Genomic DNA, 144,179 nt, shown 5'->3' with positions numbered 1-144,179 from the left:
AAGTTGTGAAGTCAAACACTACACTCAGCAGCTGGGAAATGCCAGATTCTACAATGGCTGTGCAACCTTAACGCTGCCCCCTTGTGTGTATGCATTATGATACACTCTTTTGTTGCTTGATCATATGCTATTTTGTTCCATAAGAGAGCTGTGCAGTTCAGTGCATAGGATGGATGCACAAGGGGCAGAATTATGGCTGCACGGGCAAGTGTATACCATCTGGCTTGACTTTGCAACTTAAAAATTCACGCAGTTTGCAGACTGATCCAGATGACTCTGTATTCGCAACCTGTCCTCTTCATTATTTACAATGCTGCTTTTTATAATTTTTGTATGTTAAACCCTGAGAATTCTTTTAAAAGCCAACAGCCTTTTTCATGTTGCGTATCTATACTTTTATTGCCCTATATATATTTCAATGAAAAGAAGTTCCTTGTCCTTCAATTTAACCTGATGAGTGAAGGGAAAATGGTCTCTATAATGGAATGTATGTAATATTTTTACCTTGTCTTTAATAATACAGTCCAGATGTGTAGAGAAAAAAAAAACCCTCAAACTAATGAAAAAGTCTACAAAGGTACATTATAAAGAAAACTGGCTGGTTGATAAGGGATACTTGTAATTGCACAGGGGTTCTGTCATGGAGGAAAGTAATGACTCATTGAAAGATGTTTTTAACTCATTGAGAACTGTCGGTTGTCACAGCTCTTAGTAATAATGTATGGGTTAGAGATTCGTTTTTACTCATCAGTCAGGTAAACCGAGAACTATAAAAGAAAGTCTATCAGTAATTGGGAAAACAAAACAGAACACATGGTGGAGTTAAGCTTAGGAAAGGATTTTCCCCCCAAAAAGGAGTTTAGTTGTCTGACGCCCTATAAAAGCAAAGGTGGATTGGGTATGAACACTGTCAGCATTCCATCAAGTACAGAGGAAGAGCCCAAACTACCTTTTCTTCACCATCTACAGGGGATGGTAAAGTGTCTATATTTTCTGTTTTCTGCACAGTACTGTATTAATCTTTGATTAATAATCTTATATTAAATAATGCCATTTGAACCTGTTATTTGACAATCTTGAATCATTATTAAATTAGAACGTGCAACACCACCAGTTTTTGTGTCATCTGAAAACTTTATGTTTTCTTCCAGGTCATTGATAAAAATGTTCAACAGCATATGGACAAGAATTTAGCGCTATGGGATCCCATTACAAACACACATGTTTGATCATAATTCCCTGTTTACTGTCAGATTCTGAGACCTATCATTACGCCAGTTTATAATCCATTTAATATATGCCATATTCATTTTGTCTCTTTCTGGATTTTAAATCAAATTGTCTTGCACTACCAGATCAAACACCTTACAGAAGTCTAAGTATATTGCATGAAATCTATTTCTTTTACCAGTCAAAATTGTGCTATCAATCTATTTTCCATAAACCCATGGGTACTGGAATTAATTATACTATCCCCATTTAATTATTTATTAATCAAATCTTGTATCAGCCACTCCATGCCTGAAAATCATGTTAGACTGAGAGACCTATAGTTATACGAGTCATCCCATTTGTCTTTTTTTAAGAATGTGCCCATCGTTTAGATTCCTTCCAGTCTTCTGGAACTAACCCAGTGTCCCAAAAGTTAAGGAAAATCAATATTAGATACCCAGTGACCTCCTTAGCTAGCTTTTTTAGGTTGCAGTATAACACTATTTTATTTCTTGGAACGTAGAATAACTACATACAGTAATACAAAAACAAAGAGACAGAAAACAAGTTGCTCCCTGAGGCAGAGAGGCACAAGTTATGACACTGTATTCTGGGCTACCTCTCATATACTTTCCTACTGAATCCTCTCCCCCAGCATGTGAGCATGGCAAGAAAAAACACCCCCACGCACAAACACACTTAAAGTGATACCTTGCAATTCCAATACAGTCCTCAATACCACAATGTAACTATAAATATACACCACACATTATCCCTCTTAACCCCCATTATTTCATCTGTGAAATTGGGATGGTGCCCCACAGCAGCCAAAGGAAGTGTTAATTAATAACTGTCAGACACTGTGGGGCCCTTAGATGGAAGGTGCATATAGAAATAAAAATCACAGAGATTGCTGCATTTTATTCTATTATGGCATTTCCTCTTCCCCCTACAGAGATGGAGAACCAGACGGAGGTAAGCGAGTTCATCCTCCTGGGTCTAACCAAGCTCCAGGAGCTGCGGTGCTTCCTCTTCATTCTCTTCCTGTTTCTTTATGTGGCCAGTGTGCTGGGGAATGGGGCTATCATGGCCGTGTTGCTGGCCGAGCCCCAGCTCCACACCCCCATGTACTTCTTCTTGGGCAACCTCTCCTGTCTAGATATCTGCTACTCCACGGTCACTGTACCCAAGATGCTGGCTGGCTTTATCTCTAAACATCAGATCATCTCCTTCACCAGCTGCCTGGTCCAGCTCCATTTCTTCCACTTCCTTGGCAGCAGCGAGGCCATGCTGTTGGCCGTCATGGCCTACGACCGCTATGTGGCCATCTGCAACCCACTGCGCTACAGACAGGTCATGAACCCATGGTTCTGCCTGCTCCTGGCAGTGGCCACCTGGTCCAGTGGTTTTCTGCACGCCCTGATGCACACAGTCATGACCTCCCGGCTGCATTTCTGTGGCCCCAATCATGTCCACCACTTCTTCTGTGACATCAAACCCCTGCTGAGCCTGGCCTGCAGCAGCACCCACCTCAACCTGAGTCTCCTCAACATTGTCACTGGAGGCATCGTGATAGGCCCTTTCATACTTACACTCCTCTCCTACCTCTACATCATCTCCTTCCTCCTCCTGAAGGTACAGTCACGGGAGAGCAGGAGGAAGGCCTTTTCCACCTGCACTGCCCACCTCATGGTAGTGACTTTACTCTACGTGCCCGTTATCTTTAACTATGTACTGCCCTCTCAGAAGGACTCCCAAGAGGGGGACATGATAGCCACCCTCATGTACAGCATCGTCACCTCTGTCCTGAACCCCCTGATCTACACCCTGAGGAACCGAGAGGTGAAATCTGCCCTGAGGAAAGCGGTAAGAAGAAAGCTATTCCCTGGAAGGACATGAAAAAACTGATTTTTTTTCTCTGTCTCTGAGGCTGAGAACGAGAGTTGGTAATGGACAATACAATGTACTTTCTCTCATTGAGTCTATTGTGCACCGGGAGTTGGCCATTAGTTTTTAGGGAATTATCATGCATTGGGCACTGGGAAATAGGCTGTAGATAACCTTCCTAAACTGGAAAATAGAGGTTAATAGTAAAGGAGAGTTCATAGACTTTAAAGTCATAAGGGATCATTGTGATGATCTTGTCTGACCTCCAGCACAATGCAGGCACTAGAACCTCACCTACCCGCTCCTGTAACAGACCCCAACCTCGGGCAGAGTAACTGAAGTCCTCAAATCATGGTTTAAAGACTTCAAGTTACAGAGAATTCACTCTTGACACTAGTTGTGCCATGGGCAGTAGAAATTTGACTTTAGGGAATAAGAAGCCTGGGTGGAAATAAACAATATGCTGAAAATTGATGGGGAATCTTTTTGTTTGACAAAAAGAAACAAACAAATCAATTGACAGAATTTTCAGTAGAAAATCTTGTTTACTCATGGAAGAAATGAAAATGGCAAAAACTCAAAAGTGTGCTGCCTAGAACCAAGGATTTTTCTGCTTCAATGGTGTTGGTTTCCCAGTGATTTTTTTTTTAGAAAAGCAGACAATTAGCACAAAAATTTTAGTTTAGTCAAAAAAAAGTATGTTGAAAAACCCATTTTCCATCAAAAAAGTTTTGATGGAAAAATTCGCTCATCTCTTTTAAGAAGCCTTCATTTGCATCTGTAGGTGGAGTCTGAGATTTTCAAAGGTGTCTGGTGCAGTAAAACACTCAAATCCCATTTGCTGTTAATTCGAGTTGGACACCCTTAAGTACGTTTGAAAATTTCAGCCTTTACATACAGTTGAATAATAAGTTCAGCCCCCAACAGACTGCAGAACTCAAGCCCTACAAAACATCGAGATTCCCACACAGATCTAACCTATTTCAAGCCCGCATAAGTCCCCACCCACAATAGCACACACAAATAGTTGTTCCTTGCAATGTGCCATGAGGGACAACAGAACAGGGCTATTCTGGATCTAAAAGGAAGAGGGATGGATGGAGCTTCTTCTACAGTTGAGGCTCCTCACACAGAAGACTTTGGACTAGATACACAAAGGTATATTGGAGAAAGTCCACAAGAGAGAAAAAAAATGTCTAAAAGTCTAGAAAACATGACCTATGTGGAAAAGTTGAAAAAGACTGGGTTTGTTTAGTCTGGAGAAAAGAAGACCGAGGGGAAAACATGATAACAGTTTTCAAGTACATAAAAGATTGTTATAAAGAGGTAAGTGATTAATTGTTCTCTGGAACAACTGAGGACAGGATAAGAAGTAATGGCCTTAAATTTCAGCAAGGGAGATTTAGGTTAGACATTAGGAAAAAATTAGGGTGGTTAAGCACTAGAACAAATTACCGAGGGAGATTGTCAAATATCTGTCATTGGAAGTTTTTAAGAAGAGGTTAAAGAGACACCTGACAGGGATGGTCTAGATAATGCTTAGTGCTGCCACAGTGCTGTGGACTGGACTAGATGACCTATTGAGTTCCCTCCCAGTCCTATGATTCTATGAATAAGCTATAGGCACTTGGTATTGGGAAATGCAAGAGTCAGCTTGAGACCAGTGATGACTCAGAGTACTTGGAAAACAAGGGCGGTGCAATGCTGGGAAGGGTACATGTAGACTTTGAACAGAACCCATGCCAGGAGCACAGCACTGGTGGCAGAATGGGCATCTTCCTGGCTACCTGTAACAAGTGGTGGTGGGGATCTGGAGCTGGTCCTGTGGAAAGGGGAGGTACTGAGCCAGAGAAACGTGATGCCTTGGTCAAGCAACCCAGTGCAGACAATATAGAAGGCTTGCCAGATGAGGGTCTTCACGCTGAAGCAAAGGGGAGAGCAGTACTGGCAGGCAGAATAAGTCGCTAGCCACAGGATAAGCATTTGACATAGTACTAACATGGCCTGGGGACCTGCAGTGGTCAGGAAAGACTGCTATGTCAAAGAATTATCCAAATCCCACAGTCCCTGAGAGGACACTAGAGTCAATGGCTCAGCTGTCTCTTAATGAGTCAGTACCAAGAGCAGCAAGCCAAAAGGCATGCTTTGCCTTCGGTACCTGATGGATTCTCTGTGGAAGAATCTGTAACCCAGAGATTTCTTTATGTCAACTGGCACAGGGCAGAGGGGGGATGTGCATATGTGCTTACAGTGAAGACTGACGCTCACAGGCTTGCTTTTACAAACTGAAGCAAGCAGATGAGTCCAAGGATAAGGACACCAGTCTATTCAAAGAGCTAGGCCATTGCTGCTTATTCAGCTCAAGACGGTGTGGTGACATTAATTCCAAATCAGTACCACGGTCTGGTACTGAAAAAATCTCTATGTTAAATACTATTATTTGTTTGTTTTCATAGTATCCATGTGTTGCTGTAATAAGAAGATTGTGTTTAGATTTATGAGAAGTCTTCAATAACTCTCAAATTGTCCTCTTATAAATATTTAGATTTTTTTTTTTAGTCTGAGTCCCTTTGCTGCACTGTGGTTTTTTTCTTCCAGACTGGAGCAATTCAGGGTACAGGCATCCATGATTGTACCAATTTGCATATTTATCTGATGTGGTATTATCCACAGATGGGAGTGCCATGGTGAAAACAGACTAGACCTTCTAGCCATTCCTGCTCTAAAATGGAATTATCATGGATACTTGAGTGGGTCATGCCAGCTCAGCCCTTCCTCACACAAACAAAACCAGAAAAAGACCTCATCCCACCCAATAGCCTGGTGGTTAGGGCATTCTACTGGGAGCCAAGAGAAATGGTTTTCAGACGGTGATGCCCATCACCCTGGGAGCGCTTGGAATTGTGCCTCCATTCTCACACTGCTCTTCTGGTAACTCAGCCAGACTTTCCAGGCCCTGTTATCACCCAGCATGACAGTGGGTGGTGCCACGCACACAATTGAGTTAATTGAGTGCTTTGTGTAACCCACTCATGGACAAACAGGGGGCTCCCAGCCAGCTTCCCAGCTGCCCAGCCTTGTACCCCTATTGACGCATACCATCTTGCACTGCACTGGGATCTGTACAGAGTCCAGCAGAGGGCAATGGAAATTATTAGAGGGTTGGGGCACATGAGTTATGAGGAGAGGCTGAGGGAACTGGGCTTATTTAATCTGCAGAAGAGAAGAGTGAGGAGGGGATATGATAGCAGACTTCTACTACCTGAAGTGGGGTTCCAAAGAGGATAGAACTAGGCTGTTCTCAGTGGTGGCAGATGACAGAACAAGGAGCAATGGTCTCAAGTTGCAGTGTGGGAAATCTAGGTTGGCTATTAGGAAAAAAAAACATTTCATTAGGCGGGTGGTAAGGCACTGGAATGGGTTATCTCAGGAGGTTGTGGAATCTCCATCCAGAGAGGTTTTCAAGGCCTTGCTTGACAAAACCCTAACTGGGAATATTTAGTTGGGGATTGGCTCTGCTTTGTGCAGGGGGTTGAACTAGACGACCTTCTGAGGTCTCTTCCAACCCTAATCTCCTATGATAAACAAACTAAAACTTTTACAAGCTATACAGCACTATTTTACAAACTATACAGCGCTATCTCACCCTGTCTGATGATACAAGCATTCTTGCAGATTCTTGAGGCACAAGCTGCATCTGCCTTGCAGTTTGGGTTCTCCTCCCTCGTTCCAAGACCTTAGTCTTCCAGAACTTCTTTCAGGTATTGAGTTGTGGGGGAGTGAGGACAAATAATTATGTCTCTCCCCATCTTTTAGAGTTTCCCCATATGGCGGGAACCCTTTCTTTCAAGCTAAGTTGTCAGCCCAGTTTGTGGAAAATTACAGGTACCAAAATGGAGTTCAGTATCATGTTGTCTGGTCACATGGTCTTTCAGAGTCATAGCAGCCATCATTCATAGGCTGGCTGAAGCATTCCCAGGCGAGGACAAACCTGTTCCATGGTCCATTGTCTTTGCTGATGGGCCATTAGCATTGTCTAGTTTCTTCATTGTTGTGCCTGAAAGGCTTGTTGTGGATGTCACCCAGAGTAGGTACATTTGAAATACAGATACATAGTGAATATTTATAACTTCAGATACAAAATGATACCTGCACACAAATAGGATAATCATATTCAGCAAATCATACCTTTTTATAGACACTTCACATGACACATTTGGTACAGGATGCTTCATAATTATGTCATAATCTATCATAATGACACCACTATAATGAATATGGGGTGTAGTGTCACACAGACCTACCTCCAAATTAGGCGGGGGGAGCAGATCCAGGGCTTTGGGTCTCCCACATCCCCAAGGAGTGCTCTAACCACTGAGATATTGGGTATAATAGGACATCTCACCAAAAAAAAATATATTATCCCCTTCTGAACTTTGTGTGTGGCACTTCCCAGAGGTACTCAAGGTTGTGAGATGCCTTGCCACTGCCTGCCCTTAGCGTGAAGCAATCTTTGTCTATGCTGCCGTGGTTCTGCTCCTGGAAACCAACAGCCTCTGTCCTCTAGGTCTCTGTAGACCTCACCTTCTCTGAGTAGGCTACGTCTCAACCTCTGAATCCTTGAAATGCTCCCTGCAGTATCCAGCCCCTGCCACTGGATGCTCACAGTAATTACCAAATCTGCTTCCACCAAAGAGACATACACCAGCTTGTTTGATCTAGCTATGCAGTCAAACTTTGCTTAATGTTACAGCACTGAGATCTACTTCTAATAAAACAATGAGTTTATTAACAAAGATTGGAGTGATACTGAGTAAGGGCCAGAACTAGAGACAGTGAACTCTGCTTAGATTCAAATGATTTCAAAGCATCTGCCTGGGGGACTCAGCCAGGGCTGTAACCTTGTGGTTTGTTTTTTACCATTCAACCAGCTCATCTATGCCGACTTCAGTTTCTTGAAGGAATGCTTGGCTTGTTTGTTCATTCAGTAACTCTTCAATGGTGCATGGATCCTGTCCCAGAGGAGCCATCCACTGAATGGAAATCTTGCTTCCCTGATGATGCAATGAGTAGTCCATGGAATGTGGACATAATAAAAAGCTTTCTTGCCTGCTCAGTTATCAAAGGTTTTCAGAACAACCAGGGCTCGCTCCTCTTATATGGTCTGAGCTGACTGAAATTCCTGCAATTTCCCCACTACACACTTTGTCACCTGCAATGTTGAAACAACTCATCTTGAAAGAGGACCAGTCTCACTCAGGTAGGTGCTGGAAGGAAATACCAGGAAAACACCTCTTAATTTTCTAAAATCAGAAATACAAGTATGTTCCTGATGTTTGGAATTACAGTGTACACTAGTATGCTGGGCTGTAATTATCCTGTGAGTACCCTGTGAGTGCAAATGCAAATTAAGTACCTTTTAGTTCACACTTGCACATGTACATGGGGCATTTACAACCCATCATGCTAGAGAGTGCTGTGACTTACACTCCTGTAGTCTGAACTGCGGAAATGCCCTAAGACATTGGTTTTCAATTTTTTTTCATTTTCAGACCCCTAAAATAATTTGAATGGAGGTTCGTACCCCTTTGGAATTATTAGACATAGTCTGTGGACCCCCACGGGTCCATGTATCATGTGTTGAAAACCACTGCCCTAAGACAAGTCTATGGGAGATACCTTAACTCAGTTAGGTCTCTTATTTGCTGGACTGTCTCCATAAAAATGAGACTGGTTCAAAGAGCACAGCAAATTAAGATTAGGTTTAGGGATTAGAAAATTAGACACCCAAGTACATCTCATTGAATGTCAGTGAGAGTTGGGCACCTGCTTCCCCATTGCTGTAGTGAAAATACAAATCTACAAAGAAATGTGGGAGATGACCGTGACAACAATGATGATGATTCTGCACTGATACGGCAGTTTCACCTGCAGTCTGCGAGATAGCGGGTTGAACTATTTGGCTGAGAAACATTTTCATACAAAAAAGATCTACATTAGAACTTCAGAGTTGCAAACACCTTGGGAATGGAGGTTGTTCAAAATATTGAAACGTACATAACTCTGAACAAAATGTTATGGTTGTTCTTTCAAAAATTTAAGGTGGAACATTGATTTAATTCAGTTTTGAAACTTTACTATGCAGAAGAAAAATGCTGTTTTCCCTTTATTTTAGTATTTTAAGTATAATACAATACTGCACTGTACTTTGCTTCTTTTTTTCCCTTACTGCTGCATGATTGCATACTCTTGGTTCCAAATGAGGTATTAGCTCGTAACTCTTGTGTTTGTTACTCTGAGGTTCTACTGTATCTTCAAAAAGTGGAAATTTCTGTGCAAAAAAAAAATCTAAATTGTTTTATTTTCTTAAAAATCTCAATTTTTTTTTAAAAATGTATATTTTCATTTTCACCCAGTTTTACTTATTATTTCTCTTTTTCTGTGGAAAAGTTATAGGAGGGAAGAAGAGAAAACAGGTAGAGGGGAGGAGAAATAAAAAAAAAAATCACAGAAAACCGAAATGAATAATAAACAGCTCTATTTCAAAACCTGCCCAATAGGAATTATTTTGAAATTTTATGTTTACTTTGTGCAAACTCTGCCATTTACCCAGTGGCTCTGGTCTCCAGTCTGGATCACCACTGCCTTGTGCTAGTTTCTGTTCAAATACATACAGAAACATATCTTTGGATATGTCTGCAATGCAACTGGAGATGTGATTGCAGCTTAGTTGGATACATACACTATCTTTAATCTAACTATCTCAGCTAAAAAGAGCTGTAAAGCTGCAGCACAGACATCCTCCTGGTCTATAACTCACCCAAAACCCTGGGTGCCCACATTCCTAAACCATGCTGGGTTCCATGAAAACGTGTCTTCACTGCTGTGTTTAAAGCTAGAATAGGTATGCCTGGCTGAGCTGCAGTCACACTTCTGATTGCAGTGGAGACATACTCTAGGTAACAGAGTCTACAGAGAACATGGCAGTACCATCTCACAGCCAGATATAGCTGAAAGTCCCATCAATCACTGGCTTGGTGCATCCCTAAAGTCTCTTTTGTTGATTTCATGCAGAATGGCCTACCTGGTAGGAAGATCAGCCCAATATTCTTCCTTGCAGGGAGTTGGGAGGGGGGGGAAGCTCAGGTTAGTTGTGATTGGGAAACTCTTGCTGGAAACTAGCATGTTGGGGAGAAATATCTTAGGTATTAGTGACTTCCTCTTGATGCTGTATTTTCTGTGCTCTTGCAGCTTGGATTTGAATCCATTAATGTTAGCAGCAGATCTCCTGTTCATTTCAGTGGTGCAGGATATGACCATTGTAGAGGGCAACAGTCATGGGTAGCATTGTCATCCCATCCTCCTGCGTTTCTGAGCTGCTGCTGGCTGGAGAGACACTGCCTAAGCAAGGGAAATAACCTAAAAACTTAAATATGTATGAAAATATTTCTCAGCCAAATATTTCAACCCACTCTCTTGCAAACTCCAGGTGAAGCTGCCATATCAGTGCAAAATCATCGTCATTGTTGTCACGGTCATCTCTCACATTTCTTCGTAGTTTTGTGTCATCTGCAAAATGTTGTCCCTGTCAATGTTCACCCTCTTGTTAATAAACATAAAATAATGACACTGGCTCCTCTAGGGAACCTTGTGGTGCTTAAATTATTTCACTATGTGTAAAGCTTTTTCCTAATGCTTAGGAAGGACAGTTATTGCTAAAAGGAGCTCATAGTCTCAGGTCAAATGAATACAAAGGGAAAGGGGAATAACAATAGGCAATTTAACGGAGCGTAAATCCAGAAGGGACCAATAGATTACCTAGTCTGACCACTTTTATAGTACAAGCCATTTCATTTCACCCTGCCACCTTGGTACATAGTCCAATCATTTGTGTTTGGCTGAGGCACAGCTTGCAGAAAGGCAACCAGTCTTCATTTAAAGACATCAAGAGATGGAGAATCCATCTCTCATTAGTGATTTCCTTGTTAGTGTTTTCTAATGGTTAATCACCATCACTGTTAAAAGAAATTTAGTCTAACCGTCTAGTTTGAATTTGTTTGGCTTTAACTTCCAAATATCAGTTCTGGTTCTACCTTTCTCCACTAAATTAAGGAGCCCTTTAGTATCCAGTATTTTCTCCCTATGAAAGTACTTAGTTACCTCTCAGTCTCCCTTTTGATAAACTAAATAGTTTGAGCTCTTCAGATTACTCAGAATTTGTCTATGCTTCCAGCTAAATTAGCATAGCTGTGATCAATGCAGCAGTGTTGATTTAGCAGGTCTGGTGAAGACAAGCTAAGTCGATGGCAGCGTGCTTTTCCATCAATGTCCGTACTCCACCTCCCCAAGAGGCATAAGGTAAGTCAGTGGGAGAGTGTCTCCCATTGACACAGAGTGGTGTAGACACCACTGTAAGTTGACATAAGTTATGCTGACTTCAGTTATGTAACATATATAAGAATGAACATATTGGATCAGACCAAAGGTCCATCTAGCCCAGTATCCTGTCTTCTGACAGTGGCCAATACCAGATGCCCTAGAGAGAATGAACAGAACAGATAATCATCAAGTGATCCATCACCTGTCATTCATTCCCAGCTTCTGGCAAACAGAGGCTAGGGACATCATCCCTGTTCATCCTGGCTAATAGCCACTGATGGACCTATCCTCCAAGAATTTATCTAGTGCTTTTTGGACCCTGTTATAGTCTTGGCCTACATAACGTAGGTCAACATACAGGTTTAGCGTAGACAAGCCCTCACTGTAAGGCATTTTATCAAATCATTTTTGTGGTTCTTTTCTGCACCCTCTCCAACTGTTTAGTGTATGCACAAGTCAGCTTTGATCATGGTGGACAACACAGCAGAGTATTCATGGAGTGGAAGGAACCGAAGGCATCAGGAAGCATGATGTGGGAGGACATACAGGGAAAGGCAGAGTTGCTTAGAGCTTTTCAACTGGTGCCTAGAAGCTGAGCTTTGATACAAAGTCCAATGGGAAGCCATTGAATGGATCCAAAGAGTGAAGAGCTGCTAAGCTTTGTTACCTAATGAAAATTGAACCTTTAATGCGGCCCTTTGTTATCTCTCATACTTTGATGCTCATCCCATGACCTCAGAGATCCTTTCACAGCCTATAGTGAGGCACACAAAGGAATTTTAAAGGTCTAAATAAATGTCAACCCATTCTTCTTTATCTACTGTTTCTGTCACACATTCACGTAATTCTAAAAGATAAGTGAGACCCAATTTTCCTTTGCAAAATATGTGCTACTTAGACACTATCAAATCATGATCCTCTGCAACTTCTATTAATCTATCTCTAATTATTCTTTCAACCCCTTTACCAGGCTCATATGTTAGTCTTACTTGTCTTCTCTGGACCACTGCTAAGGCCTTTTAAAAGCATAGGAAAAACATTTGCTAGCCTTCAGTATCATAACTGATTCGGTGATTCTATCAAACATTTAAAATTTGTATTCACAAAGAGAAAACTTTCAGCTCTACTCCTCATGTGGTGAGATACGAGACACCCTCCAGCTATTCTGTCTCCTTTTCCTGTATATTCCAGTGATGGAGAACCAGACGGAGATGAACGAGTTCATCCTGCTGGGCCTGACCAACGTCCAGGAGCTGCAGTGCTTCCTCTTCATTCTTTTCCTCATGCTTTACTTGGCCAGCATGCTGGGGAATGGGGTCATCATGGCCATGGTAATGGCTGAACCCCGGCTTCACACCCCCATGTACTTCTTCTTGGGCAACCTCTCCTGTCTGGACATCTTCTACTCAACAGTCACCGTGCCCAAGATGCTGGCTGGTTTCATCTCAGGGTACCAGACCATTTCCTTCACTGATTGCCTGGCCCAGCTCCATTTCTTCCACTTCTTGGGCAGCAGTGAGGTCATTCTTCTGGCTGTCATGGCTTATGACCGCTATGTGGCCATCTGCAACCCACTTCGCTACATGCTGGTCATGAACCCACAGGTATGCCTGCTCCTGGCAGCAGCGACCTGGACCACCGGCTTCCTACATGCCCTGATGCACACGGTCATGACCTCCCATCTGCACTTCTGCAGCCGCAAGCGTGTCCACCACTTTTTCTGTGACATCAAGCCCCTGCTGAGCCTGGCCTGCAGCAGCACCCGCCTTAACCTGAGCCTCCTCAACATCGTTACTGGGACCATCGCTCTGACTCCCTTCATCATCACACTCTTCTCCTACCTCTACATCATCTCCTTCCTCTTCCTGATGGTCCAGTCATGGGAGGGCAGGAGAAAGGCCTTCTCCACCTGCACCTCCCACCTCACTGTGGTGGCACTGCTCTATGTGCCGGTCCTCTTCAATTATATGCCACACTCTGTGGGAGGCTCCTCAGAAAGGGAGATGATCATCACCCTCATATACACCATCATCACCCCAGTTTTGAACCCCCTGATCTACACCCTGAGGAACCAGGAGGTGAAATCTGCCCTGAGGAAAGCACTGGGAAGAAAGCTTCTCCCTGGGAAAAAATGAATAAAGTAGAGACAATACTCAAAAAGTATCTCTGATATTATCAAGGGAAGTGGAGAAATGGACAGTATATAGTAAGGGAAAATCCTGCAAGATGCACTTGAAAATACACTATATTGAACCATATTAATTACAGGATATTTTACTATTTGCATTACAGTCTTATCTGGAAATTACACTCCAGGGAACCATTCTAATTGACCATTGTCATTTTTAATTGTATTACAGCTGTGCCTAGAATTCTACTATACCATTGATGTTGGTGTTTTTATTATGGTTGTGCTTAGTACATCTACTGTTGTGAATAGCAATGGGCAGATATTTCTTTTTCCCAGTATGGAAAAGTTTAGTGAAAATAGTGTGGGGCAGCCATTTTTGGCTAAGTTTTCAGTGGAAAAATTTGACTGCTTATTGAGAACCTGAAAACCAAAAATGTTTTTGTTTCTCACAACCAAATATTGAATAGAATACAGCTGAAAACTGTGGGGGAAAAAATTGGGGGGATATAAAATGATTGTTTTTGTTTTGTTTTGGGGTTGTAATTTTTTTGATGAAAAATTGAACAGTTCAAAGGAAAGCAGACATGCTTCATGAACATTTTTGTTGAGTCAAAACCCAGCTATTCCTAAAAAGAATTAAAAAACAAAAGATGGATAAGTTTAGACCAGCTCTACTTGGGAACCATTATTATGAATTATTATGTTTATTAACGAGGATGCTAATGATGACATAGAGAAGGTCGTGACAGATTTTCATTTTGACTGGACTTATAAACTTTTAGATTTAAGAAATATAAAAATCACACACACTCGCCATCAAAACATAACATGGGCATTAAAAATGAAACAGAATTTTCATTTTTCCTCTTGTATTGGTGAACATCAGGCTGAAGATGTCAAAACTGACCACTTTTTAAAAAGAATGTTAAATGGAATGTTTGACCTTTATACAGATCCCTGTTGACAAAATCACATATGCTCTTTGGATCTGAATGATTAAAGGATTGGAAAACATGCCTTATAGTGATATAGATCAGGAGCGAAATCTGTTTATTTTAATCAAGAGAAGGCTAATGGGTCATTTGATCGTAGTCTATAATTACTTACATGTGATCTCTCAGCAGATATATAGTATAGAACATGCAGACATGTCATTCCCAAGGTCTCACTCCTGAAGGGCTATAGAACAGAGAGGATTAAAAATAGAGATCATAGGCAACTGAATTTCATTGGGAGAGGGATAGCTCAGTGGTTTGAGTATTGGCCTGTTAAACCCACGGTTATGAATTCAATCCTTAAGGGGGCCATTTAGGGAGCTGGGGGAAAAAAATCTCTGCTAGTGACCTTACTTGGTCCTGCTGTGAAGGCAGGGGACTGGACTCAATGACCTTTCAAGGTCCCTTCCAGCTCTATGAGATAGGTATATCTCTACATTATATTTGGGCACCCAACTTCCTTGGGCTCCACTGAAAATCTTTTACTTTTCAAATTGGATGCAGATGTCTTCCAAGATCAATGAACAAATGTGGGAGAACTTTTGCATTTTAATATAGCTAAATGTGAACATAAATCTCAGAACAAAGAATGTAGGCCATGCTTATAGGATGGGGGGCACAATACCCTGAGAAGCAGTGACTCTGAAAAAGATTTGGTGGGGTGTGGATAATCAGGTGAACAAGAGGGCCCATCACGATATGGTGGGCAAAAGGGTTAAGGCGATTCAGGGATACATAAACAAGGGAATCTCGAGCAGAAGTAGAGAGGTTACTTGACCTCTGCATGTGGCACTGGTACAACTGCTGCTGGTATCCTGTGAGCAATTCTGACATCCAAAATTCAAGAAGGATGTTGATAAATTAGAGAAGGGGTCAGAGAAGAGCCATGAGAATGATAAAAGGATTAGAAAACCTCCCTTGTAGTGATAGACTCAAAGAGCTCAATTTAGTTAGCTTAACAAATAGAAGGTTAAGGGGTGACTTGATTACAGTCTACATGTACCTATATGGGGAACAGATATTTAATGCTGGGCTTTTTAATCTAGAAAATTTCAGACTGGAAAAAAATGTGTTCTTTCTTAACCGCGACAGTAATTAACCATTGGAACAATTTACCAAGGACAGTGATGGATTCTCCATCACTGGCAATTTTTAAATCAAGAATGGATGTTTTTCTAAAAGATCTGGAATTATTGTGGGGAAAGTCTATGGTCTCTGTTCTACAGGAGGTCAGACTAGATGATCAAAATGGTCCCTCCTGGCCTTGCAATATGTGCATCTATATACTCCACTCGTTTTTAAGTTTACCACTGCCCGTGTGGTGAAATTACTGTTTGATGTTATTTCATCAGGGCCAAGGCCCAACCTTGTCCATATTCAGAGTTGAATTGGTTTCTGTTTAAATTGGTTTAAAACCTACTTAGCAGACCCAGTGTAAAACCATGTATGGATGTTCTTATTTGGATTTGAGAGAGGCTAATCTCAATTAGACTTGTGCTCCTAACTCCTTTAGGTGCCGTGGAAAATCTCACCCGACATTGGTTTACAAACATCCTTTCAGTTAAAAATGATGCAGGCTTTTGTGCAGTCAGTGCCTCACTGAAGCCGGTTTTGACTGGAGCTGATCAGAAATTTTCCAGTGCAATGTTTTTCCATTGACACTGACACAGTGACACTGACACTTTCTGTGAGAAAGTGTCAATTCCCATAGAATTTTGTTTTGAAAAAACTGGGGAAAAAACCCCCTAAAACATTAATCGATTCATAGATTCTGCGGCCACCTTAACTGAACTGGCTTGTTAGCACTGACCCCTCACTTGGTAAGGCAACTCCCATCTTTCCATGTGCTATAATATATATTCGGCTTACTGTATTTTTCACTCCATGCGTCTGATGAAATGGGTTATAGCCCATGAAAGCTATGCCCAAATACATTTGTTAGTCCCTAAGGTGCCACAAGGACTCCTACTACAGCATCTACTCAGGACACTCCCTACACTAACACCAGAAGAAATCAACATACCCTTAGAGCCCCGACCAGGGTTATTCTATCAACTACCCAAGATCCACAAACCCAGAAATCCTGGACGCCCCTTCATCTCGGGCATTGGCACTCTCACTGAAGGACTGTCTGGATATATGGACTCTCTATTCAGACCCTATGCCACCAGCACTCCCAGCTATCTCCGTGACACCACTGATTTCCTGAGGAAACTACAATGCATTTGTCACCTCCCAGAAAACACCATCCTAGCCACCATGGATGTAGAGGCTCTCTACACAAACATCTCACACACAGATGGAATACAAGCTGTCAGGAATACTATCCCTGATGATGCCACAGCACAACTGGCTGCTGAGCTCTGTGCCTTTATACTTACACACAACTATTTCAAATTTGATGACAATCTATATCTCCAGATCAGTGGCACTGCTATGGGCACCTGCATGGCCCCACAATATGCCAATATCTTTATGGCCGACCTGGAACAACGCTTCCTCAGCTCTCGTCCACTCATGCCCCTTCTCTACCTATGCTACATTGATGACATCTTCATCATCTGGACCCATGGGAAGGAGACTCTGGAAAAATTCCACCACGATTTCAACAGCTTCCACCCCACCATCAACCTCAGCCTGGACCAATCTACACGGGAGGTCCACTTTCTTGACACCACGGTGCAAATAAGTGATGGTCACATTAACACCACACTATATCGAAAACCTACCAACCGCTATGCCTACCTTCATGCCTCCAGCTTCCATCCCGGACACATCACACGATCCATTGTCTACAGCTAAGCACTGAGGTACAACTGCATCTGCTCTAACCCCTCAGACAGAGACGAACACCTACAAAATCTCCACCAAGCATTCTCAAAACTACAATACCCGCATGAGGAAATAAGGAAACAGATCAACAGAGCCAGACGTGTACCCAGAAGCCTCCTACTGCAAGACAAACCCAAGAAAGAAACCAACAGGACTCCACTGGCCATCACATACAGCCCCCAGTTAAAACCCCTCCAACGCATCATCAAGGATCTACAACCCATCCTGGACAATGATCCCACACTTTCACAGGCCTTGGGTGGCAGGCCAGGCCTTGCCCACTGCCAACTTGCCAACCTGAAACATATTCTCACCAATAACTGCACACCGCACCATAATAACTCTAGCTCAGGAACCAATCCATGCAACAAACCTCGATACCAACTCTGCCCACATATCTACACCAGCGACACCATCACAGGACCTAACCAGATCAGCCACACCATCACTGGTTCATTCACCTGCACATCCACCAATGTAATATACGCCATCATATGCCAGCAATGCCCCTCTGCTATGTACATCGGCCAAACTGGACAGTCTCTACGGAAAAGGATAAATGGACACAAATCAGACATTAGGAATGGCAATATACAAAAACCTGTAGGAGAGCACTTCAACCTCCCTGGCCACACTATAGCAGACCTTAAGGTGGCCATCTTGCAGCAAAAAAACTTCAGGACCAGACTTCAAAGAGAAACTGCTGAGCTTCAGTTCATCTGCAAATTTGACACCATCAGCTCAGGATTGAACAAAGACTGTGAATGGCTTGCCAACTACAGAACCAGTTTTTCCTCTCTTGGTTTTCACACCTCAACTGCTAGAACAGGGCCTCACCCTCCCTGATTGAACTGACCTCATTATCTCTAGCTTGCTTGCTAGCATATATATATCTGCCCTTGGAAATTTCCACTACATGCATCTGAGGAAGTGGGTATTCACCCACGAAAGCTCATGCTCCAAAACGTTTGTTAGTCTATAAGGTGCCACAGGATTCTTTGCTGCTTTTACAGATCCAGACTAACAAGGCTACCCCTCTGATAAAGGACTCCTCATTGTTTATATTTGTGAGATGTCACCTATGAACAGACACATCTGAGATGCAAATACATAGTCAATATTCATTACTTTAGCTATAAAGATGACACATAGATTTAACCAGGATAATCATATTTGATGGATTGTAACTTTTCCATTCAGACCTTACATTAATTTGTGTGTATGTGGTGAAATTCACTTTTACTAATAAAATTCAGATCATTCTGAACCTAAATATAAACTATTATAGCTGTCAGACAGATGCCTAAGATTGGTAGAATGGAAAGAGTTAAGAGGAAAATTGTCTTTTCTTCAACTGAGTAACTTTGTCTAATACATGCATTTGATATCACTTTGGGTGAAATTCCCCAAGCTGTTAAAACACCCAAATCCTAATGCAGCACTATGGAGTAAAGTGCCTAACTCCCTTAGGTCCTTTTGAAAATTCCATCCCTTGTGCAGAGACAGCACAATCCCAATTATTATTATCGCTATATGAAAATAGGCATATGAACATAGGCCAATTTCTGATCATCATCAATACTCACAAACTTGGCAACAATAAGACTATAAAACTAAACGATTGTTGTAATATGTGGCCAATTTATTAATAATAAAGACAATAGGCTTATGCTTGTATTGTGATTATTCCCCTTGCTTTCACCTAGTGTATTAAGGAGGCATGCTAACAGAGATTAATCTCTCTGCTGTCTCTTGTTATTTGGAAACCAAGCTGTGAAAGAATAAAATCAAAAGCCAGTTTTTTTTCTGGGTGTTTCATTATGTGAAGGATATTCTTGGCCCTAAGCCCAGTCAGTGCACTGGGTCTACAGGGACTTGTTAGAGCCTGGTTAATAATTGCGTTCTTGCTAATTACAGTAGGAAGCCATGGCAAGGAAGGGTGTTGCTGTGCATGTCCTGTGAGGTCTAATTAGACTAGATGAATGGGGTTCTTACCAGCTGGGCATCCCAGAGACAAAGCTGGGAGCATCTTTGATGTCTCTGTAACTGCAATGACTGATACTCCCTTCGCTTGTCATTTCACATCTAATAAACCTCTCACTGTGGGTCCGGCATCCCTGGCCAGAACCCGTAATTGAATTAAGTGTGAAACCACCATCCCCTTGTGCACTGCCTGCGATCTGAATCGGGCTGGGTCTTTCACCATGTTTTCAATGTACACAAGTACCAGGAAAGCCCCTTGAGAAGCTCTGCAACTGATCTAGCAGCTGAGAATTGCTGGGCAGGAATGGTCACTGGGAAAATCACTGAGATCGTGGCAGATTGAGCCAAACAGCTATATTTTATTATAATTTATTGTTTGTATCATGGCAGCTGCAGCTGCAGCTCACCTCAGGACTTTGTAATGGCTTGGGAAACTTGAGGCTAACAAGTGCAATTTACAGAAGCACCTATTTGATTTAGGAGCATAAGGCCCAGATTTAAAGGCATGCAAGTTGGAGTTAGGGGCTTGGGCACTTTTGAATATCTCTCTGGACACCTAGCTGCTTTTTCAGGCACCTAAATACCTCTATGGGCCTCATAGTTTAATAAACTATAATGCCAGAAGGGACCATTATGATCATCTGGTCTGACCTCCTTCACATTGCAGGCCACAGAACCTCACCCATGCACTCCTCTCAAAGACCCCTAGCTTCCAGCTGAGTTACTGAAGACCTCGAATAATGATTTAAAGACTTCAAGTTCCAGAGAATTCACCATTTAGACTAGTTTAAACCAGCAAGTGACCTGTACGCCATGATGCAGAAGAAGGTGGAAACCCCCAGGGTCTCTGCCAGTTTGACCTGGTGAAAATTCCTTCCTGACTCCAAATAAGGTGGTCAGTTAGTTTTTTTGCCCCAACTGCTCCGCTTGAAAGGCTGTTCCAGAACTTCACTCCTCTGATGGTTAGAAACCTTCGTCTAATTTCTAGTCTAAACTTGTTGATAACCAGTTTATATCCATTTGTTCTTGTGTCCACATTGGCACTTAACTTAAATAACTAATTTCCTTCTGATGTATTTATAGAGAGCAATCATATCTCCCCTCAGTCCTCTTTCCATTTGGCTAAACAAGCCAAGCTCTTTGAGTCTCCTCTCACAAGGTAGGTTTTCCATCCCTCACATCATCCTAGTAGCCCTTCTCTGCACCTGTTCCAGTTTGAATTCATCTTTCCCAAACATGGGAGACCAGAATCGCTCAGTATTCCAGATGAGGTTTGATCTGTGCCTTGTATAATATACTAATACTTTCCTGTCTTTACTGGAAATCTCTCTCCTGATGCATCCTAGGACTGCATTAGCCTTTTTTCATAGCTGCATCACATTGGTGAATTTTTTGACCAAAACTTGGGTTTCTGTCATTAGCTGCTGCTCGTATGCAAAGATGGGCATAGTTACTTTCAGCTCATTATTATGCTATTCAGTTTCCAAAAGGGACTCAGCACAACAATGCTGATGGACTGTTGCATCTGCCATGTCCAAGTTCTCATCAACCAGAAGAAAGTTCAGACAAAGTGTTCTATCTGAATTTGATGGATATTTTACCCATCACTAGCACAGACATTGACAAAAAAAATCTCAGTATGATGTACTTTCTATTGTGAAGAGAGTGGCATTACAGGGTACAGTGTGGGATCCAACGAATCCCCAGTTTGCACAATTTGTGTCACATCAGTCTGAATTATCTGTGAATCGTGGTTGCATTTTATGGGGATGTGAATGATCAATCTATAATCCCTCTGTAATGGGGCAACTGCCCCACTCCCTGAAAATTTAGACTGCAGCAGGCCAGTGCGCCTGCATAGATGGGCAGCCAATTGAAGAAGGACTTATTGGGAGCCAGTCAGGGCCCAGATTGGAGGGAGCCAATCAGGGCCAGGCTCAGTTCTATAAAAAGGCTGCTCAGGGAGAGGAGAGGCAGTCTGTCCCAGGCCTTTGAGAGGGGAAGGTCTGTCTCCAGAGCTGGGAGACTAGCACCTGGGACAGCACAGTGCTGGGCAGGCCCGGAGGAGCAGAAGGGAACTCCATCCTGGTGTCTGCCAGGCTTCAGGCCCTGAGGGGAAGGGCTAGCCGGTGCGAGGTGCTGAAGGGGAAGCGGCCCAGGGGCATGGACAGATGGAGGGAGAGAAGGAGGGTAGCGTGGCTGCCACTAGAGTGTCCCTAGGTTGGGACTCAGAGTAGTGGGCGGGCCTGGGTCCCCCACCCCTTCTCCCTTGCCTTACATTTAGCTGACGGGAGTGGCCATCTAGGGCTGCACCAACCCCCTGCCAAGAGGGCTGTGACTTTGGGGGTGCAGTTGCCCACATTGGCTGGGGCACAGAGAGACATCTGATTGACACCTCCTCGGAAGGGGGTGTGGATGGACTAAGGGGCACTGCCAGAGGGCAGTGGTCTGGAAGAGGACGCCGTGAGCTGGAGAGTGATGTGGGCTCAGATGCCAACCAAGGGTGAGACAATGGGTGGGACACCACCAAGAGAGGGCGCTCCACTGGACTGAGCTAATTCCCAAGGACAACCAGCAGGAGGCACTGCGGTGGTGAGACCCAACACCATTACACCCTCCAATTTCAGGTTTTGGAAGCTCTGCAAGAAAGACATTTTGGCATTGTATGAATGAAGGCCACTCAGAGTCATGTCTCGTGACGAGGGATCAATAAAGATATTGAGAGGAAGGTGAAGTGCTGTATTACATGTCAGCACATTCAGCTTGATGCTAGCCTCAGCAAGGGCCCCGCATCCAAGAAGTAGTGTTGGATTTCCTCAGGCCCACAGAATGAGAGCTGGGAGATGAAGATAATGGGCAGCAAGGGGGCTAGGAAGCCACCCTGCAAGACCATCCCTATCAGTCGGGTGCAGATCCACATGGTCATGATGGCCGGGTACCGCAGAGGGTGACAGATGGCCAAGTTGCGGTCATAGGTCATGATGGCCAGGAGGAAACACTGGGTGGAGCCCAGGGCGAAGAAAAGATAGAGCTGGGCTATGCAGCCAGCCACAGAGATAGTGCTCCTAACTTCCACTAAGCTCTCCAGCATCTTGGGCGCAGTGGAGGTGGTAAATAAGATCTCCAGAAAGGAGAAGCTGCACAGGAAATAATACATGGGGCGGTGCAGGTGTTGTTTGGCCTTCACCACTGAAATAATGACCAGATTGGCAGTCAGTGTCAGGACATAGGTAGCCAGGATCAAGATGAAGGACAAGGCCTGGAGATGTGGCATGCTGGAGAAGCCCAGGATGATGAAGGCCTTTACCACGCTACGGTCGTTGGCTTCCATGTCTTCATCCTTTCACAGCTGTGGAGATAAGGGTGGAAAGGATGGGGAAGAGGGAGAAGGTGAGGGAGCTACAGAGGGGGAACAAAGGAAATGAAGATGAAAAAAGAAAAGGAAGCACTAATAGAAAAAAAGAAAGGCAGAAGAGGGAGGAGGAGGAGGTGAAGGAATGGGAGGAAGGAGGAGAAAGAGAAGGGGAATAAGCAGCATAAGAAGAAGCCAAAGGCAGAAAAGATCATAAAACAGAGGAAAAAGAGGTTTAAGAGCAATGAATTGTGATATAAGATCAGGAAATACCTCTACTGGAACATGCAACTTTCTCTTACCAAATATGAAGCATATTTAATGCTGAGATTTTCAAAGAAGCCTAAGGGAGTTAGGGACTGATTTCAATGAGTGTTTGGGGATGGAGGGTAGGCTAATGTGGTAGGTTTATGGATACTTGTGGGGAGCTCCTCCCAGCATGAGGGGCAGCAAGGGGGGAAGAATGAAAATGTAACAAGTGGGTTATGGAGGCAGGCATGGTGGGCCAATCAGAAGAGGGAGTCAACCTCCTGACCGTGAATGAGAGATGGTCAGTTTGGTGAAGAAAGGCCACAGAGGGCCTTGAAAACAAAGACTTATGTTTGATGTGTGAGAGCTACTCTGGATTGATATTGGCATGAGCGAGCAAGATCCCAAAATGCTGATTGTGTTGTTAGCCCTTTGCCACCAAAGGAGTGGCCAGAAGTGCAGCAGTTCAGTTCATGTAATCAGGCTGGGAAGGATTGGATTTTTATTGTTTCGTTAAATGTCTGTTTTACTGTATACACACACAAACTGACCTACAGATATCTAAATTGACAATAATCGCAATTTAAAGATCAGCAAAGTCAGGAAAATGCTGCTTGAAAACTTATTTGTGTTTGATTGAAAGATATTTACTTTCTATATTTTGACGTGATGTTGACAAGGAGTGTTTTAACAGTTATACAATTTTTGAATCTCTGCATCTACTGTCAATACAAAATTATTGTGGGTCCCACCATAATTTCATAGAATCATAGAAATGTCAAACCGGAAGAGATCCTGAGAGGTCATCTGCTCACATCCACTGAGGCAGGAGCAAACAAACATAGACCATCCCTGACAGGTGTTTGTCCAAGGTGATCTTAAAAGACTCCAGTGATGGAAATTCCACAACCTCCCTTGGAATCCTGTTCCAGGGCTTCACTACCCTTATAGTCAGAATGTTTTCTTCCTATCTAACCTAAGTGTCCCCTCTTGCAGTGAAAAGCCCCCTGCGACTGAATATTTAAACCAATGCAAAAATTAAAAAATGCTCAAACATTATATATGTGCACAGCTGTGGACATCTGAATTGATGAATATAAAAAATAAACATGTAGGCTTATATGCTTTCAAGCCTACATATAAGCCACTTGTCAATGATGAGCACTCGTGGCTGTGTGTCCTTAGCTAGGTCACTTTCCTGGTCTGTGCCTCAGTTTACCCAGCTGTGCAATGGAGATAAAGTCATTTACCATCACAGGGGAGGGGGCTGAATAAATTGCAGACTCTTGGCTTTACAAGGCACAGCTGTGATGGGCCAGTATTACTTAAATATACCTGTGCTAGAAAGCAGTGCACCAGCTTAGTGTATGGGAAGGCAGATTTCCTTTTCAGACAGTGCTCAGATGTGCCCCCTAGACCTCTGCTTTGGAGGGTCTCCATGCACTTCCCTCCTGAGCAGGCTGCTGAGTTTCACCTGGAAAAGAATAGACATGAGGGTGAGATCACGGCCCTCCCCAAGTTCCACAATATGGGTTATGTAGTGCCCCTGGTGGTGTGGAGGTCTCCTGTGTACTCCCTACTATATATTACTTGTGGGCCAGCCCTAATTAAAAAAACAAAACAGTGGCTATGCAGGCTTCACTCTGATTAATTCAAAGAGCTGAACAGGAGGTGATGTTTTTTTCCCTCTGAAAAATTTTGATGACAAGTTTTTATTTACCTCATTTATTTACCATGATTTAGTTCAGTTTTGAAAATCCCTAGCCTTGAGACAGCCACTGCATAGCCTGGTCACCAGACTACCTCAGAGAGGGCTATCTGCAGTAGTGCAATATCTCATCTGAATTAGGAGTGTACATGTTCATGGGTGGGGGCATCCACCAGGGTCTGAATTAGAGCTCAGTCAATATAAAAATTTCTGGCCTGCCCGGAAAACATTTGTGGAGGACTCCTGTTTCATACTGAGAAAGTGGGATGATCAGCGAGTTATCTAAAGTGCCTATACACAAATGCAAGAAGCATGGGAAACAAGCAGGGAGAACTGGAAGTCCTGGCACAGTGAAGGAACTATGATGTGATTGGAATAACAGAGACTTGGTGGGATAACTCAGATGACTGGAGCACTGTCATAGATGGATATAAAGTGTTCAGGAAGGACAGGCAGAGCAGAAAAGGTGAGGGAGTTGCATGGTACGTAAGAGACCAGTATGACTGCTCAGAGCTCTGTTATGAAACTGCATAAAAACCTGAGAGTCTCTGGATTAAGTTTAGAAGTGTGAGCAACAAGGCTGATGTTGTGGGGGAATCTGCTATAGACCACCAGACCAGGGGGATGAGGTGGACTAGGCTTTCTTCCGGCAACTAGCAGAACTTACTAGATCGCAGGCCCTGGTTCTCATGGGAGACTTTAATCACCCTGATATCTGCTGGAAGAGCAATACAGTGGTGCACAGACAATCCAGGAAGATTTTGGAAAGTGTAGGGGACAATTTCAAGGTGCAAGTGCTGGAGGAACTAACTAGGGACAGAGCTCTTCTTGACCTCCTGCTCGCAAACAGAAGAGTTAGTAGGGGAAGCAAAAGTGGATGGGAACCTGAGAGGCAGTGACCATGAGATGGTCGAGTTCAGGATTCTGACAAGGAAGAAAGGAAAGCAGCAGAATACAGACCCTGGACTTCAGAAAAGCAGACTTTGACTCCCTCAGGGAACTGATAGGCAGGATCCCCTGGGAAAATAACCTGAGGGGGAAAGGAGTCCAGGAGAGCTGGCTGGATTTTAAAGAATTCTTTCTGAGGTTGCAGGAACAAACCATCCCAATTTGTAAAAAGAATAGTAAATATGGCAGCTGACCAGCTTGGCTTAACAGTGAAATCTTTGCTGATCTTAAACACAAAAAAGAAGCTTACAAGAATTGAAAGACTGGACAAATGACCAGGGAGGAGTATAAAAATATTGCTCAGGCATGCAGGAGTGAAATCAGGAAGGCCAAATCACACTTGGAGTTATAGCTAGGAAGAGATGTTAAAAGTAACAAGAAGGGTTTCTTCAGGTATGTTAGCAACGAGAAGAAAGTCAAGGAAAGTGTGGGCCCCTTACTGAATGAGGGAGGCAACCTAGTGACAGAGGATGTGGAAAAAGCTCATGTACTCAATGCTTTTTTTGCCTCTGTCTTCACGAACAAGGTCAGCTCCCAGATTACTGCACTGGGCAGCACAGTGTGGAGAGGAGGTGACCAGCGCTCTGTGGAGAAAGAAATGGTTCAGGACTATTTAGAAAAGCTGGATGAACACAAATCCATGGGGCTGGATGTGCTGCATCCGAGGGTGCTAAAGGAGTTGGCAGATGTGATTGCAGAGCCCTTGTCCATTATCTTTGAAAACTCATGGCAATCGGCGGAGGTCCTGGATGACTGAAAAAAGTCTAATGTAATTTCCATTTTTAAAAAAGGGAAGAAGGAGGATCCAGGTAACAACAGGCAAGTCGGCCTCACCCCAGTCCCTGAAAAAATCATGGAGCAGGTCCTCAAGGAATCAATTCTGAAGCACTTAGAGGAGAGGAAAGTGATCAGGAACAGTCAGCATGGATTCACCAAGGGCAAGTCATGCCTGACTAACCTAATTGCCTTCTATGAGGAGATAACTAGGTCTGTGGATGAGGGGAAAGCCTTGGATGTGACTTTACTGACTTTAGAAAAGCTTTTGATATGGTCTCCCACAGTATTCTTGCCGGCAAGTTAAAGAAGTATGGGCTGGATGAGTGGATTATAATGTAAGGTAGATAGAAAGCTGGCTCGATCATCGGGCTCAATGGGTAATGATCAATGGTTCCAGGTCTAGTTGGCAGCCAGTATCAAGCGGAGTGCCACAAGGATTAGTCCTGGGGCTGGTTTTGTTCAATATCTTCATTAATGATCTGGAGGATGGCATGGACTGCACTCTCAGCAAGTTTGCTGATGACACTAAACTGGGAGGAGTGGTAGATATGTTGGAGGTAGGGATAGGATACAGAGAGGCCTAGACAAATTAGAGGACTGGGCCAAAAGAAACCTGATGAGGTTCAACAAGGACAAGTGCAGAGTCCTGCACTTAGGACAGAAGAATCCCATGCACTGCTACAGACTAGGGACCGAATGGCTAGCCAGCAGTTCTGCAGAAAAGGACATAGGCGTGGCAGTGGATGAGAAGCTGAATATGAGTCAACAGTGGCCTTTGTTGCCAAGAAGGCTAACATCGTTTTGGGCTGTATAAGCAGGGGTATTGCCAGCAGATTGAGGGATGTGATCATTCCCCTCTGTTCGACATTGGTGAGGCCTCATCTGGAGTACTGTGTCCAGTTTTAGGCCCCACAGAACAAGAATGATGTGGAAAAAGTGGAAAGAGTCCAGCAGAGGGCAACAAAAATGATTAGGGGGCTGGAGCATGTGACTTATGAGGAGAGGTTGAGGGAACTGGGATTGTTTAGTCTGTAGAAGAGAATAATGAGGGGGGATTTGATAGCTGCTTTCAAAGGTAGTTCCAAAGAGGATGGATCTGGACTGTTCTTAGTGGTACCAGATGACAGAACAAGGAGTAATGGTCTCAAGCTGCAATGAGGGAGGTTTAGGTTGGATATTAGGAAAAACTTTTTCACTAGGGAGGGTGGTGAAGCACTGGAATGGGTTACCTAGGGAGGTGGTGGAATCTCCTTTCTTAGAGGTTTTTAAGGTCAGGCTTGACAAAGCCCTGGCTGGGATGATTTAGTTGGGAATTGATCCTGCTTTGAGCAAGGGGTTGAATGATTCATATTTTTTGTGAACTGAAAAATGCAGGAAAAAAAATCAGTTTGGGAAATGGTCTTTGGGTTAGTTGGACAATAAACTACAGCCTCGAGCCGTCACTTCATGCTTCGTGACTGGCAGGGCCGGCTCTAGGTTTTTTGTTGTCACAAGCAAAAAAAAAATTTTTGGCTGCCCCCCGTCCCAGCCCTGGGGAGAGCCCTGGGCTTCCCTCTTTCCCCCACCCAGTGCCCTCCTCCCATTCCCCTGCCGCCCCAGCCCTGGGCTCTCCCCCCAGACTGCACCCTCCTGCTGTCCCAGAGTCACTGGTAACTCACTCCCAGGGCAAGTCATCCAGCAGGAATTTTGGATATGCACAGGACACAATCAGGATTGGTTCCCATATGGTTAGAGAACTGCAGTAAAGTGGACCAATTTTCAGCTTGTGTGACTGGAGGATATCTGGATGCATATTATAAGACTGTCCTACATAAATGAGGAAAAGTTGAGGCGCCTTTACTATTCTTTTGTTTCACTCTGTGTTTCTATGGGGAATTTGCAATGCACTATCACTGTCCTTTTTTTAAACAAATTAAAAAAAAAAGCAATGGCTGTTGAAAATAGCAATCCCAGTCCTAATAACCACTGGGAAGCATTTCTTGCTCAATTTTATCCTACTTTTTCTATAGCAAATTACAGTGGATCAGTATATTTGATTGGGAGAAATGAAGTAACAGTTGCCCAAACTGAGCTTAAGCACTCCTGAATTTTGAAGTGTTCAAAACTGGAAGGCAGGTGCTAGATTTCCTTTCTCAATATTAGCCATATCTGGAAAGAAAAAGTCAATTTCTGCTTCCATGGCTCAGAAGTGGAAATCCTCCTATGTGCCTGGTACTGTATCTAAAGCTGCCCAGGTCCAGAGCCTCCCCTCCCTTACTTTTCATTTTAAATTCTAGTGGGATCCACGTACCTCCCTTGCTAGGCTTCAGATAGAGAAGGGGCACTATCCATTTAGTCCACCCAATTCCTTCTTTGGGGGCTCCAAGGTGAGATCACTCCAGTATCCCTAATCCAGTCTGGAGATGTCTTCTGAAGGGGATATCTGGGGCAAAGCTGCCTACTCTTTGGGTACACTTATCCCCATTCATAGTGCCACCGCTTTCCACTCACAGCAAGCTGCAGCATGGATCAGCTACATCACTCCCTCCCCTCCCTTTCCTGGTCATAGCTACCAAGGGATTGCTGAGAAATGTAGTTCTTTCCTTGATCCAGGGCTGACTCTATAGGCAGGTAGCTAAGCAAGGAACTACAGCTCCCAGGGTCCCATGGGTTCTCAGCTCCCATGCTGGATCCCCAGCTGCTCTTTGGCTCCGCTTCTGCAGGGTTATGAGAGGGGAGGAAGTGAGTAAAAGAAAAAGAAAAAGGATAGCCAAAATGCCACCCCCGGAAATATGCTGCCCCAAGCACCTGCTTGTTTTCCTGGTGCCTAGAGCCAGGCCTGGTGACTGGATTACATCTCCCATGATGCAACACAGTCATGTCACTGCTATGAAGCATCCCGCTGGTCTGGAGATGTAATTCAGCCAAGAAGCCTGGCCCATATAGAAGAATTACGACTGAAAGACCCAAACTACAACTACTATGAGGCACCGTTAGACCTGAGGCAGATGGTGTTTCATGTCAAAAGGCAAGTATTGTAAAGGTATTAAGACAACTAAGGAAATTTTCAAAAGCATCTATGCACCCGATTCACATTAATTTCAATGGATTTTGAAAATACCATTAGTCACCTTTAAAAATCTGGCCCACCAGACATGAAACAAATAATTTCAGTTCAGTTCAACAAACCATAATATTTCAGTGCAGGTTAAATTTATCTGATCTGGTACTGAGTTAAAGAATGGGCATTAGACACTTAATTACCTTAGCCCCTCTTTGAAATCCCAGACCATCCTAGACCTCAAGAATGATATAATATGCCCATTAAAAGGAATTTATGTGGTCTGATGTAAGTTTAGTGGATAAAAATCATTCTGACCTATGGAACTCATTGCCACAGGATATTAGTGAGTTAAAGAATGGGAATCCCTTAGGCCATCTTGAAAAGTCGCATACAAGATATCTAGGAGAACACTTTTATGCCATGCACCATTTTCCTCAGGGTGTCCTTGAACACCTTGTTCCTCAGGCAATAGATGACTGGGTTGAGGAGGGGTGTCAGAACTGTGTAAATGACGGACACCAGCTTGTTGGAGTCAAAGGAACTTATGGCTTGAGGTCTGGCATAGATAAAGAGGGAGGAAGCATAGAAGATGGTGCCCACCAGCAAGTGGGAGACACATGTAGAATAGGCCTTGAGACACCCTTTGGCTGAGGGGATCCGCACAACCGTAGAGATGATGCAGATGTAAGAGGCCACAGTAGTGGAGAGATGCCCCAGGAGAATGAGCAGGGCCAGCAGGAAGTCCATAAGTGCTGCCAGTGACATGTCGATGCAGGCCAGGTTGAGCAGTGGTGACACATTACAGAAGTGGTTGATGATGTTAACCCCACAGGAGGTCAGACGCGAGATGAAGAGGACCTTCCACATGGAGATGGGAAAGCCACTCAGCCAAGATCCACGCTACCAGGCGGATGCAGAGAGTCTGGCTCATGATGGCTGAGTAGTGCAGCGGGTTACAGATAGCCACATAGCGGTCATAGGCCATTACAGCCAGGAGGACACACTCAGTGCAGGCCAAGGCCAGGAAGAAGTAGAGGTGGGCCATGCACACAACAAAGGAGATGCCTTTCCTTTTTGTTACAAAGCTCAATAACATCTTGGGCACTGTGACTGAGACATACCAGATCTCCAGGAAAGAGAGATTCCCCAGGAAGAGGTACATGGGCTTGTGGAGTGAGACGATGGCCCACATTAGCATGATGGTCACTGTATTCTCTATCACAGTCAGTGCATAGGCCAGAAGGAATACCAAGAAGAGCAGGAGCTGCAACTCCAGGATGCCAGGAAAACCCACAATAAGGAACTCAGTCACATGACTTTGGTTGTCCCAGTGCATGCTGGAGGTCTTGGCACTGTTGTTATTCAATCTGGAGGAGAGACAGAGGTGTTGGAAATGCGACTGCATGTCAACACAGTATTGATGGCTTTGTCACAGGGACTGGGAATTGAAAAGCCATGCAAATAATTAGAGCTGGTCTGTACTGAGTAATACTATTATTATTAATAAAAACAATAATGGATCAGGTTTACAAAGGTATTTAAGCACCTAAAGATATAGATTGGCATCTAGTGGCACACAGATTCACAGCAAAAGTGACTAAATTAAGCACCTGGGGTCATATTTTTAAAGATATTTGGATACTTAAAGATGTAGATAGGTACCTAGTGGGATTTTCAAAATCATCTATATGACTAGCACCTCTTAATTTTGAATATCTTTAAAAATCTGGGCCTAGGTGCCTGTTTCCCATGGAAATCAATTGGAGCTAGACAGATAGTTGCTTTTAAAAATCCCAGTGAGTACTTATTTTTATCTTTAGGTACTTTAACACCTTCGAAAATATAGTGCAAGGTAAATCAACTGGCCTTTTTTTCTATACTGAAATTGTTCATGAATAATTGTCAACATGTTTCCTTTGTTCGTGACATTTCTCCACAAGATTACTTTTGAGTGAGATGATTCTCAAATTTTTTTTACTAAATGAAAACTGGCTTTTTGGGAAATGAAAATAAAAACTAAGAGAAATGTCGAGAACCATGTTGATTAAAATAGAGTACAAGCATTTTCAGAGACACATGAAAAATGGCTCCATGTCAAACCCAGGAAATAAACATAACATTGATTATGTCTGAGCATTTTTTGACCAGCTCTAAAAATAATTCCTGCCTTGGATGTAAATCTTCTGAGCTCTTCAAAACCAGCTAGGCTATTTGGAAACCCAATACCAAATTAAATGACTGATCTGAGCATCTAAGTTCCCAAGCATCTCGACCAGGGATTATTATTATTATTATTCATTATTATTATTGTAATTCAGTAGCACTTAGAGGCCACTAACAAAAATAAGGACCCTGCTGTGCTGGTCCTGCACAGACATATAGCAAGAGACTGTCCCTTCCCCTAAAATCCTCCCATCTATATAGGTGGGAAGGAAAAAAAGACTTGAACAAAGTCATAGAGCTGATCAGTGTCGCAGGTGGGAGCAGAACCTACATTTCCTGGCTGCCAAAGAAAATAGCAGGGTCCCACTTCTATCCCCCTTTGTGGAGAGGGAAAGATGGCAGCTAAGGTGTCTCCTAAATATGTACCCCAGCAGCTGGAGTGGGCTAGCCACTTTTCCCTTTTTGCCACATACAAACATTTGTGGTGGGGCACAGACCCCAGGCATCAGGACTTGGAGCTAACACCCCATTGATAAGCACAGGTGGTTCCTTCCCACTCAAACCTATTGTTTTTGGCTAATGCAGGTTAGAATAAATGACCATAATGGCTCAAAATCTCTGGATGACATTTTAGTCCCATTGCAGCCAACTGCAGAACTTCCCATGTCTTGAACAGAGCCAGGATTTAACACTATGAATCTATCACTGAGAATGTCAACATTACAATTTAAAAAATCATGAGACACCAAGTCTCAGACTTGCAGGACTAAGCCTGCAGAAGTGGGCTTTGAGATCTCAGACTCCAGGTTCCAGCCTGAGCCCAAACATCTACATTTCAGATGTATGGTGCCCCCAACCCAAGCCCCATAAGACCTGATGCAGATCAGCCACAGCTCTTTCACTGCAGTGTAAACATGCCCATGCAGATGCAGAGGAAAAAACAAAAGCACAAAAACAAGAAAGAAAGAATTTGTGAAAGGAAGAAAGAAGAAAAGAAAGCATAAAATAAAAGAAAGAGAAAAATACATTTTGAAATGGTGAATGAGCAAAAAAAGCTATATGGTGAGAAAGAAAGAAAGAAAGAAAGACTCCCTAATGGCTATATTGCAAACAAATACTGCCTACTTAAGAATAGGAGGTGAAGACAGATGATACCCCAAAATAGCTGTTTGTTCCCCGATGTTTGGTCCAAATAATTGATCAGGACAAAAAAAATAAGGAGGGAGGAAAATATCCTTTGCAGAGAAAACAAACAGAGACCTGGAGTTGGGTCAGGCTAGGGGAGTGGTATTCCCCCTCACTGCTGCATAGACAAGATTGGGCAAGCTCTCCATATAGACTGATTTAAGCGGGGCAGGGTCAACTCCTCCCGATCTTCCAGTGGCCCTAGAGGCCTAATTCATGGCCCAGTTGATGTCAATTACAAAACTCCCATTAACGTCAACTGGGCCAGGATTCCACCCCGTGAGCCTTCGCTTTTGGTGCTAACAAGTTTCCAAAGCTTCTGCTGAGTGTTGCTCCGCTGTGGATCCACTTCAGATCCTCTCTTCAACCTCTTCTGGCTGCCTGTTTGCCTGGCCACTGCTCTGCTTGGAGGAAGAGACAGGGAGCAGTGTAGACAGAGCGGCTTTGTTGAGTGGAGCCATGAAAAACAACTCCTGGTGGGTGCTAAAAGACACAGCTGCATGGATCATATCGTTCAGAGAGTTGAGCACTGTGGGGGGGGGAAAGATCCCTCTGTCACTGCCTCCATTAAACAGCCCCTACCATACAGCCCCACCTTCCCTAATGGAAAGTGTGTGTTCAGGAGGAAGGAGATTTGATCCAAATCATTGAAGCTGGGATTTCAAATGAGCCTAAGGGAGTTAGATATCCAACTAAATTTCAATAAGATTCAGGCACTTAACTCCGACAGCTTTGATAATCCCTGTCTGATTCATTATTCACAAATATGTCAGTTTTCAGTCTGCTAGTATTTATCAGGACATCTAAGTTCCTAAGGGCCAGATTTTTGAAGGTATAGAGGTGCCTAACTCCCATTGATTTCAACATACAGTAGATTCTACTTATTAGCGGTTTCATCGGTTGCCAGCTATATGTTGATATTATCCAGCAGTTGTCAGTGTGCACAATGCTGGGATGTGCCTAGGGGTTGGGGCTTCCGATGGGGAAAGCGGGCACTGGAGCCCAATCACTGATCTCACCATTAGATGGAGACAGAGTACTTCTGTTCCCAGATATGTCCTTGCATTGGGGCTTAGAGTGAGGAGACTTGTGGACATTTTTTCAATGGATTTCCTTTTAAATGCACCACATATGTTGGTTATTTGGGCTTTATTTACCTCTACATTATCAGTCTTAACTCTTTCATTCTTCCTCCCTTCTTTGGGCGATTCATCATTTTTACCCTCAAAAATATTTTCTATTTCATGTAATAACCAGTTAATGATGCATCACTCAGAGATGGAACTTCATAGGCTCCTCTATGGTATTCCTGATGCCTCATCAGTTCTATGCAGAATCCAACAAATAAACAATTCTCTGCATCATTTCTGATATTATGGAAGTGCCTGATAACGGGATCCATAGTTAGGGCTGTGGTATTAAATGGTTTTAAAAAACGATATACAATCCTGTTTTTCTCTAAAAATAGAAGACCTCTCCAGGTGTCATTTCATACACTGTTTGTTTCTATGCCCTTTAATTTTCTGGTGTCGTTTCTGTTTGGTTTCTCTTAATAAAATCCCAACTTACTTTTGGAAATTTCAGAGTCCCATCCCTCCCTTTACCTAACCAAATGCCTCTCAAAACAAAACAACACTACACAAAACATGAAATGGGTGGTGTTGGGAGCAGATATTTTCTCCTTAGGAAGGTATTTGTATACTAATGAAGTCGTTACTTTGAAAAACTAACACCAAAACTTTGACCAAAAATTCATTTTTGATTAAAAGGTTTTCAGACAAAAGTTCTGTTTTTTATTATTTTTATTATTATTCTTTTCTATTATTAAGACAAATATTAAAAACTTTATCTTTCTTAACAAAAAACAGAATTTCCCAAAACCTCAATTGTCCACCAAACACAATTTTCATGGAAAATTCCAATCATCCTTAGAGCCTTCATAGCCCATTACACTTACATGAAAAGCTGGGTGCAACTCCACTTAGAGGTGCGGCTCCCCTGGTGGTTGAAGGTAAATGTCTCTCTCATGGGGCAACTCCCTGTGGCTGTGGCCAGGGAATCAGTTCTGGTTCAGTCTGGCACTGCCTTCTATGATTCACTCATCCTGCTGCCTCTCTCCATCACAATGCTCTCTTTCTTCATTACTCAGCCATCTGACTAGGTCACTATATACCCCACCCTTCCTTCAGGATATCAGAATACCTCTAGATCAGAGGTCTAGTTGGCATCTCCCACAATCCTGTGTTTGTCACGGAAACCTGGGCCTGCTCTCTACTCCAGGTTCCAGCCCAGGGACATCAAACTTCATTGGCCTTTCCTTGGGTTGCTTCCTACTGTGCGCCTCTCACAGGCTTTCTTCTCCACCTTTCTGGGTAAACCCTTCCATTAGGCCAGGATCCCAGGGCTTCTTTCCCCACTTGGGGTTTCTCCTTTTCCCTCTCCAAACCCAAAGAGTGGCTTCTGGCTTCCACATTGCAGCCCCTTTCTTCTATACACTTCCTGGTTTTAGTCCTTAGCCAGCATCTCCCACAGCAGGGCTTTATCAGCCATTGGTCATTTTCAGTAAAGCTAGACTCTCTACCAGATGCAGCCTATAGAATCATAGAATATCAGGGTCAGAAGGGACCTCAGAAGATCACCTAGTCCAACCCCCTGCTCACAGCAGGACCAATCCCCACACAGATTTTTACCCCAGTTCCCTAAATGGCCCTCTCAAGGATTGAACTCACCACCCTGGGTTTAGCAGGCCAATGTTCAAACCACTGAGCTATCCCTCCCCACAGTAATGTTAATTGGCCCTATCTGGGTCAGTTTAACCCCTTTCAGGCTGGTGTTGAATAAACAACCCATCACAGGCAGAACCAAAAATTAGAAAAGCATATGGGATGGGAAGGGTGTGTGTGATGAGGTGCGATTCACCACTGTGGCACCTCCTACTGGCTGTCTTGGGAATTAGCTCTGTGACCTCTTCTAGTGGTATCTTGCCCACTGTCACCTCTGCTCCAGGACCTGTGTAATTCCAAGGACTGCAGCATCCTTTAAGCCTGCCGATATTAGCAGCTCTGTCCCAGGTGTGACATTGTAGTCTATATGGTTTTATAAAAATATGCTAACGAGTGAATATAATATAACTGGAATATGCTTCATACAAAAGGTCTCTTGTAAGGTATCATTACAAAACTTATAGTCTACTGAGTGTCATCCTCTTTGTATAAATATACCACTCTTGTATTTGAAACTAGAAATATGAAATATAACTCTGAGGGCCTATTGTAATTATGCAAAGTGTGGGCCATTAATAGTAGTTTGGAATCTTTATGACTCCCATGAACCAGGACAATTGTCTGAAGATCACACTGTTTTACCTGTAAGTCTCCCTGTATACCTGTGTGCTGGCAAGTGGGTAATGAAGTCTTACAGTGACATGTGAATTGGAATCCATCTTTTACCTAGTGCTTTTCCAGTGAGGAGGGGTGGGAACCCAGAGAGACAAAGGATTCCCACCTTATGCAAAAGATATATGAGGGGTGGAACAGAAAAAAGGATGCGCCATCATGAAGAATCCCCTAGCGACCATCTGAGCTAGAACAGGAGCTGTACCAGGGGAAAGAATTGTGCCCAGGCTTAGAAGGTGTCCAATCTGAGGAAAAAACTTACTGAAGCATCTCTGAGGGTGAGATTATCTGTATTCAGTTTGATTAGACATAGATTTGCACATTTTATTTTATTTTGCTTGGTAACTTACTTTGTTCTTTCTGTTACTACTTGGAACTCTTTAAATCCTATTTTCTGTATTTAATAAAATCACTTTTTACTTATTAATTAACTCAGAATATGTATTAATACCTGGGGGAGCAAACGATGTGCATATCTCTCTATCAGTGTTATAATGGGTGAACAATTTATGAGTTTACCTTGCATAAGCTTTATACAGGGTAAAACGGATTTATTTGGGTTTAGACCCCATTGGGAGTTGGGCATCTGTGTTAGAGACAAGCCCACTTCTTTGAACTGCTTTCAGCTAAACCTGCAGCTTTGAGGCAAATAATTCAGCCCCTGGGTCTGTGTTGGAGCAGACGGGAGTGTCTGGCTGAGTAAGCCAGAGTGCTGGGGCCCCGAGCTGGCAGAGAAAGCAGGGATAGAAGTAGTCTTGACACATCAGTTGGCAGTTCCCAAGGGGTTTTCTGTGATCCAACCAATCACACTGGGTGCTGGCACTCCTCCCTCCTATTAGGAGCCTGATTTTCCCTCCTCAGGCTCCAGGCAGCTACTGAAACTGCTCTGCCCTGCAGATTTTCTTATATGGGCCACCCCTGCCCTGATTGGCTGCTCCTCACAACCGCTCTCTAATTTGCTACCTCCTGCACAGCATCCCTAGGGCTCTGTTACCCTTTATGGGCCAGTGTGGGTCAGACACCCCATCACAGGGTGTCTTGATCTGAAACAAACTCTTTTTACAATTTTTCAGTGAAGCAAACAAGTAAAAATAATTCTTTGGGGATTGAATAAAACATTTGCTTTGACACAAATTGAAATGTTCCATTCTGGGGGGTTTGTATCTTTTATTTTAAAGTAAAACTGCAGCAACATTCTAAACAAAAAGGCGCTTTTTAATTGAAATATTGAAACATTTCTCTTAAAATATTGAAACTATTTCAGGTTTTTTTTCTGATTTTATTTTTTTTTATTTTATTTTATTTGGACTGAAGCATTTTGGTGAATTTGACCTACGTTCATGAAATGTTTTGGTGAAGCAGAATATATATTTTTGGGCTGAAAACTTTTGACCAGCTGTACCCATGAGCTTGTATCCTATCTTCTGACAGTGGCCAATGCCAGGTGCCTCAGAGGGAATGAACAGAATGGGAATCACTCTGTGTCCATCTCTGTCACGCATTCCAAGCTTCTGGCAAACTGCATCAGAATGATATTTTCAAAAGCGTTTTCTGTTGGGTTAAATATGCCCCCTTGAAGTCAAAGGTAAAATATTCATTGACTGCAACATTGAATGTTCCTGAAAATCTTACCTTAACCCCTTAGGAAAATAGCATGGTGTTTAGCAACTAAGCCAAGCATCTAAATTTGGGTTCCAGCATTTATCAAGTAGTTGAGCAATTTGGATGAAAATTTCAAACAGTCCCCAAGGCTCAAGAGTGTTTGGATCCAGTTTTCCAAAAGAGTGCATTGCTAAACAAATAGATGAAAATGTGAAAAATAACATAAACACAGAGAAGATTGATTTATTACAGTTTTTTAAAAAATCATTCTTCTAGTGTCATAGGACAGTATTGGGCATGAGATAGATAGATAGAGGGATAGCTAGATTAATTGAACAATAAGTCCTTCCAATATACCAAAGGATTATTTAGCTCAATATTCATAGAAAATATTCATTTCAAAACCATTATGCAGCCTATGGTTCTTCTCAAAGCTTCTTTCACGTCCTTGTTCCTTAGGCTGTAGATGAAGGGATTCAACATGGGGATGACTAGGGTGTAAAACACAGACACCACTTTGCTCTGATCTGGAAAGGACAATGAACTTGGCTGGGCATACATGAAGGAAACAGTCCCGTAAAATAAACTCACAGCTACTATGTGGGAGGTGCAGGTGGAGAAGGTCTTGTACCTGCCCGCAGCAGAGCGAGTCTGGAGGACAGCAGAGATTATATAGACATATGAGACAAGAATGATCAGGGCAGTGCTCACTATGATGATGCCTGACAAGGCAAACATCACCATTTGATTGATGTATGTGTCGGTGCATGAGAGGGTTAGCAGGGGTGGAACATCACAGAAGAAGTGATCGATCTCAGAGCCGCAGAAGCGCAGAGTAAAGGTCAAGCCGGTTTGCACCATGGCGTTCACGCTGCCACAGAGATAGGACCCAACCACCAGCTGAATGCAGACTGGCATGGACATGGTGGTGGGATACAAAAGCGGGTTGCAGATGGCGGTGTATCGATCATATGCCATGGCTGTCAGGATGAACGTCTCAGTATTTACAAAGAGACCGAAGAAGAAGAATTGAGTGGCACATCCCCTGTAGGAAATGACTTTGACGACTGTTAAGAAGCTCACTGCGGCTCTGGGGGCAATGACAGAGGAGTAGCAGAGGTCTAAGAGTGACAGGTTCATGAGGAGGAAGTACATGGGGGTGTGAAGGCTAGAGTTGGCTCTAATGGTGAGGACCAGGATGGTGTTCCCTAGCACAGCTATTATGTAAATCACCAGGAACATCACAAAAGGGATCACCTGTAGCCCTGGACCTCTTCCAAACCCCAGCAGGATAAATTCCGTCACAGCAGTGTGGTTCGCATCTCTCCCTGGCTCTGCCACTGACATTTCCTTTGGAAAAGTGATGAGATAAAGATTAAAGAACAACCAACGGTGCTAGATAGATTGAAGCAAGCGACAGGTCTCAGAGAATTGATTGTCATTAAAGTTGAGCACAAGGCTCCCATTGGTTTTGATAACAGTGGACAGAACCCTTGGAAAGCTAGTTAAATATATACTGACCCATTCTTGAGAAATTCTGTGTGAATTTTAACCTTTCTGCAGTAAAGCAAAAAATTATTACATTTCCCATATAATAATGATTCATGAGAGTGGACTTTGGGCTTTGCCCATATAGCACAAAATTCTGATAATCCCATAACCCACATGGATACCTTCTCCCATTGAAATCCATGGGACTCCCCTGTGAATGAAGGGGATTTTACCCACTCCCTGCATGAGTATATAACAATGCCCATGTCCAGGCATTACTCAACATGAGTCAGGGTGGTTGAACATCACCCTTGATCCACAGATTCTTATATCTTAAAGCCAGAAGAGAGCAAGATGAGCATCTAATATGACCTTCTGCACAATAACTTCTAGCTGAACTAGAGCATATCTCTGCCCAGGCCACAGTAATTACTGAAAAGAATATGCCAATAGATGAAGTAAATTACTTCTCATCAACTCCAGCATACGCACCCCATCCAAATACCAGCATTAACAATTAACCTTTAAATACAGTCATCAGATCTGTCCTGCTGGGTGATTTCTTTGAATGTCATTGAGTTCCTAGCAAGCAGACTGATTGTCCTTCTAAAAGATCTGCTCTAGCTTAAAAAGATGTGGGAATCACTGGGTGAGGTTCTCTGCTGAATGGTCCCTTCTGGCCTTAAAATCTATGAATATGAGGGCTTTAAACTAGGTTCGACGGGGACAGGTGAGCAAAGCCCACAGGTAAGTGGGGAACAAGACCTGGGAGATGGGTTGGAAACAGGGGGGAGCACGGGCTATAATGGCAGAGAGGAAGGAGGGTCAGGGCGAAGCTGGGAGGCAAGATCAAACCAGTATCTTAGATGCCTTTATACAAATGCAAGAAGTATGGGTAATAAGCAGGAAGAACTGGAAGTGCTAATAAATAAATACAACTATGACATTATTGGCATTACTGAAACTTGGTGGGATAATACGCACGACTGGAATGTTGGTGTGGATGGGTATAGTTTGCTCAGGAAGGATAGACAGGGGAAAAAGGGAGGGGGTGTTGCCTTATATATTAAAAATGTACACACTTGGACTGAGGTGGAGATGGACATAGGAGACGGAAGTGTTGAGAGTCTCTGGGTTAGGCTAAAAGGGGTAAAAAACACAGGTGATGTCGTGCTGGGAGTCTACTACAGGCCACCTAATCAGGCGGAAGAGGTGGATGAGGCTTTTTTCAAACAACTAACAATATCATCCAAAGCCCAAGATTTGGTGGTGATGGGGGACTTCAACTATCCAGATATATGTTGGGAAAATAACACCGCAGGGCACAGACTATCCAATAAGTTCCTGGACTGTATTGCAGACAACTTTTTATTTCAGAAAATTGAAAAAGCTACTAGGGGGGAAGCTGTTCTAGACTTGATTTTAACCAACAGGGAGGAACTTGTTGAGAATTTAAAAGTAGAAGGAAGCTTGGGTGAAAGTGATCATGAAATCATAGAATTTGCGATTCTAAGGAAGGGTAGAAAGGAGTACAGCAGAATAGAGACAATGGATTTCAGGAAGGCGGATTTTGGTAAGCTCAGAGAGCTGATAGGCAAGGTCCCATGGGAATTAAGACTGAGGGGAAAAACAACTGAGGAAAGTTGGCAGTTTTTCAAAGGGACGCTATTAAGGGCCCAGAAGCAAGTTATTCCGATGGTTAGGAAAGATAGAAAATGTGGCAAAAGACCACCTTGGCTTACCCTTGAGATCTTGCGTGACCTACAAAATAAAAAGGCGGCATATAAAAAATGGAAACTAGGTCAGATCACGAAGGATGAATATAGGCAAATAACACAGGAATGCAGAGGCAAGATTAGAAAAGCAAAGGCACAAAATGAACTCAAACTAGCTATGGGAATAAAGGGAAACAAGAAGACTTTTTATCAATACATTAGAAGCAAGAGGAAGACTAAGGACAGGGTAGGCCCACTGCTCAATGAGGAGGGGGTAACAGTAACGGGAGACTTGGAAATGGCAGAGATGCTTAATGACTTCTTTGTTTCGGTCTTCACTGAGAAGTCTGAAGGAATGTCTAGTATAGTGAATGCTTACGGGAAGAGGATAGGTTTAGAAGAGAAAATAAGGAAAGAGCAAGTAAAAAAGCACTTAGAAAAGTTAGATGCCTGCAAGTCACCAGGGCCTGATGAAATGCATCCTAGAATACTCAAGGAGTTAATAGAGGAGGTATCTGAGCCTCTAGCTATTATCTTTGGGAAATCATGGGAGACGGGGGAGATTCCAGAAGACTGGAAGGGGGCAAATATAGTGCCCATCTATAAAAAGGGAAATAAAAACAACCCAGGAAACTACAGACCAGTTAGTTTAACTTCTGTGCCAGGGAAGATAATGGAGCAGGTAATCAAAGAAATCATCTGCAAACACTTGGAAGGTGGTAAGGTGATAGGGAATAGCCAGCATGGATTTGTAAAGAACAAATCGTGTCAAACTAATCTGATAACGTTCTTTGATAGGATAACGAGCCTTGTGGATAAGGGAGAAGCGGTGGATGTGATATACCTAGACTTTAGTAAGGCATTTGATACAGTTTCGCATGATATTCTTATAGATAAGCTAGGAAAGTACAATTTAGATGGGGCTACTATAAGGTGGGTGCATAACTGGCTGGATAACCGTACTCAGAGAGTAGTTGTTAATGGCTCCCAATCCTGCTGGAAAGGTATAACAAGTGGGGTTCCGCAGGGGTCTGTTTTGGGACCGGTTCTGTTCAATATCTTCATCAACGATTTAGATGTTGGCATAGAAAGTACGCTTATTAAGTTTGCGGACGATACCAAACTGGGAGGGATTGCAACTGCTCTGGAGGACAGGGTCAAAATTCAAAATGATCTGGACAAATTGGAGAAATGGTCTGAGGTAAACAGGATGAAGTTCAATAAAGATAAATGCAAAGTGCTCCACCTAGGAAGGAACAATCAGTTTCACACATACAGAATGGGAAGAGACTGTCTAGGAAGGAGTATGGCAGAAAGAGATCTAGGGGTCATAGTGGACCACAAGCTTAATATGAGTGAACAGTGTGATACTGTTGCAAAAAAAGCAAACGTGATTCTGGGATGCATTAACAGGTGTGTTGTAAACAAGACACGAGAAGTCATTCTTCCGCTTTACTCTGCGCTGGATAGGCCTCAACTGGAGTATTGTGTCCAGTTCTGGGCACCGCATTTCAAGAAAGATGTGGAGAAATTGGAGAAGGTCCAGAGAAGAGCAACAAGAATGATTAAAGGTCTTGAGAACATGACCTATGAAGGAAGGCTGAAGGAATTGGGTTTATTTAGTTTGGAAAAGAGAAGACTGAGAGGGGACATGATAGCAGTTTTCAAGTATCTAAAAGGGTGTCATCAGGAGGAGGGAGAAAACTTCTTCACCTTAGCCTCCAATGATAGAACAAGAAGCAATGGGCTTAAACTGCAGCAAGGGAGATTTAGGTTGGACATTAGGAAAAAGTTCCTAACTGTCAGGGTAGTTAAACACTGGAATAGATTGCCTAGGGAGGTTGTGGAATCTCCATCTCTGGAGATATTTAAGAGTAGGTTAGATAAATGTCTATTAGGGATGGTCTAGACAGTATTTGGTCCTGCCATGAGGGCAGGGGACTGGACTCGATGACCTCTCGAGGTCCCTTCCAGTCCTAGAATCTATGAATCCTAGAATCTATGAATTGATGGAACAAATCAATTTATTCCTGTAAAATAGGTGCAATTTCAAGGCTGCAATACTGGCTTAATGATTCCTCTGGACTGGCATTCAAACATTAGTTTGGCTCCTGGTATTTGTACTGGCCCCCTGAGTGGGGTGAGTTTCACCTGTATAGAATTACAAATCTTAAATTACTCAGTAATAACTACATTAAAAGATTGTTATGAAGATCACTTTGATGTAGGATTTTGCAGAAGATCCTGCCTCTGCAAAATCCAACATCAACACCTGAAAGCGGTGCAGCTGTGACCCTGGCTTCTCTGACAGTGAGGATAGTGGAGTGTATTGTTCAGTAGGTTCAACCATGCTATTAAAGTGTCTGACTACCAACCCAAGGAGAGGGCAACTGTCCTCCTACTTGAGGCTGGGTGCTAGCTAAGTTGAGGAAGTAAACACGCCACTGACATCATAGCCAGTGGGTGGATGAAGAAATGGCTAAAACAACATGAATAAATGGGCCCCAACTCCTTGTGTGCAACTCTATCAGTTCTACAATGGGTGGGGAGTTCAGTCAATGAGAGGCTGTTAAGAATCTCAGGGGCCAGAAAAAGGACTGCCCTCTCAGTAAGCACCCATAGCTGCAGGACACTGATGAGAGATGATTTGATTAATCATATAAAGGAGGAGAAGGTAAGGACAGCCTGCAACATCCTTGGTCTCCGTGAAACACGATGAAGAAAGGAAATGGAAGAGATGTGGAGAGATGAAAGTACCATCATGTTGGGAAAAGGAGAAAGCACAAGAACCGTTGGAGGAATCGGCTTCATCATCAAGGAATGGTCTTCAAAACTCATCTCCTGTAAGTTCAAGTCATCATGCATTGGGGTGCTACACCTCCAGCTGAACAAGAACAGCCCCCTCAAGATTATTCAGATCTATGTTCCCACAAGCACAAGCAAAGATGATGATATGGAAAAATTCTATCAGGAGCTTGAGGAACCTCTTGCTCAAAAATCCACATATATGATCGTGATGGGAGATTTGAACGTCAAAGTTGGAAGAAGGAAAAAAGGTGAAAAGTTCATTGGAAGGTATGGCATCGGTGAATGGAATCCATGAGGAGAGCGAATGGCAACTCTAGTGGAGATGAAAGAAATGTTCATTGGTAACACCTGGTTTAAGAAGAAGGCCAAAAGGAGGTGGACATGGATCACGCCCAATGCAATGAATGAAAACAAGATTGACTATATTCTAATTGATAAGTGGCACATTGTATAAAACATCTCAGTAGTACCATCATTTAACACCAGTAGTGACCATCGCTTGCTCAGAGAAAGGCTCAACTTCAAAAAAAAGGTGGAGAAGAAAGCGTTGCAGATGGCAAATCAAAGACAGAGTCCAAAAATATTTGACAAGACAATTTTGAAAGCAAAACTTTCCAAGGAAGACTGGAGGCTTATAGATAACTGTGATGAGGATTATAAAAACTTCACTGATCAATTGAGGCAATGAGTGAAATTAACTGAGAAAGAAAGACCGAAAAGAGCAAAGAAGAATCTCTGAGGAAATGCAGCCCTTGCTAGAGAAGCAAAATGATGGTGAAAACTTGAGTACTCCCTCCCCTGCAAGTTAATAAGAAAAAGACTAAAGGAGGACTTCAAGAAGTACCAAAATGAAAGGCTCTTAAAGATGGTTGAAGATCACAGAAGCCTCAAAAAATGCAAAAGGGAATTGACTCGGTATGCGTCAACAATAATGGTGCTGAAGATCAAAGATGGAAACCAGTAATTGACAGAGCAGGGATGGAAGCCATCTGCAAAGTTTTCTACACCACACTGTTCACGTTTCAGATAAATGTTCTAGTACCAAGGCTTCCACTTACCAACGAGCATGTACCTCCCAGTCCTTGTCAGTGAAGTTCTATATGCAGTTCACCAAATGAGGGAAGGAAAAGCTCAAAGTAAAGATAGACTGACAATTGAAGTGATACGAGCTGGAGGCCAAGACCTCTGGGAAATCCTTGCTCAGAGGTTAAGCCATTACTTGGAAATGCAGAGGATACCATCTAGCCACAGCCTCCCTCGAAATGGTAGTGAGGCAGGTGAATTGAATGGAGACATCAATGGAGAGCAGTTAAACCGTCTCAGATTCGTGTACGATATTGTGTGGATGGCAGAAAATACTATCAAACTACAGGAAATGCTGCAAGAACTCAACACAAAATGCAGCCAAGTCAGACTGAAAATTAACTGCTCCAAAATGAAATTTATGTGATCAGATACCTTGCCAGAAATCCAAATAACAGTCAAGGGAGAACAAATAGAAGTTGAGCAATACGTTCATTTGGGCCAAGAAATTAACATGCACTGTGATCAGGAAGTGAATTCTCACGAAGAAAGAAAAAAGGCTGTTGAGCTTTCAATTCTATCAAGGGTGTCCTCCAAGGAAAAGTCAACAAGGCAGCATGTTCCAGCCTCTTCAGTACTGCCAGCAATATTGTACAGCAGCAAAATATGGTCGCTGTCGAAGATAAAAGAGCAGCAACTGTCTGTCATGCAGAGAGTGATGGAAAGAAGAATTCTGGGAATTTCAATCTGCGACTGAGTCCCCAATGAAGTGATCAGACAGCAGAGTGGAGTGCAAGATGTCATTGAGAGCAGGCATAGTAAAATGTGATTGACTGAGCATATAGCGAGGCTCACTGACAATCGATGGGCTGCAGCTGTCAACGAGTGGTACCCACAGGAACTGAAATGACCACTCAGCTGACCTCCAAAGAGATGGGAAGATTTTATCATGAAAAGATATGACTGCACATGGAGAGGGAAGGCCAGGATATGAGAAGAATGGAAGATATGTTGTGACTGGCGCAATATATATGAGGGCTGAAGGACCAATTGATCAAGGTGGTGAAGATTGCAAGTCAAGCACTCAGAATTTAGGAAATGCTAGAGTTAAAGTTGCCCATGCAACCTTAATTCAGCCCTCTTGTATGTATCCATTATTAGACACTTTTAATTACACAATCACCTACTATTTTTGCCACCAGACCCCTACCTCATTCAATGCACAGGTGGAACAGTGCTCTGGGGAATGAATCATGGCTGTGTACTGAAGGAAGCTCTTGTTTGTAGGATCCCTGCCTCGTTTATTGCAAAAGGTGGAAAGTATTTAGCAATTGAGGCAGGAGACTGCAGCAAGAGAAAGGATGGTCTAAGACAGGTACAGCAGTTAAACTACATTCTACCCCAGCAAGTCACTTAAAACAGACATTTCACAGGTGGTCACTAACTATGTGTTCCTCATGTTCTGGGAGCCTTACCTGAGACCCTGGGATCTAATACAAAGAAGTGCTGAGCAATCACAGCTGCAACTGAAGTCAATGGGTCCTGGGCTCAGCACTTTGAAAAATCAGGTCCTAGGCATCCTAGATTGGGCAGCCAAAATTTTAACTGAATGTCTCTGGGTGTTAGTTCTCCATCTGTAAAATAGGGAATATAATACCTGTTAAAATAAACGGGCTGCCACACATACCCTAATTGTGAGCTTAGCTGTAAAAATCCAGCAAAAGTTCATAAGATATCACAATAACCTCTAGCAACATACATGGATAGGAAAAGGTGCAAAGAAAGACAGAATTACTCCAAACGAAAAGACCTGCTGACATAATTCATGGACTGTGTTGAAATCATGCCTGGTAAACAAGAATATTGTGAGACTGAATATGAAGGAGCCAAAATTGGTGTGTCGGTAATTATTACTAACTGGTGGACAAAATAAGGAGGAGATGGGCTACTCAACTCCTCATTCACTTTTGGGGCCCTTAAAGAAAGAAACCTTGGGGAGAAACATTAGCTATTGGAGTGAGCTTCACCGTCATGACTGCCACCCCCACCATCTCTTGGGACCTGGGCCTGCATCATTCTGACCCTGAGTAATGTTCTGAAGAGACCGGGCAAGAGAAAGGTATCCAGATGACATCACCACTTCTACCACAACTGGCTCAATCACAACCACCACCTAGAGTTTGTCTCTTTCTCTTCTCCCCTCACCCCTGTGTATCCTTTTCCTTCCCCACCTTATTCCCCCCACTCTCCTTTTGCCTTCTATTTAGTAAGAGTCTGGCTTAGCTGCCCCAGGCTACATATTCTCCAACACTGCTGTAAGCCTGTGACTGGAAAAACAACTAAAATCAATGTCCTAAACAGCCCGATGCTGGCACGAGCCTGTCAGGTCTTGGAGTGGCTGATAAGATCATGGGCTGTGCCTGTGTTTTTCCAGCGGTGAGGTTGAAAATGAGAGTCAATACCAAAAACAGAAGCTGCATTTTCTATCTTTGCTGTTCTTTCCCCTCCCCTATTGTGTGTGTTTGTCTTGTTTTCTCTTGTAGGAGATTGGATCAGACTTTAGCAACAACAGCTCCAGCCCACCTCAAGTAACGTCCTCTCCTTTCCCACCTAAGGGATAGTTATTGTCATATAAAGACTGTCATACAAAAGTTTTTCCTTTTAAAGACTCTCCAGCTAAAGGGAAGGGGACAAGGGATGTTGTTCAAAGGAAAACCTCACTTAGTACCCTACATTTCAAATGCTTTAACTGTTTTTCCTTTTCCCCACCCATATCTTTAATTCAGGGTTAAAAGGATGTTTAATGGTGGGTTTGCCATGGCTCTAAGCAGGTTGAGGTCTCTTTATACCAAACCCCAAACCATGCTTAAAGGTGTTTAATATTGGACAGTGGCTGTGTTATGTTAATACATTTAGCCCCTATTCCATCTAAGTTAACACAACATCCCCCCTGGTTTCAGGTGCTATGAAAACAAATTCATGAATGTTTGTGAAGCACTCAGACAGTACAGGGATAGGTACCAGAGAAAAGCCCATGAAGAAATTAAGAAATCATTTCTTCAGAGCGAGGTTTGACTAGTGTGCAGTGAATGAGGCCAGGGACCCTCACTGAACAATATGCATAAAACAACTTATTGACTAGTTGGTCATTAAGGTACAAAAACAAGGTAGTCGACATCTATGTAGACCAGTTCTACAGGGGCATGGGACGCTTACCCAGTGAGTTTCAAAGCTATTTGCTGATAGCAGAGGAACAATGAGACCCGGGAATCTTGGGTTCCAGGTGCTGGAGGGGAGAGTGTTCTACAGGTCACAGACTTTTCTGCTTATACCCCTGAAGCCTGAGCTCTCCTGCCCCATCCTCTACAGCCTGTCCTTGTGATATGTTTCCCTCATCTGCCCCCTCGGCTCTTTGTCCCAGTTCCAGCCCCCTCACTTTACCAGTCTCAGTTTCATCCCTTTCGACTTCTCATTCCAGTCTCCATGCCCAGCAATCCTAGTCTGACACCTCCAGATTCCCAGTCCTAGTCCCAGTCTCCTCTACCATTCCCAGTCCCAGTCTCCATGCCCAGCCAGTCCCCTTCCCCCAGCTTTTTACCTGATCCATTTCTCACTTCCACCCTGGCTTCCATTTCCCCACCACCACGACATTCCTCTTCCCTGCTGGTTCCCAGTCGAATCTACCTTCCCAGGCTCCTCATCCAATCTCCGTGTGTCCTTCCAACAGCTCTTTCTCCTGCCCACTTTGCACAGTTAGTTAGTGTACCTGTAACAACAGATCCAGGGCACTAAGAACGTGCTTCATCGACTATAAACCTAGCTGAGCGCCTTCACCACTGAACTGAGTCTGTGGTCTTTATGGGTAGTATTGTCGAGGCTGGCCAAAACAACTATCTGAGCAGGGCTGGGCTAGTGTAAGGAGAGAACATACGTACATGCCAGCTGACACCGCCGACCTCTGAACAATGAACACTGGCTTCATAGATGAATATTTCTGCTTGCTTCCAGTACCTCTGGGACGTCCTCATTAGGTTCAGAACTTTAAGTGGGAAAACAACCCCCTGTTGGCAAGACGTTTTCCAGTATTTTGTTTTGGGATTACAATAATCCCCAAGATTGAAATATTGGGATCTCATGCACTGAGTATGTTTTTCATCTTTCCATAAAGACCCTAGGTACTTTCCTCAAATGAACACAACTAATGAAACCATGCACATTCCCTGTTCTGCAACCCTTATTCTACCTGAGTAGTGCTTACTGATCATAGAATCATAGAAGATTAGGGAGGGAAGAGACCTCAGGAGGTCATCTGGTCCAACCCCCTGCTCAAAGCAGGACCAACACCAACTAAATCATCCCAGCCAGGGCTTAAAAACCTCTAAGGAAGGAGATTCCACCACCTCTCTACGTAACCCATTCCAGAGATTCACCACTTTCCTAGTGAAATAGTTGTGATGGGTTGGATCACAGAAACCCCCTTGTGAACTGTCAACTGATGTGTCAAGATTACTTCTGCCCCTGCTTTCCCTGCCAACTTGGGACTCCAGCACTTTGTCTTGTTGAACCAGACACACTCGTCTGCTCCAACACAGACTCAGGGTTTGAACCACGTGCCCCAAAGCTGCAGACTTAACTGAAAGCGGCTTACAGAAGTGTTCCTGTCTTTAACACTCAGATGCCCAACTCCCAATGGGGTCCAAATCCCAAATAAATCTGTTTTTCCCTGTATAAAGCTTTTGCAGGGTAAACTCATAAATTGTTCGCCCTCTATAACACTGATAGAGAGATATGCACAGCTGTTTCCCCTTCCCCCAGGCAATTCCTGGGCACCCACAAGGCCTTGGTCCATAGGTGATACTGTTCATCTAAAGCAATTCTGATAGCCATTTTTTATCATCATCTCTTTCTCAGGGGGCGTATACATCCAGAAGCGGGATCTTGCAGGAAACACTACTGCTTTGTATTCCCACACTTAACAGTTTCAGGCCCTCCTTTTCTCTTCACTTGTTTATCCAGTCGAGTGCCAGTTCACTACAAGCTCCTACCAAACCATTCTGTAACAATAGGCCAAGGTAACTTGTGGTCAGCCCCAACAACATGCCCTGAATAAATCTAACACATTGTAATACTTAATTCATGGGAATCTACTACATTAGTATAAATATCTTTCTATCCAATACTGCTACATCTGCACTAACAGTCATATTTCTAAAGTATGTTGTTGCCTAGTAGGATTTTCACAAGCAATTACATGCCTTATTCCCATTGTTTTCAGTGGATGTTAGGTGTCTAGATGTTTTTGAAAACTTCACTAGGTTGGTTAATATCTTTATAAATGTGTCCCTAAGGGATTGTGCCACTTTAAATATATTGAATTCTAAAATTATATAAATGGATGCATCCTTGCATATATGCATTATATTCATGATTGAATCATATCCATGGATCATAGTCATCCTTTGATCAGTCAATAATCCTAGGTCTTTCCCCTACTCTATTGCTTCCAACTGATATGTCTTCAGTTTATAGGAAAATTTCTTCTTGTTCTTTCATCTCCATTTCTATTACTCTGGTTTTCAAGGTCATCTGATCTTTTTGTATGATATTCTGGTTCTCCTCTGTATGGGCAATACCTTCCAACTTTGTGTCATCCATAAATTTTATTAGCACACTTCCACTTTTTGTGCCAAGATCATAATGAATGTTGTAAATAAGATTGGCCCCATGACTGATCTCTGAGGAACTCCACTAGTAACCTCCCTACAGCCTGACAGTTCACCTTTCAGTATGATACATTGTAGTCTCTCTTTTAACCAGTTTCTTACCAACCTTTCAATTCTCATATTAATCACCATCTTCTCTAATGGGACCCTGTGGGACCCCACTAGACATGTCCTTTGCTAAAGTCAAGGAATAACACATCCACTGCTTTCCCCTCATCTGCAGATCCACTTAATTTGTCATAGAAGGCAATTAGGTTAATCAGGCATGACTTGCCCTTGGTGAATCAATGCTGACTGTTCCTGATCACTTTCCTCTCCTCTAAGTGCTTCAGAATTGTCTGAAACAGAGCTCAATAAAGCAAGTTGTTTTGATTCAGATCTCACCCATATTTGTGTAAACCAGGAGCATTCACTGATCCAGGTGTAAATCACTAGGAGCCACATGCAAATCAGTGGATCTGATTTTCCTCTCATTCACCTTGATGTAAATTAGGAGTCACTCCACTGAAGTAAATGCATTTACACTGTCCTAAAGTGTGTGTAATTTGATGGATAATCAGGCCCATTTGCTCTACATTTTACGATGCAATAAACTTAGTAACTAATAACATTTCCCTTTTTGGTTTGGTTGTGAAATGAAAAACACAATTTGAGCCCATTGCTGCAGCACTCTTTGAGAATAACATCGCCTTGACTTCAGGAGAGATTTTGGTGCCTTATGTCTTGCCAGATCAAATTTACTATGCAGATTTACCATGGAAATTCCAGGTTATTAATCTGCAATTCTAATTTATTGACTTCAGAATGTACCATCTGAAAAATAAATCTAAGTATAGAGATGAATTGTCTGCTTTCAGTAAGTGAATTCCTACCTTTACTGCTGCTTGGCAGCGTTGGCTGATGGGTGGGATTCACATCCTATCAGGAGTTAATCTCCAGGGGCCATTGCACTATGACCTCTATTAGTCTGTCTATTAACATACTAATAGAATGTGCATTGGTTTTGCTTAACATCCCTATCCATGGCCTGCTTCCTGCCTCTTTCTAGGGCTACTCTATTGCAGTGTAAAAGGGGATGTGGTGCTGGGACTCTGGGAATGAGGAAGGAGACTGGGAACTCAGGAGTTTCTGTGTTGGTAGCCCCAGGGAGACGTGGTTTGAGAAGAGCAACTAGCTGCATATGGAACAGGGGCTGGACATCTGCAGAGAAACTGAATCAATAGGTCTGAGAATGGAGAGGGCTTGTCCCTGTTATACCAGACACAGTGCCAGCAAAAATTTTCAAAGGAGCCAATGGGATTTAAGTGACCATTTCCCATTGAAATGGGCACCTAGCCCTCTTGGGTAACTTTGAAAATCCTAGTCCTAGCCTCTGCCATTTAAGTTAGTGGGAAACCATCTTTGGTTGTAAGTAGAACTGGTTAGGAATTTTCAATGCAAATATTTATTCAACAGGAAATGTGATTTCTGCAAAATCAAAATTTTCTGTCAGAAAATTTAGATTTTGCTCACTTTTTTCCTTCTGATTTTTCTCTTGGGAAAATCAAATCAAACTATTTTGGTTTGTCAAATCAATCCGAAACTTCATTTCAGGACAGCTAAACATTCACCTGTGTCAACCTATGCTGCCATGTTGCATCCTGGGAACTCTAGTCCACGTGCCTCATGCCTATTTTCTCCCCTGCAGGCTAGTTTTTCCTGGTGGCAAAACATATCATCCATTGCTGTCTGGCTGAACCAACATGGTTCCTCTCCTGCCACACACAGGATGGTGTTGGTGGGTGTTAGTATATAGGCCTGTTTGTTAGCTGAGATAGAATTTTGGGTTTGATTTTTGATACTCTTATATCCTTACTAATATGTGTGAACAAAAAACAAAGACACTATATGTTACTTCTGCCCAGCCAGATGGGTTTCTTACTATAATGAGAAGAGGTAGAGTTTATAGTGTTACAGGGTATGGTGGGAGTGTAATATATACAAGCATACACTGTAAGGTTGCCTGGCTCCTTTCTCAAGCCAGGGTCAAGCAACGAGTTAGGAGAGCCAAGGTAGTTGAAGGGAGTCATAAGAAACACTAAAAGCCAAAGAAAAGCCTGGTCTTGGCCAGTACACAACCTCACTCTTTGCCCCTCCCATGGGATACAAAAGAGATGGTACCAAGACCACAAATTCATGACCGTTCAAAATGGAACTTGACCATAAGTTGTAAGGGATGGGACTGCGAGCGTGCACTGTAGGTATATTTGGGCCTGCTAAGAAGGAGGAGGTGAGAATAGGGAACAGGGACACGGGCAAAGGCTCTGTGGCATCAGAGATATGGATATGCTTGCTTGAAACTAACCAAATATCCCATTGCCTGCACTTTGGACTTCTTGTCTTCTGCTTTCTGTCTGCATGACAAGAACCAGGGGAGGAAGTGAAGGGAAAGCCCTCTAACAGTAGGGCCCTCAAACCAGTGGGACTTGGAGATAACATCCCATTGAGAGATACAGGGCAGTTTTCCATCTCAGAACTATTCGCTCAGGTTCTCTGTCGATGCAGAAAGATGGCACTGTCTCTGGTATACCGGGGCACATTCTCTATTCTCAGACCTATTGTTCCAGTTTCTCTGCAGAGGCTGTGGCGCTGGTTACAATGAGGTTATTTTTCTAAGCATTTCCAGCACAAGGGTCTAGGATATAAAAAGAAAAACAAAACAAACAAGCAAACAAACATAAAGCTGATATGTTGAGGTAATCACATGGCTCCAGGAGTTTGGACCCTTGTCATAGGCCTACGGTGCCTATATGTTTATCTAGTCCTTATAAATTGCACACAGTTACAGATTCTTAGATCCCAAAGTCATTGTGATCAGCTAGTCTGACCGCCTTTTTAACACAGGCCTTAGAATTTTCCCCAAAATAAAGACACTCAAGGACATAGAGAATTAAGATTAAAAAAATAAATGTTTCCCCAGAAGTCTGAATTTCATCACGTTTCTATACTCAAATGAACAATCCTATTTTTTTCCCCGCAGAGACCAAACAACTCAAAATCTTACAGCTTAGTAGCACAATTAATGCTATCACTCTGTGCTGGATTCAAGAAAATGACCATAAATATGCAAAGCTTTTTATACCAACACTCTGAGCTTGGGGTTTCCCAAAGTTTTCATATGGGGGGAACCAGTTTCTAAGAAAGAAATCATCTAATCATGAATACCTCCTCTGTAATCACTTTGTCTGGTTCACAAACCTTCTTTAAGGGACCAGGGTGACACAAAAATAGTTATAGAGAAAATTATTAAAATGAACTCATCCACACATATAATGACAGGGGAATTTACATATGGGGAGCATAAAAATAGTCTCATAGACTCCACGGGCAGAAGGGATCATCATGGTCACTTAGTCTGACCTTGTATACATTATGGGCCACAGACCCTCACCCATCCACTCTTGTAACAGGCTGAGAACATCTGGCTGAGCTACAGAAGTCCTCAAATCTTGATTTAAATACTTCAAGTTACAGAGAATTCACCATTTACACTAGTTCAAACCAGACCCATGCCCAATGCTACAGAGGAAGGTGAAAATCCCCCATGGTCTCTGTCAATCTAACCTAGGGGAAATTCTTTCCCATCCCCAAATACGGCAACAAGTTAGACCCTGAGCATGTGGGTGAGAGTCACCAGCCAAAGGGGCTATGTAGTAGCTGGGAAAGAATAAGACAAAAAGTAGCTGCACAGGGTGCAGAGAGGAGAGTGTGTGTGTGTGTGTGTGTGTGTGTGTGTGTGTGTGTGTGTGTGTGTGTGTGTGTGTGTTGAGATTTGTTGGGGAAAAAGTCTTCTGGAAACTCTAATAGAGATCTAAACTGAGCTTCAACTTATAGGAATAGTGTTGATTAGTGAGAATGCTAGGTGGAGTACAGGATCAAAGAACCACTTTCTTTAACAATAAAGTCTAACTCTGTCAGTGGTCTATTTACCTATGCTACTTTCATGACATTTTTTCCATGTACTCCATCTTTACAAGATCTAAGAACCCTAACTGTGCAGCCATTAGACCTGGTCAAAATTATTCATGCTAGCCATTCTTCTATCAGACAATGTGGTATTCTTAAAACTGAAATATTCAGTGGTAAAATATCAATGGCTGGCTTTTTTAAATTGCCTTCTGGAATGAAATCCATGCTGACCTGAAAGGTACACAACTCCTAACTCAATTTTTATTCAACTGTTATTCAAGACAGCTACAGTGGAATTTGCATGAGTACAAAATAACGAATGTCCCCAAGACTTGGTCCACAGGAAATGGAAATGATCTTTTAGCTTCCTTAGTTTGCTTCCGTAGGGCTCATGAAGCATCATTGTCCTTGTGGGTCATTTCAGTGCTCTCTCCTGCCTTGTACCAAGAGAGTGGTCTCCTACCCATTCTCTTGGGAGAACTGACTGAACAGTCTGTGTCCCAATTTCCCAACCGCTCCGGACGATAGACACCAGAGACTGATGGGAATTGGAACACCAGATCTGAACACCTCTTGAATTCAAGGGATCGTCCAATCCTTATTGAAGTCCCCCCCGCAAGCCATGTCTTTTCCCTGGTCTCACTAGCATTCCCTGTGGGTAGAGGACAGACAGAGTTTGGATATACAAAACAGAAAGGAGATTATTTACTGAGGTTCCTGGAGAGAGACTGACATGTGGTTCTCTCAGTCTTTCCAGCTCTCAGCTTGTGTCAATAAAAAGGATCTCTATACATCCTGGCCTTACATGCCATAAAGAGCATGCTGCTCATATTCCACCAGCATGGAACTCTCTGTCCCTTTGGAGGGCTGTGTCTGTAACAGAGGCCTGGTGGACAACAATCACACCACAGAAAGCTTTCCTTAGTGCCCCCTTCACTTCTTGGTTTCTCAGGCAGTAGATGAAGGGGTTCATCATGGGGGTGACAATAGTGTACACAACCGACACCAGCTTGTTCAAGTTAAAAGGGTGGATCTTCTTGGGCCGGGCGTACATGAAGAAGGAGGTTGAGAAGAAGATGATGACCACAGTGAGGTGGGAGGCACAGGTGGAGAAGGCTTTCTTCCTCCCCTGGACAGTGGGGAGGTGCAAGATGGTGGCAATGATGCACAGGTAGGATACAATGGTCACAGAGAGCGGGACCATCAGGATGATCAAGGCTAGCGCAAAGTCCACCGTCTCCGCCAGTGACATGTCGGTGCAGGCCAGATTCAGCACTGGGGAGATGTCACAGAAGAAATGGTTGATGATCCCTGGGCTGCAAAACGTCAGTTGTGAGATGAACGACACCTTGACCAGGGAAATGGAGAAGCCACTTACCCAGGAGACAGCTGCCAGCTGCAGGCAGAACTGGTGGGTCATGATGGCTGGGTAACGCAGCGGGTTGCAGATGGCCACATAGTGGTCATAGGCCATGGAAGCCAGCAGGACACATTCAGTGCATAAGAGGGAGCTGAAGAAGTAGAGTTGGGTCATGCATCCCACAAATGAGATGCTCTTGTTCTCCACCAGGAAATTCACCAGCAGTTTGGGGATGGTGACTGAGATGTACCAGGCTTCCAGGAAGGAGAGGTGACTGAGGAAGAAATACATGGGCTTGCGGAGGTGATGGTTTGTCTGGATCAAGGCAATGATGACCATATTCTCCAGGAGGGTCAGCATATAGGCCACCAGGAATATCACAAAGAGCAGTATCTGTAGCTCCAAGATGGTTGGGAATCCCAGCAGGATGAACTCCTGGACACCGGTGTCATTCTCCATCTGGCCCTTGAGGGTCTGCAGAGTTAGAAATAGACAGAAATAAGTGGTTGAAGTCACATATGCCTGTTTTCTTAAGATCTTTCACTTCAGCACTTTACTTTGATATTCCTTATTATTAGACCCAACTTCTAGTTTTGGAACCCCTCACCGTTGAGGGAACTATGGCCCAGATTCTCAAACGGTGACTGCAAGTGCTACACTAATTTGCCCCAATAGAAGATCTCACTCAATATTACCCTAACAACTCAACCATCCTTAACTCAAAGCTGTATAGGGGGAGATTTTAAAAAGCACCTAAGGGATTTAGGAGGGGAAGTCCTATTGAAAATCAGTTCAACTTTTATCGAAGATTCTTGTGTGGCCATCTTCTCACTGTAGTATGTGAGCACTTGCATGTAGTTACCCTCACAACACCGAGGTGAGGTTGAGTCATGCTGTTATGCCCAATTAACAGATGGAGAATGGACAGATGACCAGATACTTGAGATGCCTACAGATGCAGATAGGATTCTAGTGTAATTTACAAAAGGACCTAAGTGATTTAGGTACAGACAGTTAGTGGCAGAGCAGAAATGGATCCTGCGGTCTCTCAAGTCCCCGACTAGCACCATAAGTCCTGGATCATCCCTCCTCTCATATGTGTTTTGGCACATTTGAAAATCTTTCCCATTGTCCTTAAGAGGGCACAAAGTCCTTGCAGGAAATTGTAGAGTGCACAATGGCAGAGGAGATCCCTTGTTTACCAATGGAAAGGATTTGTGCACCTTGGAACTATTTGCACAAATCCCTGCGTCTTCAATTACCTGCTACCAGTCAGAACAAAGGCCTGGTCATTGTTATAGGAAAGTCCAGTGGAAACCTGTGTTCAATTTGCAGCAATGGGTGAGAAAATGAATCAGCTATGTTAGGATGCATCAGGATATCAGTAGGAATCTGCCTACTTAAAGGCAAAGAAGAAAAAAATTCAGATCTCAATTACAATGTGGCAGATCAAAAATAATGCTAACTTTCATCACAGAGGGGAAAGGAATGGATACACTTTATGTGTAAGATAGTAAGAGGTAAGTTACTGATTAGGAATCAAGCTTCCTAGGGTCTATTCCTAGTCCTGTCACTGAGCCATTGATCAATGCACCTCACTGTTCAATTCCTCACTTTCCCCATCTGTCATGTAGTTATAATAAACCTACCTTCATAAAGAGCTTTATAGAATAGAATACTCAATAACAGGATGGGTCATATCTGATGTTAACTAGCTCTGTAATAAGATTCCAGATACGTTGCCCATCTATGTGTCATTCTGAAGCCTAGAGTGTCTATTGAGTCAGTGTAAAGTGGTGAAAACAGCCCCAAGCATGGTGGAGGGCTCTTTTTGTTCAGAATATCATCAGGTTCAAATATCACTGGGACTTGTGGTTCCCTGCCATCCTATTTTTTAAGTTCTCAGCCATTCTGACTTCACAAATTGCACCTCTGCAGTGTATGGCTACAGTAAGGCAGGAATACATTCCATGCCAAGAGTCCGAGACCATTGTGATATCATAGGTAACTCAACCAATTACCACCCTTACTTTACAGCTAATTTGTGTTCAATAATTTCATTGGTTGTATGAGAGAGACTACACAATGGTGGATTACTTGGTCTAATTGCCACATCCATTATGCTTTCAGTGACTAGTGTTAAAAAAAATTGCTATTATATCGAGAAGAAGAAGACAGTTCACTTTTTGATGTTCACTTTATAGCCTGCTACTATCATATTCAATCTGGGGTCCAGAAAGGTCAATAGAAAATCATCATCACAAGTGGAAGAAGGAATGAGAGAAGGTCAGATAGAGACATCGGATTTTTAGCTTTGAGTGCTACTGGTGTTACATTAAATTCATGGCCAAAACAAAGTTGGTCATTTTTATGTCCCAGTTTTGCGAAGACTGAAGCAAGCACTTAACTTTAAACACATAAGTAGCTCCATTATTTTCCACAGAACAAGTCATGTACATAAAATTCACCATGCTATCTTTGCAGAATCAGTATTTGTATGCAATTTTTGAATCTTAGTAGAGGAAAACTCAAATTACAAAAAGGTGAAGCAAAATATAATAATAATAATGGTCAACATTTGATGTTAATTTCAAATCATACTTGTCTATTAGTATTTAATGTTACTAGCCATTAATTTCCATTTGTACTAGTGTACTAGTGTCACATTCATTTCTTCTCACAGAAACTGGAATAGGTTAAAATATAATATTTAGATGTGACATGTGATTCATAATACAAAACTTGGAAGGGAGGTGTTTAAAAGAGATTACGCGATTTGGGAGCAGAAATGCCACTGAAAGTGAATGATGCTTTTGAATATCTCCTTCAGAACTGACATAAAATAGAGGGCTATATTCTCATCTTCATTGCACCAACAGAAACAAGAAGTAAATATGAGATTTGCAAAGGAACTGAAGTGAAATATATAAACAAAATCCCATCGGGTTCCAGCGGGAATTGGACATCCTTCCTTTACCTTAAATCCATTGAAATCAATGGAATCCCTTCAGATTTACCTAAGAACATAAAAATAGCCATACTGGGTCAGAGCAAAGGTCCATCAAGCCCAGTATCCTGTTTTCTGGCAGTAGCCAAAGCCAGGTGCCCAAAGGGAATCAACAGAGCAGGTAATCATCAAGTGATCCATTCCCTGTCGCCCATTCCTAGGTTCTGGCAAACAGAGGCTAGGGACACCATCCCTGCCCATTCTCGCTAATAGCCTTTAATGGAGCTATCCTCCATGAATTTATCTAGTTCTTTTTTGAACATTGTTATAGTCTTGGCCTTCATAACATCCTCTGGCAAAGAGTTCCACTGGTTGACTGTGTGTTGTCTGAAGAAATACTTCCTTTTCTTTGTTTTAAACCTGCTGCCTATTACTTTCATTTGGTGACCCTTAGTTCTTGTGTTTGAGGAGAAAATAACAACACTTCCTTTTTTACTTTCTCAATACAGTCATGATTTTATAGACATCAATCATATCCTCCCTTAGTCATCTCTTTTCCAAGCAGAAAAGTCCCAATCTTATTAATCTCTCCTCACACGGAAGCCGTTCTATACCCCTGATGATTTTTATACTGGTGCAACTGATATCAGGAAAATTCTCAACAAATCAAACATCTTTAACCTGGGGTTTTCAAAACACTTATGTGAATTAAGTGCCCAGCTCTCATTGACTTGAAAAGAGAGTCAGTCTATCTATCTGTCTATCTGTCTATCTACCTATCTATCTATCTCTTCTCAGCTTTCTTTGAAAACCCTGGCCTTAAAGACCAAGTTTGTACAGAAGTTGAGTCTTTATTTGCATGAATGTAACATAAGTGAAGAAATAGTACAGCTAAAGGAAGATAATAAATCATGATGCCGTTCCTATTCTAGTGACAGCACAGACAATACATTTATGTTGCAGGAATCAGGTTTTGGGCTGATTTTCTACTAGACAGTGAGTCCCTCTCTGTATCACATGATGTGAATTGGGGTTATATATATATATATATATAATGTGGTTTTATATGTTATATCATATTATATGCTAAAGGGTTTATCATAGTCACCATGTAACAAGAAAGGAAGAAAATAAGTTCACCAACAGAAAAATGAATTACTAAAATTTACTTGAAATAAAATTAAAATTCTTACAGTGTGTAGATTTTAGAGCTCTGACAATCTACTAAATAACATGCGTCTGTAACTCTGATATTCCCAAGAACATATTAAAGTGAGGAAAAGAGTAAAAATTCACTCACTCGTTTGTGAACATAACCTATAAGCAACAGAGCCAAATCCAGATTATTTTTTTTATTCCATTCTTTTAAGGAAAAATTATCTTTGAAGTTGATGAGAGTCTTGCCTGAATAAGATTAAGTAAAATCTAAACAAGAATTTTCAAAAGGTTTTGGCTTTTTAATCTATATAACCCCATACACATTTATCTTCCAGTATATATACACACTCATCTCTCTTTGGCTCTATTGCATATGTACTCACCCACTATGTTTCTCTATGTGCATATATACTCATTTCTCCATCACTCTCTCTACATATATACTCATCTATTAAATATCTCCATCTCTCTGCATATATACCCTTCTATCTGATTTCTTCATTTCTCTATATACTCATTTATCTAGTACAGAGGTCAGCAACCTTTCAGAAGTGATGTGCTGAGTCTTCATTTATTCACTCAAATTTAAGGTTTCACATGCCGGTAATATATTTTACCCTTTTTAGAAGGTCTCTTTCTATAAGTCTATAATATATAATTAAACTCTTGTTGTATGTAAAGTAAATAAGGTTTCAAAATGTTTAAGAAGCTTCATTTTAAATTAAATTAAAATACAGAGCCCCCTGGACCGGTGGCCAGGACCTGGGCAGTGTGAGTGTCACTGAAAATCAGCTCATGTGTTGTGTGCCATAGGTTGCCTACCCTTGATCTAGTGTCTCTATCTGCATGTATACTCATCTAGCTAGTCTCTCTGGTAAGACCCAGTGTCTCCCCACCTTTACATTAGTGATTTTTGAGGGTATAGAGAACACAAAACTAAGCCCTAAGAAAGTTCCCAAACAGAGCGAGAGCAGTGGAAAGTTCTGTCCCTGTCACCTGAGCAGCAGAGAGCAGCAGCTGAGGGTTGTTCCCATCTTCCAGTTCATAGACAAAGCCTTCCCCCTTCATTCTCTTAGCAAGACAAAGCTGGACAGATTCTGAACTGCTGCACGTAGGGACAACTGCACCAATGCTGATGAGTTTGGAAAAGTATCCACCAGGCGGGAAGAAGACACTCAGAAAAGTCTCCTCTACATCCCCTGGGATCTAATTAGAGAAACATCCCCCAGAGCCTCCCATCACTGGTTACACACCTGTGTGTGACTTATTGAAAGGACTTTGGCAGGGATTTTCAAAGGCACTGTGGATGGAGCACTGTGCTGAAACTCAGGCGAGCTGGGTTCAATTCCCATTGCTGTCACTGGCTTGCTGAATGGCTTTAGCCAAGCCACTCCCCACCCATGCCTCACTTTCCTCCAACTGTAAAATTGGGATAATGATGCTAGCTCCTTTCTAAAGCATTTGGAGCCATAGTGGTTGGGACACTAACTTGGGTGAGTCCCTGCTCCAACTTATGCAGTGCAAGGACTTGACCCTGGGTTTCCTACATTCCAGATTAGTGCCCCTCATCCCTGTGCTTTTAGCTATTTAGGCCTGGGGAAGAACACATTCCCCATTTTGTAATTTTTTCCAAAAAAGTTTGAATCACCTTATTTTCTTATTGATGTGGAGAAAAAAACAAATTTAGACACCTCAACATTTGTTATGACATGGAATTCATTTTCCAGCCAGCCCTAGCCAGTGGGTCTCCATGTAGGAGCAGGGATCGGCCCCTGGAGTCAACCTGGAGAACCAGTGCCATGGTTTGCACCCATACCCAACTCAGTAATCAGCCATGGCCCTTCACAAGCCCCTCCTCCTTTGTGAGTGGTCTAGCCTACCTCGTAGCGAATCTCTCTTGTAACTGGCCTGGCACATGGAAGTACTTCTGTATAAATAGTACCTATCATTATGTGAATCAGGATAGCTCTCCTGAAGTCAATGTAATCACACTGCTCTAAAACCAGGGTAAATGAGAGGTGTATCATAACTGTAAGTTTCAGCTGAGTTTACTTTTATTTTAGATTGAGGGAAAATAAAAATGAAGGAAGGAAGAACAAAGCTGTCCATGAGAGATAGTTCAGTGTGTTTGTCTCTCTCTCTATCACATGCTTGCATTGACTGCTTCACAGAATATTCACTGTTGACTGGGAGGCTTCTTAGAAATGTGAAGGTGAAACTATAGTCTTAACAGTGAGCAGTTTCATAGCCCATACACACTTGAAGGCAACATGTTCTAGTAGATAAGGACTTGGGTACCACTCCTGACTCTGCCACTGGCCCATTGTGTGACCATGTCCAGATCATTAGCACTCTGTGGGTTGTGTTTCCCCTCTCAACTTTCATCTGTCTTGTCTAGTTAAAATGTAAGCTCTTCGAGTCAGGGTTCACCTCTAGCCATATGTCTGTACAGCGCTGTGATGTTCCCCTCTGGTGTTATCTGGACTGGTATTCTGCTAGTGTCATAAACAGATAGCTAAGGGTTAATGTCTCTTTCACCTGAAACACCTGACCAGAGAACCAATCAGGAAACCGGATTTTTTCAACTTTGGGTGGAGGGAATTGTGTGTCTGAGTCTTTTGTCTGCCTGCCTGCTTCCTCTGAGCTTTGGAGAAGTAGTTCTATTTTCTAATCTTCTGTTTCTAAGTGTAAGGACAAAGAGATCAGAGAGTAAGTTATATGGTTTCTTTTCTTTGGTATTTGCATGAATATAAGTGCTGGAGTGCTTTGATTTGTATTCTTGTTGAATAAGGCTGTTTATTCAATATTCTTTTAAGCAATTGACCCTGTGTTGTATCATCTTAATACAGAGAGAACATTTGTATGTATTTTTTCTTTCTTTTTTATATAAAGCTTTCTTTTAAGACCTGTTGGAGTTTTTCTTTACTTCAGGGAAATTGAGTCTGTACTCACCAGGGAATTGGTGGGAGGAAGAAATCAAGGGGAGAGCTGTGTGTTGGATTGCTAGCCTGATTTTGCATTTCCTCTGGGTGAAGAGGAAAGGGCTTTTGTTCCAGGATTGGGAACGGAGAGGGGGAATCACTCTGCGTAGTTTCACAGAGCTTGTGTCTGTGTATCTCTCCAGGAGCACCTGGAGGGGGGAAGGGAATCAGGATTATTTCCCTTTGTTGTGAGACTCAAGGGATTTGGGTCTTGGGGTCCCCAGGGAAAGTTTTTCAGGGGGACCAGAGTGCCCCAAAACACTCTAATTTTTTTGGGTGGTGGCAGCAGGTACCAGGTCCAAGCTGGTAACTAAGCTTGGAGGTTTTCATGCTAACCCCCATTTTTTGGACGCTAAGGTCCAAATCTGGGACTAAGGTGGCAGCGGTGGGATATAGACAGAATCCAGAAGCCAGTAGGAATATTATATTTTTCTTTTCTCTGCTAAGGGCTTTTTAGCAGAGAGAAACAGTTTGGTTTTAAAAGGGAACCAGAGAGAATTTTTTTTTTCTGCTGCAGTGTGTGCCTTGCATGTTAAGCAAGAAACTGTTAAGGGTCTTTTGTCATGCAATAGCCCTCCCATTAGGAGGCAAGTACCAGCACTTATATGCATGCAAATAAAGTGGTTTTTCTGGTTTCCCTTCATTGAACATTAGCTAGAGAGAGAAAGGGAAAAAAGCACTGTTGCTAGGCAGACTTCAGGAGGCAACAGAGCCTGCAGTTCAAAAGAGAAACACCGGAGGGCACCCCAACACAAGAAAACAGGAACCATGTCTACCAGGACAAAAATGGAGGCCGAAGACCAATTCAAAGAAGCTGAACACAGGCGACAACTGGAAATAAAACAAAAAGAGATGGAGATAAAAGAAAAGGAAGAAAGCATCAAACTGGCAGCCTTCCAAAGAGAACAGGCAGCCCAAGAGGCAGCACACAAAAGAAAACTAGAAGAAGAAGAGGCGGCCCACCGCCGAGACATGGAAAAACACCAAAAAGAAATGGAAAAACAACAAAAAGAAATGGAAAAAACAACAAAAAGAGAATGAAGAGAAGGAAAAACAGAGAAAACATGAACTGGAGATGGCAAAAGCTGGGCTGCATGTGCCAGCCAACCCTAACAACCCGGCGCCAATTATTGCTCCACAGCACAGGAAATTTCCCACCTACAAGGCAGGTGATGACACCGAGGCCTTCTTGGAAAATTTTGAAAGAGCCTGTCTTGGGTACAGCATCCCCGAAGACCAGTACATGGTAGAATTAAGGCCACAGCTCAGTGGACCTTTAGCAGAGGTGGCAGCTGAAATGCCTAAGCCGCAAATGAATGACTATAAACTTTTTCAAACCAAGGCCAGATACAGGATGGGGATAACCCCAGATCATGCCCGTCAGCGCTTCAGAACCCAAAAGTGGAAACCAGAGGTGTCATTTCCCAAACACGCCTACTACATTGCAAAAAACTATGAGGCCTGGTTAACAGGAAACAACATTCAAACCTTGGAAGAACTGAACCTCCTCATACAAATGGAGCAGTTCTTGGATGGTGTTCCTGAAGACATCACACGGTACATACAAGATAGAAATCCCAAAAATATCGCTGAGGCGGGGGAGATTGGAGCCAAATGGATGGAACTGGCAGAAAGCAAGAAAGCTACTGTCAAGGGGAACGATTACCACAGGGGGCACACAGACCATAAACCCTACAACCGAGGACAGCCAAAGACCCCACATACCACCCAAGTAAAGCCACAGATACCCTACCCTTCAACCTCACCAGTCTCCAGTAACTCACCTCGGCCCAGTGACCCATCAGATGGAAGATGCTTTAAGTGTAATGAACTGGGACATATCAAGGCCAACTGTCCCAAGAACACCATGCGAGTGCAATTCATTACACCTCCATCACACCAAAGATCCCCAGGCCCAGATGCCTCTCAAATACCCTTGGAGCGAAGGGAAAATTTGAGAGTGGGCGGAAAGAAGGTTACTGCGTGGAGAGACACGGGGGCACAAGTGTCAGCTATCCACCAATCCTTCGTTGACCCCAAATTCATCAACCCAAAGGCCAAAATTACAATTTACCCCTTCATGTCACAAGCTGTAGACTTGCCTACAGCTCAACTGCCTGTCCAGTACAAAGGCTGGTCAGGAATGTGGACTTTTGCAGTCTATGACAATTATCCTATCCCCATGTTACTGGGGGAAGACTTGGCCAACCAGGTGAGGCGGGCCAAGAGAGTGGGAATGGTTACACGTAGCCAAACCAGGCAAGCTTCCAGACCCATTCCTGTTCCTGAGCTGTCCACAGAGGCCCCGTCTGTGTTACCAGAGACCCAGACAGAGGTAGTGGACCCGGATTCCATGCCTACCACTGAAACAGCCACAGCATCTCCAGTCTCAGGCCCGGAACTGGAACAGCAACCAGCACCAGCAAGTGCAACCACATCTTCAAACTCAACGCCAGAGGGCGCCAGCGAGCCAGAACTGGCAGAAGCAACAGACAGCCATACCCAAAAGGCTCAGCCAGAGCCTGAAATACCCTCAGGTGCACCAGCGGGGAGCAGTTCACCAGCAACGGAAACAACCCCATCACCTACATCGCTTCCAGAGGGACCAAGCCCAAGTCCACAGTCTGAGGAAGAACTGGTGACCCCAGCCTCAAGGGAACAGTTCCAGGCTGAGCAGGAAGCAGATGACAGCCTTCAGAAAGCTTGGGCGGCGGCACGGAGCACCCCACCGCCTCTCAGCTCTTCTAATCGATCCCGGTTTGTTATAGACCAAGGACTTTTATACAAGGAAATTCTTTCTGGTGGACACCGGGAAGAATGGCAGCCGCAAAAACAGTTGGTGGTTCCAACTAAGTACCGGGGGAAGCTCTTAAGCTTAGCCCATGATCATCCCAGTGGCCATGCTGGGGTGAACAGAACCAAGGACCGGTTGGGGAAGTCCTTCCACTGGGAGGGGATGGGCAAGGACGTTGCCAAGTATGTCCGGTCTTGTGAGGTATGCCAAAGAGTGGGAAAGCCTCAAGACCAGGTCAAGGCCCCTCTCCAGCCACTCCCCATAATTGAGGTCCCATTTCAGCGAGTAGCTGTGGATATTCTGGGCCCTTTTCCAAAAAAGACGCCCAGAGGAAAGCAGTACGTACTGACTTTAGTGGACTTTGCTACCCGATGGCCAGAAGCAGTAGCTCTAGGCAACACCAGGGCTAACACTGTGTGCCTGGCCCTAACAGACATCTTTGCCAGGGTAGGTTGGCCCTCCGACATCCTTACAGATTCAGGGTCTAATTTCCTGGCAGGGACCATGGAAAAACTGTGGGAAACTCATGGGGTGAATCACTTGGTTGCCACCCCGTACCACCATCAAACCAATGGCCTGGTGGAAAGGTTCAATGGAACTTTGGGGGCCATGATACGAAAATTCATCAACGAATTCTCCAATAATTGGGACCTAGTGTTGCAGCAGTTGCTGTTTGCCTACAGGGCTGTACCACATCCCAGTTTAGGGTTTTCACCATTTGAACTTGTGTATGGTCACGAGGTTAAGGGGCCATTACAGTTGGTGAAGCAGCAATGGGAGGGGTTTACGCCTTCTCCAGGAACTAACATTCTGGACTTTGTAAGCAACCTACAAAGCACCCTCCGACACTCTTTAGCCCTTGCTAGAGAGAACCTAAAGGATGCTCAAGAAGAGCAAAAGGCCTGGTATGACAGACATGCCAGAGAACGTTCCTTCAAGGTAGGAGACCAGGTTATGGTCTTGAAGGCGCAACAGGCCCATAAGATGGAAGCATCATGGGAAGGGCCATTCACGGTCCAAGAGCGCCTGGGAGCTGTGAACTACCTCATAGCATTTCCCAATTCCTCACTAAAGCCTAAAGTGCACCATGTTAATTCTCTCAAGCCTTTCTATTCCAGAGACTTACAGGTTTGTCAGTTTACAGTCCAGGGAGATGATGCTGAGTGGCCTGACGGTGTCTACTACGACGGGAAAAAAGACGGTGGCGTGGAAGAGGTGAACCTCTCAACCACCCTGGAACGTCTGCAGCGGCAACAAATTAAGGAGCTGTGCACTAGCTTCGCCCCATTGTTCTCAGCCACCCCAGGACGGACTGAACGGGCATACCACTCCATTGATACAGGTAATGCTCACCCAATCAGAACCCCACCCTACCGAGTGTCTCCTCATGCCCAAGCTGCTATAGAACGGGAGATCCAGAACATGCTACAGATGGGTATAATCCGCCCATCTACCAGTGCATGGGCATCTCCAGTGGTTCTGGTACCCAAACCAGATGGGGAAATACGCTTTTGCGTGGACTACCGTAAGCTAAATGCGGTAACTCGTCCGGACAACTATCCAATGCCACGCACTGATGAGCTATTGAAGAAGTTGGGACGTGCCCAGTTCATCTCTACAATAGACTTAACCAAGGGGTACTGGCAAGTACCGCTAGATGAACCTGCCAAGGAGAGGTCAGCATTCGTCACCCATGCTGGGGTGTATGAATTCAATGTCCTTCCTTTCGGCCTTCGAAATGCACCCGCCACCTTCCAGAGGCTGGTAGATGGTCTACTAGCTGGACTGGGAGAATTTGCAGTTGCCTACCTCGATGATGTGGCCATTTTTTCCGATTCCTGGCCCGAACACCTACTCCACCTGGAAAAGGTCTTTGAGCGCATCAGGCAGGCAGGACTAACTGTTAAGGCCAAAAAGTGTCAAATAGGCCAAAACAGAGTGACTTACCTGGGGCACCAGGTGGGTCGAGGAACCATAAACCCCCTACAGGCCAAGGTGGATGCTATCCAAAAGTGGCCTGTCCCACGGTCCAAAAAGCAAGTCCAATCCTTCTTAGGCTTGGCCGGATACTACAGGCGATTTGTACCACACTACAGCCAAATCGCTGCCCCATTGACCGACCTGACCAAAAAGACCCAGCCAAATGCAGTTAAGTGGACTGATGAGTGTCAAAAGGCCTTTACCCAACTTAAGGCGATGCTCATGTCTGACCCTGTGCTCAGGGCCCCGGACTTTGACAAGCCATTCCTAGTAACCACGGATGCATCTGAGCGTGGTATAGGAGCAGTGCTCATGCAGAAAGCAACAGATCACAACTTCCATCCTGTCGTGTTTCTCAGCAAGAAACTGTCTGAGAGGGAAAGTCACTGGTCAGTCAGTGAAAAGGAATGCTATGCCATTGTGTACGCCCTGGAAAAGCTACGCCCATATGTTTGGGGACGGCGGTTCCAACTACAAACTGACCATGCTGCACTAAAGTGGCTTCATACTGCCAAGGGGAACAACAAGAAACTTCTTCGTTGGAGTTTAGCTCTCCAAGATTTTGATTTTGAAATTCAACACATCACAGGAGCTTCTAACAAAGTTGCTGATGCACTCTCCCGTGAGAGTTTCCCAGAATCCAGTAGTTAAAAAGTGTTCTTAAAATGTAAAAGTCTGTTAGTTATATACTTAGTAGTATATGTAAAGGTGCATGTGTTGTATTAACCTGGTTATTTTCAAATTCTAGAAGGAAATTGCCGCCAGTGAGCTTCCCCACTGTCTGCAATTTGGGGGGCGTGTCATAAACAGATAGCTAAGGGTTAATGTCTCTTTCACCTGAAACACCTGACCAGAGAACCAATCAGGAAACCGGATTTTTTCAACTTTGGGTGGAGGGAATTGTGTGTCTGAGTCTTTTGTCTGCCTGCCTGCTTCCTCTGAGCTTTGGAGAAGTAGTTCTATTTTCTAATCTTCTGTTTCTAAGTGTAAGGACAAAGAGATCAGAGAGTAAGTTATATGGTTTCTTTTCTTTGGTATTTGCATGAATATAAGTGCTGGAGTGCTTTGATTTGTATTCTTGTTGAATAAGGCTGTTTATTCAATATTCTTTTAAGCAATTGACCCTGTGTTGTATCATCTTAATACAGAGAGAACATTTGTATGTATTTTTTCTTTCTTTTTTATATAAAGCTTTCTTTTAAGACCTGTTGGAGTTTTTCTTTACTTCAGGGAAATTGAGTCTGTACTCACCAGGGAATTGGTGGGAGGAAGAAATCAAGGGGAGAGCTGTGTGTTGGATTGCTAGCCTGATTTTGCATTTCCTCTGGGTGAAGAGGAAAGGGCTTTTGTTCCAGGATTGGGAACGGAGAGGAGGAATCACTCTGCGTAGTTTCACAGAGCTTGTGTCTGTGTATCTCTCCAGGAGCACCTGGAGGGGGGAAGGGAATCAGGATTATTTCCCTTTGTTGTGAGACTCAAGGGATTTGGGTCTTGGGGTCCCCAGGGAAGGTTTTTCAGGGGGACCAGAGTGCCCCAAAACACTCTAATTTTTTTGGGTGGTGGCAGCAGGTACCAGGTCCAAGCTGGTAACTAAGCTTGGAGGTTTTCATGCTAACCCCCATTTTTTGGACGCTAAGGTCCAAATCTGGGACTAAGGTTATAACAGCTAGGTCACTCCAATCCTTGACTCTGGGAGCCAGCCATACCCTGCTCTGCTGTGAGAACCCCCACTCCAGCGCTGTTCACGCACAGCCTCTGGCATGCAAGCTGCTCCTTGGATTATGCTACCGAATGACACTAGCCAATATCTCCGGTCCCAGACACAACCCTAGGAACCTCCATCTTGCAGTGCCCAGTTACGCCTGCTGGACTCTGCAAGCTTATATGAATTGGTTAATTTAAAAAAGAAATTGATATGTACCAGGCTTGTTAACCTAAGGGGAGCCTCTGACACACTTCAGACCAAATGTACTGCTTCAGGTAGAATAAACAAACAAATTTATTAACTAAAAAGATAGATTTTAAGTGATTATAAGTCAAAACATAACAAGTCGGATTTGGTCAAATGAAATAAAAGCAAGATGCATTCTAAGCTGATCTTAACACTTTCCATGCCCTTACAAACTTAGATGCTTCTCACCACAGGTTGACTGGTTGCCCTTCATCCAGGCTATAATAAATTTCAAGGCCAGTCTGACCCCTGCATGCACAGGCCATGGAATTTCCCCATTTTGTTTTTAAAAAAAATTCTAATCTACCTCCCCACTACAATCCTCCAAGGTTTAGACACTCTAGTTGCCAGCAAATTGTGTCTTATTTTATGGTTATATTAATCTGATTCACATCAGTTAGGGATCTGACCCCACTGATTTCAGTGGAGCCCTGATGATTTCTATCAGCTGAGGATCTGCCAGCACTGGTCTGGCTAGCAAGGTTCACTGGTTTAGGCTGTGGAGCACAGAGTTAACATGGAGGCTGGAGTTTTCAGAAGAGCTTAAGGGAGGTACGTCGTCAGGTCCTGCTGAAAGTCAGTGGGTGTTGGATATCTAGCATCCACTGGTGTCTCTGGGAATCTTCCCCAGACACAAACTGCGTCAGGTGAGATTTCTGCCCTGTGGGTAAAGCGTACAGCTATTATTGAGGAGTCAGAGAGAAGCCAGCTCAGCACTTGGTGATATGGTTATGGCTGCATACAGCAGAAACCATGGCTAACAGTGAGGGCGAAGCACTGTCCTTCAATAGCACTGCATAAGCCCTTATGACTTGAGGGACTCACTAGTTACCTCTGGGTCAACAGCAGGCCACTACATTGTTAAATCAGACCTCTAGAGATGACTTCATGGGGGCACCACCAGTGCTCATTCTTGATCAGGCTGAGACTCTCTGCTCCCTGACACATCCAATCCCTGTCTTTCGCTGTGCTGGAGTTTTTCTCATGAGAGGGAGGATTCAGTCCAATCACTGTCTATCTATACATGTGGAGAGCTCTACATCTAGGGGCTACTGCTAACATTCCCGCCCCTCCCTGTAGCATAGTGAGGATAGGGGGTTAGCAGCAAAGCTCTATCCATACGCATAAAGGGTTTTCAGATGGATTGGGATTGGCAATGAGTTTCAGAGTAACACCTCACTGAGATGAATGGGGCACTTCCCTTATTTCCAAGTTATAGTTTCAGGCTCTCTGCAGATTCAGGCACTGTTGCTGCATTGATTACATTTGGGGCAAATTTTCCTCTCTCAGATCTCTCATGTCAAGCTCTCTGCAGACTCAGACAGATGTTGCTTCTCCGCTTACAATTTGTTCATGTGTTTTAGATGTGTCTTCGCAACCACAAGGCCCTTTGACTGGCAGCTGCTCAGAGATACTAACCCTTTTTGAATGTCTGGAAAGCACCTGGCCACTGCAAACAACTAGGATGGTCAATTTCTTTAATTACTACAAGAAAAGTAGGCGTTCACCATTCTTTCCACTACCAAAAGGAAATGCAGTGTATCTTCAACTATGGTGTCATAGCCAGCACCACCATACTGAGATCCAGTGAGTCAGGTAGCCCCCATCGGCATAGGTACATTGAGGTCATTTATACCAGCTGACTGATTGCCTGGATCTCCAGATTTCCCATCTGACCTGCCATTCTTTCAAAGCAGAAGCTTATCACATGCATCTTTCATCTGTTATCCCCCTTGGGTAATGAATCAGAAAGTCATGTAGTGGGATTAGCTCAAGAGAACACACAACTTGCTAGAAAAAAAATAGGATTGAGAGGTGCAACAAGAGAGAAGATACAGATACTATGTTTGGCCTCTGATTTTCTACAAGAAAGAGAGCAGAATAAATATCGTTCTGCAAGGCAGACATTATCATTTGTATTTGTTTCTGAGAAATTTAAATGTGTGTGCATGGATGAGCAGAACACTGGAGGAACAACATTATCAGTTACTGAGAAACATATAGGTCTGCTCCACTGGAGCCTATGTGCCAGATCCCCGTTGGTGTAAATCCACCCTAGCTCTGTCGGAGACAGTGGGTCAGATCCCCAGCTGGTATAAATTTGCTTAGCTCTATTTGACTATAGGTACCAGATCACTATCCTGTGTAAATCCACCAGTTGCACTGACGTCAGTTGGAGATCTGGCCCTTTTTCTCCAGTGACACAGATGGGGAGCATAAGTAGGAGAGTGATTGTCTATCCTAAGGGCAAAGTCCTTTACTCATTGCAGGCTTCTCTTGCCAAGCAAAATTTCCTCTGACCTCAATAGCAGTTTTCCTTCCATCTTGTGTGCTTGAGCTGCAGCTTCACAAGCCTAGATACCAAATGGAGGATGGATTTATGTCCTGTAACAAAGCTAATGTCACATACAAATGCAAAACTGGGAATAACTGGGTACAGTGGTGCTGGAATTAGGGGTGCTGGGGGTGCTGAAGTAGTAATAACAAACACCAAATACATGGTCTCTATGGTTTCCATCAGGCATAGATCCACTATAAAAATTGTTCCAGCACCCCTAACTGGAAAGGCAGTAGTACTTCAAAAAAGGATCTGGGGGGTTATAGTGAATCACAAATTGAATATGAGCCAACAATGTCATGCAGTTGCAAATGAGTGTGTTAACTGAAGCATCGTATATAAGACAATGGAGATAAGTGTCCCACTCTGCTCAGCACTGCTGAGGATTTAGCTGAAGTACACAGGCTTCCTGACAGCGGTTGTGGGACCTAGGGTAGAACAGTCAATGGGCCCCACGCACACACAAACTGTGCCTGTGCTGACACGGTCCGCCTGGTATTTGGGCAGTTCTGTGCCTATGCTGGCTGGTACCCAGTGAGCTGCCGGCTGGTTGCTGAGAATGCTCTTCTGGCATGGTCAGAGCTTCCACATGCCCACCTGGCAGGGTTGCCAACTGTCTAATCGTTTAAACCCAAAAATGCTTGCCCCACCCCCTGCCTTGCCCCCTGCTCACTCCATCCGCCCCCCCCCCCCGCATCGCTCACTCTCCCACACCCTCACTCACTTTCACCAGGCTGGGACAGGGGTGTGCGGTGTGGGAGGGGGTGCAGGGTACAGTCTGCGGGAGGGAGTTTGGGTGCGGGAGGGAGAGCGGGGACAGTCTCTGGGAGGGAGTTTGTATGCAGTGTGTGGGCTGTAGGCTGGGGCAGGAGGGGGTCAGGGAGGTGGCGCTTACCTTGGGCAGCTCCTGAAAGCAACTGGAACACCCCTCTGGCAGCGGCTTCTAGGCAGGGTGCCCCAGGCACCACCCCTGATGTTGTAGAGTTGGCACTTAGGGCAAGGCAGCATGTGGAGACCCCCTCCCCAGGGGTCGCAGGGACATGACGGCTGCTTGCAGGAGCTCCGTGGAGTGAGGGTGGGCGGGAAGCCTGCCTTAGGCCTGCTGCACTGCCAGCAGTAGCAGCCACAGACCCACGGACCCTTTTATGCCCCTCCCCCATCCTCCATTGGCCGGCCTGGGAGTACTGTGTCCAGGTCTGGGTCCCACACTTTAAGAAAGATGTGGACAAATTGGAGAGAACCCAAAGCAGAGCAATAAAAATAATAAAAGGTTTGGAAAACCTGGCCTAGGAGGAAAGGTTGAAAAGGACTGGGTATGTTTAGTCTTGAGAAAAGAAGGCTGAAGAGGGACCTGATAAGGATGGTGATCAGTTGTTTTCATATCTGTCAAGGGTAATCCTCAGCAAAGGAGATTTAGGTTAGATATTAGGAAAAACTTTCTGATTCTAAGGACAACTAAGTACTGGAATAATTTACTAAGAGAGGTTGTGGAATCCTCGTTATTGGAGGGTTTTTTTAACAACAGGTTGGACAAACACCTATCAGAGGTGGTCTAGATATACTTGGTCCTGCCTCAGCCTGGGGGGATGAACTAGATGACCTCTCAAGGTCCCTTCCAGCTGCATATTTCCATGATACTATGAGTTCTCTATTATGAGATGACAAATTAGGTTCATAAACTAACTATGTTGAAGCTCTTTTGAAACTATAGTAAGGAATCTGTCACACTCATTTAAAAAATAGCACTATATAAAATCATTGTAGCCCATATTAAATAGTTTTAAAACTGGCTGTTAGTACATAGGTCTGTTTGTAAGCCTGGGATAGAATTTTGGGTTTGACTTTTTGATACTCTTATATTAATATGTGTAAACAAGGGACAAAGACACTGTGATATTGCTTCTGCTTAGTCAGCTGGATTTGTTAGTACAATGGGAACAGATAAGATTAATTAAAGTGTAATTCAGAGCACATTTTAAGACTGCCTCAATCCCTATCTCAAACCAAAGTTAACCAACCAGTTAAGAGAGGTAAAGGGGCTTGCGGGGAAGATATAAAACATTAAAAGACTAAAGAAATGCCTGTCCCTGACCACAACACAACCTCACTCCTTACCCCTCCCATGGGGTACAAGAGAGGTGGGACGAAGACCCCAGGCCCAAAATGACCCTAAGTTGTAAGGGGTGGGACTGTGGGTGTGCATTTCAGGTACAGTAACTCCTCACTTAAAGTCACCCTGATGAATGTTGTTTTGTTGTTATGTTGCTGATCAATTAGAGAACATGCTCATTTAAAGTTGTGCAATGCTCCATTATAACGTTGTTTGGAAGCCACCTGCTTTGTCCATGGCTTGCAGAAAGAGCAGCCTGTTGGACCTGGCTGGTGGGGGCTTGGAACCAGGGAGGATCAGCAGCCCCCCTAACTCCTAAGTTCCCTGTGCAGCAGCTGCCCAGTAGGCTATCAATTACCAGGCAGTTCACCTGTCCCTCCACCTACTGACATATGCTGCTCCTGCCCTCTGCCTTGGAGTTGCTCCTGGGAGCCTCCTGCTTGCAGTGTAAGTGGGTGTGAGAAGAGGGATGCTGATGTCAGGATGTCCCCCCCCTTCCTGCCTCCCCTCCTGTACCCTATCTCCACGGAGCAGGGGGGACACAACACTGGTAAGGACGGGGGGTGCTTGCTGGAAGCAGCTGCTGTCTCAACTTGGTATGTGATGGGATGTTAGATGGGATGGGATCTGAGTTACTACAAAGAATTCTTTCCTGAGTGCTGGCTGGTGAGCCTTGCCCACATGCTCAGGGTTTAACTGATCGCCGTATTTGGGGTCGGGAAGGAATTTTCCTCCAGGGCAGATTGGCAGAGGCCATGGAGGTTTTTTGCCGACCTCTGCAGCATGGGGCATGGGTCACTTGCTGGAGGATTCTCTGCAGCTTGAGGACTTCAAACCACAATTTGAGGACTTCAATAACTCAGACATAGGTTAGGGGTTTGTTATAGAAGTGGATGGGTGAGATTCTGTGGCTTGCATTGTGCAGGAGGTCAGACTAGATGATCATAATAGTCCCTTCTGACCTTAAAGTCTATGAGTCTATGAGTCAACTTGCTGATCTACTTAAAAAAGCAGTCTACTTAGAGTGGGGTCAGCGTACTTAAAGGGGCAATGGTCATCTCTGTCTCACAGAGGGTATGTGTCTCTGTCTCTCTCTGCCATGCTGTCTCCCCTCCCTCCATTTGAGCTGCCTTGTAGAGTGTGAGGCTACATCAACAGCAATGTGTTAACCCTTGAGGGCTCAGCTGAGTGCTAGTTCATCCACCCTCTGACTTCACCCCACAACCAAGCTTCACAATCAACATTGCTGTGTACAGTATTAAATTGTTTGTTTGAAACAACCCCCCCATTTACATTAATTCTTATGGGGAAATTGGATTCACTTAACATCATTTCTCTTAAAGCAGCATTTTTCATGGTTATTGAACACATGTTTGCTGGAAACTAACCCCAATAAACATCACTTTGTCTACACATCAGACTTCTGGTGTTCCGCTTTCTGTCTGCATGACAAGAATCAGCGTAGGGGGTGAAGAAAGAGCCCTCTAACACTGGTGAACTGTAAAAAGTAATTGTAAATGGTGAATCATTTAATAGATGTGTGTCTAGGGGAGTCTTGCAGGTGTCTGTGCTTGGTGCTGCCAAAAAAAGTGATGAGGTCACAAATAATAATGGCATGTCAGTTATCCAGGCTGATTTAGGTTCCTTGATGAATTGGGTTCATTTGAACACGTGTTTCAATACAGACCCATTCATAGATTCATAGGATTGTAGAAGATTAGGGTTGGAAGAGACCTCAGGAGATCATCTAGTCCAACTCCCTGCTCAAAGCTGGACCAACCCCAACTAAATCATCCCAGCCAGTGCTTTATCAAGCCGGGCCTTAAAAACCTCTAAGGATGGAGATTTCACCACCTCACTAAGTAACTCATTCCAGTGCTTCATCCCCCACCCTAGTGAAATTGTTTTCCCTAATATCCAACCTAGACCTCCTCCACTGCAACTTTAGACCATTGGTCCTTGTTCTGTCATCCTCCACCACTGAGAACAGCCTAGCTCCACCATCTTTGAAACCCTTCTTCAGGTAGTTGAAGGCTGCTATCAAACCCACCCTCACTCTTCTCTTCTGCAGACTAAATAAGCCCAGTTCACTCAGCCTCTCCTCATAAGTCATGTGCCCCAGCCCCCTAATCATTTATGTTGCCCTCCGTTGGACTCGCTCCAATTTGTCTACATCCTTTCTGTAGGGTAGGGCCCAAAAATGGATGTAGTGCTCCAGATGTGGCCTCATCAGTGCCAAATAGAGGTTATATATCTATGACAAAGGAAAACTGGTCATAGTTGCAGCATGGGGGACTTATACTGGAAAGCAGTGACCCTACTTAGCAAAAAACCCTGAAAAGCCTATCTTTTAGCTCCTCCCCCCAAAAAAATGTTTTTGTCAAAATAAAATATATTTAGGGTTTTCCAGATGAAAATGTTAGATGTTTGGTTGAAAACTGAGAAATTTCAGCTGAAAACAAAAAGTGTATTTGGACTGAAAATTTTTGGTTTTCAGATTTTCTAGTTAAGAGGGTTTTTTGTTTTTGTTTGTTTCTTACTTATTTGGCCAGTTATGAGTTTTTTTGTAAGCAAAAAAGGGACAAGATTTCTATGTTTTTTGTCATTTAATATTTTGCATGTCAATATGGCTTGGTAAATTATAAATGCTGAGTTTCATGTCATTTTAAATGTAGAGATTTTAGCTGATTTTTTCAAAACTGCTTTGGTGATAAGGATACTCAAATCCCATTAAATATAATAGAAACTGGGGCCCATTCTCCTAGGCAGCTTGAAAAACCTCAACCTTTAAGTATTAAAGGTTTGCACTGGACTTTTAGGATTGCTGCTTTAATATATGTTAGTCAACATCTGGTCCTAAATATTCCAACCACCCTTGTGGCTGGCACATCCGGACCTGAACAGGGAGGGTTGAGGGCTAAATATATGAACCAGTACAGAATGAGATAAAAAGCCAAACCTTTGTAAGTGTGGGCTGTAAAAGTCATATCCTGTATGGATCAGCATGGGGCTTCAGGGTTAGGGACAGGGGCTGATAACATACACTCATGAGTGGGTCATACCAACACTTATCCATATAAGTAACTTTTCTCAGGTACATAGTCTATTGAAAATGCTTGTAAGCCTGAGTCCGTAGGCTATAAAGAATCTCTGCAGAGATAGATATAGATGATGATGATAACTTAACAGCATCTTGACATTTAAATTGAGATCCACAAAATTAACTACATGAGCTCTAAAAATGTTTGTGATTTTGGTCAGTCTGAGTTTGCATGTTCCTATGACTAAATAAAGTCACAAATACTGAGTTTCCTGGGGGTTTAAATGTACAGATTGTAGCTGGGATTTTTAGAGACCCCCACTGTATGTTCGTATTTCCCGGGAAACTTTGAAAATATGAGCCTTTAAATGACTTGATAATGCCAAAAGTTTGTAGAAATAATGCTGTGCACACTTCATAGAGCCTGGGACAAGGAGTCGGAAAACCTGGGTTCCTTTTCTAGTGCTACTACTGACTTCTAGCACTGTCACTTCCCTGCTATGTGCCTCAGTATTCACTCCCACCTTTAAACCATTTAGATTGTGCTTTCAGCATGGCATGGTCTCTTTCTTACTATGTACACGCACAGGTCTTAGCATAATGGGACTCTGGTCTCAGCTGAGATCTCTTGACATTAAACCAATAATAACAGAAGTGTAAAAACCTTACTGACATAACAATACTTTGCCTTTGATCAGTGGACACGGGTAGTATGAGAGATTCACAGCCCTTTAAAGGATGGGATGCCCATTCCATTTCCTTCTAATGGAAATTAGGCATCTAAATCCCTTGGGCAACTCTGAAAATCTCAACCTGAATGTTGTTGTGAACAGATAATCCCCCTGCCCTACAAAACTGGGATTGGGTTGGCTGACATGTGCTACTCCCATAATTTCAAGATGTTTCATTTCAATTTTGATCTTTTTTACTTTTGACCATCTCTATATCTAACTATAAATAAAATGGCTGATATTTTCAAAAGAACGAAAGGGAGGACAGTGTTCAAATCCCACATGGAAACCCCTGCCGTTGTTATTGCTGCCATCAGCTAAAATGTCAAGGGAGATTTCTCCTTCTCCCACGAAGAATAAATAAGGAATTGGGAGAGATGCTGACATTCAGTAGATGGATAGAAGGCAAAATTAGTGCAGCTAGGTAGCAGAACTGACATACATAGTCAAGCATAGGCAGGTCTCCTTATTGAAAGATCTCACCTGAATATAGGTGCCAACTCCATGGGTGCACCTCGGGCCCCAGAGGAAGCCAGCATCCACACATAGTAACAATGATGATGAGGATGGAAGATAGATGGCAGAACCCATATCTTGGTGTCAATACTAAAAGTGAAGAGTTCACATCAGAGATTTTGGCTGGTAATACCTCCTCCTTAAAGGTAAACCAATTTACAGATTTATGGAATTTAAGGGCATAAAGAACCATTATGGTCATCTAGTCTGACCTCCTGCATAATACAGGCAAGATAATTTCAGCCAGTGATTCTTGAATAGAATAGCAATGTCTGGTTGAAATTAAGGCATACCTTTAAGAAACATATTCAGTTATAACTTTTATAACTTTAAGTGACAGATACTATATCACATCCCTTTGTAAGTAGTTCCACAGTTTTCCATCCTCTTTAGAGAAGATAAAAGATTTGATAGATCATCCTGCTGAATCCTTTGTTTCCACCGCAACTTTTGCCCCTCGAAGTTGGAAAACACTATAGACTCTGATTCAGGAAGATACTTAAATATATGCATAACTTTAAGCTTCTGAGAAATCCCATGTAAGTTAATCGGACTGTGCCTGTGCTAAAAGCTAAGTGCAAGTTGAGTATCTTCTTGAATTGGGGTCATAATGCTTTAGACAGAAAGGAGACATACTCTGTCTTAGACATTTCCATCACCGGGGAGTAGCAGATGTATGTTGATGGATTGATTTAGAGTTAATATTAGCCAGAGGGAAAGTAGAAGGAGTTTCAGAGGAATGTCTCCCTCGATTCATTGATTATGAAACATTGGTTTTGAACTGAATTCCATTGAGTGTTTGAAGTCAGGATGAAGACAGAGTCAGAGGTTAGAAAGCTGGGTAGAAAAGGAAAAAAAAATTCAGCCTGGGAATACACAGCTAGTTCAGAGATGGAAAGCCAATATAAACATGTACTGAATCGGAGGGCAAAACTTGGAAAGCTGTAATAATGAAAGATATCTATCAGTGTTCATCTGCCTCTCTATACTTTATTTCCAACAATTACTCTCTCTCTCTCTCTTTGCTCAGTCATGCTTGAGTGTGTCACTCTTTCTCTCTTTGTCAGTCTACTTATCCATTCTTCTGTCCATCGATCTCAATCTATCTCTGTTTGTCTGACTTTCCATTCTTTGATTCAAACAATCTCTCTTGTTCTTTCGCTCTCTCTCTCTCTATCACATGATTATTACTGTGGTGTCTGAGTGCCTTATCAAAGGACAAAAAAGTGGACATTCATTTTCAATGTAATAGAGTTAAAGCTAGTAATAAAGCTAGTAAAGGTTTTTGTAGAGACACGGAGCCACCATATGATTGCCACTAGGAGAGATCCGAGTGAAAACTCCACAAGAAAAAAAGAAAAAGAAAAGTTGGAACACATGTAAACCAATTTCGTATAGAACTGATCTCCTTGTAATACTAGTTGATACTTAGTTAATACTAAGCATACTATAAAGATTCTTTTCTTCCCTCAGATTCACTTCCAAGCCCATGCAGAAGCTGGAAATCAAACGTCCATCGCAAAATTCATCCTGCTAGGATTCGGGGATCTCCCTGAACTACAGATCCTTCTCTTCCCTTTGTTCCTAGTGATCTATGTTGTGACTATGGCTGGGAACATCCTCATCGTTGTTTTAATTGTGGCTGATCAACACCTGCACACCCCCATGTACTTCTTCCTGGGGAACCTGTCCTGTTTGGAGATCTGCTACACCTCCACCATCCTGCCCAGGATGCTGACCAGTCTCCTTACAGGGGACAGAACTATTTCTATTATCGGTTGCATCATGCAGTTTAATTTGTTCAGCTCCCTGGCAGCTGTAGAATGTGCTCTCCTAGCAGTGATGTCTTATGATCGATACTTAGCAATATGTAAACCCCTGCACTATGCAGTGCAGATGAATGGCAGCTTGTGCCTCCAGATGGCATCTTTGTCTTGGATTAGTGGATTCCTGGCTAGCACTGTCACAACGTCTTTGTTGGCACAGTTCGCTTTCTGTGGCCCGAATGAAATTGATCATTTCTTCTGTGATTTCACCCCTTTGATCAAACTCTCTTGCAGTGACACCAGTCAGATGGAACTTGTGACCTTCATACTTTCCTCCATCTTCACCCTTCCCGCATTCCTATTAACTGTTATGTCCTACATTTCTATCATTGCCTCGATCCTGAGAATCCCTTCCACAATGGGAAGGCAAAAGGCTTTTTCCACCTGCTCCTCTCACCTCATTGTGGTGACAATTTTCTATGGGACCTTAATGATTGTCTACATGCTACCAGATAATGCTACAGTGGGAAACCTGAACAAAGTGTTCTCTATCTTCTACACAGTCCTGACTCCCATGGTCAACCCTCTCATCTACAGCCTGAGAAACAAGGAGGTGAACAGGGCCCTGAGGAAAGCTCTTGTGAAATGTGTGCCTTTCCCACAAAAATCAGTAAAGACAAACTCGATTTGCTAACATTAGCATGAAATGGAGGTACATAGGAACATAAGAAAGGCTATACTGGGTCAGATGCAAGGTCTATCTAACCCAGTATCCTGTCTTATGACAGTGGCCAATGGGAGGTGCCCCAGAGGGAATGAACAGAACAGGTAATCATCTAGTGATCCACCCATTGTGTCACCTATTTCCACCTTTTGCAAACAGAGGCTAGGGAAACCATCCCTGCCCACTCAGATTCAAGCATGCTGTGCCCCATCCCTTAATACCCACCCCTCTGGTATACTCTAGTTTATATATGTGATCCTTAGTTATATGTGTTTTTTTTTCCTGCGAAAGTAATAAATGTTGGAGAAAAACACAGTTCTCGCTTTTTTGTTTGGGTGCAGCAAAATCAAATACTTTATTATTTCTCCAGCAATTGCAATAGAGGGAGGGAGTTCCCTAGGACACAGGGTCTCCCCAGTCCCGGACAGGTCTCTCAACAGGTAAACAATTACAGCAAGCATTTATACTTTTGTTACAGACAATAACAAGCAATAATACAGACAATAATAAGCAACAGCTGCATTTTGTTTATACATAGGCTATCCTGCTATCTTATTTTCTCACTTCTGGGCACCAGTCTACATATTTAATTATCAGTGCAAGGTCGTGATAACTTCTCACACAGTTCTTTCCTACTCACCTCACACTATCCTCGCTTCTACAAGTCTCACGTCATTAGGGTTACAGCTGGCCTAACTCTTGCTAACAAACTGACGTGCATTAAGATCCCCTAAAAATCCTTGTCAATTCTTTCCCTTCTTCCACATAAATAAAATCATTTTCTGCAAAAAATATGGCACTTATAATATTTTTTTCAAATAAAATCACATTTAAAGGATTCTTAAAATGTATCATTTACCCACTGTTTGGTAAATGAAAAAAATTCATAGCCATTTCAATAATATGGTCAATAAAATGGAAAAAAAATGATTGAAAAAATTCTACAAAAACTATTGAAATAAACTTGTTTTTAACCCCTTGAAATGAAAATATTCCCAATTTCTTTATTTTGTCTTAACACAACATTTTCTCTAAATGGTGAAAATTCAGCAGGGAAGAAAAACTTGTTCTCACTATGTCTTTGGGTCAGGAAATCACTCTTTTCCTTTAACAATTTATCTTGCAGGTCAGTTCTAATATAGTGAAGTATTGTTTATCTATCTTTCTATAGATTTAAAGGGCAGATGGGGCCATTATCATCATCTAGTCCTCATACTATAAGAAATATAATTAATTTCAGTACTTCCTATATTCAGTCTTGCTTTAAAGACTTCAGGTGATGGAAATCCATTACATCCCTGGATAAGTAGTTCCAGTTGTTACTTAATCTCATTGTTAAATATATATTACTTATTTACAGTCTGAATTTCTCTAGCCTAAGCTTCCATCCGTTGGATCTTTTGACACATTGTGCACAAGATTAGCCATTTAATCAATGTATCTATCTGTCTGACAAAGCTGGCTGATTTTTTTCCCAATATGGAAAATTATCACAAGTAAATTTTTATTTTTTTTTAAAAAGGGCAAAAAACTACTGAGAAGTGAAAATATTTCAGACCTAAAACAAAAAAAATATTCTTTTTATTTTCTGATGAAAATTTAATTATCTGTGAAAAAAATAGTTTTAGTTGAAACTCCAGTTTTTTATTTTTTGAAAAGATCTATCTATCTATCTATCTATCTATCTATCTATCTATCTATCTATCTATTAAATAAAATTGTACAATGCTAATTCAACAGTAATATATAGATTAAAATGTCACTGAAACTTTTGTGGAAAATGGAAACATTTCAAAGTTGGGGACAGCTTTTCATGGAAAGCTGAATTTTCATGAAAAGCTATTTTTTCACTAGAAAAATATTCTTCTCAAAAAATTTGATCAACTTCATTTTAGTTGAAGATTTCATGACATAATGCTTCCCGGGCCACTGTAATTTTCAATGGGATGATGGGAAATGATTTTTTTTTCTGTGAGAAGTTGATTTTAAATGAAAATGTTTCAAGTTTCTGAAGTATTTGAAATTATACAAGAATTTCTGGGGTGGGGAAGAGGCATGGGAGAAGGAGTGACAGAGTATAAAAGAGATAAAAAGTGTCTTTTTGAGCTTCTGACACTGAAATTTTGCACACCAGTGAAATAAATAAAGCAAGAACATATATAATGCCAATTCCAAAATGTATTCACTAGTATGTGTAGTTGTACAAAATATCTATCTGTCTACATATACATGTGTGTGTATGTATAGACAGAAAAAAGGTCCTTGAAAATATAATGAAATTAAATGTTATGTAGCTATATTATGTGAATATTTGTATTCATGGATATGTGATATTTTAGCTCTGGTGATAATAATAATAATAATAATAATAATAATAATAATAATAATAATAATTAATAATAATAATAATAATAAATATTTAATATTTCCCTTAAAAAATATCCATCTTTGAAATGAAAAATAATCCCTAAAATACGGCCAAGATTTTAAAAAATATTCATTCTCTACAAAAATATCATGACATTTTTTATCATTTTTAAGAGAAAATACCATTTAAAGGGTTATCAAAATGTTTCATTTACATGGTATTTTGTAATGACAAAAGTTCAACTGTCATTTCAATATTGTTTAAAAAAACTTTGAGAAAAAAATTATGTTAAAAAAATCTAGAAAAACTATTGAAATAATCTCTTTTAAACCTTTGAAAATGTGCAAATTCTTGAAATTTTGAATTTTTTCCTAAAACAAATTTTTCTCTTCTTGGTCATAAGTAGGTCCCTACCAAATTCACAATCTATTTTGGTCAATTTCATAGTCACATGATTTTAAAAATCATAAATTTCATTATTTCAGCTAGTTAAATCTGAAATGTCACGGTGTTGTAACTAAAGGGGTTCTGACCCAAAAAGGAGTTCTGGGATGGTCACAAGGTTATTGTAGAGGGGGTTGTGGTACTGCTACCCTTACTTCGGCACTGCTGCTGACAGCGGAGCTACCTTCAGAGCTGGGCACCTGGAGAGCAGTGGCTGCTGGCTGGGAGCCCAGCTCTAAAGGCAGGGCCACCACCAGCACAGAAATAAAGATGACATGGTATGGTATTGCCACCCTTACTTCTGTGCTGCTGGTGGGGCAACCTTCATATCTAGGTGCCCAGACAAAAGCTGCTGCTCTCTGGCCGCTCAGCTCTGAAAGCAGTGCAGAAGTAAGGGTGGCAATACCACAACCCCCCTAAAATAACCTTGCAGCCCATTGCAATTCTCTTTTGGATCAGTGCCCCCAATTTGAGAAAAGCTGGTCTCCCCTATGAAATCTGTATAGTATAGCGTAAAAGCACACAAAATACCAGATTTCATGAGGGGATACCAGATTTCACAATCCATGATGCATTTTTCATGGCTGTGAATTTGTTAGGGCCCTACTCATAGGAAGATAAGAATGACCATACTGGGTCAGACCAAAGGTCCATCTAGCCCAGTATCCTGTCTTCCTACAGTGGACAATTGTCAGTTGCCCCAGAGGGAATGAACAGAACAGATAATCAAAATTATGGTCAAAATTAATTGAGGAAAAAAATGTCTCAGTATGTCTTTGCATCATGAAAACTCTCTTTTCTTCTACTGTAAATTGCCTTGCATAATACTAATAACACAGTAAAGAATGACCTATCAATCTATCTACCAAGCTTCATCTATCAATCTATCTACTTATCTAACAGTCTGTTTGTCATCATAATCTACTCTCTTTAAAATAAAATAAAATATTCCCTCGCCCTTATTCCTTGTTGTTTCATAGATACAAACCTATTGAATTTTAGACACATCAAGAAAACAATATTTTTCTTTCACTATAGTCTTCTAAAATGGACTTGGTATTGAGAGAATAGGGATCCAAATACACCACGATGTATCACAGACCTCAGTGTAAATCTAAGTCCCTATCAGAACTGGACAAAGACACCTTGCTAACCGTCAGCGATCTGAAAGGATAGTATACATTACATCACCACACAACAAACAGGTTGCATTACAAAAGAGGAAGTTTGAGATACCTTCCCGTTTCCTTTCAGCCAGTGGGTTTAGCAGGCATATAGCGTGAGTTATGGGTGGTCAAAGTTTGTAAGAGGAATGTGATGGGGTTACCTGGTTAAAATTCACATTGGACTTTGAACACAGGTTATGAAGTTCTGCATATGTAAATGAAGTAGGAGCAGTCAAACATAGACATTATTTTACTAGGCATTACTACTCTTGTTGCTACTATTACATTTATTTGGCCAACTCACACTGGGAGTTATTCAGTGGTACTAAAGGGGGCAAACATTTCTATAGTTTCATAAAGCTTCAGGCCAGAAGGAACCATTAGCTCATCCATTCTGCCCTTCTGTTCATCACAGGTCATTACATTTCACCCACATACTAAGCCCAATGATTTCAGTTAAACTAACGGTATTTCAGCCCTCAGAAGACTAAGCTGTGGTATGCCACAGCTACGGAACAGGAACATAAGAACAGCTATGCTAGATCAGACCATTGTTCAGTCTAGTCCACTATCCTGTCTTCGGACAGTGGCCAATGCCAAGTGCTTCGGAGGGAATGAACAGAACAGAGCAATTAGTGAATGAACCATCCCCTGTCATCCAGTCCCAGTTCCTGACAGTTGGAGGTTTAGGGACACCTAAATTATGGGGTTAAGTCCCTGACTGTTTTGGCTAATAGCCATTGATGGATCTATCCTCCATGAACTTATCTAAATCTTTTTTTAACCCAGTTATATTTTGGCCTGACAACAGCCCCCAACAATGAATTCCATGGGTTGACTGTATGTTATGTGAAAACATACTCCCTTTTGTTTGTTTTAAACCTGCTGCCTTTTAATTTCATTGGGTGACCCCTAGTTCTTGTGCTATGTGAAGGGGTAAATAGACTGAGATGCTATGAGTGGTTGAGGTCCCTGCTGTGGCAGAGAATTGATCCGCTGTGGTGTGACCATTTGATCCTAGCAGATCATGCTGAAGAGAAAGGTGAAATCCCATGAAGTCCCAGCAAATCTGACCTGGAGGAAAGGCCTTCCCAGTCCCAAATGTGGTGACCAGTTAGCCCCAGGCAGCCACCTACAGTAAGCATTCAGACCACTGCTCCAGCCCTGAATGTGGAAAGGGTGCAGGGCACCCCTGTACACTCCTGCACTGGATACAGGAGGATGGTGTGGGCCCAGGAGGAGATCAGTCATAACTCCTTACCAGAGAAGCACTGCATCAGTCAGAATCGCCCTCTTGGTCTAATGCAGGAGCTGAGCTCATGGTGAGGACACGATTAAGCCACTTACTAATTATACTACTACTGCTTCTGTGACTTATTCCACCACCATCACCACAACCTGTATCCATGTTACTACTGCTTTTCTTCTTCTAGCTTGCATCCCACCTAAACAGAGTCATCTCTTCAAGTCCTTCTCCATTCCAGTCTCTCTGGAAGCAGTTCCTCTGAAACTTTGCAACTATCCAGATCCTTTTGTAGGACATCCATCCATCTAGTTTTGGGTCATCATTCTGTTACTCTCCTCTTCTATGATCAACAATCTGTTTCCCATCTTTTCTTCCAATTTTCCTTTCACAAGCCCAAATGATCTAAGCCTGGATTCCCTTAGCTTTTCTATAATCGGTACCGCCTTCACACTTCCTCTAATTTGTTCATTCCAAGCATGGCCCATCCTTATAACTCCAAGCTTAACTCCTTTAACAATTTCATTTCTGCTTTATTCAAGATCTGCTTTGGTCTCTAGTAACTTGTGTCACTACTATTGTTAATTAAACAAGAGTTTTGGCTTTGACTTTAATGGAGCCCAAATTACTTGCCAACACTCTCCATGTAAGCTGGACAATTGGTCTGCCCTGACTCCTCTTCCCTGTCCCCAGCCCACACCTTCTTCTTTTCTCTTTGTCAGAGCTTTATGAGACCTCTGGAGCCTATGGTGTGTAAGTTGAGATACATGGAAGCCTATTATTTGCACATATCCTAGCAAGAAAGCTTTGATCATATAGCCTAATGCAGAAAAGCTACAGCAACATGTGGCCATAAAAACGAATACCACCTTGTTCTGAAGCTGTGATGGACTTTCTGTCACCTCTAACCTCAGGGCGTCTGGGTATTTCTCTAGTAGAAATAAAAAGAATCAACTAGACATGTTCAATGTGCATGAGGACCCACTAAGCAGTGGCAGTGGCTTCGACAGTGTGACATTGGTGACACTGGTGTTTTGTGATGCCACTCTAGTCACAATCATTGCAAAGCAATGACCCAAAGTCCAGCATGACATCACTCACAGCTTGGTTCAAACACAAACCAACTCACCAGCTCTCCGAGCCTGAACCAGACTGATTTAAGCTGTACATTTTTTGATAGCTCGCTATATCAGGTGTAGCCAGCTGTACAAGTTTGGAAGCCCCCGCTCTTCATCTGTGATAACTAAGGGCAGTTCTGGTTGCTTGGCAACATCACAGCAGAGGCTCTTTCAGTGCACCTCCCTAGTGAATGAACACCAAAATGGATATACATGGATGCCTTTTGTTACCTGGAGAATTGTGCTGAAGCAGAGGCAATTTGCTCCCAAGCAGGTAAGTTAGAGAGAATGGATGAGATTTAAAAAAAAATAAAATCAGGTTTTGATTCTTGGGTAAATGGAAAGTGTCTGCTTTCTTTTAACGTTGTTATATATATATATATTTAGAAAACCTGAAAACAGACTACTTTTCAGGTTTTGGGTGGAAATTTTGGAAGTTTGGTTGCAAAAGTACCCCCCAAAAAAGTGCTTTAGGAGATTTTTTTGTTTTTCAATGAACAGTTGAAATTTTCCACAAGGGAAAAATACAACACCCCCGGCCTCCCCAACTTGAAAGGTTTACATTTCTACTGGAAAGTCTGAAAAATATCATCCATGCTTTAATTGCCAATGGGAAATAAGTATCTAAATCCCCTAGATGGCTTAAAAATTATAGCCAACATGTTTTATCTATTTCTATATTTTTGGGCCATGTCCTTGCATACATACATCTGTGTATATATGTGAATATAATTGTGCTAGTGCATTTGATCGATTTTTTGGTGATTACGGTCATATGCCTTTGTGCATCATTGTTTTTATGTTCACATGTATATAAACTGGTCTATTGGAGAGGGGAGAAGCAATAGATATTATATATCTTGATTTTAGTAAGCCGTTTGATGCAGTCCTTCATGACTTTTTCGTAAGCAAACCAGGGAAATGTGATCTAGCTTAAATTACTATAAAATGAGTAAAAAACTTGCTGAAAGGCCGTACTCAAAGGGTACATCACATCCACTGTGTCTGCAAGTCTCAGAGCCCAGATTTATAGACTTGTGGGGATTATGGTATGGCATTAAAAATAACCAGTTTGAAGCCCAGGGAGAGGAATGGGTTTCAGAGCCTGACCTCCAGCCCAAGCCAGAACATCTACATAGCTATTTTTAGTGTTATAGCATGAATCCTACAAGACCAAGTCTGCAGACCCCGGTTCTGAGACTCACTGCTGCTGGGTAGTTTTTTGTGTGTTTTTGTTTTGTTTTTTTATTTGCCATATAGATTTATCCAAAGAGTAGTTATCAATGGTTGAACTGGAAGGACGTGTCTAGTGGGGTCCCAAGGATTCTGTCCTGAGTCTGGTACTATCAAATATTTTCATTAATGATTTGGATAATGGAGTGGAGTGTATGCTTATAAAATCTGCAGATGACACCAAGCTGGAAGGCTTTGCAAGCACTTTGGAGGACAGGCTAAGAATTCAAAATGACTTTGACAAATTGGAGATTTCATCTGAAATCAGCAAGATGAAATTCAATAAAGGCAAATGTAAAGTTAGGAAGAAAAAGTGAAGTGGAGAGCAATGAAATTATCAAAGGTTTTAGCAAACCTATGAGCTATGAGGAAAGGTTAAAAAAAAGGGCATGTTCACTTTTGAAAAAAGGAGACTGAGGGGCGACCTTATAATAGTCTTCAAATATGTTAAGGGCTGTTACAAAGAGGATGGACATAAAAAGATATGCTTCAGAAATATGCATTGACACTAGTTACATTTATAATACGGTTTGACAAGTTACAAAACTCTCTATACACCATGAAAACCCAACCCACCAGTTTGTAACAGCTCCGTAACTTGTTGCTTTGTTCTATATTTTTCTCATCTCTGTTTTGGATACTACATTACAAACCAGGGCTCAAAGGATGGCCACCTGAAAGGTGATTGCCCATCAACTTTGATGACACGTAGCTAGAGGCATCAGCTTGTCCTTTGTCTTTGAGAAACCAGTCTACCTGCTCTTGCTGTCCAGAGGGCCGTGTTTACAACTTATATGTAAACTGAGGTATCCAGTGAAGTACGTGCTGGGCTAGGCAGTCATCCAATGAAGAGTAAAGGAAACACCGTCAGTAAAATGTAACAGAACAGCACTGTGTACACTTTGAATAACATTTCTGAGAATGATCTGGAGACAAAATATTCTTCACTGATGAACTCTATGACCACTTTTTTATCATGAATGTATTGAAGAATTTTTCTGTCTGTTCTCAGACAATTCAACAAAGAAAGCAATAGAAATGCCGAAAAGCTACAATTCATCAATCCTCTCGAGAAATGCCAGTGGTGGAGAATTGGCCAAGAGATCATACAAGTGGGCATTGATTTAAAAAAATGTAAGTTAGGGGGCCAGTGTTACCTCACATGTCATTTAACAGCTGCATTAATTATCTGAAAGAGGCATGTTAATGAAATACCCAAAGTATTTTCAAATACCTCTCAGAATGACACACAGGACAGAAGGAAACAGACAGAGCTAGAAGTTACAACATGGACAGAAAAATTTATCTATCTATCTATCTATCTATCTATCCACATCACTGTTGATCACACTGATTAGTCAATTAAGGCCCTGATCCTACAAAGATTGGCCATATGCTTAATTTTGCACACTATAATCTGTCCCATTGATTTAAATTTGTTCCATGATTGGGCTCCAAGTATGATATGGTGAAAAACTAAAAATAAATGAGTGATTGTAAAGTGATATAGTTGCCGAAAAGTACAGCGTAGAGAAATCAACCCATCCTTCCATCTGTCCTCTGTTAGGAATGATCACATTGAAATGGACATAAAACAAATCTACACTGATGGGCGTAAACATAAAAAGCAAACATGATGACAAGAGAAAGTTGTTTCTATATTTCTGAATGCAGAAAGTTGTGCATGGTCTCTCAGCTGAGCGGTGAAACGACTGACCAAAGGTTGGAAACAAAACCCAGGTCTTCTGAGTTCCATGCTGTAATGCAGCCCACCCACAGTGCATTGGAGAGGTGCCACCCCAGCAATGGATCATGTGACAAGAGAAATATACAAGCAATATTGTTGATGCCTCCAGCAACAGTCATAGCTGATGCTAAACACCCCAGCCCAGTTTCTTCAAGTAAGACTATGGCTGGTAATCATCAGAGGGGAGTGTTTGAGCAATAAGTGAATTATAATGTTGGCACTGTACAACAAAAGCAAATGTCTCTTTATTATCATTGCAGCATTCTCTTTCCTCCTCTCCTCATCCCATGGATACTCCCCGTGGCACACATGAAAGCAGAAATCAAACGTCCATCATGGAATTTATCGTCCTGGGATTTGGGAATGTCCCAGAATTGCAGATTCTCCTCTTCCTGCTGTTCCTAGTGATCTACATTATGACTATGGCCGGGAACATCCTCATTGTTGCGATAGTTGTGGCTGATCATCACCTTCACACCCCCATGTACTTCTTCCTGGGGAACCTGTCCTGCTTGGAGACCTGCTACACCTCCACTGTCCTGCCCAGGATGCTGGCCAGTCTCCTGACTGGGGACAGAACCATTTCTGTGAATGGCTGCTTCATGCAGCTTTACTGTTTTGGTGTCTTGGCATGTTCAGAATGCTACCTCCTGGCAGCGATGTCTTATGATCGGTATTTAGCGATATGTAAACCACTGCACTATGTGTCCATTATAAATTATAGATTCTGCTTCCAGCTAGTGACTGGGTCTTGGATTAGTGGATTTGTAGGTGCTTCTATAATAGTATCTTGGATATCAATGTTAATGTTCTGTGGTCCCAATGAAATTGACCATTTCCTGTGTGAATTTAACGTAGTGATAAATCTCTCCTGCAGTGACACCCAGAGCATGGTACTTGTGGCTTTCCTGCTGTCCTCCTTATTCACACTACCACCATTTCTATTAACCCTGACTTCCTACATTTCTATCATCACCACCATCCTGAGAATCCCTTCCACCACTGGCAGGAAAAAAGCATTTTCCACCTGCTCCTCTCACCTCATCATGGTGACCATTTTCTATGGGACCCTAATCATAGTTTACTTGCTTCCAGACATCAAGACACTTCAAAGCATGACCAAAGTCTTCTCGGTCTTCTACACCATTCTCACACCACTGGTCAACCCCCTCATCTACAGCCTGAGAAACAAAGAGGTAAAGGAGGCCCTGAGGAAAGTGGTCAGGAAACTTGGTTCTTTCACAGCAGTTCCGAGAATTCAAGCTAATGTCTGTAGACCAAAATGAACATGGAGACTGTGTGATGCAGTTCATGTGATCTAAACTCCAAGTCCAATCCTGGACTCTCTGGCTCAAATCAATCCTTAATAAATTTCATCCCATTGAAACAAACTATATGGAATGTGAATCCTACTGAAATCAATGTGATTTACAGATGTTCGCTGAATGTGCCATGTGGTGTATTGAAGACTGTGTTAAAATCACAACCTATCATTCCAAGTTTGGAAAGGGTTTACTGGTCCTGCATCCAGGCAAAGGGCTCTGTAGGGAAGCCTGCAATCTAGGACTAGGAGTCAATCTGCACAGAGCCATTCTAGAGCAAGGTGGGGTGAATTATGCCTAAGGGAGAAGCCTGCTTTGTCTCTCACTGGTCTGGAAGTTTTGTGAACTTATTTTTCTGTAGTCCAAGAAATAAAGTCATGTTATGTTGCAACCTTCCAGCAAGAGTGTTGTATGTTTGCATCTAATTTCTCTGTGTTTATGCAGTGATCATAAAATTCAAGTGCCCATCAGGCTGCTGGTTCTTCTCAGTAGAACTAGTCAGTAATTCCATCCACCTCCCCTCCCTCCGAAAACATTTTGGGGGAAATCCATTTTCAGCTACATTTTTTGATGATTATTTTTGTTGCTGAGGTTTTCAACAACAGAGATCAACCACCATGCTTTGTTTTTAATTGAAAAAAGACATTTCCCAAGGGAAAGTCAATTTTGATGAAATAGCCACTTTCTGCCTGAATTCCTCCCCTCTGCCCCTCTCGCCCATGTTTCTAAAGGAAAATCTCCAACCATCTCTATACTGAGCTAGATTTCTCATTAACTTTCTGGACTGATATTTTTCATATATTATGATCATTCATGGAGGGGTGGATGAGTGGATAGCATGCTTGTCATTTGGTGAAACATGCAGGTTAAATTGCTGTGACCATGGTGATGCTTCCCAGAGAATCCCGGGGTTTGGAGGCACTTTGTCACCCTCTGCCCAGGGAGACTTGTCTGTGCCTGGTGTGGATCAGCTCCCTGAAACTGTGAGCTCTGGCCACACAAGCTTGTCCTTCCAAGATTCTACAGGCCTACACATGTTGATCACAACATATGATATACCTCATCCAAAGCACCGACTGCCCCAACAACAACAACATGGGTGAAACTAGACAATCACTACGCTCACAAATGAACTCACACAGAATGAACTCACACAGAAAAATGATAAAAGACAAAAAAACGCTATCCCTCATGGGCAAACACTTTTCACAAAACGATCACTCCATATCTGACATCTCAGTCCTCATCCTCAAAGGAAACCATTCAAAAGGCAAGCTTGGGAGCTTAAATTCATCACTCTGCTAGACATCAAAACTCATCAATGCCTCCTGAGCCAGTAGGGCACAGCTGAAAAATTCAGGATTGCTCCCCTCCCAAATCTCAGCCACATCCTCTGGGAAGCATTGATCCTTCGAGTAGGCTGATCAGAAAGAATTATTATTTTAGAAGAGATGCTGACCATGTCAGGGCCTTCCATTGAACAAAACACTTCACAAACCAACAGCATACAAACACATATTGCTTCCAGAGTTCAAATCATGACTTAATGGTAAGAAATGTTCCACATTTGCCATGATGCTTGTCAAAAGATCCATAATTCTGTGTAGTTTTGCTGGCATTATTCTTTTTATTTGTTTTCAGGATACTCAATAAGATTATAAACTTTATGAACTATGACTGGGATTTTCAAAGGAGACAAAGTTAGATGATCAAATCCCATTGACTTTCAATGACAATACATTAATCACATGGTTTTATTGCTTTAAACAGTAAAAAAGAGTGTGAGAAAGGAATTTCTTCCAGATTTTCTTATACATTACCAACTTTACTCGAGTTGGAAATCCGTAAAAATGGTCATATTTGCCCTTATATTTCATTTGGAAAATTAAGATGGAGAACATTCCTTTTTCAACCAACTAATTGATAAGGCATCAGCATGGAACTCAGAAGGCCTGGTTACATTCCTGGCTCAGCCGCAGACTCCCTGGATGTCCTTTGCTGAGTCACTTAATCTTCTTCATTGTTCAGTGGTCATCCACAAGAAGAGAGAGCACGAAACCAAATCCCTGTCTGTATGGGGATAACATAGGCCACCCTCAAAGAGGTGCTGCAAATGTAAATATCTGTTAAGGTGCTTATATTAAAGTGATGCGGATCACATAAATACCTAGATATATAGAAAGACTATCATTCAGATTTGGTAAATAAAGTGAGTGCTAAGTTTTAAGCATGAATAGCCTCACTGAAACCAATGAGGTGTAAGATGATGCTTAAGTGGGATTAAATGAGCATGTGTTAAACTTCTATTGACTTCCACATGACTATGCATAGGTTTCAAGTGAAGCACATGTTTAAGTGCTTCACTATAATGAGGTCAAAATTTGGTAGCAAGTCCTTACTTGACATGGAGAATACACCATGGAATAGGGTTGTGGTGGATTCTCTGTCACTGACAATCTTTCAATCAACATTGGATGCTCTGTTTTGTTTTAATGTAGACACTCTAGTTCAAACACAAATTACTTAGCAGGAATTCTCTGGCTTGGTTTATACAGAAGCTCAGACTAAACGATCACAACAGACCCTTCTGACCCTGGAATCCATGGATTTATGACAATGACCTACCTACCCTATCCAAAGCAGGCTGATCTATCCCGGGTAGTTCTGCTTTTAACGTGACAGGAACAAATTTGAATTCGCTGCATGGAAGTTCATACAGTTATGACATGATTCCATGAGCAGTTACTACCCACTGTAATGTTTCCCACTGTAAGTAGTCACCATGAGGTAAATGGCACTAATTGAAACAGGATTGCTTGTGCTCTCCTTTTAGGGTAAGATCTGAAGCCAACAGGTTTCTCTCATTGAATCATGCTCATGGGTTTGCAATATGGATCCCTTAATTCAGTTTCACACTGGTGTAACATAGGGTATAGCTATACATGGAGCTAGGGGTGTAATTACCAGCTCATGTAGATTACCTGTGTTCGCGGTCATTGAGACGGTGTGCTAAAATAGCAGAGCAGTTGTAGTAGCACAGGCAGCGGCAAGCAGCAGTAACATGAGCTCATCACTTTGATTTACAAACCCACTCAGACACCATCAGCAGAGGCTCAAGTGTCTGTACCTCTGCTCCCCCGGCAGGTATCTGTACCTCTGCTCCCCCAGCTCCAAGTGTAGATATAGTCTTAAAAGAGAATTTGACTCAGTAGGTCTGAATCTCATTGAAGCTGCTTTGGACCACATTAACCATATAAAAATGCATATAAATGGCTTTCACATCCACTACAAGGCTCTCGGACATACACAGAGCCACATGAATTGGCCTTAATGCGAATGAGAATTAGGTCCAGGAACAAGACATAAGTTTCCACTGAAAAACCTAATGTTGCAGCCTTTTGCAGCCTAATCAGAGAGAAGCAGTGGGACCACATGGGTATAAAATTCTCCGGTGTGCGGAGCGCAGGAGTTTCAGCATAATCACTCCCCAAAGTTTATGTACCTATTGGGTTCCGGGAATTGGGCGAGCCCAAGGTTTATGTAAGAAGGCTGAAGTAGACCACAGAAATCAGCACTTTCTTCTGGCAGATAGCTGAGCACAAGGAGCTGGAGGTAGGGGGAACTTATTTTGGATCTGACTGAATTTAGTTAGCATTCACTTTTGCATGGACTGAAAACATAGCTGAGGACGTTGCTTTTGCCCTTGTGACAATCTCAGTATAGAATCCAGGGGCAAATTCTTATTTCTAACAATGAATTTTCATCTGCGGAGTATCAGCCCTTTTGAATGAAGCAGCTGGCATGGGAACCCACAAGGGGAGAGGCAACTCTAGATTTAATCCTGAGTGGAGCACAGGAGCTGGTCCAAGAGGTAATTATAGCAGGACCGCTTGGAAATAGTGACCATAATACAATAACATTCAACATCCGTGTAGTGGGAAGAACACCTCAACAGCCCAACACTGTGGCATTTAATTTCAAAAGGGGGAACTATACAAAAATGAGGGGGTTAATTAGACAAAAGTTAAAAAGTACAGTGACTAAAGTGATATCCCAGCAAGTTGCTTGGGCCCTTTTTAAAGACACTATAATAGAGGCCCAACTTCAATGTATACCCCAAATTAAGAAACACAGTAAAAGAACTAAAAAAGAGCCACAGTAGCTTAACAACCATGTAAAAGAAGCAGTGAAAGATAAAAAGACTTCTTTTAAAAAATGGAAGTCAAATCCTAGTGAGGCAAATAGAAAGGAGCACAGACATTGCCAGCTTAAGTGCAAGAGTGTAATAAGAAAAGCCAAAGAGGAGTTTGAAGAATGGCTATCCAAAAACTCCAAAGGTAATAACAAAATGTTTTTAAGTACATCAGAAGCAGGAAGCCTGCTAAAAAAACAGTGGAACCCCTTGATGATCAAAAAACAAAAGGTGCGCTTAAAGACGATAAAGTCATTGCAGAGAAACTAAATGGATTCTTTGCTTCAGTCTACACGGTTGAGGATGTTAGGGAGATTCCCAAACCTGAACTGGCTTTTGTAGGTGACAAATCTGAGAAACTGTCACAGATTGAAGTGTCACTAGAGGAGGTTTTGGAATTAATTGATAAACTCAACATTAACAGGTCACCGGGACCCAATGGCATTCACCCAAGAGTTCTGAAAGAACTCAAATGTGAAGTTGCGGAACTATTAACTAAGGTTTATAACCTGTCCTTTAAATTGGCTTCGGTACCCAATGACTCGAAGTTAGCTAATGTAACGCCAATATTTAAAAAGGGCTCTAGAGGTGATCCCAGCAGTTACAGACCGGTAAGTCTAACATCGGTACCAGGCAAATTAGTCAAAACAATAGTTAAGAATAAAATTGTCAGACACATAGAAAAACATAAACTGTTGAGCAATAGTCAACATGGTTTCTGTAAAGGGAAATCGTGTCTTACTAATCTATTAGAGTTCTTTGAAGGAGTCAACAAACATGTGGACAAGGGGGATCCAGTGGACATAGTGTACTTAGATTTCCAGAAAGCCTTTAACAAGGTCCCTCACTGAAGGCTCTTACGTAAATTAAGCTATCATGGGATAAAAGGAAAGGTCCTTTCATGGATTGAGAACTGGCTAAAAGACAGGAAACAAAGGATAGGAATTAATGGTAAATTCTCAGAATGGAGAGGGGTAAGTAGTGGTGTTCCCCAAGGGTCAGTCCTAGGACAAATCCTATTCAATTTATTCATAAATAATCTGGAAAAGGGGGTAAACAGTGAGGTGGCAAAGTTTGCAGATGATACTAAGCTACTCAAGATAGTTAAGACCAAAGCAGATTGTGAAGAACTTCAAAAAGATCTCACAAAACTAAGTGATTGGACAACAAAATGGCAAATGAAATTTAATGTGGATGTAAAGTGATGCACATTGGAAAAAATAACCCCAATGATACATACAATATGATGGGGGCTAATTTAGCTACAACGAGTCAGGGAAAAGATATTGGTGTCACCGTGGATAGTTCTCTGAAGATGTCCATGCAGTGTGCAGAGGTGGTCAAAAAAGCAAACAAGATGTTAGGAATTATTAAAAAGGGGATAGAGAATAAGACTGAGAATATATTATTGCCCTTATATAAATCCATGGTATGCCTACATCTCGAATACTGTGTACAGATGTGTCTCCTCACCTCAAAAAAGATATTCTAGCACTATAAAAGGTTCAGAAAAGGGCAACTAAAATGATTAGGGGTTTGGAGAGGGTGCCATACGAGGAAAGATTAAAGAGGCTAGGCCTCTACAGCTTGGAAAAGAGAAGACTAAGGGGGGATATGATAGAGGTATGTAAAATCATGAGTGATGTTGAGAAAGTGGATAAGGAAAAGTTATTTACTTATTCCCACAATACAAGAACTAGGGGTCACCAAATGAAATTAATAGGTAGCAGGTTTAAAACAAAGAAAACGAAGTTCTTCACGCAGCGCACAGTCAACTTGTGGAACTCCTTACCTGAGGAGGTTGTGAAGGCTGGGACTATAACAATGTTTAAAAGGGAACTGGATAAATTCATGGTGGCTAAGTCCATAAATGGCTATTAGCCAGGAAGGGTAAAGAATGGTGTCCCTAGCCTCTGTTCATCAGAGGATGCAGATGGTTGGCAGAAGAGAGATCACTTAATCATTGCCTGTTAGCTTCACTCCCTCTGGGGCACCTGGCATTGGCCACTGTCGTTAAACAGATACTGGGCTAGATGGACCTTTGGTATGACCTGGTATGGCAGTTCTTATGCTCTTATGTATATTCAAGGGCTGTTCTGTGCTTAGACTAGGGTGACTCATGAGCCCTGGAATCTCTTTCTCTCCCTCCACAGACTAGCTGTGTGACCTTGGTGGAAAATGGCTTCTTACTTCCCTGTCCCTTGTTTTTCCATCTGCAAAATTGGGGTAATACTGACCTGCCACAGCCAGAGGTTGTCTGACTGGCACACTGATGTCAGTTATTCAGAGGTATTTGGTGGACGATCCTATGTAAATTGTAGGGGACATATTGTGTTAGCTTCACACTGAATTGGACCTTGTTCCATAAATGATCATACTGGTTTCTGTGGAATTACTCAGGGAACAATTCAAATGCTAATCAGTAAGGTCTCAAAGAACTGGCTAACTCCTGATCATTATTGTTATTAGAAATAAATATAAGAACAATGCCCTCTCTCTTTTTTCATAGCTGTCCTACCATAAAATCATAGTTTTCAAAATTAGCTTTAATCCAAAATCAGGCCAAAAATTCAAAATCTCAAGGTTTTATTTTAGTGAAACAAAATATTCTGAAATACTGTATCTGAATAAAGTAAAAAGGCAGTTTTTAATAATCTGAAAACATTTCATTTTGACTCTGTACATTTGATTATATTATCATTGAAATGATAACCATGAAGCAATATTATTCTAGCATAACAATTTTCCATAGACAATTTAGACAAAACTAAATATTCCATCTAAATGTTTAGATTTTATTGAATCATTGTTTTCTTATGGAAAACATTCCTCTGAAAATTTTCAGCCTGCTTTGATTGTTTGGGTTTTTTTTTAAACTTTTGCCTATTTGTCTGCAAAGAGTTGTTACATTTCCTCATATCCTTACGGTCACCTACTCTGGTCTTGGTAAATTTCTTCATACTTTAGATTTTTAATTCCCTTCCTCCACTAAAAAGCATCAGGATTTTTACCTCTCTTTTGTACTATCTCAATTTTTTTATTTTACATTACCCTTTTCTTAAAATTAAAAACAAAAACAACAACAAAAAAAATCAAACAAAGAATCAAAATGGGCTCTGGTCCATATATTATGAAACCATAATCTGTTCCATATGAATTGGAATTATCAACAGTTATTTAGAAATCAATTTGATTCAATGATAATAATGTCACTTTGCATTTCCATAGCAACAGTAATCTGAGGATCTCAAAGAGTTCTATAAATATTAATTATTTTAGACTCACAATTCTACTGAGGGATAAGTAACATTTATCACCCCTTTCTATAACTGGAGAAACTAAGGCACAAAAAGGAGAAGTGGGGTGCCCATCTCCTCTGACTTTTCTGTGTAAAGCCCTCAAGTGCTTTAAAATTCCACCTGGTCATGGTGGACAGAAAGGTAGCTTTTTACAGAATCTCAGTATTATTATTTGACAATCACCAAACAGGGCAGAAAACTCTGTGCCAGTCAGATGGGACTCTAGCAGGGAAATATGCAGCTTGTGCAAATCAGCATGGATCCATCTACTTCAAAGAAACTTTGGTGATCTACGCAATCTCGGGGTATGTATAGTGTGCCGATTAGAACATAGTGTAGTCAATGATGAATTTATGACAATAAGAATTTGTGTGTTCTGATTGGAGAAGGGGGAAAGGTGGGATGATTAAGGGAATTTGAAAGAGGATAAAATTTAAAAAGATTAGTGAAATCTATCCATGTATCCACTGGTCAATTGGGCTACCTATGTAGTAATCTATTTCTCTATCTATAGATCTATTTGTGTGTAATTCTGTCCAACTGAGGGGCCTTTTAAAGGTAGTTCTGATTTTTTCAACAGAAACTACACATTTGAGGGATGTTTCTTTTCCTTGAGACATTTTTTTCTCATTTTGTGACCACAACTAGAATGAACACATACCAATTAACCCAGATTGGCATCTACAGGAAATTTGCCCTAGGGAGAAGGGAAAAGAAGCCCTTATAGTTTTGAGGAAAATTTTCAAGGTCATGTGGGGACGTTAGGCACCAAGGTCCAGATCATTAAAAGTATTTAAGTTCCTAAAATCCCTAGAAATCAATGCAAGTTATCCACTAAATTACCATTGATGATCTCAGCCCCAGCTCCCATGGAATGGCCATGGGAGTTGAAAGCCTGACTTCGATGTGTGCCTTTGAGCTTTTCTCCTTATTTTCTGAAGTGGGTCATTTCTTCACATGATATCTGGGTATTTATTGTCTCCCACAGATGAATTATGCAGAAGAATCAGGAAGGGGGAACCTCACCACAGTGACTGAATTCATTCTACTAGGATTGTCCGACCACCATGACCTTCAGGTGCCTCTGTTCTCCATCTATCTGTCCATTTATACCATTACACTGATGGGGAACATCCTCATCATCCTCATCACCATGGACCCAGCCCTTCACACCCCCATGTATTTCTTTCTCCGGATCTTATCCTTCCTGGAGATCTGCTATACCTCAGTCACTGTCCCCAAGATGCTGGTGAACTTCCTCTCAGACAACAGGGGCATTTCCTACACTGGCTGTGTTGCGCAAATGTACTTCCTTCTCTTCCTTGGAATCTCTGAGTGCTTCCTTCTGGCTGCAATGGCATACGACCGCTATGTGGCCATATGCAACCCACTGAGGTACAGGCTCATCATGAACAGGAGAGTTTGCCTTTTCTTGACAGTTCTCTCTTGGTTCTGGGGTAATGTGGTGTCCCTAGTACAGACAGCCTGGGTTTTCACCTTGCCATTTTGTGGGTCCAATCAGATTAACTATTTCTTCTGTGATATTCCCCCATTGATTAAGCTTTCTTGTATTGATATCCCTCTGTATGAAATGCAGTTGTTTACAGCAGCTATACTAGTCATCTTCACTCCATTTTCTCTCATCGTTGTGTCCTACACCTTTATTATCTCCACCATCTTAAAGATGGCATCAGCTGAAGGCAGACACAAAGCCTTCTCCACCTGTTCCTCACACCTCATTGTGGTGACATTGTATTACGGGAGCTGTGGCCTGATCTATTTAAGACCTAAATCTATTCATTTACTAGACACTAACAAAGTGCTGGCTCTGATATATACAACCATCACCCCGACCTTGAACCCCTTTATCTACAGCCTGAGGAACAAGGAGGTGAAAGAGGCTCTGAGGAGATTGCTGGGGGACAGGATGAAGAGAAAAAATATTTTCTCGTAGAAAGTAATTTGAGCACAGCTCTTGTTCTGATATCAGTAACTCAAATGTACAAATCCTGAGTAGTTCCCTTGAAGTCAGTAGTATTCATAGTTACAGCTGAACTAGTGTCCAAAAACTGCAGAATGAAACACATTTGTCAATTTTTTGTTTGAGTTTAAATTATAAATTTTGGCTAAAGAACTTCATCAAAGTTTCAGAAATGATTATCATATTTGTAGCTGTTTGAAACAAAAAGAGGAAAATCACAAAAAATGCATTTACATTTCACATGGCAATGCATGGGTTATTTTCAACTCAGCTCAAAATTGCAATGAAAAAATTCTGTTTAAAAATCTTATTTTGGAAAACAGTGTTTATGTGCTGTAGGCTAACCATTTTGAGAATGATTTTGAATAAAAGTTCATGTAAAATTGTTGAAAATGAATGTAAATAATAGATAATAAGGTAAAATACAAACTTTCACTAAAAATGAAAAAAAAAAATGAGAACCTCTGAAGGTACCAAATGATGCTAATTTCTTTTTTGTTGTTATTGTTGTTGTAATTTTTTTTCACTATTTCTACTAAACAGAGAGTAGAAAACCAAACAAGAAAAGGAGAGTCCCTTAGTTCCCAGGTGATATTCACAGAGCCTTCATAAAGGCATTGACAATTTCATCGCAAATACAATTTCCCCATCAAGACTTTTCTCAATGGCAATTTCACATACTGGTTCTTCAGGGTGTATTTCTATGGGTTCAGCATGAGGGGTCAGTGTGTCATAAAACATGGACAACAACCTGTATTATCAAGGAAGAAGCTGGAGATGTGCCCAATATAGGTGATGCAGAACAGGAGGAGGATGGTTAAGTGAGATGTGTAGGGGGAAAAAGTTTCAGAGTCCACTTCGTAGAGCATATCTCAGGATGGTGGAGATGATGTACACATAGGACCGGACTATACACAGGAATGGGGTCCACCCTATGAAGATCCTAATGGCAAACAAGATTATCTTCTAAAGGCAGGTGTAACTCCAGCTTCCTTGATTTCATTGACTACCCTGAAGAATAAGATATTGTTCAACGTAAATAAGGTTGGCAAAATCTTGACCTTCCTCTGTTTCTGTTCCAGTGGTGCTCAATCAGCAAAGTGTGTATCCAGGCACTGAAGATAACAGAAACAGTTATTGTTGGAGAAGGAAGAGAACCTGAGACATAAGCCCTTGTATCAGAGGCCTGGTATGAAGCTGGAGGCCTGGGCTAAAGTAGAAGTCAAAGCTTTACTGGAATAAAGCAAAGACAAGCTGTGAGCAAGAGGCAGGACCTGCTCACAGAATCTGCAAGAACAGGGCTGTTATTGTTGCATTACACATTCCTAAGAAGTGCTATGCACAGAGTACTCACACAAATACATCCCAATATCAAGTGGTACTAGAACATCCCAATATAGAGGATAGTATAAAAACATTCTCCAAGGATAACAGGAAAACACTGACTCTTCCTTAAAGATAAGGTCAGGATGACAGTAAACAATAGAGATGTTTTGTTTGAACCAACATGTACAAAGTAATGGGTGATAACTAGCCACGTCAAAGGGCAGTAACTATGCCAGAGAGGAAATATGAAACTTGTTTGTATCATGGTATAAAGATGTATCTCAGAGGGAGTATCATTGTCTGGCCTAGGTAGGAACAGAAAGTCCCACCATTCACTGAGCTGGTCCATTGTTATGACCATACACGTGTTAGTGGTCTGGTAGAGTCTGCGGGTACTAGTACCATGCTTCACAGAGGCTGGGTGCCTTCATCCCTTAACGGATCTTGTCATCATTGGGCAGGTTGCTCAAGGTCTGCCATGCCAGCTGTCTGCACAGGACTGGGGCGGCACACAGAGAGAACACACACATGCAGATAAACATCTATCAACATCTAACGACAATTGTGTGAATCAAATACACCAAGGGATACAGGAAGAATGCAGTGAAACCTGATTTTTTTTCTTCCAAAAGAACAAGTGTCTTCTAAATGAGATTAAGGAGTCATCCACTGGAACTAGTCCACAAGAGATAGTTGCATGCTTTTTTGACCTCAGCTGTGAATTCAGACTGATTTGGGTAAACTAATATCAATGCTTGTGGGTACTTTTATTTTGGTTTAAGCCAGGCTTATTTCATTTTAGCCAAAGGCTTAATTTAAACTTAAATTCACAATTTTAACCTGAAATAAGAGTTCCATAGAGGCTTATGCACAAGTTTTAGGCAAGAAAATGATTGAAGTTCAACCAATGGAGCTTTCTTGTGTCAACAAAGCCATAGTTTGGAGCAATGTTCAGAGTATAAGCATAGAGTATAAGCAAAAGTGTTCACATTGGCCTACCTCTGTTCCCACCAAAGTTAGATTCCTGGTAAAGAAGATAACAAAGGTGAAACTGAAGCTGTGTGGAAATCTGTTTGGCTATAGCTTGTAGCTGCTCTCTTTAATCAATGCATTCCCCCCCCCGAGCCACTAGGGCATAGCACTCAAATTCAGGATCACCTACCTCCCAAATCGCATTGATCCTTCAGGTAGGATGAGCAGAAGCAACAGTTATTTTAAGAGAAATTACACCCAGATCAGAGCCCCTCATGAAACTCAACATTTCACATGAGAGCAGCACACACATTCCTAGTGCTTCCAGAATTCGAATCACAGCTGTAACGGAAAGGAATGTTCCTCCTTTGCCATGGTGGGTGTCAACTGGTCCATAATTTGACAAAGATTTGCTTATGATGTTTGTTTTACTTTTCCAATTTAGCTAATAACATTCTACAGTGTATCAATTGTGGCTCAGCTTCCAAAGGAGCTTGAGGCATTTAGGTGCTCAAATCTCATTGATGTTCAATGGCAATATGCTAATCACATACTTTTATTGCTTTAAACTATAAAAAGAGTGTGCATAAGAGATTTTATCCAATATTTTGTTCTTCTTTTCTAACTTTTCCCCAGTTGGAAAATGGTTAAAATATTCGTATTCGTCCCTATCTTTCATTTAATAAGTTATGGTGGAGAACCCTCATATTTCAATCAATCGAAAGGCAAGGGAGTGAAATTCAGAAGACCTGGTTACATTCCAGGTTCAGCCACAGACTCCCTGGGTGACCCTGGATGCATCACTTATTCTTCCTCATTGTTCAGTGGTCATGAATAATAAGAGAAAGCAGAAAACTGAAGCATACTCCCCTACTATACCACCGCCTGTTTCAAGCAATATATCATCACAAACATACCTTGTTTTTCACCTATGTCTGGTAATAATATTGACTTCCCTCACAAGGATGTGGTCAGCATAAAATCTTCATTATTCTGAAGGTGCTTATATTACAATGGTGAAGACCACAGAATTACCTAGATATACAGGGGGACTATTACCCAGAGTTGGTAAATTGTGTGTTGAGCTTTAAGCATGAGTAGCCTCACTGAATTCAATGACCCTTCAGCTGATGCTTCAGTGGCATATTTTGAGCATGTGTTAAACCCCCATTGATTTTAAAGCAACTACTTACAGGTTTAAAGTGAGACGTGCTAAAATGCTTTGCTATAATGAGGCCAAAGTTCAGTAAGGAGTGTTTGCAGGACAAGGACACTGACCATTTTGAAAATAAGTCTGGATGCTTTGCTTTGCTTTGCTTTGTTTTAAAGTACACTGTTGTTTAAAGATAAATCACTTTGGAAGAATTCTCTGGTCCAGGTTATACAGAAACTCAGACTAAATGATCACAACAGCCCCCGCTGGCCTTGGAATTCACGAATCTGTGACAATTACCTCCCTGGTGTAATATTTCCCACTATGGGTAGTCACTACCAAGTAAATGGCACTCCACATAGCTTTTATACTTGCGCTCTCCATTGAAGGCCAGCTCTGAAGCCCTGTGAAGCCAACAGGTGTCTCTCACTGGATCACACTCATTGGTTCGCAATGCGAGGCCCTAATCTAGATTCACACCTGTGTAATTTAGGCTACGTCTGCCCTTGGAGCTACAGGTGTGATTCCCAGCCCGTGGACACATATTTGTGCTAATCTGTCATTGAGTTAGCATTCTAAAAATAGCAGTGTAGCCACAGTAGCATGGGCAGTGGCAAGTGGCCGTGTGCTAGTCACCTCAAGTACAAAGCCACTCAGACCCCAAGGGCACATACTTCATTCAGCTAGACTGTGCTGCCACCACTCCCCCAGCTTCTAGTGTAGCTGAAGCCTTGAGTAGAATTCAGTTTAGCTGACCTGAGCCTCACTGACACAAAGGCTGCTTTGTACCATTTTAGCAGTGTGAAAAGGGCCTGAAAATGGACATAAATGACATTGACATCCACCCCAAGGCTCTGTTACATTCACAGAGCGACATGAAATCCCTATAATGTGAATGAGAATCAACTCCAGGAACTCTCAAGCAAAAAAAAGACAAAAGTTTCCACTGAAAATCCTTTCACTGCAGAGTTTTTCCTCCCAGTTAAAGAGACACAGTGGGAATACACAGGTATAAATCCCCCAGTGTATTGGGCACAGTGGTTGCAGCATAATTCCACCCCAAAGGTCATATAAGGGGACTGAAATAAACCATAGATATCAGCACATTCATTCTGCAGAGAGCTGAGCAGAGAGAGCTGGAGGTAGGAGGAAATTATTTGGAATCTAGCTACATTCTGGTTGGCATTCACTATTGCATAGACTGAAAACATATCTGAGGGCATGTTGCTTTTGCTCCCATGACTTGAACTGTCTCTGTATAGAAACCTGGGGGAGGTTCTCAAGTGGTGTCATTTCAAAGAAAGAAGTTTCACCTGCTTGGGATTGGTCCCTTCAGTATTTATTTTTCTGGCTTTCCTACAGAAATTTAAAACTGCAATTAAATAGGTGCCCATCTTTGGAAGTTCTCAACATTAGCCACCCGTAGGGCTCTGTATAGTAATGTAAAATCTTTCATCAGGTATAAAGATTGGGAAATGATGTAATTAGACTGCAAGTTCTTTGGGGCAAGGACTGTCGTTTTTAGTTCAGGCTTTGTCAGGAGCATAACATAATGGAGTTTTGGTCCATGCTCAGGACTCCTAGGCATTAATGCATTTCAAATAAATAAATAAATAAAACATGTCCCACAAGCAATGCAAACCAGGACATACAACTCGAGAAAATGAGACAGAGATAGTTCTGTATCGGCAGAATGTGGTAATTGCAAAGAGATATACCAGTACCTGATAATTAACTTTAAGCAACTAGGAGTTTGTATTAAATTTTATTACTTTATTTGTAAAACAGGGTTTCTCAAACAGGGGTCGCCACTTCTTTAGGGAAAGCCCCTGGTGGGCCAGGCTGGTGTGTTTACCTGTCCCAACCACAGGTCCAGCCAATCACGGCGCCCACTGGCCACGGATCACTTCTCCAGGCCAATGGGAGCTACTGGAAGCGGCACGGGCTGAGGGACTTACTGGCTGCCACTTCCAGAAACTCCCATTGTCCCGGAGTAGCAATCTGCGGTCAGTGGGAGACACGATTGGCCGGACCTGCGGATGGAGCAGGTAGACACACTGGCCCAGCCCACTAGGGGCTTTCCCTACAGAAGTGGCGACCCTTGTTTGAGAAACCCTGCTCTATTTCTCTATGCACAGTAGTCACATTTCCTTACAATCCTGCAGTCACATACTCCAGGTCTTTGGAAAGTTCTTCATAGTTTAGATCTTTTAAGTCATTTCCCAAACAAAAAACAATCAGATTTTTACCTCTCTTTGTACTCTCTTAGGTTTTCTATTACCCTTTCTTTAACATACTCCCCCAAAAAATCAAAATGTGCTTTGGTCCATATATTATTCAACCATAATCAATTCTATTTGAATTTGAATGATCAACAGTTATTTGAGAACATTTCTGATTCAATGATAAGAATGTCATTTTGAATTTCCATAGGAACAGTCATTTCAGAAACTCAAGGGGTACTATAAACATTAATGAAATTAGCCCCACAACTCTACTGAGGGATAAGTAAAAATCATCATCCCTTTTTATAGGTGGAGACACAAAGGCAAAAAGAAATGAAGCAGCATGTCCATCTTCTCTGACATTTTGGTATGAAGACTGTAGGTGTATTAAAATTCCACCAGTCATGCTGAAAGGGAAGTTTGTTTTTTTCAGGCTCTCAGTATTATTCTTTCGGATTCACTGAGATGATGGAAAATACTCATCGTGCAAATCAGTGTAGCTCCCTCTACTTCAAAGTAGCTTTTCTGTGTCCCCTGAGAGTCTATGCAGTGTGCCAATTAGAATATTGTGTAGTCAATTTCTTACTATTACCAACAGGAGCAGCGCCAGGGTTTCTGGCGCCCTAGGCAGAATTCGGGGGAAAGGAAGGGGCGGCATATTGTAGAAGCTTCTGATTCTGCTCATGTTGCACTGCCGAAGAAGGACCCTTCTCTGAAATGCTGCAGGTGACAGCGGCAGTCATTCTCGAAATGTCGGCGGTAGATCAATTGCCTGCCGCTGTTTTCCATGACTCATCGGCGGAGGGTCCTTCTTCGGTGGTGCGACGGGAGTGGAACCCAAAACTCCCGCACGCCTTGTGGAGAGCGAGCAAAATGCCGCCCCCCGAATCCTGGTCCTTAGACGATTGCCTAGGTTTGCCTAATGGAAGCACCAGCCCTGATTACCAACAATCAACCACTGTGCATACTTAATGTAGCAGGAAAGAAGATGGGATGGATAAAGGAATTAGAAAGAGGATAAAATCAAAATAGTTCAGTGAAATGTATCCATCTACCCATTAGTCTATTGGTCAATCTACCTATTGACTTATCTGGCTTTCTGTTGGCCTTCCTGTGTGTCTGTCTGACTTTCTATTGGTCTGTCTGTGAGTAATTTTGGCAATTCATTTGGCAATTGATCTTTGATTATCAGCAATTAAGTATGCCATGTGGTCTGTGATGGGATGTTAGATGGGATGGGATCTGAGTTACTACAGAGAATTCTTTTCTGGGTGCCGGCTGGTGAGTCTTACCTACATGCTCAGGGTTTAACTGATTGCCATATTTGGGGTTGGGAAGAAATTTTCCTCCAGGGCAGATTGGTAGAGGCCCTGGAGGTTTTTCACCTTCCTCTGCAGCATGGGGCAGCATGGAGCAGCACGGGTCACTTGCTGGGGGATTCTCTGCAGCTTGAGGTCTTCAAACCAAAATTTGAGGACTTCAATAACTCAGACATAAGTTAGGAGTTTGTTATAGAAGTGGATGGGTGAGATTGTGTGGCCTGCATTGTGCAGGAGGCCAAACTAGATTATCATAATGGTCCTTTCTGACCTTAAAATCTATGAGTCTATGAGTCTGTCTGTCTGAAAAGCACATTCCAAGCAGTCCAGATTTTTTACACAGAAACAATGAACTTTGTGGAGGTGATTCTTTCCCTTGATACATTTTCTCTCATTTTCTGGCCACATCTAGAATACAGAAATGGCAGCCAACCCAGACTGGGATTTTGGAAGGAGCCTGTAGGAGATTTGCACTTGGTGAAGGGAAGGAAGAATTTGCCTCAATGACTTTGGGGAAAAGTTTTCGAAAGTATTAGGGCTTCCCCTCATCCTCCCTTGGCTCTTGTAATGCAGACAGAAAGCAGGCGGCCACAGTCCAAAGTGCAGGCAGTGAAGTTTACTGGGTTTGTCAAGCAACCATAATCCACATCTCTGAACACCTGTGGACCTTTTATTTGATCTTTTTCCCACCTCCTCCTTCTAAGCAGGCTTAATTATACCTCTAGTGCACACCCCTGCTCCCACTCCTTACAACAGTGGTCCCCAATGTGGTGCCCGATTCTGCTGTCCCAAGAATGGAGGAAATGCCACCTCGTAGCATGTGCTGCTCCAGGCTCATGCTTGCTGCACTGGTGCCTGGAGCTGGTCCTGTATGTGTGTATTCTTCTGCTGCACTGATACTGCTGTTTTCTTGTGCTTTGCGATTTATTATTTTTTTAACATTTTGCCATAAAATGAGTGGTTCAAATAAAAGACAAAGTGTATATTATTTCAATGCAGAGTGGGAAGAATCCCATTGTTTTATTGAAGAAAAAGAGAAATGTGTTTGCTTATTGTGTGAGGGTGCTGTTACAGTGCCAAAAAAACATAATGTCGAACACCATTTCCAAACTAATTATGGTCTTTTGATATTAGCCATCCACTTAAATCTGAGTTGAGAAAGGTTTGATTTGAGTTGATTAATTTTCTTCTATCTGCCCAGAAATCTGTTTTCACTAGACAAGTGGTAAAGTCTAAATGTGCTACTATTGCTTCCTTTAAAATTGCTCATCTGTTCGCAAAGAAGAAAAAAAGCTTTCAGGATGGTGAATTGTTGAAGGAAGCATTTTTGATTGGTGCTGATTGCCTGTTTCAAGGATTTCCTAAAAAGGGTGAGATTTTGTCGGCAATACAAGACTTGCAGTTATCAAACAACACAGTTACGAGGAGGATACATGCAATTTCAAGAGACATGCAAACTCAGCTAAAGGATGACTTGGAAATATGTGACTGGTTTTCACTGCAATTTGATGAATTGATAGATATATCGGATACAGCACAGTTGGCAGTTATGGTGAGGATGATATTTATTGAATTCACCATAAAAGAAGAGTAAAAGTATTGCCTATGAAAGGGCAAACAAAGGGTGAGGACATCTATAATTTATTCAAATCATACGCAACACCAATTAGTATGCCACTACACAAGCTGTCTACGATCACCACTGATGGGGCACCAGCAATGATGGACAGCGCCAACAGATTCATTGCACTCTGCAAGATGAATGAATCCTTTCCAAACTTTATGTCTTATCATTGCATTGTCCACCAAGAAGCTTTGTGCATCAAAGTTCTTTCTTTTCAACACATCATGAATGTTGTTATTAAAATTATTAACTCTCTTTGAGCGAAACCTTTGCAACACCGACTTTTAAAGTCCCTGTTGGAAGATGTTGATGATAAACAATCTGATCTTATCTTGCACACAGAAGTACGATGGCTGAGCAAAGGTAACGTCCTTGCAAGTTTTTTTAAAACTAATTGAAGAAATCAAAGAATTTCTGAAGTCCACAAATCAGAACTTCGAGCAACTAGAAGACTCCAACTGGTTAATGGACTTGGCTTTTCTTGCCGACACACTGACAAATTGAACATTTTAAATCTTGAGCTCCAGGGAAAAGACAAACATGTGGCTCAAATGATAGGTTCTGTAAAATCATTCAAAGCAAAACTGATCTTGTGGATGTCACATATGAAGACAAAGTCTCTCATCTGTTTCCCAAGTATGAAAAAAATGGTATGTGACAGTGATTTTAACCCGTCACCATTTGTTATCTGCATTCAAACATTTCTGGAACAATTTGAAAGGAGATTTCAACAGTTCACCACCACTGAACCTGTAGTTGCCTTTCTTGTGAATCCTTTTACTTGCCAAATAGAGGTAACAGAAATGGCTACATCAATTGTGAGTCTCATTCAAGTAAGAACAGAAGACGTGGAACTGGAGATTTTGGACCTTCAAAATGATATTATTCTAAAATCCTGTGCAACATATAAAAACTTTTGGAAAGTAGTTAACCGAAAAAAGTTTCCTGTCTTAAAAAACCAAGTATACAAAATAAAATCTTATTTCGGTTTCACTTATCTATGCGAAGTTCTGTTTTCAACAATGCACATCATAAAATCAAAATACAGATCTCAGCTTACAGATGCCCATCTTGACAATTACTTATGAACAGGAATATCATCCTACTCTCCCAACTAAGAAAAATTGGCTGAAGAAATGCAGTGCCAAAAATAACATTGACTCTATTAGAAAAAACACGTGACTTAATTAAACCTATTTTCCACTAAGTGCTGATAATCACGTATGATTAACTTGTGTTTAACTTTTTTCATATTTGTTTGTTTGTTTATTGAAATCCAGATACCAGTAACAATACAAAGAATATTTTTAATTAACCATAACTGGCTATCTATGTTAAAGTAAAAATAATAAATATATTTGGACCAGCAGATCAACAATGTTTTACTTTTTTAAAATAAATATGAGGAAAACTGTTTATAATATTTATTTTGTAAAAACTACTTAATTTTTTCTTACAGGTAGATAAAAAAGAGCTAATTCACATGGTAAGGTGAAAGAGTAATTGCCAAATAATTTAATTAATACCTTTTACATGTAAAATTATCTTTTTTATCTTATGTATTCATATGTAATATCGTTTATCTTATGGATTCATTATGTAATATTTAATATGATGTTTTTCATATTATTTAATGTACAAATACAAAATAAGCCTTGAAAAATTGTTGGTGCCTGCCACACTCTTCTGAAAATATGAATATGCTACTGGCCACAAAATGATTGGGGACCACTGCCTTACAATTTATGGTCATGTTCTTTTTTGGAGGGTGGTGAGTTTGGAGGCTTCAGTACCATCTCTTTTTTATTTCATGGGAGGGGTAAAGAGTAAGGTTCTGTTTCAGCCAGGGTCACCGTTTCTTTGGCTTTTAGTGTTTCTTATACCTCCGCCCATCCACCTCACCCCTCCAAACCGATCTTGATCTTGTCATGGGAAAGTAATTCTACATTTGTATATCAACCTCCCACCATGCCCAGCAGCACTTTAACTCTATTCGTTATATTTTCGTATTGGGCTGTAATACCAACTGGCTAGGCAGAAGCAACATATGGTGTCTTTATTCTTTGCTCACACATGGTAGTAAGACATAAACAATTGTGTTTTAAAGACCTCAACATTCAAATGGCTAAACAAAACCTAAAAGTCTATCTCAAGCAAATATACAGACCTGAATGTTGTATTACCATCACCAAAAAAATGCACATGGGGCAGTAAAGAACCCAGGTACAGATCCTTAAAGGTATTGCCTAACTCCTATAGAAATCAATGGAAGTGAGTCACTGAAATATCTTTGAGGACATAGGCCCCAACTCTCATAGAATGTCCATTGGAGAATGTGTGCCTTTGACTGTTTATCTTTATTTCCCACAGTAGGTCATTTCTTCACATGATATCTAGGTATTTATTGTCTCCCATTGATGAAATACACAAAGGAATCAAGAAGGGGGAACCTCACTACGGTGACTGAATTCATTCTACTGGGATTTTCCAACCACCATGACCTGCAGGTGCCTCTGTTCTCCCTCTATCTGTTTATTTACATTATTACCCTGATGGGGAACATGCTCATCATCCTCATCACCATAGACACAGCCCTTCAAACCCCTATGTATTTCTTTCTCCGAGTCTTATCCTTCCTGGAGATCTGCTACACCTCGGTCACCATCCCCAAGATGCTAGTGGACTTCCTTTCAGACAACAGGAGCATTTCCTACTTGGGCTGTGCTGCACAAATGTACTTCCTGCTCTTCCTTGGAATCTCTGAGTGCTTCCTTCTGGCTGCAATGGCATACGACCGCTATGTGGCCATATGCAACCCACTGAGGTACAGGCTCATCATGAACAGGAGGGTATGCCTTTTCTTGACAGTTCTCTCTTGGTTCTGGGGTAATGTGGTGTCCCTAGTACAGACAGCCTGGGTTTTCACCTTGCCATTTTGTGGGTCCAATCAGATTAACTATTTCTTCTGTGACATTCCCCCATTGATTAAGCTTTCTTGCACTGACACCTCTTTATATGAAATGCAGTTGTTTACAGTTACTATACTGGTGAACTTCACTCCATTTTTTCTCATCCTTGTGTCCTACATTGTTATTATCTCCACCATCTTAAAGATGGCTTCAGCTGATGGCAGACACAAAGCTTTCTCTACCTGCTCCTCACACCTCATTGTGGTGACACTGTATTACGGGAGCAGTGGCCTGATCTATTTAAGACCTAAGTCCATTAACTCACCGGACAGCAACAAAGTGCTGGCTCTGATGTATACAACCATCACTCCCATCTTGAACCCTATAGTCTACAGCCTGAGGAACAATGAGGTGAAAGGGGCTGTGCAGAGATTGTTGTGGGATGGGCTGAAAGGAAAAATATTTTCTCAAAGAAAATAATTGGGATACAGGTCTTGTTCTGAGATCAGTTATCCAACTGTACAAATCTTGAGCAGTTACTTTGATGTGAATGCCATTCACTGCTACAGTTGATGTAGTGTCCAAAGACTGCAAAATGAAATGCTCACAAATGTTGAAAATATTTTGTCAATTTTCTAGGGGGGTTGAAATTAGAAATTTTGACCAGAAAAAAGCATCAAAGTTTCAGAAATGTTGATCATAGATACTGCTGCTTGAAACACACATTAAAATCACAAAAACTCATCTACATTTAATGTGAATATGGATGGATTTCTTTTCATCTTAAGTCAAAAATGCAATGAAATATGTTGCTGAAAAAGCTAATTTTAGAAAACATTAAACATTGTTCATGTGCTGCAAGCTAACCATTTTGAGAATGATTTTGAACAAAATTTCATGAAAATTGTAGAAAATGAGCATGAATAATACACTATAACGTACAATAGAAAATTTCTCAAAAAATACAAAAATAGGTCCATTTGAAGTTACCAAATGAAAGTCAGGGATGGTGCTTCCATTAGGCAACCCTAAGCAGTTGCCTAGGTCTCCAGGATTAGGGGGCAGCATTTTGCGCGCTCCCTACAGGATGCACTGGAGCTTCCGGTTCCGCTCCCGTTGTGCTGCCGAAGAAGGACCCTCTGCCGACATTTCGGCAGCAGCTTAATGACTGCCGCTGTCGCCTGCAGCATTTCGGCGGAGGGTCCTTCTTCAGCAGCGCGACGGAAGCAGAACCAGAAGCTCCCGCGCGCCCCGTGGGGAGAGTGCAAAATGCCCCCCCCAATTCTGCCTAGGGTACCAGAAACCCTGACGCAGCTCCTGATAAAAGTAACTTCATTGTTCGTAATTTTTTCACCATTTCTACTAAACACAGAGCAGAAAATGAAATGAAAAAAAGAGAGTTTTTTAGCACCGAAAAGATATTCACAAGCCCATCAGAAAAACATTTCCAATTTCATTGCAAATACAATTTCCCCATCAAGACTTTTCTCGGTGTCACTTTCACATCCTGTTCTTCAGGGTGTAGCTCAATGGCTTCAGCATGAAAGGTGACTGTGTTGCAAAGCACAGACAACACCCTGTCATTATTCAGCGAGAAGCTGTAGATGGACCCAACTTGAGTGTCACAGAATAGGAGGACGAGGGTCAAGTGAGACATACAGGTGGAAAAAATTTCAGAGTCCACTTTGCAGAGCATATCTCAGGATGGTGAAAATGAGGTACACATAGGAGAGGACTATACATAGAAATGTAACTTACCCTATGAAGATCTTGAAAACAAACAAGTTGATCTTCTTAAGGTAGGTTACTCCATGCAAGAAATTTACTTGATTTCATTGGGCAACCGTGGACAGTACTGTACATAAATAATGTAGACAGAATCAGGACTTTTCTCTGAATTCTGGTGGTGCTCAATTAGTGAAGTGTGTACCGAGGCATTACAAACAACACACACAGTTACTGTCTGAATCGAATAAAACCAGGGACATGGGGAGAATAGTGAGTAAACTTATTTCTTCACTTCCAAAAGCACAAGTCTCTTCTAAATGAAAGTAATGAGCCCTCCTTTGGGACTAGAGTACAGAAACCCAACATAAATTCTAAACTGTAGCAGAGAATGTACACAGGCTGAGGATCGACCCTGAGTAATTTTCTTGCTTTCCTGAAGAAATAAAAAACTGCAGTTACATAGGTGCCCCTCTTTGGAAATGACATTAGCCATCCCCAGGACTCCATTTAATAATGTAAAATCTTCCCACAGCCATACAGATTGGGATATGATGTAATTATACTGGAAGTTGGATGGGACAAGGGTTGTCTTTTTGCTCCGGTTTTGTCCAGAGAATAGAACAATGTGGTCCTGATGCATGATCAGGACTCATAGATATTACCTCAGATCAAGGAAAGAAAGAAAGAAAGAAAGAAAGAAAGAAAGAAAGAAAGAAAGAAAGGAAAGGTGTCCTGCAATCAATGCAAACCAGAACCTACCACTCTTGTAAATCAAACAGACATAGTTCCATGTCTGGCAGAGTCTGGCAATCAATAAAGGAAGAAACCAGTATCTTATAATTAACTTGAAGGCAACTGAGAGTTTGTATTGTGTTTTATTACTTTATTTGTAGAAAGCAATTGTGTAGCATTACTGCTAATGATGAAGTATTTGTCCTCTTTTTTTAATTGTTATCTTTATTTAATTATTTTTAATTCTCCGTGATTTTCAGAGATCTCAGACACTGATTTAAGTCATTGCCAATTACATTTTAATTTTAGACATATCTTCCTGATTCTGGAGATCTAGAAGTGTTAGCGATAGGACTGTCTACTTTATCAGACATTTATCCAGGGCTCAATTCTGCAAAGGCACATGAATAAGTCACCACATGTGGCAAAGTTTTCTAGATTGTAGTGGTTGGCTTTAAGTGACTCCTTACGGATGTTGTTTTTTTTTTCCTGAAATCCAAGGTGTATGGGCTGTGGGCTCTGCGGCCTCTTTATTCATGAAGACTTTTACATCTGTCTTTAGTATGGAAGTGGGTGCATGAAATAAAAAACTTGTCTGTCTCTGCATAGAGACATGGCCCCCATCTGTGTAGTATGATCGGTCATATCACTGGGTTTCTGCTGAGGGTTACACTCTCATATCTATAGGATATATTTCCTATATATCCTATATATAGGGGTAATTCTATGCTTAGACCTAAGCAATTCATGAGACCCAGAATCTCTTACTGCTCCCACCACAAGCTAGCTGTGGGACATTGATGGAGAATCGCTTCTTGCCTCTCTGTGCCTCAGTTTCTCCATCTGCAAAAGTGGGGTAAATACTGACCTGCCACAGCCAGAGGTTGTGAAGCTGGCACAACTGATGTTAGTTGCTCAGAGAACCTGAGTTGGAAGGTGCTGTATAAATATTAGGGGACATATTTTAATACTTTCAGCCTGAATGGGACCTTGTTCCATAAATAATCACATTGGTTTCTGTGGAATTGCTCAAGGAACAATTCAGATAGTAATCAGTAAGGGCTCAAAGAACTGGCTAGTTATTCATCATTACTATTATCACTAATAAGAACAGGAACAATGCCTTATATCTTTTTCAGGGCTAGTCTAACAAATTAATTTCTGTCCTGGAAGAAATGAATAATTTCAGAATTTGGTTTTACCCCATATCAGGCCAAAAAGTCAACACTGCAGATTTTTCAATGAAACAAAATATTCTGAAATATAACATTTCAATAAGGTAAAAATGTCAGGAGGGTTTAATAAGTTGAAAATTATGTGATATGATATCATATCATATGATATGATATAGTTAAAATGATAAAGATTAAATCATTTTCCCCCACAATATGAATTTCCCAAACAGATAAAAATAAAACATTCCAGGTGAACATTCAGATTTTGTTTAATCGGCCTTTTCTTACCAAAAACATTCATCTGAAATGTTTCAATCAGCTCTACTCTCCTTTACAAGCCTCTACATGTCTATCCATAGTTGTTATATTGTCTGGTTGTCATATAGTCACATACTCCAAGTCTCTGGAAGTTTCTTCATATTTTAGATTGTTTAATTCCCTTCCCCCACAACAATATTCATATTTTCCTCTCTCCTTCTTTACTATCTCCAGTTTTCTATGAGCCTTTATTTAAAAAAAAAGCAATCAATTTTATCTCTTGTCCAGATATAATGAAAAAATAATCAATTCATTTTTATTTGAATTATCAACAGTTATTTAGGAATGTCTTTGATTCAATAATAAGAATATACATTTGCATATCCATACCACCTGCTACTTGAGGATCTCAACGTGGTCTATACATGAGTTAGGATCTGAGGCTAAAATAAGGAAAGAGCACGTTAAAAATTGCTTACACAAGTAAGAGGGCTTCAAGTGAGCAGGGACTGATGAAATACATGCTAGAATACTCAAGGAACTGACTGAGGAGATATCTCAGCCATTAGTGATTATCTTTGAAAAGTCATAGAAGATGGGAGAGATTCCACAAGACTGGAAGGGGGCATATATAGTGCCCATCTATAAACAGAGGAGTAAGGAAAACCTGGGGAACTACAAACCAGTCAGCATAACTTCAGTACTTGGAAAGATAAAGGAGCAAATAATCCAGCAATCAATCTTCAAACACCTGGAAGATGATAAGTTACTGTCTCTACCAAGAACAAATCATGTCAAACTAAATGACAGAGTAACAAGGCTTGTCGATGGGGGGAAGCAGTAAATGTGGTATGTCCTGACTTTATCAAAGCTTTTGATACTGTCTCACATGACCTTCTCATAAACAAATTAGGAAAATACAACCTAGATGGAGCTACTATGAGGTGGATGCACAACTGTTTGGAAGACCATTCCCAAAGAATAGTTATCAGTAGTTGAGATCATGCCAGAAGGGCATAATGAGTGGGGTCCTGCAGGGATCAGTACTGGGTTTAGTTTTGTTCAATATCTTCATCAATGATTTAGATAATAGCAAAGAGAGTACACTGTAAAAATTTTGGATGATACCAAAATTCGGGGTGGGGAAACCCAGAGAAAGACTGTGGGGTACTGCAGGAGGCAGAATCCTGAGATAAGGGCACTGGGGTCCTGGCAGGGACACGGGGGCCAATGGCAAGTGGATCACCGGTCTGCAGAGGGTGCGCCGGGGTCTAAGAGCTAATTCCTGAGGACATCCAGCAGGAGGCGCCGCAGGGGTGAGTCTGCACTATGCTACATACACCTTTATCATCTCCACCGTCTTAAAGATGGCATTGACTGAAGGCAGACACAAAGCCTTCTCTATCTGCTCCTCACATCTCATGGTGGTGATGTATTACAAGAATGTTAGCCTGATCTATTTAGGACCCAAGTTCACTGACTCACCAGACAGCAACAAAGTGCTATCTCTCATATACACAACCATCACCCCAACCTTGAACCCCTTTATGTATCTCCTGAGGAACAAGGAAGTAAAAGGTGCTCTGAGGAGACTGTAGGGGGACAGGATAAAGAGAAAAATATTTTCTCACAGAAAGTAATTTGGGCACAGATCTTGTTCTGATATCAGTTACACAACCATGCAAATTTGGGGTAGCTCCATTGACAACAATGGCAACAACGGTTTAACTAGTGTCCAAAAACTGCAAAATGAAACATGCAAAAATGTTGTTAACATTTTGTCAATTTTGGGGGGACTTGAAATTAAACATTTTGGCCAAAAAAGTCACCAAAGATTCAGAAATGATGCTCGTCTCTGTAGCTGCTTGAAACACACAGAGAAAAATTACAAAAACTTATCTACAATTCAGATTAATATGCATAGATTTTTTTCATCTCAGCTCAAATTTACAATAAAAATGTTGTTGGAAAATCTGATTTTGGACAATAATGTTGATGTTCTGTATGTAAAATCATTGTATGTTAAACTATATGTGTACATGATTGTCCTCTAATTATGTGTATTTATTGCAAATGGCTTGCCTAGATCTGGGAAAGAGATATGAAAGCTTTTGCCAAGGTTTGAAATAAACCATGGTATTTGCGGGCATGATTTTCTATGACCTTGTGTCTTCTGTAATAGATTACATCTGTACAGAAGAATGACAAAGCAGATGTAAAATGCTATCAGAATAAAATGATAGGTCCTGGTTCTTCTCTAAAAGACTCTGTTGTAAATCAGAAATGACTGCATTGACATCAGAGGCATAAATCAGAGAAATAGGACCTAAGCATTTATAGTCTCATTCAGAGGTGTGAATGACTACGCAAAGTGTAAGGCAGTAGACATTCATATTCTACTCTTCTTTGTAGAATTGGTCCCTATATAGTAGGCCATTTGGCTGGCTGTTTTCCAATTTCTTCATCCTAGCCCACTTTTCATGAGAAAAAATGCTTAAAAAGTCTGAAATTAAAGCCATTGCACTGGCAGGAAGGAGGGGGCTGATTCATGGCAAGGATGTTGAAAGTGGAATAACACACTGATTGTCTCAGACACATTGTATAAGGCTCTCAATAAATAATAGGACCGGTAGCAGCAGAGCAGGTGAAAATGATGTCTGGTCACCAGGGGTAAAAGTAAGTCAGGACACTTACTGGTATGGGGCCAGGGTGGCTCTGGCCCCCAGAAGGGGTGGGGCCTCAGGCAGAAGGGATGGGGCTAAAGGTCAGCCACCTGGGCCCGCCATGTTAATTTAAAGGGCCCATGGCTCCAGATGCTGTTGTTGTGGCAGTGGTAGCAGCGGCCGGAACCCCAGACCCTTTTAAATTGCTGGCCACAGGGCAGCTGCTCCCTCTGCCCCTCTCCACACCTGTCGACAGACGGGGTCGGGGGGGAAGGGGCAGGGACATTAAATCACTGCCACAGCAAAGGATGGTCCTTAAAGCACTGCCGCAGCAGTACTTTAATGTCTCTGCCCCTTTTGCCTCTCCTGTAGGTGGCCCTACTGGTAAGGACCCTACCAGCAGGGCTGCCTACAGGGGAGGCAAAAGGGGCAAGGACATTAAAGTGCTGATGCGGCAGTGCTTTAATGTGGGCTAGGTATGGGCCGATGCAGTTCTTACTGGTATGCCGTACTGCCCCCTACTGGTTCACTTTCACCCCTGCTGGTCACCAAGGCCCAGATCCACAAATGGATTTAGCACCACAGGATGAGATTTAGGCAGCTTTAGGCACCACTGCAATCCACAAACATCTGTTCTGCTGCCACTAAACTCTGTAGGCACCTAAACTAACTAAGGGCCAGATTTTTCAAAGTATTTTGGTGCCCATTGAAATCCAAACCTTTAAAAATCTGGACCTAGGGATCTACATTTGTACTGTCAACATTTTCTTAGTGCCTAAATTTCTGCCTTTAGGCATGGAATGCCCATTTGACACCAAAGCTGCAGTGTGATCAAAAAACCTGTAAAGATTGGTGTCCCCAGCCTGTCTCACCTGAGGAGCCTTATCCACTAGGTAGGCTCTGCATGCATATAATGGCCCGAGGGAGACATGGAATAAAATGAAGTAATAGCAGTCTCTTCCATTATAAAATTTAGCCCAGCCATTAAAGAACCACTTGGGCTGTCGACACCCAAGTTCAATTCCCCTTTTGGGTCAGTCAGGTGAAGGGATCTTCCAGCTCTGAAGTGACTGCCTTGACCACTGGGGTACAGAGTCATTTTCATTTGCTATGAGGCCCAATGCATATTTAATTGCTTATACAAAGTGAAACAGATTCAACAGGAGATACTGGAAGAGCACTGTATCAGGATTTCCTTTAATTAGGCTTGGTAAAATTCAATTTTTTTTTAATTTTGATGCATAATATTGATGTTTGTTTATAACAGGGTTTCTCAAACTGGGGTCACCTCTTATGTAGAGAGAGCCCCTAGCAGGCCGGGTCGGTGTGTTTACCTGCCTCTTCTGCAGGTCCAGCCGATCGTGGCTCCCACTGGCCGTTGATCACTGCTCCGGGCCAATGGGAGCCATGATCGGCCGGACCTGCGGATGGGGCAGGTAAACAAACTGTCCCGTCCCACCAGGGGCTTTCCTTACACAAGCGGAGACCCCTATCTGAGAAACCCTGGTTTATAAGCATTTTTCTATTTCTATCAATTTACATTATCACAGTTGTGCAACATCATAGGTTTTAAGTATTTTTTCTGATTGTTACCGGTTTAAATGTTCATAGTTGTGGAAAATAATCGGGGGACAAAGACAAGAGAGTGGGTCATTATTTAATGACAAGAGACATTAATTGCAAAAAGTTAAAGGTTTATAATCACTAAAACAGAAAATGAAATCACATGACAAAATATACAAGGTAAGAATCCTTCAATTAAATTCTAATAAGTTCCCAAGCAGCATTTGTCTTAATTTGCCTATCCATAAATTTCTATTTTTTCAAAGGAAATATTTTTGCTGTTTTGTGTGTGTAAGGTGAAACTGATGTCTAACGTCATTTACCAATAAAAATCTCATCCTTCAAACCTATCCTTAAGTCAGTGGTTACAGCATGTAGCCAAAACATCGAAACCCCATGTTTGAATCCCTTCTACTTCTCGGGCAGAGAGGGAAACTTATCTGGGGGCATCTCCCATATTTTTGGTGAGTGCCCTGAACAGTGGGCTAAAGCTTATAAGAGAAGCTGCCTCCTCTCTCTGACATTTTGTGTGCAGTCAGGCTTGCTCTAAGAATGCCTACTGGATGAAGTACACCACATGTTGGGCCCATGGATCTTGAAAGGTGCCTTGTGAGGAAATTGACTATTGTAGCTGTGGAGATATGTCTCCAAGTTTTGCATCTGTTGTTATGGCAGGGGCTGGTGTTGCTTTGTTTTGGTGGATCCTGGTAGGGAGCTTCTGATGATGAGCTTGGTGATGTTGAGGGGCTGTTTTGAAGGCCAAAAGAAGGAGTTTGGGGAAGATTTCTTTCAGGATGTGGCCCTCAGTGAGTATGCATTGTAATTTTTTAAATTATACTTACATTCATAAATCTGCTAGACAACAAAAAACACGTCTTTAATAAAGACACTGGATTTCTGGCTCATTATAACCATCTGTAACTCACTAACCCCACTTTGTCCAATTATTGTAGAAGTGTTAACTGCCTACCTCACCTTCATTGATTTTTGCAACATGTATTAATGCTTTATCTATTCCACCCTTGTATTTAGCTGTGATTCTCTGAGTACCTTTCTCCGACCTGAAGAAAAGCTCCATGTAAGCACAAAAGCTTGTCTCTCTCACCGGCAGAAGTTGGTCCACTAAAAAATATCACCTCACCCAACTTGCTTCTTTAATATCCTGGGACAACCATGGCTACAACAACACTGCAAACAAGGTATACCTCATGTAGACCATCTGAACTGTGGAGAAATTAATCTCTACTTAAATCTCTAAAATCACTTCCTATCATGCAGTGCAGCTCATTTCACTCACATTACTCCAGGGTCCATCCAGACTATATCTTATGAGTCAACCTATAGCTGGCCCGGCAGTCCATACTTCTAAACTGGCCCTTTCTCACACTTAGGGTCTTACTATAGGTAATAGAACAGCTCTAATAATTAAGGACGCCCACATGAGCCGTGGTTTGCTACATTGCATCGCATGATGAGCTCCCTTTCTACATATTTGATTGCAGCTTACAATAAATGCCTACCACATAGTTGGTGCTTGGTTATAGAAGTCATAGTCTTACTTAGAGCTTTTCTCAGGGCCTCCTTGACCTCTTTGTTTCTCAAGCTGTAGATGAGGGGATTGGCCAGGGGAGTCAGGACGGTGTAGAGGACAGAGAGCACTTTGTTCAGGTCTCGAAGGGCAGCAGTGTCTGGGAGCATGTACACAATGATTAGGGTCCCATAGAAAATTGTGACCATGATGAGGTGAGAGGAGCAGGTAGAAAAAGCCTTTTGCCTCCCCGTGGTGGAAGGGATTCTCAGGATGGTGCTGATGATACACATGTAAGATGTCAGCGTTAAGAGAAATGGAAGAAGAATCATTATGAAGGAGAGAAGGAAGATCACAAGAACCATCTTGCTGGTGTCACTGCAGGACAATTTGAGCAATGCGATGTAATCACAAAAGAAATGGTTAATTTCATTGGGCCCACAGAAAATCATTTGTGACATCCAGCATGCTGTGTTGGTACTGACTGTGAAGCCACTTAGCCAAGACCCAGCTGCTAGCTGGAGGGAAAACCGATCATTCATAAGGGCTGAATAACGCAGGGGTTTGCATATGGCTAAATACCGATCATAAGACATCACTGCTAGGAGACAACATTCTGTAGCTACCAGACAAGCAAAGCAATGCAATTGTACAATACAGCCCCCAACAGAAATGGTTCTGTCCCCAGTCAGGAGACTGGCCAGCACCCTGGGCAGAATGTTTGAGGTGTAGCAGGTCTCCAAGCAGGACAAGTTTCCCAGGAAGAAGTACATGGGGGTGTGGAGGTGCTGATCAGCCACAACTAGCACAACAATGAGGATGTTCCCAGCCACGGTCACAATGTAGATCACTAGGAACAGCGGGAAGAGAAGAATCTGTAGTTCGAGGAGATTCCCAAATCCCAGGAGGATGAATTCTGTGACACCTGTTTGATTTCCCCATTCAGTATCTTCCATGGGTTGTATCTACAGAAAATAACTCCCAATAATAATTAAGTGAATTCTGTCACTGTTTGATTTCCCCTTACTCTGTTTCCCATGACAAGTCCCTAAAAGATAGTTAAACAAAATCTTTGCAATGTTATTAGATGAAGTTAGAAATTTAATACAGAGTCAATAATTTAAGCCTATAAAGATTATAATTTAAACTCCGATTTTCCCGGTGATTACTAATGTTATTTTTGACCTGATACTCCAGACAGTGAACATTCATTTCTTCATATCTCTGATGCTTGAGGCATCTGATATCCACTTAAAAGTAACTTGAAATGTCATTAGCCACAAACCTTGTTAATACAACCAATGCAATCTCCATTTCTTCCAACTTGAACTCTGGTCTCTTTTGAGGGCTAGAACCCACTTCTTCAGATCTGATGAATGCCTGAGAGTTTAGGCCCAATTGCATTTGTTAGTCTCTAAGTTGCCACAAGGACTCCTCATTTTTTTTTGATCATACAGACTAACACGGCTACCACTAAAACGTGTTCTCTATCAGTAGAATTTCAATAACTTTCAAGAGCTACACAGATTTAAACCAGATGGGGATCTGACCCATTGACTGCAGTAGCATTGAATATCTGGGCCAGTGCATTCAAAAAATTAGATAGTCAAGATTTAAACCATTCTTTATAGTGGAAGATACCTCTCTCACATCTACGTAGTCTCCTTCTATAAGATTTACTGACTTTCCAATTCCTCATTCAGCCTACAAGTAAAATATATATAATAGTATAGCTGTTAAGCTAACAAAAGTATAAAAGTTCCTCTGTTATCCTTCTTAAAGGTCAAGCGATTTATGTTTGAATCCCACCCTTCTAGTTGAATACTTCCGAATTTCTAAACAGTTTTCCAAGCACACTCACCTAGGATATATGGGACCATGGATCTAGAGGCTGGCTTCTTCCTCACAGTATTCTCAGATCTGTTGATCTGGATGGTATATACTGCCTTCTGTTTTTTTAAGAATGCGCAAAAGACTCTTGATTCAATATTTATCTGGGAGAAATTATCCTTTCTGTGAGAGGGTGAGATCTCCCTGGGCATTTCTGCTGCTGGGAATTTTAAACAGCTGGGAAGGGACCATTTATGAGAAACCCATCAAAGAGTCTACAAACAACAAGTTTAATGATGGAGAACATCTAACCTCAAAGGAAAATCATGCAGACAGTTAAACTCTTGACTTCAGTCTCTTCATAAATTTGATGAGATACACACCATTGTCCTGTATATGCAATTTACCTGTCCCCCTTCAATAAAGTTTCTGAGCACCCCACAATATTAAAAGTATTTATCCTTTGAGCTGCTGTGAGACATAGAGAAGAGTATTATCCTCAGTTTAAACACAGAGAATTCAAGTAGAAAGAGAAAAGGGGCAGATTTACAAAGGTATTAGGCACTGATAGATGGGCATTGGTATCTCGGGGGATTTACAAAAGTGTGTAAGTGAGTTAGGTGCCTAAGTCACATTGACTTCCAATGAGTTTTATGGGACAAATATTTAAAGATATTTGGGCATCTACAGATGCAAATAGGAATCTAGCAGGATTTTCAAATGCCGAGGCACTTAATATGCAATGAATCCCAAACCCTCTGCTGCCCCTAGAGTATAGCCACCCCCTTCCCCATCTGCCACCCACTGCTGTCAGGGAGGGATAGCTTAGCAATTTGATCATTGGCCTGCTAAACCCAGGCTTGTGAACTCAGTGAGGAGGGAAAAACAGTAACAGGAAACTTAGAAATGGCAGAGATGCTTAATAATTTCTTTGTTTCGGTCTTGACCAAGAAGTCTGAAGGAATGCCTAACATAGTGAACAAGGGAGAATGGTGGATGTGGTATACCTAGACTTTAATTAGGCATCTGAGATGCATGATATTCTTATCAATAAACTAGGCAAATACAATTTAGATGGGACTACTATAAGGTGGATGCATAACTGGCTGGATACTCAGAGAGTAGTTATTAATGGTTCTCTATCCTGCTGGAAAGGTATAACAAGTGGGGTTCTGCAGGGGTCTGTTTTGGGACCAGCTCTGTTCAATATCTTCATCAACGACTTAGATATTGTCATAGAAAGTATGCTTATTAAGTTTGCAGATGATACCAAACTGGGAGGGATTGCAACTGCTTTGGAGGATAGGGTCATAATTCAAAATGATCTGGACAAATTGGAGAAATGGTCTGAGGTAAACCGGATGAAGTTTAATAAAGACAAATGCAAAGTGCTCCACTTAGGAAGGAACAATCAGTTTCACACATACAGAATGGGAAGAGATTGTCTAGGAAGGGGTACGACAGAAAGAGATCTAGCTGTTATAGTGGACCACAAGCTAAATATGAGTCAATAGTGTGATGCTGTTGCAAAAAAAGCGAACATGATTCTGAGATGCATTAACAGGTGTGTTGTGAGCAAGACATGAGAAGTCATTCTTCCGCTCTACTCTGCGCTGGTTAGGCCTCAACTGGAGTATTATGTCCAGTTCTGGACACCGCATTTCAAGAAAGATGTGGAGATATTGGAGAGGGTCCAGAGAAGAGCAACAAGAATGATTAAAGATCTTGAGAACATGACCTACGAAGGAAGGCTGAAAGAATTGGGTTTGTTTAGTTTGGAAAAGAGAAGACTGAGAGGGGACATGATAACAATTTTCAGGTATCTAAAAGGGTGTCATCAGGAGGAGGGAGAAAACTTGTTCACCTTAGCCTTTAATGATAGAACAAGAAGCAATGGGCTTAAACTGCAGCAAGAGAGATTTAGGTTGGACATTAGGAAAAAGTTCCAAACTGTCAGGGTGGTTAAACACTGGAATAAATTGCCTAGGGAGGTTGTGGAATCTTCATCTCTGGAGATATTTAAGTGTAGGTTAGATAAATGTCTCTCCAGGATGGTCTAGACAGTATTTGGTCCTGCCATGAGTGCAGGGGACTGGACTCGATGACCTCTCGAGGTCCCTTCCAGTCCTAGAGTCTATGAATCTATGAATCCTTGAGGGGGCCATTTAGGGAACTAGGGTAAATATCTGTCTGGGGATTGGTCCTGCTTTGAACATGGGGTTGGACTAGATGACTTCCTAAGGTCACTTCCAACCCTGATATTCTATGCTGCCACACCTTAACACACTGCTGTCCCTAGTGCCCATTATACAGAATAGCTGTCACTTGCCTATCTCTCAACCTCTGCTGCCCCAATGTCCATTATACAGTATAGCCACCCTTTCCCCACCCAATTCCCCTTTTACTCCCAGTTCTCATTACATAGTACAGCTGCCCCTTCATCACCCCTCATTGTCTCCAGGAACCAGCTGACATCTGGGCACATTTGCACCTATTTATGATAGTCCTCTAAAGTAGAGAGTGGCAAATTAACAGACATACACCATTGCTGCATGAGAAGAAAGAAGATTCCATTCTGTAGCAACAAAAGTGGCAACTGTAAAGTGTTGGGCAACTCATCCAGAGAAAGAGATCAATCTGGTGTTGATTAAAGTGTTATCCATGGATTTGAGGATGGTGACAGAGGTGAAACGGGCCTAAGAAGGATCAGTTAACCTGAAGAAGTACACTGGGGTTTGAAGATGGTGTTCAAGTACTAGGCCCATGATGGTAAGAATATTTCTCGTCATAGCTGCCAGGTAAACCACTAGAAAGGCCATGAAATGTAAAATCTGCAGCTCTCAATATACAGGGAATCCCAGCAGAACAAACTCGGTCACTATGGTTTGACTAGACATTTCCCGCATTGGATACAGCCTGTGGAGGGATGATGTGGGAAAGAAAGAAGGAAACAAACAGCTTATACTTATTATGCCACCAGAGAAAAAGCAAAGGACATGATACATTCTAGGTATAATATCCTAGATAATCACATGGACATAGAATGGAGCAAGGGAAAAGTATCTTGTTCAACTGAAAACCTTGACCCAACTTTCACTACAGTCTCTGTACTGCTCCATCACACATATATAATTGGAGGGTAACCTGTTTGTCATCTCTACCCTATTTTAGCTTTCTAGGAAGCAACTAATGAATCTGTTTATTGAAAAACAGATATATAAAGATTAAAGAATGTTCACAACATTTCAAAGGTATTATAATTCCATTCATTTTATGAGGAACACAAAGGCAATATAATTTCATAATGAAAACAAGATGGCTGACAGAGGGGAGACTTTTACTGAAATAATCCAATTACTTAACTGAAGACTGTGTCCTGGACCTGAAAACCTGATGGACGAGCTGATATCAGAGACTCCAGCTTGCAATTCACCTGTCCAAAAGGTAAGTCTACCTTCATCTCTATCTGAAATGAAAGCAAGAAGGGCTAGATTCACAACGGGATTTAGGTGGCTAAATGCCAGATTCAGGTCCCACTGGTATTCAAGAAATCCCACTCAACTGATGCTGAATCCTGTAGACACCAAACACACTTGGCACTAGTATTTTACGGTTGTCCAGAGCCTTCAGAGAGACAGCAAAGGAGACACTGGCCTTTCACATGGCCTGGCTTGCTGAGGTTATCACACCATAGGAAGGGAACTGTGCAAAACCTGTCTGTTACAGCTATCCACCTATTTCCCATACTCCATTTTGTTTTTGTTCTCTTCCTGTGGCCGCCCTGCCCTGGCTGTTAAGTTGCTTACCAGGGCCACTGCCCTTCTCAAAGGGAGGGCCCCTTGAGTTGTTTAACAAGAGCCATTGCCCTTCTCAAAGGGATGTCCACTTGTGCTGCGTGCTAAATGGGACCACTGCCCTGTTCAAAGGGTTAGTCCTGTTATCACCTCGTTGAACCTGGGCTCAGCATAGGGCTGGCAATGTCCAGAGCTGCAAGACCTATTGTGTTTTTAAGATCCTGGGCATGAGTCATAGGCCTCATGTGCTTTTGAGTCACCTATTGCACAGGACTCTGCCCAGACATGTTTCTGTGCTCACCTGCCTGGTTTTTCCCTGTGCCTCCTCCCCTGTGACAGAGGGAGCCTATCAGGATTACTGGCAGGAAACTGCCTGAGTTTGCCCTTAAAAACAGACATTTTTGAAACAAACATCAGAAAGGTTCCTGCATTGCTGCCTGGTCTGATCAGCCAGGGGTTCTGGGGGGTCCTTTCTCCGCTCTCATTTTATTTTTGAGCACACCCCCATTTTTTGAACCCCCCCCCACACAAAACGAATTGCTACCTGAGAGATCTCCTGATTACTGAGACTGTACCGAGCCCTTCTTGCTTCTTCTGATGTTGCTGCTGCTTCTGCCTTTGCTGCTGCCTTGGGGACTGGTAAGAATCTCTCTGTAAAACTTTCCCTACTTTTATTTTATTATTTTAGCTGCTGGCTCTGTTTCCCCAGCACACAGACTCAAGCTAAACCTTGGTCTGTGTCTTAAAACCTCTCTTAAACTCCGCCGCGCTTTGCTGCTAAAAATAAGTTTGTGCGGCTGCTAAGCTCTGCTCCTGTGGGCTTTGCCACAGGGCTCCCTGCTTTCAGCTGTATCCCTTGGCTTCAGCCATCATCCCTTGGCTTCCTTGGGAGCTGGGTCCTGAGCACATACCACTCTGCTCTCTGTAACCTCCCCATAGCATAAGGTGCACCATAGGTTTTGTTTTTTTAGTTTAAGTCGTCACAGTTTGTTAAGATTGTAGAGCTTGTAAGTTCACCTGCCTTGTTATAGTTTACTGTTTTGTTGCTCCGTATAGTTGCTTGTTATAGTTTTGCTTATAATTGTGATATTTGTTGTTTTGTCTCACCATTGGTTAAGATAGATAAGGGTTTTGCTGATTCAAATTCATCTTCCCGCTGTCCCGATCTCTCCCTGAACTTTCCCGTGTCTGTTTTTCCCCCGCTCCAATCTCCCCCTCTGTGTACTTCTCCGTGTCTATAGACAAGGTTTTTGCCACTTGAATTCATGTCTGTTTTTCCCCGCTCCAATCTCCCCTTCCGTGTGCTTCTCCGTGTCTCCCTGTTATAACTCCTTGCTGCCCCCCCCGCGTCTGCATCACCCTCCGAACCTCCCAAACCCCCTTGCTGCTTCTCCCCCTGTATAAACTTCCCAAACCCTTTGCTGCTTTTCCCCCCGCATCTGCACTCTCTCCGAACCTCCCAACTCCTTGCTGCTTCCCCCCACCCCGCGTCTGCATCACCTTCCGAACTCCCCAACCCCCTTGCTGCTTCTCCCCCTGTGAAACTTCCCAAACCCTTTGCCTTTTTTTATTCCTTTGTTTTTGGTGCCCGCTTGTTGCTTAAACTTCTCTCTAGCCCTTCTCCGCTGCCCCTCCCCTACCGAAGCTCACCATCACACTGCTCCGTTGTCCTCACCCTGCAGGGCTTCAGAGTCTGCTGCTTCCAGCCGCACTCTCCTCTCATCAGTTGCCACTAATCATTCACTCCCCTCTCCGCCCTCCTGTTCCTTGACAGATTATCTGCTATCCTAGCCTCACAAATTAAGTCATTACTTTTCTTTTATACGGTTACATGGCATAAATTCATTTAAATTCACATTTTACTTGTAATTATAACACCCCATTGGTTGCTTCCACTTTTCTAATATACTTTGTATTTGCATTGATACCATTGTGTTACATTGTGTACAAGGCCACCAACCACTTAATACATTCTATCTAAGATTGTTGACCATTTTATATAGAAGCTACCATTTTATTTTGCATTTCTTTTTGATAGGCTAATTGACTGTACTGTACCCCATTGTGCTGAACCCCACTTACTGTACCCCACCGTTAGAACTCCCTACACTGTTCAGTAAGAACCCCCCCATCATTGTCTATTGTAAACACCCTATACATCCCATCCCATCCTATTTCATTGTTCAATGCCCACCACTTCCTTTTTCCTTTAATAAAGAAATTAATTGGCACCCCACCTGTGTGGTAATTGCTCCCCAAGATCCCATATATCTGCAGGCAGGGACAAAACCCTTTTCAGGAGAGTGTCTGCCATAGGGATATGATGGCTGATGAGTTGAGAAGCTAGCATGAGTGCACTTCTCAGGAATGTGTGTGTTTTTGTAATACCAGCCCTGTTTTTGCCTGGTGCTCTGAGTTTACAAGCAGGCAGAGCCTGACTTCTGCTAACTTTGTTTCTTTGCTTTATATCAGCAAAGCTTGACTACTACTTTAGTTCAGGCCTTAGGCCTCACAGCAGGCCTCTGATACAAGGTCTTATGTCTCGGGCTCTCTTTCTACTACACTTACTGTCATCTACATACAACACGTATCCTGCTGTCAGGACAGGACATTTCATGTTAAAATCAAGTGTCTCGTAATCTTGGGCAGTACGTTGTGGTCTATTGCAATCTATTATTCTGTAACATCACCTTTTTCAGTAATCTTGTGACCTTACTGGCATAGGGCTATTCCTATGCCATCCATTCATATTAACCATTCTTAAGCCTATGGTCTAGTCTGGCTCAGCTAAAATCTTACAGGCCTTAGTCTGTGGGCCTTGTGTTCCACCCATGCTTTACTTATATACCTAATACACACTCATCGCTCCGAAATACTTTTCAGTTTTTTACTGCTATTATCCTACAATTTAAATCTATTTAACAGACTTTGACTATAATATATGAAATAGCACATGAAATGAGCATAACACCAAATAACACAATGATAAAATGAACTACAGTCTGATAACACCCAAGGGGAGATTTTAGATGGCTTATTTCTTTACCCATTTACTTCCCTGGTTCTTCTTGCATAAACAGAGAGCAACAATACTCAAAGTTCAAAGGTGCAAACAATTTAATGTTTATTGGGCTGAACTTTCAGCAAGCAATGATTTCAATTTTCTTCCTCAGTGTCCCGCTTCTCAACTCTAAAACCACAGAGCCTTACCTGTGTCCCTGTTCCCACTTCCTGTTCCCAACCCCCCCCTTAGCAAAACATGATTCCAATCCCGCCCCTTACTTTCTGATTGACTGCAGACTATATAGTAAAACTTGAGTTCTTAACCAATCATTTTACTGAAATTTAACTAACCAATTCTAACATACTTTAACATAATTATTTAACCAATTATATCCCACCACCTTAATTGACTTACACCCAACAAAATTAACAATCACAGAAGCAGATTATACAGACAAACAATACGGAAGTGGAGACTACAGTGACAGAACAAGAAAGAAATGAGATTTTACACCCCAGCTATTGATAACGGAGTTCTTGCCAGACAGGAGGGTATCAAGCTAAGTTTTCTTCACATTTTTTAGGCTCTTCCCTTTCTCTGGAGGTGATAGATCGGATCACCTTTCTAAAAGCCCCAGATTCCCTTATTTCAATGTGGCTGGCTTGGGATGTGAGGATGTAACCATTCGCTTTCCAGCTTATGGCTGCCCCTGCTGCTTAGCCAAAGGCCTTAGCTTAAGATCAGGGCCTCAGACTGTCACAGTGGGAGAAGGCCCTTACACAGGCAGACAATGATTTTGATTCTTTTATACCTCTATAACTAGCTAAGTGATAAACATGTAGCTAAATTCTTAAAATATAGGCCTTTAAAGACAGGCATTAATTTCTATATCCTAACAGTAGATGTTACATTTGTGGGATAAAATTCAAAGCCATATGATCAGTTAATTTAACATGCCCCATTGGCTTCCCCCTCTGCACTCTGCCTCCTAATCCATCACCTCTACAGGTTTGTGTGCGTGAAAGTTGGGACTTTTAAAGGTGTCTAGAGATAAAAAATCCCTTTGAAACAACCCATTGACCTATCTTTCAGAAATTTCAGTTACAACCTATATTCTTATGCCTAGTATATGGACCACTCACCTGAATAAGTAATATTCAGATAACAAGTGACAATCCCATATAACAATCATTTCAAATTTTATTTTACCTTAAAAACATTAACTTGAACTATATGAATTTTAGGAAGGCTGTGAACAAAATGCAGAGTCCAAAGGAAAGCAACAAAAATGATGAAAGGTTTAGAAAACCTGATATGTGAGGAAAGGTTAAAAAAAAAACTAGGCATATTTAGTATTGAGAAAAAAGACTGAAGGGGGAATCTGATAACTGTCCACAAATATGTTAAGATCTGGTCTAAAAAGGAGAGTGATCAGTTGTTCTCCATGTGCACAGAAGGTAGGACAAAAAGGAACCGGCTTAATCTGCAGCAAGGGATTTAGGTTAGATAGAGGAAACAAATTCTACCTATGTTAGTTAAGGTCTCGAACAAGCTTCCAATAGAGGTTGTGGAATCCCAGTCACTGGAGATTTTTAACAACAGACTGGTCAACACTTCTCAGGGATGGTCTAGGTTTATTTGTTCCTGCCTCAATGCAGGTGGTTGGACGAGATGACCTCTCAAGGTCCCTTCCAACTCTACATTTCCATGATTCTTGCAAAAGCCACACATTTACTTAGAGCTTGTCTCAGGGCCTCCTGGACCTCTTTGTTTCGCAGACTGTAGATGAGGGGGTTGAGCAGAGCTGTAAAGACTGTGTAGAAGACAGAGAATACTTTATTCAGGTTTCTCAGTGTATCAGTTTTTGGTAACATATAGGCAATGATTAGTGTCCCATAGTAAATGATAACAATGATGAGGTGTGAAGAGCAGGTGGAAAATGCCTTTTGCTTCGCAGTGGTGGAAGGGATTCTGAGGATAGTGATGATGATGCAAATGTAGGATGTCAGAGTTAAAATGAACGGAATCACTGAGAATACTGAAGAGCATATGAAAGCAACCACCTTCAGCACATGAAGATCACTGCAGGAGAGTTTTATTACTGGGATGAAATCACAAAAGAAACTGTTTATTTCTGTTGAACCACAAAAAATTAACTGTGACATCAATCTTATTACTATGATCATAGCCAGAAACCCACTTATCCAAGATCCAGCTGTTAGCTGGAGACAGAACCTATCATTCATGAGGACAGCATAATGCAGTGGTTTGCATATCGCTAAATACCGATCATAAGATATCGTGAATAAGAGGAAACATTTTGTAGCCACTAGAGCACCAAAGAAATAAAATTGTATGATGCAGCTGCTAACAGAAATGGTTCTGTCCCCAGTCAGGAGACTGGCCAGCATTCTAGGCAGGACAGTGGAGCTGTAGCAGGTCTCTAAACAAGACAAGTTCCCAAGAAAAAAGTACATGGGGGTATGAAAGTGCTGATCAGTCACAACTAGTGCTGCAATGAGGATGTTCCCAGCCTGGTCACAACGTAGATCACTAGAAACACCAGGAAGAGAAGGGTCTGCAGTTCAGGGAGATTTCCAAATCCCAGAAGGATGAGTTCCGTTACTGATTGATTTCCTCTGTCTCTGTTTTCCTTCAACAGTCCCTACAGAAAATTAAACAAAACATCTACAATTGTACTTGATGAAGTTAGAAAATTAATACAGAGTCAATCATTATAATTTATAAAGATAATGTAAACTCCCCTTTTTCTGCTGATTACTGGTGGTATGTTTCAGCTGATACTTGAAACAATGGACATGCATGTTTTTGGTATCGCTGATACTTGAGGCATCTGATGGTAGCTTAAAAGTGACTTGATATTTCATTAGCCACAAACCTGGTTGATACAACTGGTGCAATCTCCATTTCTTCCAACTCTAATTCTGATCTCATTGGTATCATGCAGACACCATGTTTTCCCAACTATTCCCATACACTTGTCTGGAAAGAATACAAATCCCTTCTGAGTTACTGAAAACTGACAGGCAACTTTCTTTCTTAAGCAACCTGGGCCTGATTTTCAAAGTTATTTAGGTAGCTGCCTAGGACTGGAGTCACAACAGGATTCTGCTGCCTAACTGCCACTTTACGCACCTAAACCCCAGAATCAGTCCCCATTGGAATTCACAAAATTGCCATTCAAAAGCTCCCAAAACCCAAAGATGCCTAAACTTGTTCAGCGCCAAAATTTTGGTTGTAAAAGTCCCCCAGGTGCCTACATTTCTGTCCCACACAAGAGCAGACAATCCCAGTGGTTTTCTAGGCACCTAAAATTTGAGCACAGTGACAATATCAACAAGCCTTTGTCATTCTACCCTTTAGTGGAGCTTTCAAAGCTAGATGAGCATTCTTGTGCCCAGCCTACTCGGGAGCTTTTGAAAATTGCACTATGCACCTCTATGCATCTTAAGGAGCCCATAAACTCTTTTGAAAATCTGACCCCATATCTTCAAACTGTTTTATATCAGCAGAGCTGCAATAACTTTCCAGAGCTACACTGGTTTACACCAGGTGGGAATCTGACCCCTGGACTGCACTTGCATTGGATATCTGGCCCAGTGAATTGAAAAATGTGACAGTCAAGATTTCAGTCATTCTCTATAGTGGAAGATACTTCCCTCACTTCTACTTAGTCTACTTTTATAAGATTTCCTGACCTTCCAATTCCTCATTCAGCCTACAAGTAAAGATATATAATAGTATACCTGTGAAGCTAACAAAAGTATAAAAACATGTCTATCATCCTTCTTAAATGTCCAACGTTTGAATCCAATACTTCTAGTTGAATACTTCTGAATCTGGAAACAGTTTCATTATAACTGAAGTTCACCAGCTGGCATCAAGATGATATACACTTCAGCTGAGAAAAATGCTTTCTTGCTGCCTTATTTTTCATTGAGCATGAGATTCCTCTGTGAGAGTCCTATGGATCAAGGAGATAAATCCCACTTGCTCACTTAGTCTGGGATTTTCTAAGAAGCATAAGGGATTTAGGCAGAAAGAATAAAATTTTCAAGAGTCTAGTGGCCTGATTTTGAAAGGTACTTAGGCACCTAGTGGGATTTTTAAAAGCACGTATGTGCCTTAATATGACTTGTTTCATAGTACTCCCAACTCAGAAAGACACAAAGGTGAGTTCTCCCATTAAATCCTCCAGCCCACAGACATTCCAAATCTTCTGAAATAACATGTCTAAAACCCTGTGTAAATTCCTGGTTGCCAGGTTGCTCTGAATTTCATCACAGATTCTAACAGGCGTATTAAATGTAACTATGATTTGGGAAACTAAAAAGTTTTGCTGAACTTTTTGTGTTTCTTTGTTCTGTTCTGTGATAAATAATGGCTTCCTGACTAAATGGAGAATATTGATTATCATTGAACTTGTTAAAATTTCCTTTGAAAAATTAAAACAAACACCAATTTTTGCCATCTTTATGAAAATGTAAAATGATGTTTTGGGTTTATTGAGAACCACAAATATTCCTTTATTGGGTATTCATTCTGTTTAGGAAAAAAAAGAAAAAAAGAAAAATTCAGGGAAAGGTGTTGACAAAAAAAATATTCATTTCCAGAGGTGCAGCGAGCACCCCCTGTACCCTCCAACTGGAGGGGGTCCCGCAAGGAAGGGGGCCCATAAAAGTGGCAAAAAAAATGTAAGGTATAACTAGGTAAGTGACTTTTATTGACGCTATTGCACAATCCATGTCGGTTTTACTGACAAAACTGTGAAGTCATTATGATACATAATAATGCTATTGGCTACATCAGTTGTCTGTCAGTCAGTTTCGAATTTTAGTTGGACCCATTCAAAGAATGTGTATTTGCATTCATAATGGCGGTCGGCGAATAAATGTTATTAATTTAGTTTAGTTTTTTATCGTTTCCAACGCAGAAGTGTGCTTTGTGATGTCTAAGAGAATGTATAAGAGTGGAGCTAGTAAACGAAAGGCAGCAAAAGATGCCGAGAAGGAACTTGAGAAAATTCCAAAGTTGTCAATGTATTTTGTGCTGCAATCCAACGTACAGGTACAGGCACATGAAACGGACAGCGCTAGCAGCGACAATCGTACCCAGAAGTATCCAGAAGTGCTTCAAGTGAGGTCGAAGGTGAAGCCGGTTGTTTTACCAAACAAACTTTGACAGATATTCCAGCTGCTGCTGGGAAAGAAGTATCTGAATCTGAACCACTGACTGATGATCCAGGAGATTGGCCGTCTATAATATCGGACAGGCAAGTGTGTGACATTGTTGCACGTGGCTCACTGCAGCAGAATGAAAGTTACGAATTTCCACTTAACGAGGAAAGACGGAGGTTCACAAGTACTCATTTCTATTGAACCACGGCAAATGGCGAGAAAATAAGACATTAATGGTTAAGGTACTCAGTTCAGAAAGATGCCATTTTTTGTTTTTGTTGTAAATTATTTGGCACTGGCGACATACCGCTACGTCGTGGAACATCTGCTTGGAAAGCACTGTCAAAAAGACTTCAGCAGCATGAAACAGGCAAAGGTCATCAAGACTGTATGGTGAAATGGTTTGACCTTCGGTCAGGCATAGTAAACCGTACATCTATTGACCAACTCGAATTGCAGGCTCTTCTGAAAGAAAGAGATTTCTGGAGAAATGTTGTCAAACGCACGATTGATGTCGTCATTTTCTTGTCCGAAAGAAACTTGGCATTTCGAGGAAGTTATGAAAAACTCGGCGATCCTTCAAATGGTAACTTTTTGGGACTGTTTGAATTGCTTGCAAAATATGATACTGTCCTCAGCGAACTTTTACAGAGGATTAAGAAGGCAGAGACACATGTTCAGTACCTCAGTCCACAGATCCAAAACGAGCTGATTCAAGTTGTTGCCAGTAACATTCAAGAGGCCAACATAGCGCAGCTTAAAAAAGCAAAATATTATTCAGTTATTTTGGACTGTGCTCCCGACGTGTCACATGAAGAACAGATGGCTCTGGTGTTACGCTTTGTTGAATGCAACGGTGAAGATGGTGTCAATATTCATGAAGCGTTTGTTGGTTTTCTTAATGTTCGTGATACAACTGGCGAGGGCTTATTGGAAGCGTTTCTTGAAAAGGCAAACAACTTAGGAATAGACATTGCTGACATGAGAGGCCGAGCTTATGATAACGGTGCAAATATGAGAGGAAAGAATAAAGGAGTTCAAGCCCGCATGCTAGAAATAAATGACCATGCCTTGTTTGTACTATGTGGAGCTCACAGTTGGAATCTTGTGATCTCAGACGCGGCAAAGTCATCAAAACATGCCGTTGACTTTTTCAGTCTGATTAACAGAATATACGTTATCTTTTCTTCTTCACCTTCACGTTGGGATATACTTCAAGAACATATGCCAATATCTGTTAAAGGGTTATTGGACACTCGTTGGGAGTCGAGAATTGATGCTGTGAAGCCATTGCATTATCACTTTGAAGAATTGTGCAATGCTTTGTCATCTTTGTGAGAATATGCGCTCGAAAAGAATGATGGCAATACAGCAACAGAAGCCGGTGCGCTTTTAGACCATGTTACTACGTGGTCTTTTGTTCTGACTGTGTACATGTGGTACGATATACTATTTCACGTCAATAAAACCAACAAATTAATTCAGTCACCAGATGTGTCAATTGACGTACTGCAAGCAGAAGTCGGTGCTACAATGAAGTTTTTGGAAGACTATAGAAATACAGGATATAACTCTGTGGTCACAAATGCACGTGAAATAGCAGAGCATATGAGTATTGAGCAGGTGTTTCAAGAAACCAGGGTGCGACATAAGAAGAGAATGTTTGATTACGTATGTGCTGATGATTCGAGTCGTCTTTTTGCCGAAGAAAAATTCAAATCGCAGTTCTTTCTTGTTCTCACTGATCAGGCCATATCTTCTGTTTCGTCGCGATTTGACCAACTCGTGGAGTGGTATAAGTTGTTTGGATTTCTGTATAACGCTAACAGCCTGAAGCAGTGTCACAGAGAAAATGAACTGGAGAATCACAGCAAAAATTTTGAAAGAAAAATGGGAGACATTGATGCCAACGAACTCATAATGGAATTGAATCGTTTTATTTATGTCATCGAGAAAGAGAGAGGACATGTCACGGCAAACAATTTTTTAACGTACATATACAAGAACAGCTTCAGGAGATATATCCGAATCTTTGCATTTGCCTCAGAATTCTTCTGACCACACCAGTTACTGTCGCTGGTGCTGAAAGGAGCTTCAGCAGAATGAAACTGATCAAGAATATCCTGCGCTCAACCATGACAGATGACAAGCTTTCTGCACTTGCAGTTATCTCAGTCAAAAACAAGATTGCCAGATCTCTGGACTATGATGCATTGATTAACCAATTTGCGGAGAACAAATCTCCAAAGAAGCGCTTTGCGTAAATACGGAATACATGTACACTGTAGGCCTATGTATACATAATATGAACCCTGTATATTGTATAAAATAAATACCGCATTCCAGTTTCTGCATTGTAAAGGGCCCCGGACATATGTTCGGAGGGAGCCACGTTCTTTGTTGCTACGGCCCTGTTCACTTCCTTTGACAATTTTGGCAGAAATTAAAATATTTTTCACATGATCTAATGTTCAATATGTTAACTTCTTGCAAAAAAAAAAAAAGACCCCAAATCACAAAAAGAAACTATCCCAGGATTAAAATGTTGAGCAAGAAACAGGACTTTTTCAGAGCCTATAACTAACCAATCTCAAGTCAAAACTCCTAGATCTTCCCATGTCTACTGGACTCCATCCCAGGAATGGATGTCAAAACCTCTTCATCTTGAATGTTAGTTTTCCAGGCTCGCATCTTCCAAATATTTCAATTAAATTAACAAGAAGGCAGTGAGAAGAGACTCAATATTCACTCATGCTCCCTCAACTACATTCATCTATCAGTACATACATCCAATATTCCCAGGTCAGCAGAGGATCTAAGTGAGAAGCAGACAGAGTATATGAGAAGAAAGAGAGACAGAGAGTGTCTCTAATATAACTCAATAAACAGAGCTGATAACATTCTATGAGGGAAAATCCTGAAGTGGGGAGAGAATGAAGATGGAATGGTCTGTGTTTCATCTTCTCTAATGCTTCAGACCAGAAAACCACAAAAGGACTTAGGCACCTAGTAAATCACTGGGATTCACAAAACCTGAATTTAGCATCCAGGCATCCTATAGAATGAATGGTGGGAGAGACAGGCACCTCAAAATGGGATTCACAAAAGCCAGCTCACTCAGAAGGGATTCACTTAAGTTGTCAAGGAGAGGCGTAGTCTGTCTCGAGCACTCTTAGGAAGTTTGATGCCTGAGTCTGTGCTAGAAGGAAACATCGATGTGGGCTTTGCATTCTCAGCTGTGATCCCTCTTTAGGGTCAGGGGTTTCTTCTGACCAGAAGTAGCTCCCTCATAAGTTTTATCCTAGCAGTGAGAGCACTCACCTAGGATATACAGGACCATGGATCTAGAGGCTGGCTCGTTCTCACGATGTTCTCAGATAAGCTGATTTGGATGGTATATTCTGCCTTGAGGCTTTTTTATTAAAGTGCAAAAGACTTTCTCGATTCAAAATTTATCTGGGATAAATTATCCTTTCTGTGAGAGGGTGAGATGTCCCTGGGCATTTCTGCTGCTGGGAATTTTAAACAGCTGGGAAGGGACCATTTATGAGAAACCCATCAAAGAGTGTATAAACAACAAGTTTAATGATGGAGAACATCTAACCTCAAAGGAAAATCATGCAGACAGTAAAACTCTTGACTTCAGTCTCTTCACAAATTTGATGAGATACACACCATTGTCCTGTCTATGTCACCATTACTTGTCCCCTACCAACAAAATCTCAGAGTACCCCACAATATTAAGAGTATTTATCATCTGAGCTGCTGTGAGAGGTAGAGAAGAGTATTATCCTCAATTTAAACACAGAGAATTCAGGTAGAAAGAGAAAAAGGGCAGATTTACAAAGGTATTAGGCATCGACAGATGGACATTGGTATCTCGGGGGATTTACAAAAGTGTGTAAGTGAGTTAGGTGCCTAAGTCACATTGACTTTCAATGAGTGTTATGGGACAAATGTTTAAACCGGGCATGTCTACACTGCTACTTTTAGCCCAGTCACAGGAGCGCAAATCACTTGACCTGGAAGCTGAGACTCATCGCTAATGGGAGGTTTTTTTGCAATGTAGACATACTCCGTATACCATTGTAAATACATGTCCATTGACTGTGCCAATATACTGTGGATTGACTTATACGTAGGCTTAGAAGAATTAGAGATATGTCAATAAAAGTCAGTAAATATTAATTTCACCATACACACAAAAAACAGCAAAAAATATTTCCATTGAGAATAATCAAAACATGCAGCTAGGCAAAGTAAGAAAAATGGTACTTGAAAACTTAGTCAAGCTTCGATTTAAGGCTATTTACTTTGTATATTGTGAGGCGATATTGACAATTTACATTTTAACTGTTACAAACCTTTAGTTTTTTTCATTCTCAATGTCATGAAACAAGTATTGTCTTTCCCCCTCCATTATGTGATCCCCTCCCAATAATTTCCTGCAAATGTGAAAATTTAAATAGATAAAACGCAAGGGAAAAATGCTTAAAACATAATTTTTTTGGAATTTTTAAAATATAAATTGGTAATACTAATGTTTAAAAAATAACATTGATATTGTCTGGTGAAGTTATAAAATAATAAAAATTGAATTCTGTGACATCTGAAGATAAGGATTCTACTTCCCATAATTGAGGGCATAATTTGAAAACAGCCCGACAAATTCTCCACCGACGTAAGCTGACAAAGTTTCATAGAAGGTAAAAATTTACAGTAGCAGAGAATTTGATCCAATGGGTTTCTCTAGCTGTAAATGAGGCTGAATCATTTTGAAGAGCAGTTAGGTTTTGGAAAATGTCAATCAACTCCAGGGCATAGCATGAACATTAAATATTCAAAATGTATCTAAAAAAATTGAGAATAATTTGTCACTAATACTTTCTCCTTGTATCTGAATGACCTTAGAAAAGAACTATTCTACGCACTAGTTTCTAGAATCCAGAATTTTTTCTGAAGAAGAATAAGCACATATATTGTTCACTTTTCTTCTTTTCTACCCTCACCCTGGTTTTATCTTGCATTTCTCTCCACACAGCAGGAAATGTCCAACCAAAGCACTGTGACCGAGTTCCTTCTCCTGAGATTCTCTGATGTTCGAGAGCTGCAGATTTTGCACTTTGTGGTGTTCCTGGTGATCTACCTGGCAGCCATAATGGGCAATCTTTTCATCATCACAGCCATAGCCATTGACCCCCATCTTCACAGCCCCATGTACTTCTTCCTGGGCAACTTGTCCTTCCTAGATGTCTGCTACATCTCCGTCACCGTTCCCAAGTCCATGGTGAACTCCCTAACCAACACCATACTGATCTCTTTTTCTGGCTGTGTTGCCCAAGTCTATTTTGGTATCTTCTTTGCCTTTTCAGAGTTGGTCCTTCTCGCAGCGATAGCATATGATCGCTACATTGGAAACTGCCATCCTTTGCGTCACAGGGTCATCATGACCAGAGGGGCATGTGCACAGATGGCAACTGGCTCCTGGATCAGCAGCTGTATCTATTCATTGCTTCACACTACTAATACCTTCCTATTACCTTTCTGTGGGTCCAATGTTGTTGATCAGTTCTTCTGCGATATCCCACAGCTGCTGAAAATCTCTTGTGCTGATACAAGTGCTAATGAAATAGTGAATATTCTATGTAGTGCTGTTGTGGGTTTATTTTTCTTAATTTCCATATTGGTGTCCTATATTCACATCCTTTCTGCTGTGGTGAGAATCCTCTCTGCAAAGGGCAGGTATAAAGCCTTCTCCACTTGTCTGCCACACCTAATTGTGTTTTTGTTGTTTATCAGCACTGGCATATATATACGTACCTAAGGCCGGGATCAGCATCTTCCCCGTATCAGGGTGTGCTGGCTATTATGTTGTATTCTGTAGTGACCCCAGTAATAAATCCACTCATTTACAGCCTGAGAAACCAGGAGATAAAAGAAGCTGTAGGCAAAATTTCAAGCCAGATATTTTTCACCAAGAGCCTTTTTACTTCTTAATATGTACATAGGTTACTATTCTCTTCCCACTCCAGGTTCTCATATTCATAAATGAATGGGGAGATTCCTTTTAGCTGCAGAGATGCTAATAAATTCACTATTGCAGTGGTTTTCAAACTGTGGGTCGGGACTGTAAAGTGGGTTGTGATCCCAATTTAATGGGGTCACTAGGGCTGACTTAGACTTGCTGGGACCCAGGGCTGAAGCCCAAGCTCCATCGTCTGAGGCTGCAGTAGAAGCCCTGGGCAGAGGGGCTCAGGTTATAGGTCCCTGACTGGGGCTGAAACCCTTGGGATTTGGCCCCCCTGCCCTGGGTGGAGAGGCTTGGGCAGGCTCAGGCTTCGTTCCCCTCTCTGAGGTGGTGTAGTAAATGTTGTCAAAAGGGGGTCGTGGTGCAATGAAATTTTAGAATCTCTGCATTACAGGACAGTGCTAAGATACCATGATGGTGGGTGTATTATGAAAACTCATGTACTGCAGAACACAATTCTGAGAGTTTTCACTAGATGGTCAAATCAGTAATGTGTCTCTAAGCAGTGTTTAAACATGGTGCATGGGACAGATATGGCAAGTCCTGGAATATCCCTGGGGAAAAAAAACTGACAGGATTATTTTTTAAAGACTTTGGAGTCCATTGTAGTGAATGCAAAGTTTGTCTTATATTTGTATGTATCCTAGCTAGCAAGGAGATGGGATTTGAGCCCTGGGAAGGGTTATGAATTTCAAAGGACTCTAGCGAACAATGAGCCAGACAAAAATGGATTTTGGGACAAACAGTGTGAAGTGGTTTGCAGAGGGAATTTCTAGGGCAAGGTGAATACAAATTCCTATCTCTGCTTATGCAAAAACCCAGCCTTTTCAAGCTACAGATGTAAATACAAAGTAATGCACATTGGAAAACAGAATACCAAGTAAAATGATCGAGTCAAAATTAGCTGTTACTACTCAAGATCTCAGAGTCATTGTGAATAGCTCTCAGAAAATATCCACTCAATATGCAGCAGCAGTCAAAAAAAGCTAAAAGAACGTTGGGAATATTGACAAAAGTGATAGATAAAAAGACAGAAAATATCATATTGCCTCTACATAAAGCCATGGTAGGTCAACATCTTGAATACTGCATGCAGATGTGGTCACCCCATCTTAGAAAATATATTGGAATTGGAAAAGATACAGAAAAGGAAAAGAAAAAAGATTAGGAGTATGGAAGAGTTTGGAACAGGAGGAGAGATTAATGAGACTTTTCAGCTTGGACAAGAGATAACGAAGGAGGGATACGATAGAGGTCTATTAAATCATGCCTGGAGCTGAGAAAGAAAATAAGGAAGTGCTATTTATGCCTTCTCATAACAACGTACTAGGGAGTCAACAAATGAATCAATAGGCAGCAGGTTTTAAACAATAATAAATGAAGTATTTCTTCACACAATGCAGACAACCTGTGGAACTCCTTGCCAGAGGATACTGTGATGGCCAAGACTATAACAGCATTTAAAAAAGAACTAGAGGATAGGTCCATCAAGGTCTATTAGTCAGGATGGGCAAGAATGGTGTCCCTAGCCTCTGTTTGTCAGAAGCTGGGAATCGGTGACAGGGGATAGATCACTCAATGATTGCTTGTTTTGCTCATTCCCTCTGAATGTCCTGGCATTGGCCACTGTGGGAAGACAGCATACTGGGCTAGATGGACCATTGGTCTGACCCAGTAGGTCCGTTCTTATGTTCTTATGTATGTATACCCTGAGGAGGGGACCATTGTTTGTTGATCGCCTGTTACATGTGTCACAGAGTCACTGGGCGATGCTCTGGAACTGCTCCCCACCAAGCCAGTCAGGACTTTGGGTAGCCTCCTCTCCCTTGGAGCAGACTTGTTTAGGGCAAGAAGCTCACATGTCTTCACCTCCTGGGTCTCTCCATGGAGCATTCAGCATCCTCTGCCCCTCCGTGTGCTTCCCACAGCGAGCCTGTCCCGGTGGGGTCCTGGGGAAGCCACAGGGTCCTGAACCCCCACTTTGCAGTCAGACGTGACTCAGCCAGCCTGTAAAACAGAGGTTTATTCAATGACAGGAACAGGGTCTAAAACAGAGCTTGTAGATACAGCGAACCAGACCCCTCGGCCAGGT

General features: G+C 42.0%; 10 protein-coding genes and 2 pseudogenes across 10 annotated transcripts; 6 read left to right on the top strand and 6 right to left on the bottom strand.

The window, feature by feature from the left end:
- Nucleotides 1-2,169: 2,169 nt before the first annotated feature.
- LOC115638298 (olfactory receptor 12D2-like) lies at nucleotides 2,170-3,111 on the top strand. The gene has a single exon (XM_030539891.1). The coding sequence runs from the start codon at nucleotides 2,170-2,172 to the stop codon at nucleotides 3,109-3,111; it is 942 nt and encodes a 313-aa protein (XP_030395751.1).
- A 9,560-nt stretch (nucleotides 3,112-12,671) lies between these two features.
- On the top strand, nucleotides 12,672-13,613 carry LOC115638392 (olfactory receptor 12D1-like). Its single transcript, XM_030539981.1, has one exon. It carries the CDS (start codon nucleotides 12,672-12,674, stop codon nucleotides 13,611-13,613), a length of 942 nt encoding a protein of 313 aa, XP_030395841.1.
- An 8,564-nt stretch (nucleotides 13,614-22,177) lies between these two features.
- On the bottom strand, nucleotides 22,178-22,750 carry LOC115638391 (olfactory receptor 6N2-like). Its single transcript, XM_030539980.1, has one exon. The coding sequence runs from the start codon at nucleotides 22,748-22,750 to the stop codon at nucleotides 22,178-22,180; it is 573 nt and encodes a 190-aa protein (XP_030395840.1).
- Nucleotides 22,751-29,895: 7,145 nt separating this feature from the next.
- LOC115638390 lies at nucleotides 29,896-30,832 on the bottom strand (annotated as a pseudogene).
- Nucleotides 30,833-38,234: 7,402 nt separating this feature from the next.
- LOC115638389 (olfactory receptor 12-like) lies at nucleotides 38,235-39,188 on the bottom strand. The gene has a single exon (XM_030539979.1). The coding sequence runs from the start codon at nucleotides 39,186-39,188 to the stop codon at nucleotides 38,235-38,237; it is 954 nt and encodes a 317-aa protein (XP_030395839.1).
- Nucleotides 39,189-55,375: 16,187 nt separating this feature from the next.
- Nucleotides 55,376-56,374, bottom strand: LOC115638388 (olfactory receptor 6B1-like). Its single transcript, XM_030539978.1, has one exon. It carries the CDS (start codon nucleotides 56,366-56,368, stop codon nucleotides 55,376-55,378), a length of 993 nt encoding a protein of 330 aa, XP_030395838.1. The 5' UTR covers nucleotides 56,369-56,374.
- A 22,119-nt stretch (nucleotides 56,375-78,493) lies between these two features.
- LOC115638387 (olfactory receptor 11A1-like) lies at nucleotides 78,494-80,915 on the top strand. Its single transcript, XM_030539976.1, has 2 exons — nucleotides 78,494-78,601; nucleotides 79,929-80,915. The coding sequence occupies exons 1-2, from the start codon at nucleotides 78,494-78,496 to the stop codon at nucleotides 80,913-80,915; spliced, it is 1,095 nt and encodes a 364-aa protein (XP_030395836.1).
- Nucleotides 80,916-90,551: 9,636 nt separating this feature from the next.
- Nucleotides 90,552-91,550, top strand: LOC115638386 (olfactory receptor 6N1-like). Its single transcript, XM_030539975.1, has one exon. The coding sequence runs from the start codon at nucleotides 90,552-90,554 to the stop codon at nucleotides 91,548-91,550; it is 999 nt and encodes a 332-aa protein (XP_030395835.1).
- Nucleotides 91,551-100,065: 8,515 nt separating this feature from the next.
- On the top strand, nucleotides 100,066-101,031 carry LOC115638385 (olfactory receptor 10A7-like). Its single transcript, XM_030539974.1, has one exon. It carries the CDS (start codon nucleotides 100,066-100,068, stop codon nucleotides 101,029-101,031), a length of 966 nt encoding a protein of 321 aa, XP_030395834.1.
- Nucleotides 101,032-112,094: 11,063 nt separating this feature from the next.
- LOC115638219 (olfactory receptor 10A7-like) lies at nucleotides 112,095-118,119 on the top strand. Its single transcript, XM_030539797.1, has 2 exons — nucleotides 112,095-113,020; nucleotides 118,086-118,119. Exons 1-2 carry the CDS (start codon nucleotides 112,095-112,097, stop codon nucleotides 118,117-118,119), a joined length of 960 nt encoding a protein of 319 aa, XP_030395657.1.
- A 4,089-nt stretch (nucleotides 118,120-122,208) lies between these two features.
- On the bottom strand, nucleotides 122,209-123,189 carry LOC115638383 (olfactory receptor 10A4-like). Its single transcript, XM_030539973.1, has one exon. The coding sequence runs from the start codon at nucleotides 123,187-123,189 to the stop codon at nucleotides 122,209-122,211; it is 981 nt and encodes a 326-aa protein (XP_030395833.1).
- A 9,369-nt stretch (nucleotides 123,190-132,558) lies between these two features.
- Nucleotides 132,559-141,262, bottom strand: LOC115638382 (annotated as a pseudogene).
- Nucleotides 141,263-144,179: the final 2,917 nt, after the last annotated feature.

This window comes from Gopherus evgoodei, chromosome 21 (genome assembly GCF_007399415.2).
Source record: "Gopherus evgoodei ecotype Sinaloan lineage chromosome 21, rGopEvg1_v1.p, whole genome shotgun sequence".
NCBI classification, from domain to species: domain Eukaryota; kingdom Metazoa; phylum Chordata; order Testudines; family Testudinidae; genus Gopherus; species Gopherus evgoodei.
Note: the sequence above shows the minus strand (reverse complement) of the source record. Positions and strands in the feature narration are given on the sequence as shown.

Bases quoted from the DNA above. Each gene is read 5' to 3' on its own strand.
- LOC115638298 (XM_030539891.1), top strand. From the start codon at position 2,170: ATGGAGAACCAGACGGAGGTAAGCGAGTTCATCCTCCTGGGTCTAACC.
- LOC115638392 (XM_030539981.1), top strand. From the start codon at position 12,672: ATGGAGAACCAGACGGAGATGAACGAGTTCATCCTGCTGGGCCTGACC.
- LOC115638391 (XM_030539980.1), bottom strand. From the start codon at position 22,750: ATGGAAGCCAACGACCGTAGCGTGGTAAAGGCCTTCATCATCCTGGGC.
- LOC115638389 (XM_030539979.1), bottom strand. From the start codon at position 39,188: ATGTCAGTGGCAGAGCCAGGGAGAGATGCGAACCACACTGCTGTGACG.
- LOC115638388 (XM_030539978.1), bottom strand. From the start codon at position 56,368: ATGGAGAATGACACCGGTGTCCAGGAGTTCATCCTGCTGGGATTCCCA.
- LOC115638387 (XM_030539976.1), top strand. From the start codon at position 78,494: ATGATGATGAGGATGGAAGATAGATGGCAGAACCCATATCTTGGTGTC. The intron at 78,602-79,928 runs GTAAACCAATTT...TTCTTCCCTCAG, and splicing joins GTAATACCTCCTCCTTAAAG to ATTCACTTCCAAGCCCATGC.
- LOC115638386 (XM_030539975.1), top strand. From the start codon at position 90,552: ATGGATACTCCCCGTGGCACACATGAAAGCAGAAATCAAACGTCCATC.
- LOC115638385 (XM_030539974.1), top strand. From the start codon at position 100,066: ATGAATTATGCAGAAGAATCAGGAAGGGGGAACCTCACCACAGTGACT.
- LOC115638219 (XM_030539797.1), top strand. From the start codon at position 112,095: ATGAAATACACAAAGGAATCAAGAAGGGGGAACCTCACTACGGTGACT. The intron at 113,021-118,085 runs GTTGTGGGATGG...GTAGGGGGACAG, and splicing joins AAAGGGGCTGTGCAGAGATT to GATAAAGAGAAAAATATTTT.
- LOC115638383 (XM_030539973.1), bottom strand. From the start codon at position 123,189: ATGGAAGATACTGAATGGGGAAATCAAACAGGTGTCACAGAATTCATC.